This window comes from Pan troglodytes, chromosome 7 (assembly GCF_028858775.2).
Source record: "Pan troglodytes isolate AG18354 chromosome 7, NHGRI_mPanTro3-v2.0_pri, whole genome shotgun sequence".
NCBI lineage: Eukaryota > Metazoa > Chordata > Mammalia > Primates > Hominidae > Pan > Pan troglodytes.
This window is the reverse complement of record NC_072405.2, coordinates 138461911-138606089: the sequence shown is the minus strand read 5'-3', so window position 1 is coordinate 138606089 and position 144179 is coordinate 138461911. Positions and strand designations below refer to the sequence as shown.

The 144179-nt window shown below is 40.0% G+C and overlaps 1 long non-coding RNA gene across 1 annotated transcript; it reads right to left on the bottom strand.

Moving 5' to 3' along the window:
- Window positions 1-70787: 70787 nt before the first annotated feature.
- Window positions 70788-138837, bottom strand: LOC134810918 (uncharacterized). Its single transcript, XR_010159675.1, has 3 exons — window positions 135327-138837; window positions 133578-133772; window positions 70788-71183 (listed from the first exon to the last, which is right to left on the bottom strand). It is a non-coding gene; the product is annotated as an uncharacterized LOC134810918 (long non-coding RNA).
- Between the last annotated feature and the right edge of the window lie 5342 nt (window positions 138838-144179).

The following is a 144179-nucleotide window of genomic DNA, read 5'->3' as shown; positions in this document are numbered from 1 at the left end:
ACAGTAAAAGGATAATGACATAATTTTGTTAGTAGGTATAGGACTACTTTCTACTTTTCTCTATGTTTGAATATCCTCATAGTGAAATTTAGTGGAAAATAAGTAAATCCACAGGGGCAAATTTAGCAAATCCTCATCCTAGTTCTCTGAAGGAAACACACACAATAAATTTCTGTCCTGTCTCTACAGGGCAGGTAAATTTTAAATAGGGTCTAAATTGGCTGAAAGGCATAACTTTATACACCTGGGTGGGCCAGGGGATGCAGCCAGTAACATTTTCACGGAGGCAATGCAGACCCTTCTCTGGAGGAGGACCAAAGGCTCACCCTTGCTGAGTCATTCCTGTGCTGAGATCCAGGGACATAGGGAGTGAAGATCAAGTGCATGTGATTATGGGCCTTGTGCCTAGGGAGAGACTGACATCACCAAAGGCTCATCTCTTAGATCATCAAAATGACCTGTTTGCAGTGCCTGGGTGAGGAGGTGGTGACTAGGTGTTCCCGGAGCCAGCAGACAAGAAGCTCAGCCCAAGAAAGCAGTGGCTCCATTTCCCAATGTGATCACATTTTGGCCTTCAGTTAGCTTTTATTTGGTTTGTTATATTCAATAATCCACTCTGCTCTGGTCTCTGGGTAGCTGGGCTTAAGCAGAGCCTTTGTTCAGAATGATATAACAGGCCCTGCTCCTTTCTTAAAATAAGAGTTGTCGGTCAGTGGAAAAAGTATTATCAGAAGCCTTGGATATGAATTCTGGAAATAACTAGCTCTGGGGCTGCATGTGAGCCCTTTAAATTATATGGGCTCTGGTTTCTCCAAGGATACACGTACTGTATAAATACTAGATGTAAATTCACATCTGTCCTCGTGAGGACACAATCTTCACCATATTTATGTCCTCAGAGACTAGCCTAGTACAGTCTCCTGTACAGGAGCACAGGAGGCTCCTTGCAGATGTCGGCTGAACTAAAATGAAGAAACAGCCATGTATGCCTGCATGCTACCGTAAATGCTGATAGATTCGAAATCTGGCTTCTATTATTTCCTGACACTGTAGTCTTACTAAGCCTCAGATGTTTTGTTAACCTATTTTTCATCCTTATAACAACCTGATGAGGTAGGCACGATCACTTCATTTTACAGTTTGGGAAAACTGAGGTAGTGAGTGGTTTACCAACAGACATGTGAATGGTCTGCCAATCAGCCGGATATCAAGCCACACTGGCCTTGCTTTATAGCCCACCCCGGTTATTTCACACCACATTGATGTCTTATCAAAGCACCAGCAACATTGTCTCTCAGTGTTGCGTTTTTCTCCTTTCCCCATGAGAGACCATACCTAACAGCTTCTTCCACACTTGACTGAACAGGCAAAGCTGTGAAAACACAGGCAAGTGAGCTCTTCTTAGGGAAAATGCCAAACAACCTCCATCCCCAATGGCTGAGAAGGAACAAAGAAACAAATAAATCTACTCTTGATTATGGGCCAGGCACTGCTGCAAGCCAGATCACAATTTTGGGTCACCCACACAGATGAGAAGCCCCTTGTTGGTGACACAAAAAAGCTGCAAGTCACTCAAAAGTGATAGCAAAGGGCCTTCAATACGAGGCCTGATTGATCGAGGCGCAGGGAGAATGTGCTCTTTGCAGACCGTGACAAAACGGCCCCGGTCCATTCATCTTCCCTGACCACAGCCTTTCTCCTTCCCACTGGGGAAAATGGGCCTCTAATCCAGGGCACAGCTACACCTGCCACGTTCTGTTTCCATGGCTGTGGCTGTCCTGAGATTACTCTTTGAAGAGGAGATAAAAAATGTTCCAGCTGGAAGAATGCTTCCTAATATCTTTATCCTTGAATGATACCTGCGACCTGCAGGAAAAGGGTAAATCGTGCTTTGATGCCACAAAGTTTATTCTGATAATTAAATCTCATCATTCCTCAAAAGCCACATGATTTTCATTTCTCCCGCTGAAAGAGATTTTGCGTAGGTTTCTAGGTAAATGGCGTCCAGGCAGCCAGTACCACTAAATCACTCAGATTGTGGCCGGCTCTGTGCACAGTATATTAGATACCTTGTTGCCCTTAATCCCCACACTGGCCTTCAAGCTAGGCAGGCTTACTCAATGTACAGATGTAGAAAATGGGGTTTCCATCTTAATTCAGAAGAAGGTATTTGACTGGAGCCTTGAAGGAAGAATTAGATTTAAGTAGGCTTCAAATAAGTGGCACAGCATTAGATAAATGACAATGGCACTTAGATGGGTCACTGTGGGTTTGAAGGCCATTGACCAGTTGTGTGTGTGCCTTATCTTTGGCAATGGGGATGATGAAAACACCTCTAACCTAGGACTGATCTGATGATTAAAAAAACTAATGTGTGGGACAGTGCCTGGTATAAGGAAGGCATTGAACAGAATTGTGATGATCTTTAATGAAGAAGCAACTAGATACAAAACAAGCCAAAAGCAAAGCAGTAGAGATGAAATGAACTATTACCAGGAGAAGGTAAGGTGTCAGGAAGCAGCCAAGGGTGAGCGACAGAAATGCAGGAGAATTTGCCTGGTTTCAGCAATACATCTGGATTGAGCAAGACCTGGAAGAGAAGTGATTGTAGAAGGGCTGAGTCTAGAACGGCATGGGGAAGAGTCTGGACTTGATCTGGAAGAGGCAAGATGGAGCCATTTCATGTTCTTGAGCTGAGGAGTAGCATGGTGAAAGTAGAGGTATTTGGAGACCTCCTTGGTCTCCGGGATATGATGGCAACTTTGGCATCACATTAGTTGCCAGAATGCTACCAACATTTCTCTTCATTGTCTGATGCTTATAATTCTGTAGTAGTTTTTTGCTCAAAGTATGGTCTGCAGCAGCCAAATCCCCTGGGGAGTCTGAGAAAATTACATAGTTCTAGGCCTTGCCCAAGCTTAGGAATTCGAAAACTCTGGTGATAACGCCCAAGAATTCACATGCTTCCAATTCCTCAGATGATTCTTACTCACACATAAGTTTAAAAGCCACTTGCCTGAAACAAGGGGTTTCAAACTTGGAATAAAGAAGAATCCTCATCTGTATTACTATAATTTTTGTATTATTATAATCAGGGCACAGTGTTTCCAAGGCTGTGCATAAGTATAATAAACCAAAGATAGCTGTAGCCCTCTTTTAAACTGCCAGACACCTAAAAATAAAGTGAGCAAGGCAACGTGAGTTTAAGCCTCAGAAGAGTGGCCAGAGGAGGGATTACAATTCGCAACTGGTCCCCTGTTACAGAGCAGGACTCTTTAGGCCTATAGCTCATGCCAATTCAGCAGCCTACAGCATATCTCAACTCAAGTGCAGCTTACATTGCTGGCCAAAGAGAGTCCTGGAAAGTAGCCGTGACTCTCACCAGCTCCAAGTTTGGAAGCAAGGTTGCAGAGCAGGAGGGAAGGAGGAAGAGATTCAAATCAAGTTGATAGCATTGACTCAGTACCTACTATGAGGCAGATATCCTGGGTAACTTGATGGACACAGAGGTGGGGAAGACTGAGGCCTGCTCTCATGGGGATAAAATCTAGTGTGATGGAAAACATAAGTAGATGATAATATTAGTGTGAAAAAATGACTATGGAAACAGAGAAAAATAAGAGATCAATTCTAGGTAGTTTAGGAAGGGAAGACTTTATAAAGGAGGTTTACAATTGAGCAGGGTTTTAATAGAGTGAGTGGCATTTCAGCAGCCAGAGAAGAAAAGTGAGAATATACAAGTAGAGAAAATACTAAGGGAAATAAAGCCAGGGAACTGTAGGAAATATTAAATATTCTGATGCAATAGAAGTGTTGGATTCTTTTCCAGAAATAAGGAGTCAAGAGCATGGAAAGAAAGATTAAAAGCAATTCGTGGAAGCCTTGAATACCAGCTTAAGAAATGCGGTCCTTATTTTGTAGGCAACATGAAGAGCTTTATTAAAATAACCTTGGTGGTAAGGTGGAGAGGGATTTGCAGGTGACAGGCAGCAGTATAGATAGATATCTCTATCCCCACCTGGGCTGAGGCCCAGAAGAGAAAAACTATATGCTTAGAACAACTTTCTCTACCCCTTTGAGCTTAACAGGACACTGGAGAAATGGTAGGTGCTAAATAAATGTCTTTAAGTTGGTTTGTAGCCAGAAAGGTTAGTTTAGAGCTACCCTAATTATCTAGGCAGCAGAGATCATGAAAGTTGCACTAGGGCAGTGTCAGGAGACAAAACAGCAAGGATTAGATAAAGAGAGAAGAGATAAAAGGATCCACCTTTTTTCTTTTCTGAGTTAACAGCATTAAATCACTTTCCTACCTTAGCTCAAAGATTCTTGGATAGACCAGTGGCATCATTCTCTCATTCCTATCCTCCCTGCCCCTTTGCCCTGGCCAAACGATTTATAGCTCCCTCCTTCAAGAGATGAAGTCTATATCCCCACCCCTTGAATTTGGGCTGACCAATGCCTCACTTTGGAAAACAGAATATGGAGGAAGTGAGTCGGTTCTGAGCCTAGGCCTCAAGAGGACTTGAACAATTCTGCAGTGTTTTGGAAACATGCCACCACAGTGAACACAAGCTCAGGCTAGCCTGTTGAGGAAGGGGACACAGCTCATCTGAAGCCTTCCTATACCAGCCATTCCCTGGCTGGCCCACTAGCTGGCAGTGATGCACAGGAACAGACAAGATCAGCCAAGCCCAGGTGAGACCAGCCAAGCTCAGCTGGGATTAGCAGAGCTGTCCAGTCAACCCACAGACTCAAGAAAAATAATAGTTGTTTTGTTTTGTTTTTAAGCATAACTGTTGTGGTAGTTTGTTGTACAGCAATAGTCAACTGATATAGGTGGGGTTAAAATGTCCCCAGGGAACTTCTATACAGTTTCTCACGACAAACAAGAGCTAGACCCTCCTTAGTGAACATTTTAAGCCAGGTTGTAAAAATAAAATAAAGAATGTTTCAGCATCAAGCTGAGGAGGATTTGCTAGATAACAGATTGTTTTATTCTTTCAACAAACAAGTTGAACATTAGCCATGTGGTTGTTAGGCATTTAGCACCTAATTAAGCACATGAGTACTTAAAGGATACACTGGTGACCAGGACAGGCCCTTCTCTTGCAGAGTAGGCCCTTCACTGTTACCAAGTGTTGTCATGTCCAACAGCTCATTTGATTCACACATTTCCCCATTTACAGATAAGAAGACTGAGGTTCCAAGAAGCCAACTAATTTTCCAAAATTTTATTCAGCCAGTTAGCAGGTTCATGTGCTCCACTAGGCTGAGAGCCCACTGTGGGATGAGAAGAGAGATCCTTGTCTTCCCAACTCCTTGGGACCAGATGAGTAGATCCCATCATTAGATTTTAAAGAAATAAATAATAGGACTAGAATTCAGTTCCATAGTTCTGACTCCAGTTCCTCTGCTTGTTCTATGATAACCATTTTAAGTTGAAGACAATCTCTATATTCAGGTAAAGGAAAGGAAATTCCCATTCCTCATATTTCCAGCTCCCAACTTGAGTGCTGAGTGCAGTGAGGATATCTGCTTGAGGTAGCTATAAAAGTCCAGGGACTCAGGCATGGCAGGATCTAGGTGCTCAAATATTTCTCTCTTTTCATGTCTCAGCTTTGCATGGCTCTGAGCTGGTGTTCTTCTCACACTGTCTTAGCATGAGGGTTAAAATGGCCCTTGGGAACTAGTTTTCAAGATTCTTTCAGCTTAAGATCTGAGAGACACTCTTTCCTTGAATGTCCATGTTAATTCTTTATATTGTACACTTGCCCAGGTTAGGTTATATGCTAAATCTTGGACTAATTTTGGTGTCCAGGAGAATAGTGTATTTTGAATGGTCATCTTTCTGGTAAGGTGAACAAAGACAATCAGTGACCACTACGGTAATCAGTAAATATTTTTAAGTAAATTAATTAATGAATCTTGGCTCACAAAAATTCAAATCTATCTCCTTTGCTAAGGAACAAACCAACATCCTTTGCCTGTCCCCCTCACCCCTGCACACCCTCACTGCATTCCATGAGCTGAGTGTCATCTAACCAATAACCCTTCCTGGGAAGCAAGATATGGCCTGCAATTCTAGTGGCATCTGTACACTCAGCATATAATTAAATCAGAGGCAAGTACAGCTGGTGGAAGCAGGAAGACATGCATAAACTCTTCAATCTAGGAATGTGTGTGGACCCTGTCATTATATCCCCCCACTTGCTAATCTACCTGACTAGGATTCCATAAACTCTGTAAATCTGACTCTTCTCTGGCTGAAAACTGTATGAGTCCTCTTTTAAACTGTGGCTTTCCTCTTTCTTTCTCTTCATTGAATGTTCTTGCAAATCATCACCAAATTGAAAAGATTTACAAGTCATTGGATGAGGAATTGATCTAGAAGATATTCAAGGTACAATGTCACCATGGGGTGGGGCAGGGAGAGTAGGTTTTAAGATAGAAATGCTATCTATTCCACATTTCACTGTGGAATTTTGTCAGGTTACTAAACCTCTCTGAGCCGCTGCATTTATATCTGTCAACATCAGTAATAAAATCTACCTCCTATGGTCATTTATGAGGGTTTAATGTCATTAAGAACATAGAAGGCCTAGCGTGGCAGCGGGAACATGACAAGTGTTTGACAAATGTCAGTTCTCCCCTTTTTTATAGACATAAAATGCTTTGAATCTCCTTGCTAAATAAAGTTAAAAGAAAAGGTAAAGGAATGTTCTTTAGAAATGATCTTCTTAAAGCCAAAGCAAAATCAAAATACTTACCTAATTGTCTAGACTACTCATTTCTTTATTCATTCAATTAGTTATTCACTGAGTTCCTGATATCTGACAGGTCCCCTGCTAGTGCTTGGATGCAACCTTGAGTTAAACATAAGTTCCGGGCTTAAGGAGCTTGTGTCTGGTGGATATGATTATTATCTAATGAGGGATGTGTTTAAAGCAACTGCTGCATTTTGGCTGATGAGCAGTGCCCTCACACTCTTGCATTGTTATTCAAATCCTAGGCACTTATTTTTTTATCTCTCCAAATAAACTACAAGCTAAGAAATTTTGTAAAGCCTCCACATTGCCAAATAAGTGATAAATTTTTAAAAAATGGAAAAGAAAGTGAAGATAGAAAAGAAAATGTTCTTTCCATTTTCTCATTGATGAACAATTTTCCCTTGAGTAAATATTTAAGGATAGCCAGGTTCTGAGATTCTCCTATCAGCACGAACACAGTGTCACAGTATCTATTTAAGCATACCACAGCATTTTTTATACTTTACTTTTTCTCATCTGTAAACTAGACATTGTAGTACTTTCCCATATTAATCTCATCTTGTATGCTCGTGATGCATTCAAGAGCAGAGGTAATATTTTCTTTGCTGTTATGTCTCTGCTTTTAGCAATTTCTAACACATACTATATGATCCATAAATGGCAATGGCTTGAAACAACAAACGTGTCTTGTTTCTCTTGCGTCAGTGGGTTGGGTGGGCCATTCTGACATGGGCTGGGCTCAGCTGATCTTGACACACTCCTCACTTATGATAAATTACTGATCAGCTAGCGGGCCAGCAGAGGGCTGGCTGGTCTGGGATGGCCTCAGTTAAGATGACTGTGTTTTGCTCCACATGGCCTCTCAGAGATGACAGGGTCTTCTGGAAAACAAAGGGTTAGCAAGACAGCACTTAGTTTCTTAACAGCACCAAGATACATCCTAGGAAAGCCACTCCATTAGATAGGTCCATATGAGTACAAAGAAGAGATAAATAAAATGGATGTTCTGATTCTACATATATATTCTGCTGAAGGAAATATTCAACCTCTCTGGGAGGCAACTTGGTAATCTGTGCTAAAACACAACCTGGATGCTCATTTGGGCTTGAGGTTGGGAAATGAGCTGGGCACAGAGTGGCAGGTGAGAGAATGCCAAGGGGAGGCGAGTGGGAAAAGAGATGGAGAAGGCAAGGCAGGGACCTCAAAGGGCACTGTGCATCCTGAAGTCCTCTTACATCTCTTTCCTATGCTCTTCCAAGGACCACTTAACTCTCTGAGAGTGAGCCATGAGTCCAGAGTCTCTTCCTACTTCCTAGAGACAAGTGAGAAGAAAATGTGGACAATTAAACAGGTGGAACAAACCATGCAACCCAGGCTGACTCCCCAGCCTCTCAAGTGGATAGGGGTTGGGAGCAAATCCCACGATAGAGGCAGCCCCTCCCCAGCCCCCTAGGCAAGGAAAACAGTTGTCTAAACTTGCCAAGCATCATGAACAGACTACACCAAAGCCACTAAGTGGGCAGGTAATGTGACATTCAAATGTAACTGGATTTCTGAGCTTCAATCTCTGAAATCTCTGCAGGGGGGAAAATCTGCCTCTGTTTTTTTCCTTATCTCCTATGTCTGGGTTGTTGGAGGTAGCAGCAAGTTTGGCAGTCTGGAATATGTTCTCCATTGTGTTCTTTCTGTGAAGAAAATTACAACGTGAAAAGGAAAGGGGGTGGAGAGGAACATTGTATTCTAAACAGTCTCAGGGAGATAATTGCAAAGTCTCCTTTGCTCTCTCCTGGTTCCCTCTCCCTTCCCAGCTTCTCTGAGTTTTCTTTCCCTTCTAGGATCTGGCAAAGGGCCTACTGCAAAAACTGCCTCTGCAGACAGAGGAGACCTCTGGGGCTGGTGCTTCTCTGTGATGTGCCAGCTGTTTCCTCCTCTTCTTCCCAGGCAGCATGGTACCTGTCCATTGCCGCTAACAGTGGAAAATTCAGAGGTTTTCTTGGGGAAAGTTGAGCTGTTTTGTTTTTCTTCTTTTTCTTGGTTCTTTGGGTTGTTCCTTTAACACCTTAACTTTCTGCATGGGCATAATTCAGTTAAGATGGGCTCCAGGACTTATTGAGTAACTATGTCATTGTTTTATACATTTATAAGCACATAATAACTATGATTTATTGATGTTTTACTATATATCCAAGAAAAATATTAAGCATCTATGTCCCTGACTTTATTTAATTTCCACAGCCATCCGGGGAAATACGTTTTATTTGTATTTTCATGTTAGAGATGAGACGTGGGATCTCAGTGAGTTCCAGTCACTTGCTCAGGTTCACAAGCATTGCCACAATTTGAACCTAGTTATTTCCCATCTCCACTAGAACAGGCCCACCTACAAAACTGAGAAAAGCAGTCCTAAGTCCTCAACATCCTTGGGGTCTTAAGGAAGGAGACAGAAATCATAAATGAGGTGATTGGTTATAGGCATGGCCACATGATCCATTTCTGGCCAATAAAAAGCAAGCAGAAGGGGCCACCTTCCAGGAGATGAAGTGACTTGCCCCAGGTCACCCAGCTGTAGATCAAGGCTGGAGGGAAAACATCCATAGTTCTCCCACTATGGAAACTTAAAGAATTGTGACTGCCAGATCACTTAACAGATGATTGAAATACTGCTCAAAAGATCATTCTCCCTGCCCCACTGTGCACAGCTTGAAAGAAAATGCCATACAAAAAAGAATAACCTTGTTTTTCTTTTTTCCTCCTTTTTTTTCTCGTTTCTTCTTCTTCTTTTTTTTTTAATTTAAGTATTGGTTTGTTGGGTATTTATGTCCCCATTTACTAGATAAAAAAACTGAGTCTCAGAGACAATAGGTCACCTGTGATCTGAAGTCCAGGGTTGTTTCCTCCACACCAGTGTTTCTCGCAGGGTAGCTGCTGGACCAGCAGTACCAGCATCACTTGGAAATTTGTGAGAAATGCAGATTTTCAGGCTCCACCCTTGACCTACTAAATCAGAAACTTTGGTGTTGGGGCCCAGCACTGTGAGTTTTAGCAAATCCTCTTGGTGATTCTGATGTAGCAGCTCAAGATTTAGAACTACTGTTCTATGGCAGCTTACAATTAATAACAAAATCCAACTGTAAATTCATATATTTTCTACTTCTATTGCTTTAACTAGAGACTGTTCTGAAAGCAATTTCATTTTGACCTTGGACAAATCAGTTGGAAAAGCAAAATACCAGCAAACTTTTAAAAATCTAATCAGCCATGCAACTTGTGATACACTGACATTTGGTACATGGCACAAAACAGCAGGTTGCTGCATTAAGTACAAAGGTATGAAGGGGAGGGGAAGGTTTTTCCAAGTTCTCACTGTTTCCTTCTTGTGCTGTGCCCAGCTGACGCTGAACAAACTGGATTCCACCTCAGCTATGAAGACACAATAGGTCAGTTTGAAATGTTCCCCTCCAAGGATCTCATTGTACTGATGAGAAACCACGCCACCTTCCTTGAGAGTAAAGTGACTTGCCCCAGGACACCCAGTTGCAGGGAGAGGCTGGGGAGGCAATCAATCCACACAGTTCCCATCGGCACCAATATTTAATTAAGCTGACTGCCAGGCAACTTGAGCAGATGTTTAAAACAGTGCTTCAAATGACCATTTTTCCTGTGTCCCTGTTGTCATACGATGTGGATGAAAATGCCATAAAAATCAAAGAGTAACCTTGGAGTGTTTTTCTTCGTTTATTCTAAGCTTTAGGTTTGTTGCATTTTTAAATGTTTTCAAGATTTTTCAGTGGTAAAGTGATAGTGCTATAAAAGTACTTATGTAATGCCTTCAGGTTTCAAAGCAAACAAAAATCAAGAAATGTTCTGTTAAACCAGTTTGGAAATATCTAGGTAGAGCCTAATTGCTCTCTGTCCTTCTGCATCTGAATTTGCTGGTAGGGTTGAGCCTCCATTCTCTTGCTGTCATCACCTTCCTCTCCATGCTGTATGTTGGTTCCTGCTCCACAGCCCTATGATTTCTCTCCAGCGGTCATCAGCACCCTCATTGTCTGGCCATCCACTGGCTTTGAACTTCTCTCTTGCTTTCACTCTATACCCTTCCTTCCTTGGTCACTGTTCCTTCTCCATCTCCTCCTAGAATTTACATCCTCTGTGAACCCTCAAATATTGGTGATCTCCAAATTCTCTGATTTCTGTCAGTCCATTATATTTTAGGAAAATTCCATTTCAATATACCAAAAGCTCAAATATATATCTATGCCACTCTGACTGCTTTTCTGAACCTCAGACTGGAATATCCAACCCCCTGCAAGATCTCTCCCTTAATGATTTCTAACTCCACTTGGTCAACACTGAATTCATCTTCCTGCTTCTCTAAAAACCCGTCCCCTCTGTACAGTAAGACTCAATATGTGATAACATCAACTATCTAGTTAATCCTCACTGATTCTCACCAGTGTCACTCTCATAGCATACACACACTCATACACTGTATATACATACACACCACACCCCATACACTGTGCTTGTAGTCAAAGGCCAGATCCTCTCAGTTTTGACTCTAGACTTTTCTCCAACTCCATTCCCGCTGCTCTTGAGCTGAGATTCTCATCACTGCTCACGTAGCCGTTGGAAGAGTCTCCTACTGCTCTCCTTACCTCCAGCCTCAGTCTCCTTGAATGAAAGCTGCATGATGCAGCCAAAGGAATTCTTTAAAATGCATATCAACCATAGCCCCCCTAGGTCATACTCCCCATCTACTAGTGCCTGTAGAATAAAGTCCTAGCTCTTAAGCATAGCCAACCAAATCCTCCTTGACCTGATCCTAGAGTCCCTTTACTGTCTCCATAAGAAATCTGCCACCAACCAGCACCATGATATCTTCAAACACTTTACTGAAGATCTGGGGGCAATTGATGTCAATAAAAAACTATTGATTAAAAAAACAAACATTAGTGGAAATGTGATCTACAAAGTAGAGATTTGGAACACATACTTTAGTTATACCAAATTCCACTGCCCCTCCAATGCCATAGCACTTAACTAGCTAGGTGGCATGGAAAAAGAAAAGGGTGTGCAGCCACAAGAAAGACAGAGGGAGTTCTTTATCTACTGACATGGACATATGATCATTTATTTAAGGAGCCCCCTATTGATGGAAATAGAGATAGTTGCTAATCTTTACAATTTACATTACTAAGGTATCAGTCTGTCTGTCCGCCTTAGGGACAGTAGGCCTGAAGGGCGGGCAGAGTTAAACTGGGGACCCTAGTTACAGGGCAATAGGCCAGCTAAGAGAAGGGAGGTATTTAAGGACCTAGAGGCCCTGGACTTAAGGCATTTAACCTTGCTAGGAGAAATGCAATATATCAGTAATTTCAGTGCGTTCATTCATTTAACACATTTATTCAGCATCTATTATGTTCTTCGGGGCTCTATCAAGCCCTGAAGATAAAGTATGGAATAAACACTTGACCAGTCTCTGCCATCATGGAGCTTTCAGCCTATTGAGGAAAGACGGGTAAGTATTTCAGAAGGGGCTAATCCAGCCTGGCGAGAGGATGGAAGTGGTTTTCAGTAAGAGCTGCACTCAGCAGCGATCACAGAGGTAGAAAAACTGCTTATCAGTGGTTCTCCAAGTGTGGTCTTGATCTGTAGCAGAAGCATCACCTAGAAACTGGTTAGAAATGCACATTCTAGATACCACTGCAGACCTCTGGAATGATAAACTCTAGGATGGGTGGGGCCCAGCAATCTGTGCTTTAGTAAGCTCCCCCAGGGGATCTTTACACAGCCACAATTTGGGAGCCACCACCTAGAAATCCAAAAGATATAAAGCAACTTTCTCTGGCTGGGACTGATCTGGAAAGCTTAAGGCAGGGAGTGACCTATGAGCCTACCTTCAAAGGAGAGTGAGAGTTCCCCAGGAGGACAATCAGAGCTGGTGGGGAACATTCCAGAAATTCCAGGTGTTTGTGTTCCTGAGCCAGCTCATAGTACCTCCAACCTACATATTTTTCTTAATAGATTTAGAACTAAATCAGGGGAAATGACTTATGCACAAAGTTATTAGCTGCATTTTTGCAAACAACGTAAACACCCGTCAGCAGAAGACTTGTTGAATCAACTCTGATTCATGTATGTAAATGAGGACTCTTCCCCAGTTTAGAAGGAGAGAAGTCTTTATCTACTGACCGGGAGGTGAGTTGTAAAATACAGTGCTCAGTACAAAAAGCCAGCTGCAAAATCATGCTACCTTTTCTGCGAAAAAATAAAACCATACATATATGTATAGAATACTGCAGAGATGCATAAGAAACCAGTAACAGTAGTTTGCCTCTCAAGTGGCGAATTTAAGGAAGCAGGATAGGAGAGGCGGGTGATCTTCACTGGCACCACTTTGCACCTTTTCAATTTTGTTTTATGTACATAGGGTTACCCATGTAAAGAAACAGGAGAGATATCCTCTTCAATAGGCGAACAAGTGGAGGGGAGAGGAGAAGGCGCCTGTTCTGAACACCTTCTCTCAATCTCACCCCTGTGACACCTCTTGGGGAATTTGGCAGGGTGGGGGATGTGACAGGGAGGGGTGCTCGGTGTGGTGTTATATTTATTGCTTTCAGTACCTATTTTGTTCTAACAGGATGTGCTGCTTAGGGTCGCAGCCCAGGACCAAAGTAATAAAAAGGTTGCTGTTCTTGTTACAAACCTTGAGTTCCTGGTATTTGGGAAATGGTCACTGAATAGAGCAACAGCGGGGGTGGGAGACAGAGGTGCAAGAATTGGGGGAGGGGCACAAACAACCACTGTGGTGGGAAAGGGGCCCCACGGGGAGCTCCATTCAGAAAAAGAACAATTGGTGGTTTCAGGCAGCTGAGCTGAGAGCAGGGAGGGAAATGAGACAGCCTATGAGAGAGGAAGACACTGACCCTTGCCACTATCCAAAAAAGGAAACAAAAAATAGGTGCAAAAGAAGTGGCTTTTCATACGAAACGCTTCTTGGTTTAGCAGCTTTTGGCACTCTCAGAAGATTATCTTGGCATCTCTTTTCTATCTCGGCTTCCCCATGTCCCTGGAAGGAGAGGGAGCTCACCTGGGATTACAAAGCACCAAGTACACATCTCGTTCTGCTTACTGTCCCTTTTTGTGGTCACCTTGAATCCTCTCCATATCTCTTCCAGAAAAACATCCATTTTGCAGATATGAAACTGAGGCTTAGAGCAGCAAAGTAACTTTCCCAAAGTGGTCATAGTGGAGCCAGACTTTGAACCCAGGTCTTTCAGACTCTAAAGCCTCTACTACACTTTGCTGCACTTGCTATACGATTTTAGACTTCTCATTTTGCCTCTCTGATTTACAGTGTCAAGTGTAGTGTTCATGTTCACTGTAGAGGCAGAGAGAGAGAGAGAGAGAGAGAGAGAGAGAGATGGTGTGCTACACTTAGCTAAGGAAAGATCTCTTCTCAGACTCTGAAACCACTCTACTTGGAATCAGCCACTTGGGCCCAGACTCAAACCCCTGGATTTGAAAACTGCAGTTGAAGGGAGCAGAGAGCACGGTGATGTTTCCAAGAAGACAAAAAAAATTCACCAAGGAAATCCTGTTTAAGACAGAGGAAGGATTTCCAGTATTTATCTGAGCTAGTAACCATGCTTTGTATTTGCTTCTGTAAAATACTGGTTTATCAAGTGCATGTACGTGATGGCAATCTTGAGCCCACCCATCACAGGAGTTTTCTCCCGTCTTCATATTGGCCAATAGCCAGGTCCACACAGCTCTCCAGCTCCAAGAACATTGTCAAGATAAAGGTTTATTTGGAAGGGATGTGACCTTCTTTGGGGTTTCAACAAAACCCTGCAGATGGCTTTAAACTGAAAGGCACCTTGACTCAAATAAGATATGACATCTCTGGAATTTGTTCGTTGAATCATTTAGCAAGGTTCATTGAAGACCTATTGCATCCTAAGGATACAGAGATGACTAAGAGATAATTCCAGTCTTTACACAACTTATAGACACTAACATATAAAAGTGTAACAGCAAAAGATGAACTCTAAAACAGAGACCTCAGCCAAGGCTACGGAGCACAGTGTGGCAAGGGGTCAATTCTCTCCAGGACTGGGGCAGTGAAGCAGAGGTGAAGAGTGGGGAATTGTAAGAAGCCTCTAAAGGAAGCTTTGAGATAAGCCTAGCAGAATGGAAAAATAAAATAAAATAAAAGGCATTCCAGGTAGAGAGAAGAGCGTGAGCAAATTTTTGGAGGCTTGAAAGTTTATTATTCATGCAAAGATGTTGCTCATACAGGAAATCTGTCTCAAATTTTTTGCCCTGCTACCAACTTGCTATATGATTTTAGACATCTCATTTTGACTCTTTGATTTGTAGTCTCAAGTGTAGTGTTCATGTTCACCGTAGAGGCACAGAGAAAGAGAGAAACAGAGAGAGACTTATTTCCATTTATGGTAAGAAGGGATACAGAATTGCATTGTCAGAGAGAGTCCTAGCTGAATTTATCACAACCTCTAGGAATCTCTCCATGAGACACACATGTTTGACTAAAAGTCCATGGAGGAAGAATTCCAAGGTTAGCTAGTGGTTGTCATTCATATTGCCTCATATCTGAGATCTATGATCAACTTCTCAAGAAAAGAGGAAGTAAATATGAAAAAGGCTCAACAGCTGAAAGTAGCCAGTCTTGGCAGAATTGATTGCTGGTGCTCTGGGAGAGCCAAGAGATGGAGTTGTCCCTTAGATTCATGTTGCTTTCTCATACTAGACCACTGGCAACCTCCCTCTTTTACTGACCAGACCCAGCTTCAACATCAACTCTTCCTACATTCCTTCCCTGACCCACTAAGAGAGGTCAGGTACCCTCTCTTCTGTGCTTTCTAACACTACCTGCTTCCTTCACTGTAGCCTTTAGCATACTGAATTGTAATTGCCTACTTACTATTGAACACCCCTCACTAGACTGTACATTTCATTAGGACATCATGCCTGTCCTTTATACAGCTAGCCTGCTACACAACATGGGCAAAGTAACTGCTGAATATGAATAAGTGAACAAATTAATGGGAAATGAGAGGATGAAGGTTGGAAGGTAGTAAGCAAATGGCAGTTTGCACAGAGTGGTCAAGAAGACTAGTTCCCTACATCATGAATTATATACTCTCTTGGATCCTAGGTACCAGTTTGGATGAGTGCAAGGGAGGAACAAAGGAAGTCCCAGAAAAAGAAGGGTTGTATTACAACTGTCCTTGGGACAATATGTTATCTCCCAGCTGCTGGAATTTTAAAAGCCAAATGCAGTTTCTGGCCATTTCTCCATGGGCATCAAAAGGCACAATCTACTCCTACCTGAAATAGTTAGCTTCAGGTGGCTAGGCCAGATGAGTTTTTTAAAGACATGAAGAAAATGTTTTAAGAAAAGAAAAAATGGGAAACTATTTGATATGGGAGATGACAGGCTAGAATGAAATAGAAGAATTGAAGTGAGCTCTACTGAGCCACAGGAACAAGTGGGGAAGTTAAGATAGATGTTGGTGAAGGTAATAATGATAATAATAAAGATAATGATGATGATAAAGGCAATAGTGATGATGATGATGAAGATAGTAGTAATGGTGATGATGATAAAGGCAATAGTGATGGTGATGATGATGACAATGATAAAGGCAATAGTGATGATGATGATGATGGTGGTGGTAAGAAATGTCAACATTTTGAGCATCTCAACACAGGCCTTCTATATGCATTCTCTCATTTACTCAACAACAACTCGAGAAGGTGGGTATCATTTTTATCTTTATTTTAAAGATGAAGAAAATAAAACTCAGAAAGGGTAAATAATTTGCTCATGAGCACAAATCTTTTTTTTTTTTTTTTTTTTTTTTTTGAGATGGAGTCTTGCTCTGTCACCCAGGCTGGAGTGCAGTGCAGTTCAGCGGCACCATCTCAGCTCACTGCAACCTCCGCCTCCCTGGTTCAAGCAATTCTCCTGTCTCAGCCTCCCAAGTAGCTGGGATTACAGGTGCCTGCCACCATGCCTGGCTAATTTTTTTGTATTTTTAGTAGAGACAGGGTTTCACCATTTGGGCAGGCTGGTCTCAAACTCCTGACCTCAAGTGATCCATCCACCTCAGCCTCCCAAAGTGCTGGGATTACAGGCATAAGCCACTGTGACTGGCCATGAGCACAACTCTTATAAGTGGTAAAGCCAGGACTTAAAGCACACTGAATCCAAAGCCCCTTCAGCTAACTTTTTTATAGTCTTTTTTACTTATTTACTTCAGATCTTGAAATCTTCATGCCAATACTCCTTCTGTGCTGGATAACAGTCTATCGAGGTCATTGCTAAGAAGAAATAAACATGATATCCAACTTAGTTCCCCAGAAGTAGTTCAATACACTCCGGACTGTACACACTAACTCAATGGTGACTTTGATTGCATATTCCAAAATGAATGACTGCAGGTGCATAGCAAGTGGCATCCAGAACTCCATTTCAGAAGATAGAAAGTCAGTTCAGATGTGGTAGGATTAATTGAAAATTCAAATGGTACATTTCACAATTTGCATAAATCACTGAATTGTAATATAGATTCCATTCATTCTGTGAGTTGTCCCTCTTTATTCAATAGCAGCCTGCAAATCCTTTCAAAACTTAGAGTCACAAGTCTTTGCCTTGGAAAGAATAATCATGGAATCCATTGACATTCAGAAACTTGGTTAGGTGCCTGATCCATTCCAGGGGATTTAATCACTATGCTCTTAACTAATTGCCAGCTCTTAAAAGACAGAATATATGACCATTATTTCCTATTTACCCAAAAGTCAGGGCATATATGGTCTTGTTAATTTAATGGTCTGGTGAATAAAAAAGACTACAGCTAACAGAAGATAAATTTCTACATTTCCAAAATGTAGACTATAATATAATACAGTACATTTAACTTCATATGAAGTCAGAATGCCTCACAGTTTACAGAGTACTCTAAAGGACATTACCAAATATGATGCAACAATGCCATGAGAAAACTAGAAGCATTATCTACATTAGAGATAAAAAAGCTTGAAGAGATTTAATTATGTGCCCCATGTGACATAATTAAGTCTCTTCAAGCTTTTCTATCTCTAATGCAGGAGATAGAACTAGAATTTGAGCTGTGCCTCCTAACTCCTCACTCAGAGATCATTCTGCCATCTGCTCTGCCCCATAGTTTTTGGTCACTTTCTTTCTAGCCAAGACAAGTGGACATACAGAATTTATAGACAATAAGCAAGCCACCCAGAAGCACTGTCAACAAACTTAGTACAAAAGAAACATGGAATTTATTATGGAATACAGCTGGTTATAAGCCCATGCAAAAAGTCATGTCCTACTAACTTTTTTTTTTTTCCCCTGGGCTCAACACAGAGTAAATGTTTGTTGACTTCTGCAACTAGCATGTTACCATTCTGTTCAGGTAAGAAAGTTGTTTGTGGGGAGTCCTGAACCACAGGCCAACTCTCTTTTACTTAGTTACTCTGTCAAGTCAAATCAGACCAAGAGCTCAGATACAGCTTGTTCCTGATCAGGATTCCTTGTGATCTTCCTCCAAGAACAATCTCATTGCATGCTGTCAGGCGATATCTCCTTAACAGCAGTAAAAGAAACACTACATGGCATCATACTAATGAAGTCAGAACCTGGCCGGGATCTGCCAGTGGACACCAAGTTAGGGACTAGCTTCCATCTTCAGCTTGCATTACATGTAGGACATCCTAGATGTCTCCCAAAGAAACAAGAATAGACCAAAAGAGTTGTTCCTAGCCTAGTGTAGGTGTCCTAGAGTATGGAAACTAGACAAAGTTCCCGTGGAGCCAAATGACAAGGCCATATTTTCAGGGATGGCCAGTTGCCCATTTCCCTTGTTGACCACTGGCCACTTTTCAATGGGGGAATACCTATTATCCTACAGACCAGATCAGTCAATAGGGATGGACTGTCAGAGACTTGGGAATCAAACTATTCTGGTTTGAACATCTTTATTTTTCTAGCTATGTGACCTTGGACAAGTTGATTAACCACCGTGAGCCTTAGATCCCTTTTCTGTAAAATGAATGAGCATGAGGATTAAATAAGATCATGTTTGTAAAGCATCTAGTACACAGTAAGAGTTCAATAATATGGATCTGGATTTCATACAACATGCAAAAATTATAGACGACTAAAATTACCCTTGAGAATTCTTTGAATTGCCCAGAAAGAACAATATACATTAAATATATGTGTATATAAAACACATGTATATATAAACAAATATGTATAGTCTGCCATAATAATATAAGTAACATATACTTATAAATATATGATATATTTGGCAGTTAGTGCATATGCACATATATAATAAAATGTATGATACCATAAAATAGTATCATAATTATGTATAAAAGAGTTTGTAGTTGATTTTTGTGAGTTAAATAAACATATGCAAAAACCCTACTCTAAATAGAAGCTGAGCGTTTACCATGTTACTCTCCTAAAGGTTGTAGATGCAAAGGAGCATGAAATGTCTGATAATAGTAAATTAAGCATATTCTCTACTCAACACTCTTCTAGGCACTGTTTCATCTATTTCCTCACTTAGTTTTCACAGCAACCTTACAATGTAGTTTCTATTACTACTCCCATTTTACAGGTAAGGAAGCCAAGGAACAGAGACGTTAAGTAGCTGGAATAAGATCGCATAGGAAGTATAATATATAGTCTGGCCCCCAAAGGAGATTGTGATCTAGTTATATAGATGAATGAAAAATGAAATCGATGCTACTTAAATATTTTAAGATGACAATCTGGAAGAAGTAATATGACTGACAGAGGTCTGATACAGACAATATTTTCTGGACTTAGGATTTCAGAACTGGAAGAGCCCTAAGTGAAACTGGTCAGTGTAAGGGAAGGAGAGTTTGCTGTGGGGTCGGAGGTTCCAAAAGCACTCTTCTAAAGTTAAAACTGAAGCTGTGCCTTAAAGGAGGGAGGGACGGGTACGGCTAATCAGATGGTAAGAAAATGGAAGCCAATGTATTTATGCTGATTATGGGTGTAAAAATTCGGAGGGAAGCCACTGACTTTCCGTTTCGTGGATATATAGGTAAGTGGAGCTGTGGCTATGATGTCAAAAGATAGGAGCAGTGTAAAAAATAAGCCAAGGTCATATTGTGTCGGCCTCTGGGGTGGCACTCCCAGGAATTTGCCATGAACCTCAGGAAGCCCCTGAAACTGTGGAGCAAGAAGATGAAAAAGGGCATTTGGGGGGAATTAAATCTCCCATCCCCGGCCCAAAATATTTTGGCCATCAAACCAGCAGACTGCCTCTCCATGAGAAACAGCTAAAAACAGTTCCAAGGAGCTCATTTTTACCCAGCAAACAAATCATTAAGCAAATGTGTCTGCTTTCAGGATGAATCTGGACTTTCCAACCCTTGGATGACACCTTCACATGCAGCCCACAAGGCCTCTGCTGAATATCACTTGCAGCCTAATGAGAAAGCCATTCCTGGCACTAGATAATCGATGGTCGTGGTTTGTTTTCAAAGCTCCTGGTAAATTAGGTCTCCTGGAAGGCACCTTCCCCGAACCTTCCCCCACTGTATTTATGCTTAATTCTTTTCATTTTTCATTGCTTCCCCAAATTAAATTTATGTGTGCACTTGGCAAATTGTTGCCATTAGTGTAAACATTCACTACAAGACATCCCCCAAGTTCTGGTGCCTAGAGATATCGTAGTAAAATGAATTGTTCTCCCCCTCGATGTCTTCTTTCTGTATTCACTCACTTTGATAAAGGTCCGTTGATATCAAGTAAGCTTGTTTTGCAAAGCTCTGATCAGAAAGGCTTGATCCAATAGAGGATTTGTTTATTTTAAAGAACTTGAAGGTAACTCAACATTGAAGTGGCTCATGTGTTGAATGGTAGCACATAGTGATGAGGTGTGCTGTTGTAACTAAGCTCTGTTAGACATTGTAAGTTACAGGGATGGGCCTGGGGTGGAGGTGGGGACATTCAGGGGAGACTGATAGGGCAAGGAGGACCTATAAGAAAAGACTCAGAGGACTTTCCATCTTAAAGAAAATTTTAACGGATCAAGAAGTAAAAGAAATAAAAAATAAAAAAAAGACAGACCCAAAGAGACGACAGAAGAGAATAGAGAATAGTGCTACAATGCAACATTTTTTTTTGAGACAGATTCTTACTCTGTAGCCCAGGCTGGAGTGCAGTGGTGTGATTTTGGCTCACTGCAACCTGTGCCGCCTTGGTTAAAGCTATTCTCCTGCCTCTGCCTCCTGAGTAGCTGGAATTATAGGTGCCTGCCACCATGACTAGCTAATTTTTGGGTTTTGTTTTTTGTTTTTTGTTTTTTAGTAGAGAGGGGTTTTCACCATGTTGGCCAGGCTGGTCTTGAACTCCCGACCTCGTGATCCATCTACCTCGGCCTCCCAAAGTGCATTAACCACTGCACCAGGCCAACGCAACACTTCTAATACTTACCCCCAACTTTCCAACTTTACCAATTTTATAAATGTCAAACTCAGTTTCTTGCTGATTTGGTTTTTTTGTTTTTATTTTGTTTGTTTGCTTGCTTTTGAGACCAAGTCTCATTCTGTTGCTCAGGCTGGAGTGCAGTGGCTTGATCTCGACTCACGGTAAACACTGCCTCCCAGGCTCAAGTGATTTTTCTGGCTTAGCCTTCTGAGTTGCTGAGATTACAGATGCCCACCACCACACTGGGCTAATTTTTGTATTCTTAGTAGAGACGGGGTTGCACCACGTTGGCCAGGCTGGTCTCAAACTCCTGACCTCAGGTGATCCACCCACCTTGGCCTCCCAAAGTGCTGGGATTACAGGCATGAGCCACCACGCTTGGGCTGTTGCTCATTTTGTTCTGCATAAACATATATTATCTATTGAGAGTCTGTCTGGAAATATATTTGTTTCATAGTTAACTTGATTCTGAAAAACCAAGAATCACTTTACTGTTTTTCCAGGAGAAAAGATAGTATAACATATAACCCAGGCCTCTTATGCTAGTTTTCTCATTGCCTCAGACAGAAAGAGCTGATATCCAGTATGCCATTCCTGTTCTTTCTCACACTTCAAACGCGCCTTCCTACTCTCTCTATGACAGTACACCTCATACTTTAAGACTCAACCTAATACCTTTATTGAATAACCATGGTCTCTTCCATATGCTAGTAAAAGAATTAAAAGCACACATGTTAAAGTCAGATGTATATGAGTTTGGAGTCCAGCTCAGCCATGTACCACATCTCTGCTCTTGAAGAATTATTGAATCTCTCCAAACTTTGGTTTCCTGATCAGTAAAATAAGCATTAAATAAGAAAATAAATGCTGCCTTCTGGTAGGCTTCCTGATGGGAAGCAAGTGCTCAGTAAACTACAGCTGCTCTGGCTATGGCTTACCATTGGTTTTTCTGTGTATTTAGTGCCCTACCACACTGTTTCCCCTTGGGTTCTGTGCTGTCATTCTGGCATGCTTTAATCCCCTATTGTGGATGAAATTTTTCACTCAAAGAAGACTCTAAGACCTTTCACAATATAACTCTTAGACTAACTACCACTTAGCCAACTTCTCTCCTTCTGATGCTAACTTCAATCTGCTGCATTGTTCTCACTTCCTGCCTCATCCTCACTGCCTCTTCTCTTTGTCCAGTTCCTCCTGGAATCTCACCCAGATTCTTGCACAAATCTAGCTAAAGACATCTCTTTTTCTGTCTCTTCCTTCCTATTATAATATTAATAACTACTCTTTTTGAGCTCTTACTACTTACCAGGAAGATAAGAACATGGCATACTCATACTCTAATCTCCATAACAATACTACATGTATTCCCAATTATTCTGATGTACAGATGAGGAAGCTGAGTGAGGCTGAGAAAGGTGAAGTTCTATGTCCAAGGCTACCCAGTAAATCACCAGGTTAGGGTTCAAACCCAGGTCTGTCTCAGCTCGAAAGCTCTTTTCTGTATGTTCTGCTCCATCCCAATTTATCTTAAAATCTGATTAACCTTGCTAAATCACAGATCTGCTAAGAAATGTGCAGTTTGCCCTCCTCTTGATTTGAGAAGCACATTTGGCCTGGAATTGAAATTTCTCTTTATCTGACTCCAGCCTACTGTCCTTTATGAGCCTATCATGGTAAATGAAACTGTTCTTCTGTATGTGTCATGGAAGCCAAGCCTTTACCAACTTGCTGAAACTACTCCCCCTATTGAAAATGCCCTCCAGGTAGCCACCTCATCTTCACACATACCCAATCCTTCCATGAAGCATGCATCCCATTCACTCTTTTAGCGTCTACCACGTGCTAAGCAGTTTTAACTTCCATGCTATTCAGCACATGCTACTCATCACAAGATGAGTAGGGGTGGAGTGGGGAGATGGGAGGAGAATCAGCCTGTCAGGAATGCCTTTCTGAAGGAAATGATAGCTTACTTAAGACTGAAGAAGCTCGCACTTAGTAAATAATCTCTCCTTATTACAGCATTTTTCTAGGTCTTTCTTAAGATCACACTTTTTAAAATATTAGACTTATTTTTCATTTCTTTTTTGACTCCTACTAGACTTAGAGCTCTTGAAGGACAATATTTGTAACCATTTCATCTTTAAATCTGTTTTACAAAATAGGTACTCCATGGTGGGCATAAGCACAGACTTTGGAATGAGCAAACATGATTTTTAAAAACCCAGTTCCACCTATCAGCCACATGACCCGGTTAGGCTAGTTAAATGAGTTAAGACTCAATTTCCATATGTGTGAAATTAGAAAAAATAATATCTGCCTCCCAGGGCTACTATGAGAACACAAAATAATTTCAAAAATGTTTGTATAATGCATAGCATTGTGCCAGGTATACAGTAAGAGCTCAATAAGTGGTGGTCCGTTTGTATTTCTAATACAGTCTTAGAGACTATTTAGTTTTGTATATCTCTTAGCACCATACACAAGAATAGTCCCATGTGAACATTCAATAACCTGGATTGCCTTATTATCATCCAAATATATGTATATGAGTATGATAAAATTAAGCAAGATTATTTATCTCTTTTTGCAAGACAAATTTTCCTTCTGCCCCAAAATAGCATTTGAGGTTGAAAAAGCTAGTGCTTGATCATATACCACCTTGACCAGAGTTTGTCAATCACTCTACAAGTAAGCCTGGTGATTCATTCCTGTCAAGTGTGTATGTGTGTATGTGTGTGTGTGATAGTGGAGGTGGGTCCAGGAGGCCTCATTTAACCAAACAGAGCAAAAGCAAAAAAAAATGTAAGCCAGGGCTAGTGAGAAATTAAAACCATGTAATTCATTCTAAGCAGCATTTGTGGTTGGTTTTTGGTTTAGATAGCGGTGGTTTTTAATTACCCAAGATACAGGAACACACATCTAAGAAAGAGAATCCCATTAAATATTCTCAAGTTGACCCTCATTAATTCAGACTAATAGAGAGGGGAAGACAGATCATAAATTTGAAGAATTTTCCAAAACATGCCATTACCTTCAAATGCACCTAGTGGCCTCAGCTTATTAACTACTTATTAAACAGATCCAAATTGAAATTCTCTGATATAGGTAATGAAATAGATAAGACTATTGAGCACACACCAGATGCCACACACTGCTCTAGGGATTCAGGGGAAAATACACCCATGAATGAGATCTGCCTTTTGGGTGAAAGAGCTGCAAATACCTAACTTCACTTCAAGACAGTGAAATAAGAGAAAATTGTTTTATGGGCTTCCAGAAGAAAGCAATTGTTATAAATAGGAATAACAAATTTCCTTCTGGAGGCTAGATGACATTTTAGCTGGGCTTTAAAAACTAAACGCAAATTAAAAGCAAGGGAATTCATCTTTATTGAGTATCTATTCTGTGCCGTATGTTGAATATACCATATGTCAAGTAATTTGTCCAACTCTCTGAGATAGGCATAAGTATGATAGTCTCATTATAGAGATGAGAAGGTATTTTTTCCAAGGCTACACAATTAGTGAGTAGAAGCTTGGATTCTATCATGGCCCTGGATGATATAGAACCTATGATTTTACATCCTCTGTTGCCCTACAGTTTCTGCATAGTATATGAGCAACAAGATTAAAACGATATAATACCAGAGTTTCTATCATTGTAGCCAAACAATGAACGCATGAAAGCCTTTGTAACCAGTTCATTTCTCTAAGTAGATTGAATGTGCTCACTGCCAATACTGCTTATACTATTCATTACCCAGTATAGATTAACTAATTTACAGCTAACTTATAACTAATTTAAACAATTAATAAAGGTTATTGTATTGAATTGAATGAATTTTTTTCTCTTAAGAGACAGTGTAAAGGTTAGCTTAAACCAGGTTCAAGTCTAATTGTAATAAATTACATAAAATACTAAGTCAGTCAGAGACCAAATGAGGTGTTCCCAGGGCTTTGATTAGGGCACCAGCCTACCAGGTCCCAATACACAGATGATGTCTATGCAAAAGCTCAGGGGAATACAAAGAAGCTTTGTCAGAATGTGGGTTGTAGTAGTTTTTGAGTCCTCATGAAAAACAGCTTACCACCCTTCCCCAGTGGAATGGCTGTGTCAATTGCAGTGCCTCCATACGATGGATCTTATGCAGCCACCAAACACCTAACTGGCTGCTGCTTTTTGGTCTACTTTGCTGGCTCCTTCTCATCTCTCCAAAGAAGAATCCTTGGTCTTCTTCCCTTTCTAATCTATTCTCACTTCCAAGGTGATTTCATCTAGTCTCATAACTTAGAACACCATTCAGCAATCAAAACCTCCACATTTATATTTCTGTACCTCTATCTTTCACTCTAGATGTGTCCATGCAGCTGCTGGATTGACATCTTCACTTGAATATCTGATAACCTTTTTAAACTTAACATGCTCTAAATTAAATTATTATTAAATTATTGATTTGAGGCTCTCCCTGCCGCCTCCCCACAAGCCTGATCTATGTCTCCTGAAGTCTTCTGAGTCCCAGTTGATGGAAAAATCAAGTATTCAGCCATTTAGGCCAGAAGAACTTGGAATCAACTCTTCTTGACTCCTTTTCTTCCTCATACTCCACATGGAATCTACTAGCAAATACTATCATCTCAACCTTTAAAATACGTGTAGAAATTGACCACCTCTGGCCACCTTCCTGCTACACTCAGCCTAAGCCATCATCACCTCTTGCCTATTTATAGTTCTGCAATTGCCTCCAACGATCTCCCTCCTTCTCACCCTTGAGCCCTACATGCTATTCTCAGGCCAGAAGCCAGAATGGTGCCAGTGGCTCTCCCTCTCATCAGAGTAAAAGTTCAATTTCTTACTAGAAATCATAAAGCCCTCATGAGGGGGCCCTCCACCTCCTCCTTTTCCCTCCTCCCCCACCCCCACACACACTTTCCCTCTGTGCTGTCTTGCCAACTACAGTCTGGCTACACTGGCCTCTCAGCTGTTCCTTAAAATGACACACTCTTTCCCAACTGTGTCCCCCGAACATAGGCAATGGACCTCAGTCTCCTCACCTACAAAATGAGACAATTAGATCAACTAGTCTCTAAAGTCCCTCCATAAAAATATTGTGACTTTATAACTATTATCTGCAGACATGAAGACCATGAAATCCTAACCCTAAAAATAGGACAGCATTTTGAGCTCCAACCAATGTATAAAAAAGAGCCTGCATTTCCATTCTTATTCACTACAGGCTCTGAAAATCAAAATTAAATTTAAAAAAAACCATCCTTACAGTGAAAACTGGAGATTTAGCAGCGGTCCACTGTAGTATTTAACCACTGAAATACCATGGTGACAAATACTGTATTAGAATAATAAGAAAAATATTCTGTTAAACTGCTAAGAGAAAGTAGGGAAGCAGTTTTATATGAATGCTATTATAACAAATGAAAATGTAAAAGTAAATAGAAAGATGTGTAGAAGGAAAATCATTAACATACTAAGAGTAATTGTGCTAAAGTCATGGGATTAAGGGTTATTTTTTCCTCCTCCTTGTCTAAATGTTCTACTTATATGGTTTATTTTATTGCCTTTTATAATGAAGATGTGAATATATATGTGTGTTTAATCTTTCAAATGTTTAAACTAAGAGATTTATCTCCAACTAGAACCAATACTTTATGGTCTTTCAATGACTGGGTCTACACACTACAGGCAAATTAGAAACTGTGTTCTTTGAACAAGAACATGGTAATAAAAGATTAACAGGCAATTTCCCTGCATTGATGTGGATCAGCCATGCAGTCAACTCTTTTGGCAACCAGGAGCTCAAATGCATGGACTCAGGTATTTTCTTATCTCACAAATATAGTTAGGGACATGCTCACTAATTGACATTGTTGGTAATGCTCAGAGGCCCTTGGAGGGACTCTAAATTCTTTCTATCCTCAGCGATGTCAAGATGTCATTCCAAAGGAAAGGGATAGCATAACCCTTATCATTCAAGAATATTCATTGAGTTTCCCAACTTTAATCTAGTCGATGCAGTATTTATTAAGTCAGTGCTATGCAGCTAGAAATGTAGAGTTCAAAGTTTTAGATTCACTGTTCTCTGTACAGAAGCTGCCTGGCTTCGGCCAGGTTGCTCACCATCATGGATCTCAATGTCCCCATCCCTAAAATGGGGAAAGTAAAACCTTTGCCACTGTGGAAGAAAGGAATAAAGGGTGGAATGGGGAGTAGAAATGTGTCCCACCTTCCAAGGCTGTTATGAGCATTAAATATTATAACAGGTTAGCAAAAGACTTGTTTCAAATTACACACCAAAAATTCAGTTCTTTATTCATTCAGCAAGCGTTGAGTGAAAATTTAGGATGTGCCAGGCCTGTGGTAGGTGGCATGGCTACTACAGTGAAAAAGTCTCCTTCTCCTGCTCTAAAGTGGTGTCTAACTGGTAGGGGATCCAATAAATAAGAGACGATTACAATACTGTAGGCTATGCAGTAGATGGCAGAAAGAACAGTGCTATGGGAACACAGAGAAGGGCAGGAGGGTAGGGGGATAAATATCCCCTAAATACAGTAAAAAAAAATTTTTTTAGTATCAACAATAACTTGAGTGTTGATTACATACCAGACACTATTCAGCATTTGCAAAAAAAAAAAAAAAACACCTTTTTTACTTGCATTATCTAATTGATTCTATTCTGTTATAAATATCTCTATTTTAAGATAATTGAGACAGAGTGATTGAGTCACTTTCCTAGAATCACACAGCTATTAATCATTGGAACCAAGATTAAAAGCCAAGAAATCTGACTTCCAACCCGCATTTTTAACTGCTGTGAACACCGCCTTCTTTATTGACTATTGTGTTTGTTAAACAGGGTAACAAAGGTAAAGTGCATAGTATATTGTCTATCATGTAGCAATTCCTCAATAAATGTTAGCTAGTGTTAGTAATAGCAGTAGTAGCAACAGTGATAAGAGTAATAACAAAAGAAGGAATGGAGTAGTAATAGTAGGAGTAGCAGTTATAATTATAGTGATGATAGTAATAACAGTAGTGGCAGCAGCAAAATGTAAAGCGCTCTATAAATGCTGGCAGTTAGTCTGGGCTGAGAAGAAGCAAACTAGGAAGGAGGTGAAAAGGGTTCTTATATTTTTGTAGCCTATGGTTTCTCTCTCAAGAAACCTGCTTTTTGGTGCAGAAGGGCCTGCACACATAAAACAGCTGGTCATTCAGAAGAAAAACTCTTTATGCTTCAAACTGAATACCTGAATTTTCAAGAACCACATGATTTAGGAAAAGATTGTCTTTTAGGGTAAGCCCAGAGGGACATAATCCTTAAGTTTTGGCAGCATACTTGGAATGCACGAGGTGCCACACTGAGTACTCCACAAGTACCAAGCAGTTTATTCCTTACAAATGCTCTGTGAAGTAGGCACTGTATTGTCCCCACTCTACATAACAGAACACTACGGTTCAGACAGGGCAAACTATCTGCTCAAGGTTACATAGAATAAGCCGGGATTTTAACACAGAGATATGAACTCTGCTAATCTGGCTGCTGGGATGGGGGGTAAAGTATAACCCAGGTGGAACAGACTTGGGCAAAGGGAAAATAAAAGACAGGACATGCTGAGAAGAGGAGCTGCTGGAACCGAAGCAGGTGGAGGTGACTGTGCTGGACTCAGGGCAGGGAGAGTGACTCAGGCCAGCTGATGCACATAAGCCTGGGTCCTGCCCTGCCCAAGGACCCCACCCAAGAAAAACCACACAACAGAGACACATATTTGTTTCATATATCTTGTTTTTAATTTGCATTTTGTTTTTGTTATCTGTATTGAGGTGTGTAAAACCACAATCAGAATGAGGAGAGAAGACAACTTTTCTTTTTTATTTTGGTATCTTCCAAAATCTACCCAAAGTAATAAAACTTTAAAAAAAATGTTACTTTGGTTTTAGGACAATATTTGGGACCATGTTCACACACCCATTTGACCCTTCTTCCTAATTAATACCCTGTAGAATTTGTTCTTAGCTGAAGTAAGCTTAGGAACCTCAGAATAGCAGTTGTTTATTCAATCAACAAACTTTTTTTGAGTATCTACTGTATATCAGACCATGTACAGACATGACAGTGAAGTGAAAGAAGCACAGTCTTTGCTCCCCTGGAACTGACACTTTAGTTGTACAATAATTGAGGCAGGCAATACATGAAAAACCAAATAAATAAGATAGTATCACATCGAGACACACAGATGGACAAATATAAACTAGAGTGACATGAAGAGAAATTATTCAGGAAGATCTACACCAGGTTGAGGGGTTGGGGTTTGCCCTGAGAACATGATGTTTGAGCTGAGAATGGACAGTAAGAAGGAGCTTGCAATGTGGAGATCTAAGACTGGAGGCAGCCAGGTGGAGGAAACACCCAGAGCAGAGACCCCAACAGAGATGAGAACTTGGGGTGTTGGAGAAACAGAGAAAACCAGTTTAGCTGGATTGTAGAGTGCCAGAGAGAGAGTACGAGAAAAGGAAATCCAGAATGTAGCCAGGGAGCAGATCAGGAAGGAGCTTGAAAGCTCAGCATAAGACGTTTGGATTTCACTTTAGGTGCTATGAAAGCCATTTGAGGATGGTAAGCAGATCAGAGAAGGAGCTTATTTTCCTTGGTGAAAGTATCTACTTGGTAGCTGTGTAAAGTATGAATTATAGGGGGCCAAAGGAAGGTGAGAAATCAGTTAGAAAGATATTATAATGGCCCAGGTGAATGAAGATGGAGCATGGACTAGGATGCTTTTGGTTTATTTGGAGCAAAGCAGAGTTAGCAGAGTTTTGGTGTAAGGAACATGATGTATGGTGGTGATAATCAGTGAAACATGTAGGTCTGGTGATGAACAAGCTGGTGGAGGTTTGAGGAAGAGGATTCAAGGGTTCTGTTTGGACCTAACAGGTTAGAGATTGTTATTAGATATTCATGTAGAAATGGAAAGCAGGCATTTAAATATATAAGTACAGAGTTCGGAGGAGAGGACAGCCTGGAAATAGATTTTGACTTTTTCACCCCATAGATGGTAAGTCAAACATGTGACCAGATGAGATCATCTTGGGGAGAGAGAAGGGAAAAACTAGGTTCAGATCATCTCAACATGTGAACTTCCATTTCCTCATTTATAAAATAGAGATCATAACAGATACCCCATAGCATGGCTTTACAAATTAAATTTTATTTATACAGAAGTCCCAATCTGACTCCACATCCCTAGCTCATTGTAACACCATATCACAGTCCTGTCAAGGCCAATTTCACAAGGGCTAGGGTTTCTCAAGGGACAGGGTTTATTAACCGATTTACAAAGCAAGAGCCTGCAGTTCTCTGGACTCCACCAGCACTTCTTTCTTTCTCTAGATCCCTGCTTGACTAACTCCATCGCCAATAGGTTTTTACACAAATATGCACAATATTTTGGGGTCATTTTTCCATGGACTGCTGAATCTCAAGCCCTCTAAAAGAGAAGGTTTTCAAGACCCTGACCTGGGAGCATATGACCTCAGGGAGTCATAGCTGGCATGGGTTGCACCCCATTACACAATGTCAACTAAAGTGGCAGCTGATTCCTCTTGGCTGGAACAAATAGGAGCTTCCCTTAGAGCCCTGGCCTGGTGCCCAGTGGGGTTAGTAGCAGGCAAAGGAGTCTTCAGTCAATGGGATGAGTGAGGACACTGACACACACGCTCCCGATCTGCCCTCTCTGCCACATTCCATTGCGCAAAAGAAAGAGTGGCAGATTCTGCCATAATAATAGCTAACATTTCTTAAGCTAACTCTGTGTCAAGCACTTGGGTAAGCAATTTCTATGCATTATCTTATTGAATATTTCCAGCAATCCAGCAAGCTTTATACTATTATAACCCCCAAGTTATATAAAATACTGAGCGTCACGGAGGTTACATCATTGTAAAGGTCATACAACTAAGAAGGTCATACAAATACAAAAGGTCATAGTTGTAAAGGTCAAACAACTAAGAAGTGGCTGAGATGTAATGCAGGTCTGCTCTGTGCACACTGAGCCCAATAGTCCACAGTATTGTGTGACAACCCTTTTCAGTCTATGTCAGCAACATTGACTGTACACGGTGGGCTGAGCACTGGATGAGGAGTCGGGATGAGTCCTAGCTACTAGCTATGTGGCCTGTAGTAAGTCATTTACCTTCTCTGGATCTTAGTTTTCTTATATTCAAAGTGGAGAAAACAATCTCAGCCTCATTAGGAATATTGGGAGCACACAATGTGATAACTGATATAAAAATTGTTTGCAGACTCTCAAGGGAGAAATGCACATTAAAGACAATGATGCTGATAATAATAAGATGACCATGATAATGATATACACATACACATACATACATACACACTAGAATGAAAACATCTCAGGGCTCCTTTAGCTAATTATTAAGAATAATTAGAATAGTGCCTGGTCCGTATGTTCAACGAACATGAAGTAAATAAATAATTACGTAAGGAGAAAGAACTGATGAGAGAAAACTCTATAGACTCAACCCACTTCAAACAATTGAATCTGGAAATGAATCACCTAAACGCACATAAAGTTGGGGGTAAAATGAAGTTTAGTTATTACAACTAAATAACTTTACCTACGTAGCAGTTAGCACCATACCTAGCACACAATAGGTTCTTTGTATAGTTATTTTCTCATTGTCTCTCATTTCCTCTTTCTCAATCCCCCTCCTTTTCCTTCTCTCTCTTCTCTCTCTCTAACTCTCTCTTTCTTTTCTCTTTCCCTTATATGTACATATATTATCTCTCCCTTATATTTGAATATATATGTACATACTGAGGCAGGGTCTTGCTCTTTTGCCCAGGCTGGAGTACAGTGGAACGATCACCACTCACTGTAGCATTGACGTCCTGGGCTCAAGAGACCCTCCTACCTCAGTCCTGAGTAGGACTGCAGTTTCACACCTCCATGCCCAGCTAATTTTTTATTTTTTATTTTTGTAGAGACAGAGTCTCACTATGTTGCCCAGGCTGGTCTCAAACATCTGAGCTTAAGCGGACCTCCCACCATAGCTTCCCAAAGTTCTGGAATTACAGGCGTGTGCCACCATGCTCAGCCCCTTTTATATGTTTTTAATTATCTTTCAGTCACTTCCTTTCTTCTCGCATTTCTCCTTTTCTTTCAGTTCTTCCATATTCTCCCTAATGCCTCCTTTCTGTTTCCTACTCCTCTATTCATTCTTCCTAGCCACTACATAATGAATCCTCTTCTTTGTTTTCTTTCTTTTAGGACTTCACTTATAGCAAGCTCTTTCTTCCCAGACTTTGATAACTTTAAATAGAAAATTCATCTATGAGGCCACCACAGAAAGACTTCCTAGAAATCCAACCATGGTCACCTTCCAATAGTGAAAGTCCCATTTCAAGTTCCAATCTGTGGATTGACTCACCCTCAAGGGCACCCTAAAAACAATCCATCCAATCAAGGCCACCTCTTCCATTAATACAGTCATTGAAGGGAAGCTTGTCAATTCCACTAAATGTATGTCCATCTATGTTGCTATAATAGCTTGTGTTTTTCAAGAACCAGCTGTGTGGGCTTCTGTCTCCCCCTATGAACGTTGAGCCTCTGGGAATCCTTATTTACATTTCTAATTTCATTTAACTTCCATAACATCCTTACGGGTAGACCCTATTTTTTCCCCAATTTAGACATAAAGCAATAAACTCTAAAAACCACAAGAAGAAAAGAAGGTGGGAAGGAAGGAAGGAAGGCAGGAAGGAAGGAAGGGAGGGAGGGAGAGAAAGGGAGGTGGGAAGGGATAGAGGGAGGAAGAAGATTCTCCCAAATTATATATTATGAGAAGAACATAGAGATCAAGCCCAGGTCCCCTACATCTATTAATTTTGGGAAAGCACAGATAAACCCAAATCCTTCACCGTCTTTCTAAAGACTCACCATCAGAGTTATTCAGGGTAGAGAAAGTATAGGTTAAGGTTGTACAATCAGACAGACCTGGGTTCATTCATTAGCTGTACCACTCACTAACTTTGTGGCCTTCAGCTAGTTATTTAGGCTCCCTGCGCTTCGTTTGTCCTAATGAAAAAAAAAATTTCTCTTATAGAGTTAAAGTAACAATCCATATAAAACCCTTAACAGAGTTCCTCGCAAATAGTATATCAAGTAAAGTTAGCTATTGACTGCAAAGTTTTGATTCCTGGAAAGGATGATCCCTTAAGCCAACATCAGTAAATACAAGGGGCCAGAATACAGATTTTTATGATGTCCTGAACTAAATTTAAAGCAGAGTAACCTCTGCCCCAACCTATAGAGAAAAAGGACAAATTGAGGTATAGCAGACTCTCATGGTCCTAGTATCTAGTTCTCCAGAAATCATCACAATGGCCAACCTTGGTCACTTTGGAGTTCTTGTGCTCCAAAAGTTTTCCAGTAAGTCCCACTGGTTCTAATGACAAAGGACTCCAGACATCCCTGGGCCCAGAGAGAGAGTCATAGCAGGAGACCTGAGATACTATTTTCCTGCACAAAAGCCTCAGACTCCTCAGACTATTGCATCACAGGGATATCAGACAGGGGATGATAGCACCTGTTCTCATTCTCCTGTTGATTACAAGATAGATCAACTACCCATGTTCAATCACCACAAAGCCCATAGGTGTAACAAGGGCTTGGGTAAGAGATCAACTGCCTCAGACACCCTTTGAAGACAACAGGAGCTCTTGAGGTTAGAGTTAAGAAGTGACCTCAGGCTGTCTACTCTTCACATCCCTGATGACTCCGCCCTAAAAGCGGATCCTCAAAACAGCACTTGATAAGTTAAAACCAGAGGTGCAAACCCAGTATGCACTTTCAAATTTTCTTGTAGGCCCTTCAGTTTGGCCCACCACACTTAACCCCTTCATCCTTCAGATAGGGAGACCTACTATGAGCAAGGCATATGGTAGGTGTTGAGAAAAACAAAAGTGCATCATCAGTTTTGCTTAGCCAGGAGGATAGTGGACAATAGCAATGGCTTCTCAGCATGGCTTCACTTTTGTTCTATTCTACAGAGTTAAATTGAGTCTCTAGAGAGACATATCTCCTCTCTCCCTTGGCCTTTCCATGACCTTACATCTGTGGCTCTGCTGTGGTTTGAATATATACCCCAAATTTCATGTGTTGGAAACTCAATCCCCCTAATTCATATATTGGCTATAGATGGGGTTTTTGGAAGGGTAAACTAATCAAAGGGGGTGCTCCATGATAGAACTGGTGGCTTTTATTTTTTTAATTTAATTTAATTTTTCTTTTTAGAGACAAGGTCTTGCTATGTTGCCCAAGCTGATCTCAAACTCCTGGACTCAAGCAGTCCTCCTGCATCAGCTTCCCAAAATGCTTGGATTACAGGTGTAAGCCACCATGCTCAGCAGACTGGTGGCTTTATAGTAAGAGGAAGAGAGACTTGAACTGACACACTCTTGCCCTGTCATTTTGTGATGCCCTCTGCCATGCTATTATGTGGCAAGAAGGCCCTCACCAGATGCCAGTCTCTTGATCTTGGACACCCCAACCACCAGATCTGTGAGCTAAATAAACCTCTTTTCCTTATCAATTCCTCAGTCTCAGGTATTCAGTTATAGCAACAGAAAATGAACTAAGAAATGATCTATTCGAAGTCTGACTAACTAAACCTTTTAAGGTATTGACAATTGCTTTTTTGAGAAGGTCATCCTGATCAAGGTCAAGGTATGAGGTTGCTCCTCCACTCAGCCTACGCATCACTGTATTTGGCAGTTGGTCTCTAGTAATCCCCTAGCTTCAGTAAAGGTTTTGCCTATATTATTTTTATTGCTGTTGTTGTTGTTTTTATCAAGGGAAGACGAAAACCTTAAAGAAACTCCAACCCCCCTACTGTGCCATCTTTGTATGAGTCACTTCATTTTCCAGTTAAATAATCAAGTCCAGAGACAGGGGCAGAGTCAAGCAGACCCGAGGGACAGAGCTGGCCCAAACCCTGCTCTTTTGGCTCCAGCCTAGTGGTGCTGCTGCTGTCAAGATATTTGGGACAATTCACTCATTTTGTCCCTGTATAGCAAAGTCTGGGAAGGAGGGTATACTAGTCTGTTCTCACACTGCTGATAAAGACATAACCAAGACTGGGTAATTTATAAAGAAAAAGAGGTTTAATGAACTCCCAGTTCCACATTGCTGGGGAGACCTCATAATCATGGCAGAAGGCAAAAGGCACATCTTACATGGTGTCAGACTAGAGAAAAAATGAGAGCCAAGAGAGAAAAAGGGAAACCCATTATAAAACCATCAGATCTTGTGAGACTTATTCACTACCACAAGAAAAGTGTGGGGGAAACTGCCCCCATGATTCAATTATCTCCCACTGGGTCCCTCCCACAACACATAGGAATTATGGGAGCTACAATTCAAGACGACATTTGGGTGAGGACACAACCAAATCATATCAGAGGGCTCCCCAGATTGATGCCTTGGTGATTACTTGAGGGAGGAAATGTGTTGAACAAAATTTTCTCTGATGATTTCCCACTCAGTCTCATTGTTATAACCAGGAGACTTCAGCTGGTCTCAAAAACCTTGACATGTATTTGGGCTGCAAAGTTAATTACATGTAATGTACTATCTCATTCAGTGTGAAGAATCAAATTTGGTGAAAGAATTACACAGAATTATGGTTTTCTAGTCAATTAACATTTTTTAAGATCCACCTGCAAGATAAGATGATTCATTCATTCATTCATTCATTCATTTATTCATTCAATATAGTTAATGTCCTTTTCACATGGTGGAGGCAGCAATGTGTGGTTGTCTTAGCACTCAAGCTTTGGGGTCAGGCAGTTTTGGTTGGGTTCTTGAATTTGTTTTGCTAGTTGTTTGACTTTGGGTAAGTCCCCTAAGCTTTATGAGGTGTACTTTCTTTAACATTATAATGAGAGCAATAGTTACTACATTATTTTTCAATGAAATAACATAGGTTAATGAGTCACATGGTAACTGGCATATTAACATTCAAAAATTGTATATATTAAAAACAATAAAGAGTGATAGATTGTGATTAGATGGAATCATTAGTCCACAAGCAAGCTGTCTCCTGTTCTATTTGGGAAAACCTTTCAGAAAGCCCTGAAATGTTTATTTTACATTTGAAACACTTATTTGTCAGAAAAAAAAAAGGCAGTGTGTTATTATGTGTATATCATTTGGGCCAAAACACACTGATACAAATAAGTTTCACTATTGAATATGCTTAGACTTGTAATTTTCTTCTTACTCACAAAAAAAGTTTGTGACTTGGCCATGGTATTTCCAGTAAATCACTCAAGTTAATGACCTTACAGGAGATCATTTGCACTTTTATCTCCTTTTGGTTTAATATCAATTTGAGCTTACACTCCATTGAATTGGACTCTTTTAGTGTTTTCCAGTATTCACATCCTGCAGTGAACTGACATCATGCATGGAAAAATCACCCATTCCTATCCAACCAGTGCTAGTAAATGTTTAACAACCAGCTCTGTGGAAATAGGAGTTGGGGAAAGCCCTAATTAGTAGGCTTAACAAAGTTTTATTTTTTTAAGACAGGCTCTTCTTTGTTGCCCAGGCTGGAGTGCAATGGGGTGATCACAGCTCACTGTAGATTTGACCTCTGGGCTCAAGTGATTCTCCCACTTCAGTCTCCAGAGTAGCTGGGACCACAGGTGTGCATCATCATGCCTGGCTAATTTTTGTTTTTTGTAGAGATCAAGTCTCCCTGTGTTGCCCAGGTTGGTCTTGAACTTCTTGGCTCAAGCAATCCTCCCACCTCAGCCTCCCAAAGTGTTGGGATTACAGGTGTGAGCCACTGTGCCCAGCCATTAGCCAAGTTTCGTAGTGTAAATACTATCCCCATGGCCAATTTCCAGCTACCAATATGACATCATGACTAGGTCAAATTATCAGAAAGTGATGAGTTTTGAATATTTGTTACCTCTGTTTTCAATATAATTTATTTACTTTTAGGTTGATATATATTAATTTTAATAATGCCTGTGTTTAAAAATCAGCTTCCAAAATTCCTAACCATGTAACAATTGGCTCTACCCAGCCTATAGTTTCTGGCTCCAGGCACTCCTGGGTAAAGTAAAGAACCTATCCAGAATCCAATTCAAGTCCTGTCACAAACTGCTCTATGAACTTGGGACACTAAATGTATTTCTCTAAGGTTGTTTCTGCACATGTAAAGTGGGGGGTAAGAATCCCTGCCCTTCAGAGACTGTAACAATTGGAGAAAATGCACGTGTAGCCCATGCACATGAATGGTAGCCTTAGTCATGGTAGCCATTGCTCTTATTACTGGGTGATACTAGAATTGCAGGATCAAAGGAAAATGTTAAGTCCAGATTAGGGTTTTAAATAGAGCCCTCTCACAGGAAACTGATGAATTTTGGAAACTGGGGTAATAAATGAGGGGTGTTGGGAAACCCATTTATATTATTCCCAAAATGCAGCACACACAACTCTGGTGGGATATAAGATGATTTTGGTTGGTACATAGGTGCATATTCCATGTTTTGAAAACATTATACATATTTTGAGAATTTTATTCTATTTGTAGTAAAAGACATTGCCGTTACATTCTTTTCAAACATTTCATTGTTTATATATGCAAAAATTTTCTTTCTAATTAAATTTTAATATATATGAATGTAAATAAATTTTATTTAAAGAGTAACATTCCATAAATACTAAGACAGAAGGTGTTCTAATATTGGGAAAAAATGTGTAGGTGTTTCATAAATGAGGGAAGTTTAGAGGATAGCGAATTAAAGTACCACAGTGGTCCAAAGGATGTACACAGAACAGGGCGGTGGAGATGAAATCCAGACTGGAATAACACCTGAGGTTTGGAGAGTGACTGGATTGCCAGGTGAGAGAGGAGAGGGATGGTAAAAGGCTGGGCACATCAAGTAGAGTGAAAACTCAGATCACAAGTCAGAAAGTCTGTGACCAAAGGGTTTTGCTGTGAGTTAAATTGACTTGTATGTACTTCAAAAACCAAGAGCTATGTCTACCCAGGGCAAAAGAAAGACTTTCTACTGAGAGATGCTACATGATAAGCCCAGATAGAGACAGGGGAGAGGCAGAGGCAGTCGTGAAATTCCTCCCATTTGATTATTCAGTGGTCCCTGCCTCTTTAGAAATTGAGTGTTATTCTAAAAGAGACAACCCACGGCCTCTGCAGAAAAATCCAAAGACAGAGGGAGAAAAGGATATAAGCAAGGAGAACACACACACACACACACACACACACACACACACACACAACACACAGGATATATGCAAAGAAACAGAGGGGGATCAGGTAAGTTTTCTCTACACTGATTTTCTAAGTGCGAGTCTGATTCTGTCACTCTCCTGCTAAACATTCTTTGATGGCTTTCCATCACTCCGATTCCATTTTGTTACATAGTCTACAAGTCCATCCGTTGGAGAGCTGGCCCATTACTCCAATGCAAACTTTGTTACATGATCTAGAAGTCTATCCCTTGGAGAGCTAGCCTCCTCACCTCCTGACGCTATGGGTGCCCTTCGTGCATTCCAGCCACACTGACCAGGACTCGGTTTCTCACACTCTCCTTGCTCTGTCTCACCCCAAGGCCTTTGTTCCTGTAGTTTCCTCTGCTTAAAATGTGCTTTGGGCCACACTCGATCTACTCCCACTTCAGATCTCAGTTGATTTATCCTTTCCTCAGAGAAAACTTTTCTCATCCCCCACCGTAAGTAGGACAGGACACCAAGTTACATTCTATCATGGTATCTTTTAGCCTTCTTTTATGACATTTATCACACGTACCTTCCTGGGCAATTATTTGATTGGTAAGTGCCTGCCTGGGCTGGAAATTCTCAGAGGAAGGAGTCCACTGATTTTTCTTACCATTGTACCGTACCCCAGTAACTAGTACAGGAATTACTTAATGGGCATCCAATAAATATGTGTTCGATTAATAAATAATGAATTGGGTAGCAAAAGAATAAATGAGTATGTGTTGTTAACTATAACAATTTGTTCAAATACTTTTTTATATTTGTTGATTTGTGTTTTGCTCCAAGTTTTATGCTAGCTCCAGAGAAAACTAAGCTGAGAAGCCCCAACCCCTGGCCTTGGGTTCAGAGTCTAGCAGGAGACACAAAACAAGTCATTAAATGCACTGTGATTGCATTGTATGGACTTGGATTATGATCAAAGTATGTAAAAGAGATAGTCTGAGAGAATAGCAACACTGCTAGTTACCATTTGTTTCATATTGCAGTAAACGCTATCAAGACTTTGGTTTTTTTTTAAATTTTATTATTATTATACTTTAAGTTTTAGGGTACATGTGCACAATGTGCAGGTTTGTTACATATGTATACATGTGCCATGTTGGTGTGCTGCACCCATTAACTCATCATTTAGCGTTAAGTGTATCTCCTAATGCTATCCCTAAGACTTTGGTTTTTAATACTCCTTCCTCGGGATTTATGACTCATCCACTTAGAATTAAGACTTTTCACCATGATCTGTGCTCTCCTCCGCATGACTCTTGATCTATTGGTCACAGTGTATCTACCATATGTATCTATTGCCAATAACCAAAAATTCCTCTTAAAAAGAGAGTAAGGTACCACATCTATTTATGTTATTTTTAAGTTTGTACCTTGAAAGTGTTTACAAGTAAGTTAACCTTAAAATGTAATTTTTAATTGGGAATGGAGATAGAGGCAGCATCAGAGTTCACAATGAAATAATTTGGAGTTTTTTCTTATTGGAAGACTCTTCCCAAAGTCACATTTTTAACTGATGTTGAGTATACTCAATGTGTGTAATGTTTATAATTAGCATTTATCCATCATTCTAAAGACCCATATGGATATTTTTGATGAATATAAGCAACTCACATTATTGTAGTGAGAAAGCCCATTGTTCACCTCTTTGGAGGGAAAACTTAAGACTCAGAAAGTTTCAGAGTCTCATTGAAGCTCACACAGGTAGAAAGTAGCCTTGCAAACTCTTGAAGTCATTCCTCCAATTCCAATACTTGAGCTCTTTCCAACGACTTCATGTTGTCTTGGTAACTCACATGCACTTTCCTCTAACCCTACTTTGGTTCTCAGAGCTTTGCAGGCGAAATTAGGAGCTTCAGGACCATAGAAATATTCCATTTTCCAGACTAGATGACATGTAGGAAAATACTTGAGGCTTGCCTTTTCCAGGAACTTCAACCCTTCCCTGTTACGTACTTTTGATTTTGACACTTCCACTTCACAAATTATGTACTAAGTACTCACCTGGACTGTTAAGGTCAATACCCTCAAAATTGAAAACGGAGTGCTTAAAAACATTTTTTTGAGACAGAGTCTTGCTCTGTCACCCAGGTTGGAATGCAGTGGCATGATCTCACTGCAACCTCTGCCTCCCAGGTTCAAGCAATTCTCCTGCTTCAGCCTCCAGGTGTATGCCACCACACCCGGCTAATTTTTGTATTTTCTTTTCTCTTTCTTTCTTTCTTTTTTTTTTTTTTTTTTTTTTTTTTTTTTTTGAGACAGACTTTTGCTCTTTGTTGCCCAGGCTGGAGTACAGTGGCATGATCTCAGCTCACTGCAACCTCTGCCTCCCAGGTTCAAGCAATTTTCCTGTCTGAGCCTCCCAAGTAGCTGGGATTAGAGGCACCTGCCACCACTCCTGGCTAATTTTTGTATTGCGTTTAGTAGAGACGGGGTTTCACCATGCTGGCCAGACTGGTCTCGAACTCCTGACCTCAGGTGATCCGGCTGCATCAGCCTCCCAAAGTGCTGGGATTACAGGTGTGAGCCACCATGCTTTTGAAAACACAGTTTAAGCATGTTTATGTTCTTTGGCCCCATAATTTCACTTCTGAGAATATGCCCTGGAGAAATGATCACAGAAATCTACAAAGATTTAGCCTCAGCTAAAGACTGTTCACTGATACTTGTGTATCTTTTTTTAAAGAAACCTTGGAAACAACTTATATAAACTGTAATCTGTTCTAAGTGTAAAAGACTATGCAATCTTTAAAAGTAATGTGAATGGATCTTGAACATCAAGGAAAAATATTGATGATTAATTATTAATGTGAAAAATTAGGTTATAAAACAAGATGTACAATATAATTTCATAATTTCTCCTTTTTTTAAGTATATACTTACCTAGTAAAAACCGTAGGAAAATATGTCAAGTTATTAGTAAGGGTAAACTCTAGGAAGTAAGACTATAAATTATTTCTTCTTCTTCTTCTTCTTCTTCTTTCTTCTTTCCTTTCTTCTTTCTTCTTTTTCTTCCTCCTCTCATCTTTCCCTTTTCCTTCTCCTTCTTCTTCCTCTCCCTCCCTCTCCTCTTCTTCCCCTCCCTTTCTTCTTTCTCCACCTCCTCTTCTCCTCCTCCTCTTCTCCTTCTTCTTCTTTCTTATTTTCAGAAAAATACACAATGACCCTGTATTGTTTCCAGGAGAGAAGAATGAAGGCAAGACTGGGGAAAGAAGATTTACCAATGCGATGAAATCAGGAACAGGTTATATCACTTGATCATGAGATGTTGAACCTGGAAGACATGCTATGAAAGGAGGACTCACCTTTCCTGCACACCATGCATGCATCTCACAGAGAACATAAGTTCCCACCCTTCCACAATTCTCATTCTGCAGATGACAAATTAACCTGGCCAGTCATTGCCAGGATTTGAATCAAAACCTCCTGACTCCAGTCAAGGCTCCTTCTGATGGAAAAATATATCTATAAAATATAAATAAGTGTATATATGCAAATATTTAAATTAAGAACTCAGAAGAGTTATAGGAAATAGGAAGGAAAAAGAATGTAAGGGCATATTTATGAGCCCCAGTTAAATACATACAACCTCCAGTCAAATACTACTATTTATTATTTTTATTTATTATAAATAATAATATTTATGAATGGGATGAATATCTTCAGGCACTGAAAGAGAATGAATCCACAAAGAAAAGAGAAGTAACTTATCCAGTCCAGAAAGCACCTCATCACCCCAGACAAACCCTCAGAGAGGCATTTAGCAACAACTTGTGGGATAAGGGTTTCCATTGTATATTTTATGATGTCATTCATCATTCTGTCGAATTGTATGTTCAGAGAAATATGGCAAGTCCTATTTCTCTTTCCCAAATCTCTGAGTTTTTACTTTCTACCCAACCAAAGCCCTGTACTAGAAGTCAGAAATTGTCAACTGACTTTATTGAAATTTCAGCCCCAAAAACTGTATCCTCAAATGCTATGATTTAAATATGGACTGCCAATGCCTCTAGAGAACTTAGTGCATTGACAACATGGAGGAGGAGCTTTGTGTCTTATCCATAGGAATTCCCTACTGAAAGGCAATGCCTTCTTTCAGGTTAACCATTTATTTTATCCTCTGCAATAGGACCCTGCATTCTAGCCAGGATCTCAATGTGCTTCACAAATGTTACCTACAGGCCAGTATTAGCTTTATCTTTTTTCAGAATTGTTTCTAGTATTAGATGACTAATACGATTTTAGTGCAACATTCAGGGTTTACATTTCAACAGAACTAACAGGCCAGAACTGTGGCGATATTTTCTTTCTCTGCTTCATGAAGGCATTAGTTGTCTGGCTGGGAAAGTGTAGGAGGGGCCAAAAAAAACCTCAGAACCCCTTGATCTCACCATCCGGTATCTTCTCCCCTGCATTGGCATTGACTAATTCTAAGATCTGAAAGATAACTGCCTTTTGGTCGTAAGAAAACTTTGGTTCCCTGAAGGCCAACTCATAAACCTCAGACACATAATTTAAATGAATTTCAGGTTTTAATCTTACTTGTATTAACAAGTAATAAAAACATTACTCAAGGTATCATTAGTTGCTATTATAAACAAATTTCAAAAATGTGTAATGCCCCAAACACTATAGAAATTTCCACCTATATAAAATCCAAAATGGGTGGTGTTCATCAGCAAGTGGATGTATTCCTGATTCCAAGAAACGGAGTCTTCCCTCTTGTGGCTCCATCATCTTCAACATGGAGCTCCAAAAATGGCTTGTCCATGTCAGCCCCAAAATGATAGGAAAGACGATTGCAGAGACCATGAGAGATATTTAAGCACCAAACCAGAAAGTAGAACATTTCTGATCAAATTTTTTTAAGTAAAGTTTTTTTTTAATTGAAGCATAACACACACACAGAGAGAGAGAGAGAGAGAGCTTGAAAAAAATTGCAGCTCAAAAAATTTTCGCAAGCTGAGAACACCTATGTGACCAGCATGAAGATGAAGAAATAAAATATCAGCATCCCAGAAACCTTCTATTTCTGCTTTATTTCTCACAACATTGTGTTTGTAATATTTATTCCTATTGTCACATGTAGTTGAAGATCATTAATTCTCCTTGTGATAGTATTTCATTTTGTGAATATAACTACATTTTATTTATCCATTCTACTGTCTGATGTATATTAAAGTTGTTTCTGGTTTGGGTCTGTAACAAGTAGTGCTACTATAAATTTTGATGATCATATATCTATATTTCTTTTGGGAACATTTCCGGTAGAGTAATTGCTGAGTCATAGGACATGTGTATATTCAGACTTATTCAACAGAGCCAAACAGTTCTCCTAAGAGTTGCATCAGTTTACACTCTCACTAGCAATGTATGAGAATTCTAGTTGCTCCATATCCTTCACTAACACTAGGGTATCTTATTTATTTATTTTTATTTAAATACGTTTTTGGGGGACAGGTGGTGTTTGGTTACATGAATAGGTTATTTAGTGGTGATTTCTGAGATTTTGGTGCACCCATCACCCAAGCACTGTACACTATACCCATTGAGTAGTCTTTTATCCATCACCCCCTTCACCCCAAGTCCCCAAAGTCCATTGTATCATTCTTATGCCTTTGGATCCTCTTAGCTTAGCTCCCACTTATGAGTGAGAACGTACAATGTTTGGTTTTCCATTTTGAGTTACTTCACTTAGAATAATGGTTTCCAATTCCACCCAGGTTGCTGTGAATGCCATTATTTCTTTTTATGGCTGAGTAGTATATATATATATATATATACACACACACACACGCACACACACATATCACATTTTCTTTATCCACTCGATTAATGGGAATTTGGGCTGGTTCCATATTTTTGCAATTGTGAATTGTGCTGCTATAAACGTGTGTGCAACTATCTTTTTCATATAATGTCTTCTTTCCCTCTGGGTAGGAAAACCCAGGAGTGGGATTGCTGGATCAAATGGTAGATCTACTTTTATTTCTTTAAGGAATCTCCACACTGTTTTCCATAGTGGTTTTACTAGTTTACATTCCCACCAACAGTGTAAAAGTGTTCCTTTTCAGCACATCCCCACCAACATCTGTTATATTTTGATTTTTTGATTATGGCCATTCTTGCAGGAGTAAGGTGGTATTGCATTGTGGTTTTGATTTGCGTTTCCCTGATAATTAGTGATGTTGAGCATTTTTTCATGTGTTTCTTGGTCATTTGTATTACTTCTTTTGAGAATTGTCTATTCATGTCCTTAGCCCACTTTTTGATGGGATTGTTTATTTTGTTCTTGCTGATTTGTTTCAGTTCCTTGTAGATTCTGGATATTAGTCCTTCGTAGGATGTATAGATTGCAAAGATTTTCTCCCACTCTTTTGGTTGTCTGTTTACTCTGCTGATTATTTCTTTTGGTGTGCAGAAGTTTTTAGTTAAATTAAGTCCTATCTATTTATCTTTGTTTTTGTTGCATTTGCTTTTAGGTTCTTGGTCATAAAGTCTTTGCCTAAGCCAATGTCTAAAAGGGTTTGTTCTGGTTATCTTCTAGAATATTTATGGTTTCAGGTATTAGATTTAAGTCTTTGATCCATCTTGAGTAGATTTTTTTTATAGCATGAGAGATGAGGATTCAGCTTCATTCTTCTACACGTGTCTTGTCAATTATCCCAGCACCATTTGTTGAATAGGGTGTCATTTCCCTACTTTATATTTTTGTTTGCTTTGTCAAAGATCAGTTGACTGTAAGTGTTAGGCTTTATTTCTGGGTTCTCTATTCTGTTCCATTGGTCTATATGTCTATTTTTATACCAGTACCATGCTATTTTGGTGACTATGGCCTTATAGTATAGTTTGAAGTAAGCTAATATGATGCCTCCAGATTTGTTCTTTTTGCTTAGTCTTGTTTTTGCTCTTTTTTGGTTCCATATGAATTTTAGAATTGTTTTTACTAGTTCTATGAAGAATAATGGTGGTATGGTATTTTTATGGGAATTGCACTGAATATGTAGATTGCTTTTAGCAGTATAGTAATTTTTCACAATATTGATTCTACCCATCCATGAACATGAAATGTGTTTCCATTTGTTTGTGTTGTCTATGATTTCTTTCACCAGTGTTTTGTAGTTTTCCTTGTAGAGGTCTTTCACCTCCTTGGTTAAGTATATTCCTACGTATTTTACTTTTTTGCAGTTATTGTAAAAGGGGTTCAGTTCTTGATTTGATTCTCAGTTTTGCGGCTGTTCGTGTATAGCAGAGCTACTGATTTGTGTACATTAATTTTGTATCCTGAAACTTCCCTGAATTCATTTACAAGTTACAGGAGGTTTTTGTATGACTCTTTAGGTTTTTCTAGGTATATGATCATGTCATCACAAACGACAACAGTTTGACTTCCTCATTACCAATTTGGATTCCCTTTATTTCTTTCTTTTGTCTGATTCCTCTGGCTAGGACTTACAATACTATGTTGAAGAGGAGTGGTGAGAGTGGGCATCCTTGTCTTATTCCAGTTCTCAGGGGAAATGCTTTCAACTTTTCTCAGTTCAGTGCAATGTTGACTGTGGGTTTGTTATAGATGGCTTTTATTACCCTAAGGTGTGTCACTTGTATGCTGATTTTGCTGAGGGTTTTAATCATAAAGGGATGCTGGATTTTGTCAAATGCTTTTTGTGCATCTATTGAGATGATCATATGATTTTTGTTTTTAATTTTGTTTATATGGTGTATCACATTTATTGACTTGAAGATGTTAAATCATCCCTGCATCCTTGGTGTGAAACCTGCATGATCGTGGTGGATAATCTTTTTGACATGCTGTTGGATTCTGTTAGCTAGTATTTTGTTGTGGATTTTTGAATCTGTGCTCATCAGGGATATTGGTCTGTAGTTTTCCTTTTTTGTTATGTCCTTCCTTGATTTTAGTATTAGGGTGATACTGGCTTTCTAGAATGATTTAAGTAGGATTCCCTCTTCCTCTATCTTGTAGAATAGTGTCAATAGGATTGGTACCAATTCTTCTTTGAATGTCTGATATAATTTAGCTGTGAATCTATCTGTTCCTGGACTTTCTTTTGTTGGTAACTTTTTAATTATCACTTCAATCTTGCTGCTTGTTGTTGCTCTGTTAAGACTTTCTATTTATTCCTATTTAATCTAGGAGGGTTGTATATTTCCAGGAATTTATTCATCTCTTCTAGGTTTTCTAGTTTATGCACATAAAGGTGTTCATAGTACCCTTGAATGATCTTTTGTATTTCTGTGGTATGGGTTGTAATATCTCCCGTTTCATTTCTAATCGACCTTTTTGGATCTTCTCTCTTCTTATCCTGGTTAAGCTCCTAATGCCCTATCTTTTGTAATTTTTTTGTTTCAACTTCATTTAGTTCTGCTTTGATCTTGGTTATTTCTTTTCTTCTGCTGAGTTTGGGTTTAGTTTGTTCTTGTTTCTCTAGTTTCTTGTGTGACCTTAGATTGTTTATTTGTTCTCTATCAGACTTTTGGATGCAAGCATTTAATGCTATTAACTTTCCCCTTAGCACCACTTTTGCTGTATCCCAGAGATTTTGATAGGTTGTGTCACTATTATTGTTCAGTTCAAAGAATTTTTTTAAATTTCCATCTTGATTTTTGTTGACCCAACCATCTTTCAGGAGCAGGTTATTTAATTTCCATGTATTTGCATGGCTTTGAGGGTAACTTTTATAATTGATTTCCAATTTTATTCCACTGTGGTCTGAGAGAGTACTTGATATAATTTTGGTTTTCTTAAATTTGTTGAGACTTGTTTTGTGGCCTGTCCTATGGTCTATCTTAGAGAGTGTTCTATGTACTAATGAATAGAATGTATATTCTGCAGTTGCTGGGTAGAATGGTCTACAAATATCTGCTAAGTCCACTTGTTCTAGGGTATAGGTTATGTCTATTATTTCTTTGTTGACTTTCTGTCTTGATTACTTGTGTAGTGCTGTCGGTGGAGTATTGAAGTACCCCACTATTATTGTGCTGTTGTCTATCTCATTTGTTAGGTCTAGCAGTAATTGTTTTATAAATTTGGATTGCCAGGATTAGATGCATGTATATTGAGGATTGTGATATTTTCTTGCTGGACTAATTATTTTATCATTATATAGTGTCCCTCTTTATCTTTTTTAACTACTCTTGCTTTAAAGTTTGTTTTGTTTGACATAAAATACCTACTTCTGCTTGCTTTTGGTGTCCATTTGCATGGGATATCTTTTTTCACCCATTTACCTTAAGTTTATGTGAGTGCCTATGTGTCAGGTGAGTCTCTTGAAGACAGCAGATACTTTGTTGGTGAGTTCTTATCCATTCTGCCATTCTGTATCTTTTATGTGGAGCATTTAGGCCATTTACATTCAATGTTAGTATTGAGACATGAGGTACTATTCTATTCATCATGTTATTTGTTGCCTAAATACTTTGTGTTTTTTTTCATTGTGTTATTGTTTTATAGGTCCTGTGAGATTTATGCTTTAAGGAGATTCTATTTTGGTGTAATTTTGAGGATTTGTTTCAAGATTTAGACCTTTTAGCATTTCTTGTAGTGCTGGCTTGGAAGTGGTGAATCCTCTCAGCATTTGTTTGTCTGAAGAAGACTGTATCTTTCCTTCATTTATGAAGCTTAGTTTCACTGATACAAAATTCTTGGCTGATAATTGTTTTCTTTAAGCAGGCTAAAGATAGGACCCTAATTCCTTCTGGCTTGTAGGGTTTTGGCTGAGAAATCTGCTGTGAATCTGATAGGTTTTCCTTTATAGGTTACCTGATGCTTTTGCCTCACAGCTCTTAAGATTCTTCATCTTGACTTTAGATAACTTGATGACTATGTGCCTAGGCTGTGATCTAAGTGTGTCTTTGATTTCCAGAAGTTGTAATGGTTTTTTATTAATGTTATCTATTTCACTGGATAGTTTTTCCATTCATATCCTGTATCACGTTTTTTATTTCTTTAAGTAGTATTAAGTAGCACCTTTCTCTGGTGCCTCTTTGATTGGTTTATTAATCAACCTTCTGAATTATTTTTCTGGCAATTCAGAGATTTTGTCTTGGTTTGGATCCATTGTTGGTGAGCTAGTATGATCTTTTGGGGGTGTTAAAGAACCTCGTTTTTGCATACTACCAAAATTGTTTTTCTGGTTCCTTCTCATTTGGATAGACTACGTCAATGGGAAGATCCGGGACTCAAGGGCTGCTGTTCAGATTTTTTTGTCCCAAGGGGATGCTCCCTTGATGTGGTGCTCTCCCCTTTCCACTACAGATAGGGCTTCATCAGAGCTGAACTGCGGTAATTGTTATTTCTCTTCTGGATGTAGCTACCCAGTGGAGCTATTGGGCTCCAGGCTGGCTGGGGAGTGTCTGCAAAGAGTCTTATGATGGGATCTGTGTTCAGGTCTCTCAGCTGTGGATTCTAGCATCTGCTCTGGTGGAGGTAGCAGGGGAGTGAAGTGTACTCTGTGAGGGTCCCTGGTTGTATTTTTGCTAAATGTGCTGGTTTTGTGTTGGTTGGCCTCCAGCCAGGAGGTGGTGCTTTCAAGAGTGCATCAGCTGTGATTGTATAGGGAGGATACAAGCTTGCCCTAGGGTTACCTTTGGATAAGTATCAGGTATCTCAGGTGGTAGGCAGGGCCATAGAACACCCAAGAGATTATGTTCTTTGTCTTCAGCTGTGAGGGTGGGTAGAGAAAGACCATCAAGTGGGGACAGGGTTAGGCGTATCTGAGCTCAGACACTCCTTGGGTGAGGCTTGCTGTGGCTGCTGTGGGGGATGGAGGTGTGATCCCCAGGCCAATGGAGTTATGTTCCCAGGGGGTTATGGCTGTACCTGCGGCATCACTCAGGTCGCCAGTGAAGTGGGGGAAAGCCGGTAGCCACAGGCTTCACCCAGCTCCCACGCAGCTCACACCCTGAAAGGATGGTCTCACTCCCACTATGCCCCGCCTACAGCATCAAGTTTACTTCCAGTTCTTGTTGAGAACTTGCCCAAAGCTACAAGCCTCTCAAGTGAGAAAGCAAGCAGACTCGCAGTTCCTTGGCTGTCCCACAGAGCCTGCAGGAGCAATCCACCTCTTTCAAAGGTTCTGGGGATACTCTTGGCTTTCCTGGTATATTCCTGTGGTAGTTCTTAGAGGAAAAGCTCACAGTGTGGAACTCTACATACTGCTCTGTCCCTCTGAGTGGCAGCTGCAAGTTAGTCCGGTCTCTTAATCTGCCATTTTTTCCTCCATGCTCATTTTTATGGAGCTCTTCCTTGTTTTCCACATCTGATCATGTTCCACTGGTCAGACTTTAGTCACATGATCACACCTAAATGCAAGAAAGGCTGGGAAATGTAGGTTGTGTGTCCAGGAAGAAGAGGAAACAGTGTGGTATACTTACACAATATGCAAATATGTTAAAATCAGCCCAATAACAATAAAATGACAGTTCCCAGTGTATGCCCTGGAGGCTGGAGAAATGAAGCCTAGTCTCTCCTAACTGCATCTTTGGTCCTACCCAGGAATCCCTGCACGTAAATAATATGTTGTAAGTTTTTCTGTCTAAGAACCTTTAATTGCCACCACAGGACTTCTCTTCCTAAGAAATGAAAGTAAAGAGATCCATTTCAGGGGTAAGTAAAAGAGTGTTTGAGGTAAGAATTGAAGGAGAAAAAAATTATCAAAATATCCTTGGGTTAGTTTAAAAATGTAATTTACCCAAAGCCACATTCCTCATTCAGTCAGCTAATTTGGACTTTACCCTAACTAATTAATAAACCATGGATATTAATAGAGACTCTGTAGTATTAATTATTCTAGGTGAGTCCCTATTTACCATATATTCTGTCCCAGACTAAATACTTCATGACAAAAAAAAAAGAAGGAAGGAAGAAAAGAAGGTAGGGAGGGTGGAAAGAAGGAAGGAAGAAAGGAAAGAGGGAGAGAGAAAGGGAGAGAAGAAAGGAAGGAAGTGAGGAGGAAGGAAGGAAGGAAACAGGTCCCTCTCTGTATGAGTTGTACATCCCTCCACTTCTTTGCTGTGAAACTACACTTGGCTTCTAAAATCAGCCTCTCTGGTCTAACGACAATGACAAAAAGTAGCTCTGAGTGAGGAGACCCAAGAGTATTTGAAACCAGGTTACAACTCCCTTCAGTAATTTGGTTCTGTGAAAAAATATGCATTGCAACAAATTATTCTTAACTCCTGCAGTAAGAGATCCAGCTCTCATGGGTATTTGAATTTATTTTCAGGGTGGAAGTGGAGGAGACAGGCATTATTTTTTATCAGTTTTTAAAATGGATTTTATGACCATATACATGAAGGAATAGTTCTGGCAGAAAAACACCTTCACTCTAATCAAAGCCCAACGGAGATTCTTGATGTCATAGGGTATGAAGTGAGGAACAAAGGGATTTTGTTCCCATATTATGCATGTCTGCCTAAAACCAATACACACACTTCCTTGTCCCCTTCAATCTGACCCATTATCCAAGAAATGCAAACACTGAGGTACAGTCTTTCCCATCGTATATTTTAAATATCACCTGATACCAATAAGAGTATGTTCAATAGATAAATACTGCTAACGAAATTACATCCTTGGGAAGCAGTTTCATTGGACATTTTATCAAGATTAGATGTGTTCACATTCTTTGAGCCAATGATTGAACTTCTTTCTGTCCTCATTTCAAAGGAAATGCTCTTAATTTCAGGAAATAAAGGTCTTACACATAAATGTTGTAGAGGTGATTATGGCCACAACCACCAACTATAGAGATTTGTTAAATTAATTTGGCATATAGAATATAGTGATGATTGAACTTATACCTGTGCATATATGTATAGCTCCAGCAATATGTAAATTCTTACAGATTTTGAATTAGTAAACTTATAATAATTGGCTTTTCAAGAGCTCTAGTGCTAAAGGAATCATGAGTTCATGCTTTAGCTTTAAGTGAACACATTAGTACATGCTTTCTGAATGGTAGACTATTGCCTTTCTGTTTCTAAGGCTGTGGCATTTTAATGATTTTACATTTGAAAATGGGTTGAAATTTAATTTAGGTATCAAGTGGAAAGTGATATCATTTTGCAATAACTTGGTGACATGCTTAAAAGATATGTTAAGTAAAAAAAGGCAGGAAAAAAAATTGTTAGTATAGCCAAACTGAAACCAAAAAATGAAATAGAGTAAAAATGTTTCGAAATAAAATAAGTTAATTTTTCCCATTTTTGCCTCTTTTTTCAAAATTTCTTCAAGAAAAAAATAAAATATTCTTTGAAAAAATACATATATATAAATTTGCAAACAAAATTTGCCTCTTAGGTCTATACCTTCTCATATGTCAACTGCAACTCCCAAATTGTAAGGATCACTTAGGTTACATGAAGCCTGATATTGGCCTTGTATCTCCAATATTTTTTATGCAACTCAGGAGGCCTCATTCCCAGTGGTGGCATGAGCTCATATTAGTCTGTTCTCATGCTGCTAATGAAGACATACCTGAGACTGAGTAATTTATAAAGAAAAAGAGGTTTAATGGACTCTCAGTTCCACATGGCTGGGGAAGCCTCACAGTCATGGCAGAAGGTGAAAAAGGGGAAAGGCACGTCTTACATGGTAGCAGGCAATAGAGAGAGCATATGCAGGGGAACTCTCATTTATAAAACTATCAGATATTGTGAGACTTACTATCACAAAAGCATCAAGAAGACCCACACCCATGATTCAATTACCTCCCACCAGGTCCCTCCCATGACACATGGGAATTATGGGAGCTACAATTCAAGATTTGGGTGAGGACACAGCTAAACCATATCAGAGCCCTTACAAGGGGCAAAATTCCAATAGTTAGAAGAACCTCCATGAGCCCCCCTATCAGGTCAGTTACATCTACAGCCACATGACACATAGCTACGATGATGATGCTGATGATCAACTTAGAAAAGGGATGCCAGCAAGAATGACACTCTTCCTCAACTCTGTAGCTCTCCTTTACCTTCCTTCTAGAAACAATTGCTCAGTCTGAGGAAATCTGGGGTGGCAGAAAGATCAGAATTTGCCTTTTCCCTTCCTCTTTAATTTGAATGTACCCCTGGTACTTAAGCCAAGGCAGACTGAAGCCAAGGCAGACTGAAGCCAAGGCAAGGCATGCTGAGTCAAGTCTCTTTTTACCAACAATCTCCTTATTGTTCTTGCGGGCAGCATGCGGTTTTGTTTCTCTTTCGGTGCCAGTGGCACCCAGCCTATCTTTAGTCAGGACCTCCTGCATCATTCTAAGAGAACATTTTTTTTTCTCTCCTGCATTTAATCATATTCTCTGCCACCGTATTTTAAAAGAAGTGATGTAGGTCCAATCCAGCTAGAGATGCAATAGCCCCTCTGTCCCTAGAGTTCTGAAAGAGGAACACTTGCCTCCAAATTGGGAAGCATCTCATGGATCCTGTTTGCCTGGGATCCCACTCCAGCCCCAATTCCTGACTCATCTTGAAAATTCAGGTACAGTCTTGGTTTTTGAGAAGCTGCAACACAGAGCTGTTACGTCAATTAGTCAGTGCAACAATATTTCTTGAGAACCCACTAGGTGTCGGGCAGTGTATTAGCTGCTGAAAATGTGGCCATGGAGACGTGCCTTAAACAAATGATTCCAGTAAGTTATTAAGTCATAATCTCAACTGTTCAGGGTGCTACAGGAGTGTCTCACAGGGAGATATACTGTAGTCTAAGGCAGCGTGTTTCCACTAGGGGCGATTTTGTCCCCCCTGGAGACATTAGGCAATGTCTAAAGACATTCCTGGTTGTTGCATGAGGGAAGGTGAAGAAATGAACAGGAGTGCTATTGACATTGAGAAGTTAGAGGCTAAAAGGCTGCTAAACATCCTACCATGTAGGATTTGGGGGTTTGGGGTGGGGGAACTACAGGACAGTCCCCCCACTCATCAACCACCAACAACAAAAATTATCTGTTAATCGTATCAAGGTTAAGAAACCCTGGTAAACTTCCAAACTTAACCAGGCAAAGAATCACCTGGAGAGCTGGGCCACATACCCAGAGTTTCTGGTTCAGAAGGTCCAGGTGGGGCCTGTGAATTTGCATTTTTCGTAAGTTCTCGGGTGATGCTGAAGTTGCTGGTCCAGCGACTACACTTAGAGACCTATAGGTCTGGAGTTTCAGAGAACACATCCTCCCCAAAAAATGACGTGTGAAAGTTTAGCAGAAGTTAGCTAGGTTTAGCAGAAGTTACGAGATAAAATTTTGCAGGTGGTTTGTGCCAAAGCCCAGAGGTGAGAGGTCCTGGCATGTTCAAGGAATTGAAATGGACTATGAGGTTTAATAAAGCTGGAAGGGGATCCAGAGTCTGACTGTGCCGGGCCATATTAGGGCTGTGGTCTTATTCTGTTTGAAAGCAATGAAAGAGCACAGAAGAGATTTTAGCAGCAGATAGAGGGAACTTTACCAGGCAGTTGGGGGAGGGAGGTAGAGTAGGGCATGTTGCCTACAATTTCATGTAATAAAACAGCGAGGCCTTTGGAGCCACACAATCCTGGATTCCAATCCTAGCTCAGTCCCCTAATAGTTAAATGATTGTGGACAAATTATTTAACTGCCATGCGCCTCAGTTTCCTCACCTGTAAAATGGGACCATTCAGATCTATTTCAGCAGATTATTGTGAGAATAAATGAGATCATGTTCATAAAAGTTCCTGGCACACAGAAGGGCTCAATGAATGTTAATTCCCTTCCATTAAATGTTAATGATGAAAGGACAAGGGGATCCTCCAGAACCTCATTTGCATCACAAAGAGAACACAGGAAAGCCTGATCTCAGCAATCCAGGTCTAACCAAAGAGCACTTGCATTACCAGTGTGTGCCCAGTCTGTGCCAGGACCTGCTGCTGGCATGTTAAAGTGCAAATTAAGCAACCACCTGCCCACACGAAAATGCTGCAAAGCTAATGCTAGGTTTGCAGATACCATCACAGAGCTCAGGCCAAAGTTACCTAATTTATAGATGTTTGGATACTTCAGAGGCTCTTCTCCCTTGTTCTTTATTGTTTTGTAGACTGACAATGGGGAGGAGAAACAGTGTTTGAAACCACAATAAGTAATAATACTTAGTACTTAAATAACATTTGCCATCTTCAAAGCCATTTACAAACACTCACAAACTGAGGCTTACCCAGCCCCAGCCTTGGGAAAGTGTCATTATCTTTGTTTCTTCAAGACAGCAAAGAGGATGAGGTAATGGAGTTAGCCAAAGCCTGTGGCCAGTTGGCATCAGAATGAGCAGTTTAATTTAATCCAGGCATCTCTAGTGGGCCCATTCCAGAAAGACCTGAACATTTCGCTGAACCATGGGTTGTGCAAAATGTTGGATTAAAAGAGCAAGTTCTGCTTTTCAAGAACCCCTTGTGAATCCAGTTTGGCACAGATGTTCCCAGTACAATCTGAATTAGACTTAACTGGAAGATTTACTTTGGCCAACAAGGTGTTGTCACTGGTTCCCCAACTCTCTTACTCTGCCACCTCCCAGAAAACTGAGCAAATGTCAGGACTTTGTGTGAGTGTGTAATAATTATATAATTAAGAATGATAATATCTCAAAATTTCCTAATCTGTAAACTGGAGAGATAATAACCCACAGGGTAGTTGTGAGGACAAGGTGTGAGAATGCTAGGTAAGTAATCAACACAAGGAAGCTCTCTATATCATTGTTGTGGTTGACGTCACTGCTGTTGTGTTTATATCATTTTATTATCTACTCTAAGTTACACATATGCTCTGCCTTAGGGTGTTCATAGCAACTCTCTTGTAAAGATAAGCAGCTAACGTCATCCTCTGTGGGCCAGAGAGGGAAAATGGGCTCACTCAGAACTACACAGCTAATCACTGGCAGAGCAGGAAGGAGCCCAAGGGCTGTCTTTATGTCACCTGCACTTCAATTTCAAATTCTTCTCCTATCACAGAGACTTTTGATTTGTGTTGATGAGGTCTGCCTCTCCACATTCTGTGAAAATAACAACATCTCCCATCTCCCCTCACGTAAGTCCACACTAACTCAGAAGAAATTTGTTAAGCCTCTATTATATGCCATACACTGTTCCCAGGGTCTATGGAATGTCTTCCAGCAGTTTGTCCTCAAGAAGCTTCCAATCAATTGAAAAAGATAAGCACCAACCATCTGGAATAACTGCTTCTCTGAATCTAAGATTTGGAAGGGAGTGGCCACCACTAGAATTTGGGATTTGTGAAACGTCAACTATGCCTCTCATCTCTACTCCTACCCCTATGTCCTCAGAATGTCCTCCTTTGTCTCAAGGTATAAGACTCCCTTGTTAAGATGCCTAGAAATTCTTTATGCTTATTTCAAATTAGATGCTTTTTTTTTTCTACTTTAAATCAGTATTGCACTGATTTAAAGCCCAGGCTTTGGGGTCAGATAGATGCGCACCTAATTCCCATGTTAGCACGAGCTTGTATATTTTACTTACCTTTGAAGAAACTAGAACTCCTGTAAAGTAAAGATGACAGATTTTTGATGGAGGATTTGAAGGAAAACACATATATAAAGTACTTACCACAAAACTAGGCATGTGGTAGTTCTCCATAAGTAGCAGCTATTGTTATGATTATATCATTTATATTATTATTGCTATTATAACAAAACCATGTTACTTAAGTAAACATTGTGTTAAATCTGAATGCAGAGTTTGGCAATGATGTTACTAATATCTCTTCTGTAAATAATCTTAGTGCAATTAACTGGTTATCTAGTGTAATAGACCTGAGGTCCTTGCAAATAATACAGTTATTCACAGTGCAGCTGCATAGATTAATTAAAAATTTTAAAAATACTTGTCCTTTTTTTCCTGAAGTTGCAACAGCTCAGTTTGGAAGCACTGGTCATTTCATAACCATCAGCCATAAGAAGGCGTTTGCTCCAAAGAACAGACTTATTGGAGTCAAACAGAATATTAATCCCAGCTCTGTTTCTTAGTATCAGTGTGATTGTGAGGAGTTCAGCTCCACCAGGACTCTGCTTCCTCATTTGTAAAATGGAGATGGTAATATCAACCTCCATGGGTTATTGAAGAGTCAGTGAAATAATATGTATAACAACCACTGCACTATGCAAATGCTAGTAAAATACTAGCTATTTCGCTGTTCTTAAAAGATCGATTTCTGTAGTTAATATGAAACTGGAAAAAATTATTATTATTTTATAAATATAGTTATTTGGTAGATAGACTCTAAAAATAGAAGGTTCCTGATGGAAAAAAATAGTGGAAGGGATGCTTGGTTTAAAAGGGTGGAAGGGAATGTATCATAATTATTAAATACCAACTGTATGCATCCAAATAGCATACAAATACCATATTAATATTAATAGTATGTGTTATAGATCCAGACAGATCTGGATTCAAATCCTAGTTCTATTGTTTCTTAGCTATGAGGCATTGGACAAGCTACTAAATACCTCTGGGCCTCTGCTTCCTGATCTACAGGTGCAATAACAAATGTTACCTCCCTCACTGGGTTTTGATGAAGATTATGTACATGGAAGTACTTATCACAGTATCTGAGAAATATCAGGCATGTTACAAACATTCACTTTATTTTAACTATTATAATATACCAAAAGGAAAAGACAGCTTGGTCAGTGTTCTCTAGGTCAGTGCTTTAGAGAGAATAATACACTTATTTCAGGCAGAGCAGCAGTTTCAAGAGTAACATCTGAAGGTGCTGTGCCAGCTGAGAGAGGCAAGGTCTGGAACTGAAGCCCTGAGTGCTTGTAAATCAGAGAACCGTAGCAAGCAGAGGAGAACCAAGGCTAGCAGCAACCTGAAGGTGGCAGGGTGCTACACTGCCTGAAATATTAACACACATAGGGTGATCATACCGCCCAGTCTGCCCAGGTGTTACAGTATCTACTGATATGTAGCAATTCGCTCCAAATTTAGCCGCTTAACATTTTGTTCCTGTATCTATAATTTCAACAGGACTCTGGAGGGAGAAAGAAAGAGAGAGGGGGAGGCAGAACAGCAGAGAGGAAGAGATGAAGAAGTAAAAGGAAAGAAGAAAGAGAAGAAGAAGTAAAAGGAAAGAAGGAAGAAAGAAAGGAGGGAGAAGAGAATGGATTAATAGATAGACCGACAGATAGATAATTGAAAATTACAGGATGGCAGAGTTTGCTTGGACTGAAGAAAGAGATTGCAGAGAAAACCTCACCATCCCTGGTATGCTCCAAGGGGAAGGAGATTTATGTAGAGACTGAAGGTTGCTCCAGTGAACTCTGACATCCCTCTTAGCTCTCAGATTCTGTGACCCTCTCTAAGGAGCAGGCATGGTGGTGATTAACATTCCCTTTTCCCAAGATGAGTGGTGCAAGCTTTCATCTTGCAATGTTTATAAATGCCTTGAAAATGGAATGTGCCAGATACACACTAAGAGCTATTATTAATATGATGTCCAAACACCTCTCTCCACATGATAGTTAAACAACAAAGCATTAGGATGCGAGAACTTCCATAGTAAGTATGTGTGTGTGCATACACCCCAATTAAGGAATGTTCTTTATTCTCTCTCTGCCTTGGGAGAGATCGGAATACCTCACAGAGACCAGAGATGAGGCAGAATTGGGGACATGCAAGGGCCTATATAGATAATTGGGTGACAAGAGCATAATTAAGCAAACCACTTTTTATGGAGCTCCTATCTCTTGAAAGATACAGGGCTAAGTGCAATAAAAAATGTAAAAACTTAACAGTACAAGGCCTTGTCCTGGGAATAAGGATATGACAAAACATTGACCTGGTTTGTAAGGGGTTTACTCTCAGAAGATAAACTTTAAGGTGAGTTGACCAGGCCCCAAATGGAGGAAACCCAGTAGGTCAGAGCAGGTGACAAGAAAGAGAAGATCCTACTTGTAAATAACTAGGGATAAGTTATCTACAATTTTTGCTGTGATTGCAAAGGCCATAGTTTAATTTTTTTAAATTTATAAATGCTTTAAGAATCCAGTGAAAGTTATGAACTGTCTCCCCAGAGATATGCACTTGCAAATAAAATTTTACAATAAATCTCCTGGAGTTCACAAATTTCCTAAAGCTCTGTCCTCCATGGGCTCTTTTTTGTACCTCTTGTGTAACTGTGACTTCTAAGATGTACATTAGCAAAGGCTGAATGGATTCAAAGCAGAGACCAGATTTTCTCCAACTCTGGATTTTGGTTGTCTAGCCCAGGGTCCACCAAGCACATTACGCAAAATTGAGGAAGCCTATTTTAGGAAATCCTAGATAACTAGCAAAGCAGAGCCAACCTAAGTATACTTCCTAAACTTCCAAATGTCCCTGTTTCATGAAAGAAATAGAAGCTGGGGATGCTTAAATGCACTATAGCTGTAAATCCCCCTGGAATGAACCTCTCAAAGAGATAAACATCTGCTGGCAACAATTCACTGGAAGAAATAGATTTGTCACTAAAGCAAGGTGCTCATTTATATGGACAATAAGAAAGCAAAGACAAGAGAGAGTAAAAGAGAGGGTGGGAGTGGGAGGGCAGGAGAAGTAGAAAGAGGGCTTTGGAAAATCAAAGCTCCTCATCTCATCTTTTTCTAAAGCACTCATCCTCCTTGTGAAGGTAAATAAAACAACCCCATATGGGGATCCATTATGCAAATGAGCAGCAGGGGAGAAGTCTAAGAGGAAGAGGCCCAGGTGGATGGTTACGTGGTGGGTCACCTCTCTGTGTCCTCTCATCTGCCGAAGCCTTTGCATGCTGCTCTAGAGCTTCTCCCCTTGAGGGCTTCCAACTTCCGGCCACCTTGAGGGACTTTCTGGTAAAGTGCCACAGAAGATAAAATTAGAAACCAGGCTTCCTTTTTTTCCTCCTTCATTCTGTTACTCACACATAAATCAGCATTCACTGAGAGACACTCCCCACCTTCTATTGGCAGACACAAGAGTAAGCTAAGTTTCAGGCTACCTCCCATCTGACTCTCATGCCCCTCCTTTTGCTCACCTGCCACTGCAAAACCAAAGAAAAACATGCCCCTGGCCCCCACATTCTCTTCATTTTACGTGTTCTCTCTTCTTTCAAAATGTGTGACCCTGAGAAAATTGCTTAACTTCACTGAACTTCATCTGTATAATGGGGATTTTAAAAAGCCTATCCACCCACACAGAGTGACCATGAGGAAAAAAATGCAGCAATGTGAGTGGTGTTTGACAGCAAGCTGAACAGCCACACTACTCAGCTGAGATTGTTATTGGCAACATCACCATGAGCCCAGGTCCTCGGGGTTGTAATCCCAAATTCAGCTTCAGATATGATCCCTGAGGATCATGTTTGCATTTATCTCTCACTCTAATAGTCTGTACCCTTGAGGGTGGTCAAAAAATGCTGCAGACACTGGGATGTGAATAAAAATTAGTTGACTCACTTTTCCCAAGGCTGCTTCTGATGCAGTTTTTGTGTATCAAGAGGAGAAGATAAGGACAGAAGTTTCATGCTGTTTTTTCATAAGGATCAGGGTGTGATTCATTTGCATTTGCTTGATGAAGGAGGATGGAGCATGGTCTAGAAAACTTGCAGCAACTTTTCAAAGCCCACCCCTGACAAGTCAGATCTGGAGGAAGCCCTGCGCAGCTCCTCAAGTGCCACCATACATGGGGATTTGCTTCTGAGTGGTACATGGATAAATATTATGTTTTTGTTGTAAAGTTTAGAAGTACATTTTAAATAATTATAACAATCGATACCTGTTTTTCATTAAAAGTCATCACGATTAATTTTTCTTCTGTAATATTTCTACTTAAGTTAAAAAAAGAGTCACTATCTAGAAAATATTAAAGAATCAATAGTACAAATAGATTCCAAGTGGGTCAAAAACCTTGACTTGTTACTCCAATCAGATATCATAAACAAATAAGGAAAGCTTTGAAGAAGAGGCAAGATAGCTGGGCTCCAGTTCTAGCTCTAGTTATTTTTCTATAAAAATGTAGACACAATGTATTACATCTCTGCTCACAGTTTTCCTAATAATGACAAGGAGTATGTTGCTACATGGTGGGAAAAATGTTCTCTCTCTCATCCTTATCCTTTAAAGTTTACTCTACTCCGTCTTCCCTCTCTGGTGGAACACGTCTCTCCTTCTGCCTCACTCGCATGTTATGAAGCCTGGGCTCCTCGGGGAACGATATAGCAGAGTGATTGAAAGCGTGAGCTCCAGAGCCAGGCTGTTGGGTTCATATCCCAGTTCTGCCACTCACTGGCTGTGCCTCAGTTTTCTCATCTGACAAATGAAGCATCTAGCTCATAGAGTCATTATCAGAATCAAAGGAGATTAGTTGAGGTGCTTAGAGAAGTATCTTGCTAATAATAGGCACTCAAGACATGCTGGTTATTATAATTGTTCTATTAGAAGTTATTGTTATTGTCCTCTTGAATATGTCCCATGTGGTTTTATTTTATAGTAAATTGTCTACTTCTCCCATGAGAAGGAAAGCTTCTTGAGAGCAAAGGTGCAGACTCTTCAGTATTGATTTTCCCTTAACACCCAACACTAATCTTTGTAGGTGATTGGCATATGTTGTTGAATTAAATAAAATGTTATTTGACAATTTAAGAAGTACTTAGTTGAGCGTTGATTTTTTCAAGCCAGTGGATTTGGATTGTATCCAAAATAAAGTGATATAAAAACAAACAGTATTGGTACTCTGACCACCCTCTCCCCTCCTGCCCCTTCCACATTCACAAGTAGATAGGAGAATTAAATCCCCAAGACTTAAGTATATGTGTCGTTTCTCCTCAGAGTCCATGAGACTTTCACATCAAATAGGTTCTTCATGGAAAATTTGCATCACAGACTCATGATATTTTAGAGTTGAATGAGAGTGTAAGACAATCATTCTTATCTCTTATTTTACAGAGAGGGAAACTGAGGCTCTGAGATGAAAATAGGTGCACACAAGATTACCAAGTGCATTAGTGGCAGTGCCAGAATTAGAACATTCCTCAGCATGCCTGGAAATATCACTGCATTACAAATCTGTATGGCTGCAAAACAAAGCTCTGTTCAACAATATACTATAAGGGGTTTAATGACTCAATGAACAGCTTGCTTCTCCAGGAAAAACATATCATCAATTTTTCAGAAGGCATTTGAAGGAAACTCATCATCATCTGCTACACACATCAATTTCTAGCATAATCACAGCAATAACTATTGAGTAGCTGCCATTTAAAGTAGGAGTCTTTAAACAAAAGCCCATGGGCTAAGTCTGGCCCACCACTTGTTTTTGTAAATAAAGTTTTATTGGAACACAGCCATACTTGTTCAGTTCCACATTCTCTATGAATATTTTCATGCTATAATAGCAGAATTAAGCAGTGGTGGCAGAGACCAAATGGTTAGCAAAATGTAAAATGTTTACTTTGACCCTTTATGGAAGAAGTTTGCCAACTTGTTACAGAGCTTATACTGCATGCTAGATGTTCTGCTTGGAATGTAACATATATTTCGCTAATCTTTAAACTGATCTACTGAGTGTTTAGGATTATCCAGCCTTATTTTATAAACTAAGTTTTGGGCAAATTCCTCAATTTATTCTTAGATTACAATGCTTAAAGAAATCGAGGGATTTGTCCAAGATTTATAATTTCTAAGCACCAAACTGACTTTTAGTAAAAGCAAAACATTAATACTTATTATTAGATGTCAATGGTGAGAATATGAGATGTAACACCACAACTCTATGTGTTTGACTCAAGGAACCAATGAGAATTACAAAACTGAACAAATCAAGAAAATGTAAAATAGCTTTAACAGTGAACAGATCACACAAAAGAAGAGGAAGAACGTTTTTATAGAAAAAAAAAAGGTGCCTTCCAAAGTATGGAGATTTTGATTCCTATCCTAGCTTTTGCTCCTACATTGCTGTGTGACCTTGAGCAAGTTACATGACCTCTCTCTGCCACAAGTCTCCCATCTACAGAATTTGGTCTTAGAGCCCCCTGATTGCTAAGGCTCCTTCTAAGTCTCTGGTTCTGTGGCTTTTCTTGGGGCCATGCAGAGCCATGTCCTCTGCTGTGATTCAGGCTGGCCATGTTGTTGGGGCTACAGTCTAAGAGTTTTCTGAGGCCCTTAAGGGATTCTTTCCAGGATTCTATCACACTTGAACCTGCTTAGTCAGGGCTTTAAGAGTTCCAGAGTCTTGATAATAAATCTTTCAGGCAGGGTTTGGGAGTGGAGGAGAGAAGATAGTAGAAAAGCTTTACAAATGAAAATAAAATCACCTTGCCATTTTTTTCCACTCTAATGAAGATGATAGATAGATAGATAGATAGATAGATAGATAGATAGATAGATAGATATAGATAGATAGGACTGGTCCATTGGGTCCAGTAGAAAACATGATTTTTTTTTGGTTCAAAAGTGTACTCAATAGTGCAACATTATTTGCTATATATCTATCCAATTGCCTCTTAACTTACTCAAGTTTTAGAGAATTATCTACTCTTGTGAACCTGAGATTATTCACTATCTTTAAGATACGTTATGCAAGCCCTGGCAGAATCAATTCTACAGAAGCTTGACTCAACCAATATAACAGACAATATAACTGGCTTTCTCAAGGCAGAGTTTAATAATCTTTAGCTTATGGATTCCTCCTACATAGAAGAAAGCTGAATGTTCTATAGGAATGGATATTTTGCCAGGCCTCTTCATTTTTCCTGCTTGATGTTCACAAAGTGATGTGGTAGTAGAGAATGTTGCAGCTGTTGTGGGAGTGAGATTTGTCACAGAACATACCCCCTTCATCAGAGAGTAAATCCCCATTTGAAAATAATTTCCTAACCCCATCAAGATCACAAAAGATTACTAATACTACAGGTCACTGTTATTCAAAATAATATTTAGATCCTTAAATGCCCTAAAAGATCAGAAATGCTGAAGGCCAACATCTTAATCCCCCAAGGACCTACAGTATGACGTCTAGGTCTATTTGAGGCATGGGGTTTTTCCTTAAGAACCAGCAAATCCAGAGAGGAGCCAAGAGGGTAAGAAGACGAGACTGGTAGGTCATCTTCTGAGGAAAGGACAAAGGAGACTCTCTTACTCCTAGACCCAGCTGTGCAAGTAGCTGCTGCTTCTTTAGCCTGGATCCAGGAATAGGAGACATGTGGAGCTGTCTGATTTATTTTTGGATAACGCAGATACCATTATATCAACATCACACCAGGTCTACTCATAAATGCTCTGTGAGGTAACAGCAAGACGAGGCCTAATGGTAAAAACAACCACATTTTATTTTTCAGCCTGAGAGTTGGCAATCACATGCTCCAAATGATGTTTCCAATGATCTATCCAATAAATCAAATGGTCGTTTCAACTGTCCAACAATGGTGCTACTCCCCAGTAACTAAAAAAATATGTTTAAATTAGGCAACAGACTACATGATTCTTATCTGCTGGTCTAACATCAGACAACTGATGTTTGTGAATATTCCTAGAATCTTAAATTAGAAAGAACTTTTGGAGTTACATGGTTCAGACTTCTAACTAATGAGCCCGAAGTCTGAGGCTCTGATAGATCTGATTTAAAACCCCACCTCCACAAATAACTAGTGCATAGCCTTGAGAAAATTATTAAATCTCTCTGAGGCTTGGGTTTTCCATCTGTACATGGAGATAATACCACTATTACTTTAAAGATAGCTGTAGAATTAAATGAGCATCAGCTCTCAAAACACCTGGGCCAACATCTGGTACAATGTAAGCATGCAATAAATATTAACCATTAATATCATTATTATTATTACTGTATCCCCAAAGGCTGGCTATTTGGCCTTTTTAAAATCAATTTTATTGTGACAAAATCTGCATACAATAAAATACATATATACACAGTTGATGAGTTTTGGCAAATTTATCTGCTGGTCTAACATCAGACAACTGATGTTTGACTGTACCATATAACCACCATCAAAGTCACAATATAAAACATTTCTTTGACACCAGAAAGTTTCTTTCTGAACTTTTAAAGCCAATCTGTTTCAGCCTCAGCCCCAGACAACCTCTAATCTGCTTTGCACAAATCTTAAATGTCATCATATATTAATTTTTCCTGTTCTAGAATTTCATGTGTACAGTATACTAAAATATGTATTTTGTGTCTGGCTACTTTTTCTCAACATATTTTGAAATTCTTTCATGTTGTAGTATCAATAGTTTATTCTTTTCATTGCTGAGAAATGTTCAGTTGTACATATATACCACAATTTGTATATCCATTTGTCTGTTAACAGACACTTGGACTGTTTCAGTTTGAAACTATTACAAATAAAGCTGCTATGAACATTTGTGTACAAGTCTTTTTGTGGCCATATATTTTTATTTCTCTTGGGTAAATAAAGAGAATAGCTGGTATTCGAATGGCTGATTGATGATAAGCAAGTGCTTAACTTCACAAGAAACTGCCAAATATATCTTTCAAATTGTTATGGCATTTTCAATTCTGATATGGTTTGTTTCTGTGTCCCCAGCCAAATCTCATCTCAAATTGTAACCTCCATAATCCCCATGTGTTGAGAGAGGAACCTATTGGGAAGGGATTGGATTAATGGGGTGATTTCCCCCATGCTATTCTCATGATAGTGAGTGAATTCTCACAAGATCTGATGGTTTTATAAAGGGTAATTTTTCCTGTGCTCACACACACTCTCTCTCACCTGCTGCCATGTAAGATGTGCCTGCTTCCTCTTCCACCATGATTGTAAATTTCCTGAGGCTTCCCCAGTCATGCATAACTGTCAGTCAATTAAACCTCTCTCCTTTATAAATTACCCAGTCTCAGGTATTTCTTTATAGCAGTGTGGAAACGGACTAATGCATACTTTTACTGGCAATGTTGAGCATTTCAGTTGCCTACACTCTCACTGACACTTGATATTGTCAGTCTTTCTCATTTCAGTCATTTTAATGAATATATTGATAACTTATTGTGATTTAAACTTGCATTTCTCCGATGACATATTATGTACTATAGATTTTCAGATGCTTATTTGTCATCTCTGTATCTTCTTTTATGAAGTGTCCAAAATTTTTATCAATTTGGATAGAGGCAATGTCTTATTATTGTTGAGTTGTATGAGATTGTATATATTCTCTTTAGAAGTGTTTGCCAGATATATGTGATGAGACTATTTTGTCACAGTCTAGTACATTTAGTGTATTTTAAACACACTAACAAAATATCAGTCTTCTCTAAATCAATTCTGAAGTTTAATAGCTTTATTAGGAAACTCAAACTTATATTGAAAAAAAATCAATCTTTTTATATCAGGGGGCCAAATATTGCCCATTGCCTGTTTTTATAAATAAAGTTTTATTGGACATGACCATCTCATTTGTCTACTTATTGACCATGGTTTCTTTTCTGCTGCAAAGGCAGAGTTGAGTGAGTAGTCATAACAGAGGCCATGTGGCTTCTGAAGCCTCAAATATTTACTATCTGCCCCTTTATAGAAAAGTTCACCAACTGCTACTTTACAGCATTGGACTGTTTGTTCTACTCCAACTTGTGAGTAACAGAAAAGAAGCCTGTCATCTTCTCCAACGGTCTGAAACAATTCTTTGTCTTCCTTTCTGTTCTCCAGGCTAATTAAATACTTCTCAACTTGTCATGGAACAGGCTTTTAAGGTTGCACACCATCCTGGCCACCCTTCAGTTTGTTAGATCCTCTTAAATTGCCATGTCCAAAATTATTGTAAGACTTATTTGTGATCAAATCATTATAGGTAATGAGAAAACCATTTACTCCTTTAAATTGGGCTCTATGGCTTTTTAACAACCTCATCCCATGGTTGGCTTCAATTATGAATGTGGTCACTTATAGACCTCAAGTGTTTTTCTTCTGAAAGAGATCTCCCTAAGATTATTTACCCATTCATTCATCAGTTCATTTAATAACATTTTATGAAGTGACTCCTGTATTTGATGCAGGAATGCAAATTCCACATGCAGAATTTGTCTCTGTTAATTATTGGAGACTAAGACATTCCAATCTGCCATGTATGATATTGGCTATTACTAAGATTATCTGTTGCTGTGTGACAAATCACCCCCAACATGATGCATAAATAAATAATGATCATCTACTTAGTTAATGATGGTGCCATTTGGGCCAAACTCAGCAGGGAAGACTCATCTTTGCTCTATAAGGCATCAACTGGCGTCCTCAGGCCCCGTCCTCTTTCTATGTGGTCTCCTCATGTGGTCACTCCAACATGGCAGCTTCAGGGTAGCCATCCAAAAATGCATTTTCCAAGAGAGAGCCAGAAAGGAGCTACAGAAGCATTTCTACCCTAACCTCAGAAATTACTTAAGGTCACTTTTTATTTGTCACATTTTATTTGTTGAAGAAGTCTCAAATTCCTCCCCTTTTTCAAGGGCTTAGGGAACTAGTCTCTCCACCTCTTGATGACTTTAAAATCTCCACAAATACCATTGCTTTTATTGGAGTGATGGTTCTCAAACAGTGGTCATAAAGAGCTCTGATAGTCCAGGGACTGAATTGAGTTTTTCTACCATAAGGACAGAATTTTAACTGCATTCCCTTAGTCATTTCTCTCAAGAAGTAAATATGATTTTGGCCTGGTGACAGCCACCTTCACCGTCCACTCACACCTGCCCTTGAGCTGAAAAGCATCACTCCAGTAGACCCATATCAAGGACATCAGGTTTTCCACAGACCCCTGTAAGACAGTCTCCTTCAAGTTACTTTTCTCCACATTGGAAGCTGTGTTCTGGAGCTCAGTCTCAGGAAGATTGCCTGTGCTGCTTTGAGATTAAATTAAATTCGAAGGGGAGAAGAAATATTCCTTCAATCCCTTAGGTTTCTGGAAATACCATAAAATTTTCCTGATCACACTCAAGAAAAGGAAATCTTTATAATAAGTAAATTCTGCCAAGACTATCTCTTTGAATATCTTCTGGGGCCAGCAGAGTGATAACATCTTGAGTTCATTTAAAGTAAACTGAGATTTTAAACTTTTAATTAGCATTATTTCTAAAATGTTAAACATGAACCCTATTACATTGCTCAAGGAAAGATAGATGGGGCTTTCAAACAGACCTCAGAACTGCTAACTTAGAAGAAGCAGGTAAGTTGGTGAAAAGCACATGAGCTTTGAAACTAATATCCCAGCTGCAGCGACATCACCCTATGATCTGGGGAAATCATGTAACCTCATTGTGCCTCAGATTCCTCATTAGTCAAATAGGGAAAAGCAAATGTGAAATGCTCACCGATGTTCCATGTGACTTTCACTAAATCTGGAAAGCCGAAAAGTTCCAGGCTTAATTCTTATTATCTAGCCCCCAACAAGGAAAAGTAAAGAGAAAAATAGAACAAGCGTGGGACTTAGAATTAGTAACTTTACTTCCAAATAGCTTCTTAGAATCTCTGTTCCCTCATCTATAAAATTCAGGTAGCCATTCTTGCACTGCACATATGCCTGGGAAGATGAGCTGATTAAATAAGATGATGCCTGAAAAACAGCACCATAAACCTAATAGCATCATAACTTGTCAATGGCTTTGTAAAAACAAACAAACAAACAAAACCAATTTATATGAATTGATCAAGTTCTGAGGTGCTAGTATTGAGAAAAAGGCAAGAGGAGGTAGGAGTTTGAGCCAAGCTCTCACCTTTGGACTGAATCTGTAAAACAGCAAAGATTCGACCAAGATATCTGGAGCATCCAACTATGTGATGACTATACACAGATTCTAGGTGACAAGGAAGAAAGGAATGTAGGTAGGGAAGGGATGACTAGCCTTTAGTGAGGACCTGCTAAGAAAGGGAGTAGGACTTAGCAGTTTGGAGTAGGAATCCACTTGCCTGGCTCTGATCCTTAATACAGTACTTCTTAGCTGCCAGGTCTTAGCCAGATAATTAAACTTTCTGTGCCTCAGTTTCTCCATCTGTAAAATGGAGATAATTAATACTAGGGTCTCCTGACAGTTGTGAAGATTTTATTAGTTACTGAAAGTGTTTGGAACTTGAGTGCTTCCCATAAAGTAAGTCCTCAATCTGTATTATATTTATTAATTTAATTATTGCACTTAACTAAAAATATATTTATAAAGAGTTTAGTCCATGCCAAGCCCTGTTCTAGAAACTAGGCAAAGTTACGAGCAAAACAAATCTCTGTCCTCAAGTAGTTTGGACAGGGTTCTAGAGCAGTTCCAGAAACATAATAGAGAAATCACTATAAAGTAGGTGAATCCATATTACTATAATAAATTACTACTGAAAATACCATGGATAAAAATAAGGCAGGGTAGAAGGGGTATGAGATTAAGGGACTGAAATTTTAGGTAGAATAATTAAGCCTCCCTGAGGCTGTGACTCACTCTTCATTTAGGGGAAGGTGTAGTAGGCTGCCCCAGGGGGCCCCCAGATGGAGGCACTCATTTCACCTGCTACCAAAATCTCTGGCTGCTGCCTGTAGACTCAGCCAAGTAGAACTTCTTCACTCCAATTTTTACTGCTCCTCAGAAGGCAGCCTTCATTCATGACTGGTCAAAATGGATACACAAGAGCCCTGCCACTTCTCAACTGGGACAAATTCTTTTTTTACTTTTTTTCTTTTTTTAAGACAAAGTCTCACTCTGTCACCCAGGAGGGAGTGCAGTGGTGTGATCTTGGCTCACTGCAACCTCCTCCTCCTGGACTCAAGTGATTCTCCTACCTCAGCCTCCCCAGTAGCTGGGATGACAGGTGCCCACCACCACGCCCAGCTAAGTTTTGTGTTTTTAGTGGAGATGGGGTTTCACCATGTTGGCCAGGCTGGTCTTGAACTCCTGACCTCAAGTGATCATCCCGCCTTGGCCTCCCAAAGTGCTGGGATGACAGGTGTGAGCCACCGTGCCTGGCCTTCAACTGGGACAATTCTGAAGGGCCAACCCAGCAGCAGGATTCCCTATGGGGATTTCTGGGGGCCTCCACTGAATTGCATCATGGTCCCACTTCTCCCTCTGCCTAATCCCTGCTTCCCTGCCTCAAGAATTGTTCCTGAGTCTACTCCTCAAGTAGCTTCCTCCACATAAACTTCAGAGTCCTTGGCTCTCTTCTCCAGGAAACCTGACCTATGACCAAGGCTAAATAACTTGTACAAAGTCTTTGAGCAGAAAGGAAGGGAGCTAGGACTTGTTCCTGGGCCTACCTGCCTTGGTGGCCTATGCACCTCATGGCAGTTATCAGCCGCAGTACATTCCAGCCTGTTCCTGTCAGTGTGGCAACAGGAAACTTCTTGGAATTTCTGAGCAACACAGAGCATGAGGGTGGGTATGGCTGTGGATAAGCGAAAAAGAAGTGAATGTTAATTTCAATAGCAGAAGATACTAAATTTCCCACATCAAAACCCAATGATGAGGAGAGCGCATCATCACATTTTGAAAAAATAACCTGTAGTATTCTAGAACTTGACTTATGTTTTGCTGTAAACTCAGTTCCTTTGCAATAAATGGATAATGGCTTATTTTATGTCAACTTTAAAAAACCCTCTTTACAAATAAGTTCTAGCTTTCATTTTTCATCAAGCACATTTTTATTATTTTATTTTATTTTGTTTTATCTTTTTTAAGTTCAGGGGTGCGTGTGTAGGATGTGCAGGTTTGTTGCATAAGTAAACATTTGCCATGGTGGTTTGCTGCACCGATCATCCCATCACCTAGGTGTTAAGACTAGCATCCATTAGCTATTCTTCCTGATGCTCTCCCTCCTCCACACCCACACTCTGACAGGGCCAGTGTGTGTTGTTCCCCTCCATGTGTCCATGTGTTCTCATTATTCAGCTCCCACTTACAAGTGAGAACACGCAATAATTGGTCTTCTTCTCTTCCTTCATTAGGTTGCTGAGAATAATGGCTTCCAGCTCCATCCATGTCCCTGCAAAGGACGTGATATCATTCCTTTTTATGGATGCATAGTATTCCATGGTGTGTATGTACCACATTTTCTTTATCCAGTCTATCACTGATAGGCATTTAGGTTGATTTCATGCCTTTGCTATCGTGAATAGTGCTGCAATAAACATATGCATGCACATATCTTTATAACAGAACAATTATAGTCCTTTGGGTATATACTCAGTAATGGGATTTCTGGGTCAAATGGTATTTCTGCCTGTAGGTCTTTGAGGAATTGCCATACTGTGTTCCACAAGGGTTGAACTAATTTACACTCCCACCAACAGTGTAAACAAGTATATTTTTTATGTTTTAGAATGGCATTTATATCGTAGGACATAAAGTGAACTTTTGAGGGACTCTCAAAAGGTGATCTTCCTCTTAGTCTCAATGAGATCTTTACTTTTATATCTGAATGTTTTTAATACCTGACTTTGGCTTCAGACATGACCCTGAATGCAGAAGTTCCAGAGTCTGGTGAAAAGGCATCTCAGATGGAAAGAGGGAAGACAGAAAGTCCTCAGAGATTGGGAAAGTCTTCCTATGTTACAAATGTTTGGAAGGGAATCCAGGAGCTGAAAGAGAATTAGCATTACTATAAGTGGAATCTCAAAAAAAGCAAAAGTTCAGTTAAAATATCCAGAACTTGAAGGAAAAAAACTAAGTCCAAATACACGTAATTTTTAATGAGCACAGTCTGTAGATGCATCTGAGCTCAGTCTGTAGATGTATGACTGCATTTATAGAGCACCTTTATGTGAAGATGGTATTATAACTCACTTAAAAGGAATAAAAGCTGAGGTTCAGAACAGGTGACTTCCCAAAATTTACACAAATGACTTTCAGAGTGAATGTTTCAATCTAGATTGGCTAACTCTCAGTGCTATGCCCAAAACCAAGGATTCATTTTTATAATCATTGGGAAGGCAACTCAAGAAATAAATATCCAGTTCTTTCATAGTTCTGCTCTTGCATTTTCTGAGATGCAACATTGTAACCCTCAGGAAACTTAGTCAAGTCAAGTGGATTCTTTGAGTTTATCTGCCAAATCTGTATAAATATATAATCTTCTCTGAAAGTATTTGTGAAGACACATTTCTTGTGTTCTCCCAGAACCTCTTGAGCTTCCACTGTGGCATTAATAGCAGGGGTTGAAGCCCACCTTATCAGAGCTGATGTAGAAAAATTACAAAATTTCTAGTAGCACAGCATTCTTTCGACATGTTCCAGCCTCTCCTAGAGCCTATGAAAATAGTGATATGAGTCTAAGAAATAATTAAAAGAGAGGCCAAATATTTCTACTAAGTATTAATGACTCTGATTTTTACTGATGCAATGTTGGCCTCTTTTCATTTTGGAATCTTGGAAGAACTTCCAAACCAGAGATGGGAACCCTTGTAAGGCATCATAGCAAATGTTACCTAGTCTCCAACTGAAGTTCATAGGAATTCATGGATTCAGTAGGATTCTAGCAAACAGAAATATATAACATGATCTCAAAATATAATTTTTTTAACTCCTGCATTATTTGAGTAGTGTGACCATTTAACCCCCAGCCCCCAAGTCTCAATTTCTGCATCTGCTAAGTAAGTAATAGCTACTGGAGTTCACATACCATGCAGGGCTAATGTGAAGAGCTAATGATCCCTTTGGTTTTCTGGTAAGGTATTCGCTGAGTTGCCTTGAAAGTGTTTTATTGGATATTGGCTGCATAATGAAAATACTCTAATCGTGTTCCTTCTCCACTTCCCTATGCTCAGCAGCATTTGGGAATTGTCCATTATCCAGTGTAACCACATAAGCTTCGTTTTATAAGCTTTTCATGACCTGCTCCCAAAATCCTACCTCTCCAAACTCTGCTGGTATATCTTTCTTTCCTACCACAGCCAAAGATGCCCCACTTCTGAGACCAATCATTGACTTTCATTTTGCATTGATTTGTTTAATCAGCTTCCTCTGTGAAGAATGCTCCTCTCCTTGGCTGCCCGAAGAAATCAAGTTAATAATTTAAATCTCACTCAAATGTAACTCTACAGTATCTTCTCCTGCCACTCCCTTGCCACCCCACTGAGCTCCATGGCACTTTGCTCTTATGGCTAACCAATATCATAAGGCTTCTGGCTATGCTCAAGGTGACTTACAAAAGTTACAAAATTGTAATCCAGCAACCCAAGTCTTCTGGTTTCTTTGGCTCCTTGTTCTAGTCTCTTTCCACAGACACTTCTAAAAATAAATAAATAAAAAATAAAAAAAAATTTTAAAAAAACCAAGAAACTAAATTACCCCAGGATCTGTGGGAGACTCTGATGAATACCCAAGACATTCATTTCATGTTTAATAAAGCTAATCTACCCAGCCATTCTAATAAAATTGTAGAAATGCAATTGACTAGACCTCATGGCTGGCTCTGTCTCTTCAGATAAGGCAAAGAAAGCTGAGTACGGTGCTTCCAGAAAATAAACAAAAGCAAGAATGAACTAAAGGGCTGTAATTCCATCGAGGGTCTCTGGCCAGTGACAGAAACCCCCCAGAGCAGCCTTCTGTGATCTCAGAAATGACCACTTCTTTGAAATCCTTAGTCCCTGCAGTATTTGAGTTTGATTCTGACAGTGACAAGACTCACAAGATAAGGCCATGGACTGCAGTCACAGATTGAGTTTGTGTAACACAGCTGTCCACAAATGAAGGATTCACCTAACGTCAATGAAAGCAAATGAATTTCATTGTAGTGGTGCCTTAAGTCCACGACCTCAAAGTAGAATTTCACCTCCCTCAATTAGAAAACATCCATGTATGCAAAAATTGAAATACTTCAGGATACCTGTAAGTCATAGGAAGAGAGCTTTTGCTGTTAGAGCTGATCAGCCATAAATTTTTATCAGGAATAGAATGCCAAGAAGATCTATAGGATTCAAGAAAGTGGAAGCTATGTTGTAACTCTGCCTTGACACAGCATGGCATCTTTTGCATAACACTGTACAATTATCTTGATATAGCCTCTCAAAATCCATCAATGGGCTGGGCATGGTGGCTCACGCCTGTAATCCTTGCACTTTGTGAGGCCAAGCCAGGCAGATCACAAGGTCAGGAGTTTGGGCCTGACCAACATGGTGAAACCCCATCTCTATTAAAAATACAAAAATTAGCCGGGCATGGTGGTGTGCACCTGTAATCCCAGCTACTCAGGAGGCCGAGGCAGGAGAATCGCTTGAACCCGGGAGGCAGAGGTTGCAATGAGCCAAGATCACACCACTGCACTCCAGCCTGGGTGACAGAGTGAGACTCCGTCAAACAACAACAACAAAAAACAAACAAACAAACAAATAAAAACTACAAATGTAGGCAAGTAACCAGCATAATTGTCCCCATTTCACACATAAGGAGAAATGTGGCTCAGAGAATCTGTGTGATTTCCCCAAAGTCACGTTAAGTAGAGGCTCAGGGTCAAAACCACCCCCAGTCCAGTGATTTGTCCACTCCTCTCTACTCAGGGGTTTCACACAACATCAAGTAAAGGCTTCTGTTTAAAAAAAAAGAAAAGAAAAGTACAACATTCTAAAGGAAACTCTAATTGTTCCTAAAAATTGCCAGGCAATAATGCTATGATTATTTAACTTATTGTTATTATTAATAAAGCGCATCTAGATTATCCTACCTAAATTTTGGCCTTTACTCTCCATGGAAGGTGTTTAACTAGAGATAAAATATAATGTATTTTGAAGTGCATGGTATTTCGCTGAGGAGAGACTTGGGTTCAAATACCAGCTTTGCTATTTACTAGCTTTATGACTAAGGGCAAGTTACTCAGTCCCTTTGAATCTGAGTTTTCTTATCTTTAATATAGAAATTATAATAAATTCATCACAGAAATATGGCAAGGAGTAAACAAAACTGCATGTGAAAAGTCTTTAACAGGGTGTACTTGATGCATAGTAGTGCTCAAAGAATGTCAAAATCTAGGGAGACAAACTCTTTAACATCTTGTCTGCTAACGGTGATCAAGCTACCCACAAGTTCTTTCATAGAGAGATTTCATTCAGGCTGTAACCCCACTAGGGTACTACTCTTCGCATAATACCTTACACTTTGTGAAGAAGGTACACACACTGTCACAATTAAGGAATCAAATCACTGTCTTCAGGTTTCAGCCATTTGCCAGAAATCACGTTAGCTTTTGAATCCACTAGCAAAAGATAAAGGATTCCCTTCTTTTCCTTATTAACAGAATTCAAATAAAACATGTCCTAAGCATCTGAAATAAGCCCCAATATTGGGAGAGCACTAGATGTAAGTTACAATTTCTTGAGTAGCTGCTAAGTTCCAGTCTCACTGTAAGGCACTTCCACCCATTAAAAGACATTAGCACATTTGAGCCTTGCAAACAACTTAACAGGTAAGCTGTGGAAATATAATATTCTCTTCATTTTACAAGTGAGGGAATTGAGACTCAGAGTTGCCAATCATTGCTTAGCTCCTGAAAGCAGCAGAACAAGATTCTGACTCCAATGCTCTTCCCGCCTCCTTTAGGGCAAGGGCTCACTGCCTACGACTCCCAAGTCACCATCAAGTCGACATCCAACAGAAAGTGCCCCAAGAGTGTGCACGGGTGGCTGTGAGTGGGAGGTGCCTGACTCACCACCACTGACTCACCATCAGGAGGGATCTGCTGCACTGGTCCTTTGCACTCTGATTCTCACCTTTTGAAATAGGATGGCATCTTACTTGGTTTAGATTTAAGTCAGTATCTACTTACCAAGTAGCCTGATTCATTTCAGAATTTCACATTTGTACTATGTTTCCCAGAAAGCCATTTGAAACAGCAGCTTTTCTTTGTGTGAGTTTTATTGTTCTACAAAAGGAAAATCTGCTTTTTCATGATTGCTCACTATTTATGAAGTCAACACTATTTGGCAGTCACTGTGCTAAGTTCCAGGTACAGAGAAACTGACTAGACTGATTCCATCCCTGCCCTCGTGGAGCTGATAGTCAGCTGGACATAACAGACCTAAACACTAAATTATAAAAGTGATTACACAGTAAAAACTCTGATGACTGCCACAAAGGGGAAGTCCAGACTGCAATAAGAGGTTATATTAGGGGACATACCGCAGTCTTGGGGTCAGGGAGGGCTTCCCTGAGAAAGTGCTATTTAAGGAGAAAGCAGAAGGATGAGCACAAATTAGCCAATCAAATGGAGGGGTGATGATACTCCCAGCAAAGGAAACAGAACTTGCAAAATCCCTGGGGCAGGAAGAAGAGTAACACATTTAAGGAACTGAGAGGTTAGTGTGGCTAAAGAGCAGAGACCCAAAGTGGAAACGATGTAAGAATGGAGGAACAGGAGTATAGCAATGCTTTCCAAAGCACTAACTGGCGATGGCATCAGCCATTGTGAATGCATACAGTCAGCCCAATGCAAATGCCAGTTAATCTCTCTGACATTTATGGAAGTTAGACCTGAACCAATGAAAAGTTCGATAGCTAATTTTTCTTTCTTCTTCTCTTCCTCTTCCACCTTCTATTTTTTTCTTGATGATTATATTACTTTCTAAGTATGAGAGGGGAAGTAGACAGAAAGAATCTCCGAAGAAACTGCTTACATTACACATCTCATGCACTGTGTGTAGGGAAACATGGTGTAACCTTAAGCAAACTAACAAGCTTCAGGGTCTTTTGTTCTGCAAAACAGTGCTGAAAAACCGCAGAACACATTTAAGATTAAGTGAGGCAGTGTATACAATCTGCTACGCACAGTGACTCACTCTAATAGTTAAAGCAGCACCCTCTTTCCAGGTGAGACAGGAAACTGAAGAGGTGTATTAGTTAGGCTAGGCTAACTGCTGTAACAAACAAATCTATGCATAGTGGTTCAAACACAATAGAAGTTGATTCCCTGCTCGTGTAATGTCTAAACTGGCTGTTCCGGAGGTGGCCAGCTCTCATCCACAAAGCAATCCAGGAACCAGTCTCCTTCTCTTTTAGTGCTGCACCCTGTTCCTCCACATCAGGCTGGAGGAAAGGTAAAACATGGAGGAGTGTGTATGAACGAGGCCTAAAAGTGAAAATATTACTTCTCTTGTAGAGCTCCATTACACAATCTCACCTAACTACCAGGAAATAAAGTCCAGTGGAGTGGAAAAAGAAGGAGCGGGTGTAAGTGATTAGCCAGCAGTCTTGGCCACCATGCATAAAGGTGAGAGAGGTCTTTCTTATTCAATCAGCTTAAATAAATTAATTTTTCTGCAAATAGGTTCTGCACATCTCCTTTCTGCAAACCTTAGTCTAGGTATGACAATGACAATGAGCAAGTCAGTGTCTTCTGCCCCATCTGGAAGTTCCTAAAGATATGACAGCAGTGTGACTTCTCCCTCTCCTTTATCTCCCACAACCACTCACTTGTCTCATTAGTTTCTCTAGTTTCCTTTTCTAGGGATATATGAAAATCCTTCCTCTTCTTGTGATTACTGTCACTCTTCTTGATTTCTCACTTGAATCACGGTGAAATGTTACCTTATATCACCTGCAACTAGACCGACTCCCCTCCCACCCACCTCTGCTTGCCCCCACCTCCAACTCCAGTCCATTCTTCCCCCAGAGATAGGAAAGTGCTAGCTCTCCAGTGCAAATTCCAAATGCAGTAGGCACTGGCCTGCTTCAAATCCTATTTGGTTCATCCCAGCATACAGGATAAAGTCCAAACCTCTTCATTTAACAGCTTACAGTGCAGTAAGCTGGCCCGAGCTTCCGTGCAGTCTCATGTTTCTCCAAGCCCCTTCTGGTACCTAGGGCTCCAGCAACACAGAATTACTTATAGTTTTCTGCACACAGAGCCTCCAAGCTTCTTCTCTTCTCCAGGTCATCTTGACTCCTGTTGACCCTCTGGTGGCATGCACATCCTTAAAGTCCATCTCAGGTATCACCAATGGTTGGAAGCATCCTCTGATCTTCACCCTCCTCTGCTATTCTCAAAACACTTGTGCATGTAATTATCTCTGAATTATCTCTGTAGTGTGTGCTCCTTTGTAATTCATCTGTCCACCCTACTATCCCTGAAACTCCTGGAAGGCAGGCAGCATTGAGAGCATTGAATGTCATTCTAAGGACTTGCAGGTCTATCCTGCAATTTAAAAGAAATTATGGAGGATTTTTTAATAGAGGGAGTGATACAATGTAGTCAATATTTAAGAAGACAAATTTCAGGGAAGACTTTAAAGTTGAATATGGAAAGAACTGACTGAATGTAGGTCAACTAGCAAGAAGGGAGAAGACACCAGGGTGGCATTTTCTCTACACCCAGGGCCTCAAGATTTGGTCCCAGATCTAGCAGATGTTAGCCGTATAAAGTAAACACAATACCTCTCCTGCTCTTGTTTTATTTGTGAACAAAAAGGATATAATAAACAATTCTGGACCATCTTACCAGTTTGATATGTGGGCATTGCAAATTAATGAATGCTAATGTGCTTTGTAAATTACAGTAAAATTGGCAAGACTAGTAGTTAAAATCCAAATAAATCCAAACTTAGGCAGTCTCATCATACCTTCAACATCAAATAGAGTCCCTTCTTGAAGTCTTGAAGGATGCGTCCCAGGAGCCCCCACTGTTTCCTTGTGCAATGTGAGGCTGAGATCATCCCTGCTTGCCTGCCACCTGAAAGCTGAGTTTTAATATCTGAAGGATTGTCATGCAGAAGAAAAATGGGACCAACTCCATGGGCTGTGTAGCAGTTTCCAAGAGACAAATACTGGCTCAACATAAGAAAAAACTTTCAAACAGTCAGAGCTGTCCAAAGGCTGCCAAGGGCTGGGAATGGAGATGGGCTGTGAGCTCCATTAGATTGGAGATGATGGGGCCAAAGCTGGATGCCTATAGCTAGACTCCACACATCAGAAAGGTTTGGACTGATCAGCTTCAAAGCTTCCTCTCAATTCTAAAATTCTATTGTCTGCTACCACTGGGTGCACCTCTATTATTGTACATATTGATGACATGAGATGGTTGATTCAGGCATCTTTCTCCTCCACTAGAGTAGGCTCACCAGGAAGGTAGGAACTGAGTCTCCTTCAATTGGGATCCTCAATGCCTGGTACAGCTCCTGGCACACAGTAAACACTCAGAATTGCTGGTGGAATAAATGAATGTGTAAATGAACTAGTTTCTTTTTTTATGCTATTGACACCCCATAGGGGAAAAATGATGGTTTATTAGTTCGTTCTTACACTGCTATGAGAACTGCCTGAGACTGGGTAAATTATAAAGGAAAGAGGTTTAATTGACTCGCAGTTCTGCAGAGCTGGGCAGGCCTCAGGAAACTTACAATCATGGCTGAAGGCACCTTTTCACAGAGTGGTAGGAGAGAGAATGAGTGCACAGTGAAGGGGGAAGCTCCTTTTAAACCATCAGATCTCAAGAGAACTAGCTCACTATCATGAGAACAGCATGGGGGAAGATGTGCCCCTGTCGTTCAGTTATCTCCACCTGGTCCTGCCTTTGACACGTGAGGATATTACAATTCAAGATGAGATTTTGTTGGGGACACAGAGCCAAACCACATCATAAAATGTCCTTAAGTTTATACTAGGATGAGTTCTTTCATTGTGGGCCTTGTGTATTTTGATACTAGTCTACTTTTATACTCTCCAACTTGGAGTCTTTGGACTTTTGGAAGTCCTAACTTCAATATTTTAAAAAGTCAAGTAATAAAAATCAGGCATTTGTCCATGTTGCAAGTGCCCAGGTTTCAAACACACCCAGTTTGTATGCATTTGACTGGGAATTTACGAATGCAGTGTGGCCACTCTTTATCTTATATAGCAAACTATACCCCTGGAATGTTGCACCTATAATCTCATTTAATCTTTACACAAAGCCTGTATTTTAGGTGACCTCATCTCTAGTTTATAGACAAGGAGACTGCAGAGTTCAAAGAGTCTATATTAAAAATTTACTGTCAGAGGCAGAATTTCAATCCAGTGCCATCTGGCTGGCTGGCCCACACAGCACTTGGCTTCATTTTAGAGAACAAGGTTCCTCTGACGTGCGTTTCTGTCACAGATACGCTTGAGATGGGGACCTTTCCTGGCTATTAGCAGTTTCTGTCCCTTGATGGGCCAGTCAAATATAAGAGGCAAAGAGATCAATGCACAGAAGGCCTTCTGATCCCTCAAGAAACCCTCGGTTTAATGAGAAGGCTGATGCGCTACCTGCTAAGTAAACCTGGCCTTACAGACCCACCACGCTCAGAAAGCCCCCCACTCTCCTTTTCCAGTGCAATCTCCTTTCTACCCTCAGATACAATATATAGCAGAACACCAGGAAGTCTCCCAGGCATTCTATTCTAGCCTTTATATTTTTCTGGTGTTAACAACTTAATATGTGCTCATGCTTCCTTTTATGGGTAAAGATAAGCCCCCCCGATGGCAATCAGGGGACCGGTGTAGGAAATGCTGCATTACTCCAGCAAACATTTGACTGCACTTTCTCCAAGACAGGCATCATTGTGCCGGGCCCCAGGAACAGCTTCAGGTCCACAGATCGGCAGGTGAGATAGCCTGGTCGTGAATTATGAGAGGGCTTCTTTAAAAACCAAGGCCAGAGCTGTGTGTTCTGGGGTGGCCCCTGCTCTACATGACAGAAAGCTGCTCTAAGGAAGCCAAAGGCAGAGTCCAGGTCTCAGATAGGGTGGAGTTCTCTGCTTCAGAAACTCATCTCTGAGAAAGGGGGCCTGTCCAAGTGGCTTTTAAAAGGAAATTACTGCAATTATGTAGCTAGTTTTCATGTGTTTTTTTGAATTGAAAACTCAGGAACAACCTCAAGGTCAATGAGGAATACTGTGGATCTACAAATGCAGGGCACAAATAGTAAAACTATTGACAATAATTACCAATATTAAATGAATGTCTCCAATGTGCCGGTAATCATGGTACGTTCTTTTCATGTTTCACTCCATTGCACCTCACAACATTCTATTAAGGTATTTATTGCCCTGTTTTAGAACTGCAGAAACTGAGGCAGGGAGAGGTTGAGCAAGTTGCATGGGGTCTTGCATTAAGCAAGGGATGGAACAGAAAGCTCTGCAGCCACTAGAAATGGTACTTGAAATGAATATGTATGGATTCAAAAACATGTACACGGTATGTTATTGAAGGGGAAAATGCAAGTTCCCAACTTGTGCGATCCCACTTTTTCTAGCTCACAAAAAAGGAGTACCAGCTCACCCCATTAGGATGGTTACGATAAAACGAGAACACACAGAAAAGAGCAAGTGTTGGTGAGGATGTGGAGAAATGGGGACTGCTGATAGGAATGTAAAATGGTGTAGCTGCTGCAGAAAACAGCATGACAGTTTCTCAGAAATGTTAAAAAAGAAAATCCATATGATCCAGTAATTTCACTTCTTTGTATATGTTCAAAAGAACAGAAAGCAGAATCTCAAGGAGGTATTTGTACACCCGTGTTCATAGTAGCATTATTCACAACAGCTAAAACACAAAAGCAAACCCAGTGCCCATTGATGGAAGAATGGAAAAACAAAATGTGATATGGCACAGCTCACTTTATTGCACATTGCTTTATTTTGCTTCTCAGATATTCCATTTTTTACAAATCAGGGGTTTGTGGCAACTCTGAGTTGAGCAAATCTATTAGCACCATTTTTTTCTGACAGCATATGCTTGTTTCATGTCCTGTCACATTTTAATAACTCTCACAATATTTCAAAGTTCTTAATTATAATTATAGTGATCTGTGATCAGTCACCTTGGGCATTACCACTGTAATTGTTTTGAGGTGCAATGAACCTCACCCATGTAAGATGGCAAACTTAATGGATCCACATTGTGCGTATTCTGGCTGCTCCACTAACCAACTGCTCCCTTCGTTTTTCCCCTCTCCTCAGATGGCCCTATTTTCTGAGACACATAGTATTGAAATTAGGCCAATTAGTAACCCTACAATGGCTGCAAAAAGTTCATATGAAAGGAAGAGTTACATGTCTCTCACTTTAAATCAAAGGCTAGAAATGATTAAGCTTAGTGAGGAGAGCATGTCAAAAGCTGAAATGGGCCAAAAGCTAGGCCTATTGTGCCAAACAGCCAAATTATGAATGCATAGGAATAACTTTTGAAAGAAATTTTAAAAGTGCCACTCCAGTGAACACATGAGCGATAAGAAAGCAAAACAATCTTATTGCTGATATGAAGAAAGTTTCAATGGTCTGAATAGAAAATCAAACTAGCCACAACATTCTCTCGAGTCAAAGCCTAATCCAGAGCAAAGCCCTAGGACTGAAGATGTTTTTCAATTCTATGAGGGCTGAGGGAGGTGGGGAAGCTGCAGAAGAAAAGTTTGGAGCTAGCAGAGTTTGATTAATGAAGTTTAAGAAAAAAAGCCATCTCCACAACAGAAAAGTATAATATGAAGCCACAGTGCTGATATAGAAGCTATGGCAAGTTATCCAGAAGATCTAGCTAAGATAATTGATGAAGGTAGCTCCATTAAACAACAGATTTTTGATGTAAACCAAACAGCCTTATATTGCAAGAAGATGTCGTCTAGGACTTTTATAGCTAAAGAGACATCACTGCTGAGTTTCAGAGCTTTGAAAAACAGGTCTACACTCTTGTTAGAGGCTAATGCAACTCATGACTTTAAGTAGCAGCCAATGCTCATAAACCACTTCAAAAATCCTAGGGCTCTTAAAAATTATACTATATATACTCTACCCATGTTCTATAAATAGAACAACAAAGATTAAATGACAGCTCATCGGTTTACAGTGTGGTTTACTGAATATTTTAAGCCCACTGTTGAGACCTACTGCTCAGGAAAAAAGGATTTATTTCAAAATATTACTGCTCATTGACAATGCACCTAGTCACCCAGGAGCTCTGATGAAGATGTACAAGGAAATTAATATTGTTTTCATACCTATTAACATAACATCCACTTTGCAGCTTATGGCTCAAAGAATAATTTCAACTTTCAAGTCTGATTATTTAAAAAACACATTTCATAAGGCTATAGCTGCCATTGATAATGATTCATCTAATAGATTTGGGCCAAGTAAATTGGAAACCTCTGGAAAGTTTTCACCATTGTAGGTGCTATTAAGAACGTTAGTGATTTATGTAACAAAGTCAAAATATCCACATTAACAGGAGTTTGAAAGAGGTTTCCAACTCTCATGGATGACTTTGAGGGGCTCAAGACCTCTACACGTGATGAAAGTAGCAGGAGAACTAGAATTTGAATTGGAGCCTAAAGAATGTGACTATAATCTTATGATAAAACTTTGATAGATGAAAACTTGCTTCTTATGGATGAGCAAAGAAAGGGGTTTCTTGAGAAGGAATCAACTCCTGGTGAAGATACTACAAAAATTGTTAAAATAACAAAGGATTTAGAATTTTACATAAGCTTAGTTAATAAAGCAGCAGCAGGGTTTGAGAAGATTGACTCCAAATATATAAAAGAAATTCCACTGTCAGGAAAATGCCATCAAACAGCTTTCTACAGATAAATCTTTCCTGAAAGGAAGAATCAATTGCAGTGAACTTCACTGTTGCCTTATTTTAAGAAATTGCCACAGCCACCCCAACCTTTAGAACCCACCACTCTGATAAGTCAGCAACCATCAGCACTGAGGCAAGACCCTCCACCAGAAAAAAGATTATATTAGTAACTGTTGGAAGGATCAGATGATCTTTAGCATTTTTTAGCAATAAACAATTTTTAATTAATGTATGTACATTGTTATTTTATAAACATGTTGTATTAGTCCTTATTTATGCTGCTGATAAAGACACACCCAAGACTGGGAAGAAAAAGAGGTTTAATTGGACTTACAGTTCTGCATGGCTGGGGAGGCCTCAGAATCACGGTGGGAGGTAAAAGGCACTTCTCACATGGTGGCAGCAAAAGAAAATGAGGAAGAAGCAAAAGCAGAAATCCCTGATAAACCCATCAGATCTTGTGAGACTTATTAACTACCATGAGAATAGCACAGGAAAGGCTGGCCCCCATGATTCAATTACCTCCTCCTGGGTCCCTCTGATGATACATGGGAATTATAAGAGATACAATTCAAGTTGAGATTTGGGTGGGGACACAGCCAAACCATATCACATGTTATTGCACACTTAAACCACAGTACAGTGTAAACATAACTTTTATACACACTAGAAAACTAAAAAAAAAAAGTGTGATAATTTATTGTGATATCTGCTTTATTCAGATGGTCTGGAACCAAGCCTGCAAAATCTGTGTGTTATTCCCGTTTATAATACAATGGAATATTATTCTGCCTTAAAAAGGAGGAATACTCTGACATGAACTACAACGTGGATGAACACTGAGGATATTATGCAAAAGTGAAATAAGGCAGTTACAAAAAACAAGTGCTGTATGAATCTAAGTATATAAGACACCTAGAGTAGTCAAATTCATAGAGACAGAAAGTAGAATGGCGGTTGCCAGGGCCTGGGAGGAGGAGGAAATAGGGAGTTATCACATAATAAGCACAGAGTTTCAGTTTTGCAAGATAAAAAGAGTTCTGGAAATTGGTTGCACAATGGTGTGGGTATATTTAAGACTATTGAACTTAAAACTGAAAGGAAGGAAGAAGGAAGGAAGGAAGGAAGGAGGGAGGGAGGGAGGGAGGAAAGGAAGGAAGGAAGGAAGGCAGGAAGGAAGGAAAGGGAAGGGAAGGGAAGGAAGGAAGGAGGGAGGAGGAAAATAAAGAAAAGAAAAAAATCAGGTTACAGTATGCATGAAAAAATATCCAAAAGGATATACAGCAATGAGTTGATAGTAACTTGCATTGGATTATCATTTTACAAATAAATATACCTAATTTTTGTTTGACTTTCTATTTTTCTACAAAAAAATGTGTTTTGCACTAGTAATAAGATTTTTTAAAATTATCTTCAAGACAAGAGAAAAGCCGTGAGAGGGAGTGAAAGCTGGAGTAGAGGAGAAGGAACCTACAATCCGTGTATAAAGGGATGGAATGGACCACTGGTTCTGCAGGAGAGTGGTTCCAATCAGGCAGGCTGTGCACACTCCTCAAGTTAGGTTCTTGTGCTCAGATGCTCAGCCTTTGTGAAGGAGGAGCTTACGAGAATCCTGAATAACCAGAAGCAGGAGGTCTTCATCCACATTAAAGAGAATAGGTGGAGAGAATAGAGTCAGAGTTGTAATTCTGGGTGGAGATAGGCATCGCTGCAAGGAGGATCTTGTAATACACCTGTTTGAACACTGCACCAGAGGGTGGAGTCAGGCACAGTGAAGACTGGTAGGAGGGAGAGTCCCTTCTCTTGCCCACTACCAATTAAGATACCGAATTTAAAACTCAGAGATTAAAGAGATCTTAGAAAACATTCAGCCTAAACACCTCAATCCCCCAAAGAAATTTAAGCCCATGGAAGTGACATGATTTGCTTAGGGTTGCATAGACAGTTTTGTGGTAGACACCAGATTGTAATCCAGCTATCCTGAACATGTCTTCCTTATCAGTCCACCCATCCATCTATCCATTTATGCATGAATTTATTCATTCTTCCATTCTTCATTCACATTTATTGAGCATCAAATCTATACCAGGCTCTGAAAGAGCCACTCTACATCTCTTTATCCCCCCATAGTGCTCCATACAAAGTGTATTTGCAGAGAGATGAAATGTAGTAGAAAATGTCAGATGCAAGTTTATGCTTTGCTGCATTTTCACTTCTCTTTGTCATCACTGTTTGCATTATTGCTTATTCTTCACTTCACTCTGCAATGGTCACCTCATACACAACCAAACCACCACCATGAGAAGAGCTTCATAGAGAAGAGTGCTTTGGGGGCAGAATCTATGTGAGTGCTTCTCTTAAGCAGGTTTTTATAGTTAAGGATATGCTGTGTCTATGCTGGCCAACCTCTGCTTTTTGAACCATCATGCAGGAGGAAGGAGAGGGTCTGTCTGTCTTAAGCTAGTCATTGTAAAATCTGTTAGAAGTACAGCAGTAGTTGAATAAATATTAACTTTCTCCTCCATCTGTACACTTTTGCCTAATAGTTTTTTTTTTTTTTTTTTTTTTTTTTTTTTTTTTTTTTTTAGTTTTCACATCATCTGTCCCCTTTATCAGGACCATCTTCTAAGGCCAAGGAACAAAAATAAATGAGGGCAGAGTATTCTTCAGATTAGAAGAAAATAGCTTTGCCAAGTTGATCTACTTTGGGGCAGAGGATGAGGAACTACAGCCCATGGGCCAAATGTCACTCTGACCCATCCATTGTTTTTGTCAATAAAGTTTTATTGGAATACAGCCTCATTCATTCATTTACATATTATCTATGACTGTTTTCTCTATAATGGCAGAGTGGAGCAGGAAGGACAGTGGCTCAGTATCCAGTAAAGATGAAAATATTTACTATTTCTGTCTTTATCAAAAAAGAAGGAAAGAAAGAATGAAAGAAAGGAAGGAAGGAAGGAAAGGGAAGGGAAGGAAGGAAGAAGAAAGGAAGGAAGGAAGGAAGGAAAGAAAGAAAGAAAGAAAGAAAGAAAGAAAGAAAGAAAGAAGAAAGAAAGAGAGAAAGAGAGAAAGAGAAAGAAAGAAAGAAAGAAAGAAAGAAAGAAAGAAAGAAAGAAAGAAAGAAAGAAAAAGATAAAGACAATGGCCAACCTCTGATTTACAATGTGTTTGCTATTTTGTCAAGAGATGATTTACACATCCTATTTTCTTCTCCGGATCTCCAAGATGAAGTGGTGTACAATTGCAAGAATGACTAAAAGAAGGAGGAGCATATACTCTGCAGTTCTAACAGTCTGGGGACCACCTTTTACTAAATTCCTTCCATCCTTCTTTATAATAGTGATTGATGTTATGTGGCAGGCAGTGGAGACATGTAACTTGTTTTCTACTGGTAGATAAGTTTGTTACATCTTAAGCATAGTAAAAAAGCCAGTGACTCCAGGAGTCACAATACATTGGAGTGGTTAACCTTGTGATACTGAAATGACTCATCAGAGTCCCTGACTTTACTACTATTAGTTTCCTTAGTTTCAATCTTCAGTCACTGTGTTCATGCTGCTAGTGTTCCTGAAAGTGCCCAATATGTGTCAGCTGCACAGGTTCTTGATTTGCTGTGAGGGCCTTTTCAATTTTTTTCTTTTCTTTTTTTTTTTTTTTTTTTTTTTTTTTGAGATGGAGTCTCGCTCTGTCGCCCAGGCTGGAGTGCAGCGGCCCAATCTCGGCTCACTGCAAGCTCTGCTTCCCAAGTTCACACCATTCTTCTGCCACAGCCTCCCGAGTAGTTGGAACTACAGGTGCCTGCCACCACACTCGGCTGATTTTTTGCATTTTTAGCAGAGACGGGGTTTCTCTGTGTTAGCCAGGATGGTCTCGATCTCCTGACCTCGTTATCTGCTCGCCTCAGCCTCCCAAAGTGCTGGGATTACAGGCACGAGCCACTGCGCCTGGCCAAATTTTTAAGAGCCTTTGACATCCCTTGGCAGCTGAAGAAACTGTGAAAGTTTCTGCTTTACTCCACAGCCTATGGATGCAAGCTATGGATTTAAGCAATAACAAGAAAAAGATGCTAAAATAATGTTAAGAACAGAACGTTTAACTCAATCCGGAGTTTCAAAGTCTAGATAGGAAGACAGGACACCGTGCATAGTTGAGGCAGAAAGGAACTTAATACAGGAAATTAAAAGCTTAAACAACTGTGGGATGAATTGGAGTCACGTTGGTCAGGAAATCTGGAAAAGCTAGAATCCAGGAAGCTGTGCAGAACTGGAAAATTCTCAAGAAGATGCACGGAAGGAAACTAATGGAAACTTTCTACATCTATTGACACCTACTCCCTGATGGCTGCTGCTGAGAATAAGAACTTCTTCTCTTTTGCCTTCAAAATACCACACCAACACTTCTTCTTAGAAAAATCCAACCCTGAACCCTCCTGGCAAAAATCTAGAAAATGTGGTCCAAGGCTAGCTTCTCTCATGCAGGGAAGAACATAAAAGGAAGGAGAGGATAATGCTGAGTTGATATTAAATAACCCAGCATATTGGGGGATCCAGGAAGACTTCCTAAAGAATATGATACCAGAGACTGGGTTTTGAAAAATCAAAATTGGCCAATCCTTGGCCTTGGTCAATGATTCATCAAGAGAATTTCCCTTTCTAGACTACAAGAACCTGAATTAGGGAAGTACAGCCTTCCCAAGAAGCATTCATCTTATGCAACCAAATGAAGAGGTATCCATAAATAGCCTGATTTGCTCACCATTCTGTGTTCAAAATGGATAACTGAGAGCAATCTTTCTTTCCTAGAGAAAGAAAGATATGTTTTATAGTTATTAAAACCAAGAGCAGTAGCCCTTCACATTACAAATGTAAGTGAGGAAGGATTTTTCTCCCAACATATTTCCTAAACAATGTGGAATTGTTGTGCCAAGAGATTGTGCAAGGGTGGGAAAATCGACCAACTACATGGTTGTTGGGCAATGCACAGAAGTCAGATCCTAGCATCCCTCCCGTAGCATTATTCTTTCTCTCCTTTGTGGCCCCCTCCCCTTCTTTTCAGAGACACACCAGGAACCTCCAAATAACCATCCCATTGGCAATTGATCCCTCATCTTTCCCTCAAGATTTACATTGACAGAAATCTCACAGTGCTGTGAAAGTAAAGGTGAAGCATCAGTTAAGCACCTACCATTTCTCTTGCTATGTTAGATGCTTTGTGTGCATGATTCAATTAAATCTTCTAAAGGACATTTGAGATAAGATTATTATCTGCACTTTCCAGGCAAGGAGGCAGAGGCCAAGAAAGATAGACTAATAATACTGAGGTCGCACATATACTCCTTTGCTCCATAGAAAATGGGGAGTAGGGAGACCCCACTTCTCTACTATAAATGAATCCTCTTTTTTTTTTTTTTTTTTTGGAATCCTGTATTCAGTGGGAGCATTCTTGGGTCACATAAAGGTCATCACACTCTCGGAGCTTTGCAAAACCATGGAGAACCTTAAATCCATCTCTTCAGACTTCTCTTCTTCCCTCCTTTACCCTAGAAAATGTGAAACAGTGAAATCACACCATGGCCAGAACAGTAGCCACCTTGGAATTCCCCACAGACCCCAACTTCCCTCTGTGCCATTTTCCCAAAGACACAAAACCAAAAACCAAACAAAAATGGCTCCTTAGAGACTATAAGGTAGTCTAATATCGGTAGATTTTCAAATTTTCAGACCAAATTCACCTTTGGGTGTTTTATTTCATGTAAGTTATTGTGTTTTTCACCTTCCACTGTTTCTTTATTAGCCAAGTACGTACTAACTTGTGTTCAAAAAATTAAAAATACAGGAGTCAGGCACGGTGGCTCATGCCTGTAATCCCAGCACTTTGGGAGGCCGAGGCAGGCAGATCACTTAAGGTCAAAAGTTTGAGACCAGCCTGGCCAACATGATGAGACTCTGTCTCTACTAAAAATATAAAAATTAGTCAGGCATGGTGGTACACACTTATAATCCCAGCCACTTTGGAGGATGAGACAGGAGAATCGCTTGACCCAGGGAGGCAGATGTTGCAGTGAGCCAAGATCATGCCACTGCATTCCAGCCTGGGTGACAAAGTGAGACTCCATCTCCAAAAAAAAAAAAATGAAAAAGAAAAAAAAAAGAAATAATAAATAAAAAATATGTATAGATAGACCTGGAGAAAAATAAAATATATAAACACATTACAAATATAAAAATACTTAGGTCTTCTATAACACATGAGTTCAGCACTTTATTTTTCTCCTCCACATTCCATTTTGTGTATTTCCCAGTCTTGTCAATAATTCTTTGAAGTCTTGGGACCCGGATTGTTATTGTGACATTCTTTTAAACATTATAAATGTTCTGTGTGCTGAACGGATTTCAGGCTTTATTTCAGTTTTAGAGTCATAATAGTGACAACTAGACTTATCTCTTCTTTAATTGTTATCACTGCTTATTGCTAGTCCTTCTATATGGTAACCATCTTGTTCAGAGTCCTTAATTGTGTTTTATTACTCAGTCTGCAGTATGTCTTAAAAAATGTGTGAGAGTTTTTAGAATCAGTTTACAGATAATATATTTTGTCTCTTTTGCATATCCAGTGATATCATTCTCTTCCCTGTGTATGTGAATGCTAACTGGAATATATACGTAATATTCTTGGTGCATATCCTTTTCTTCGTCAAACTCTATAGATGCTGCCAAATTGTCTTCTGGCATTTAGTGTGCTAGGAAGAAGACTAAGGCCAGGCTAATTTTTATCTTCAGAAACTACCCATAGTTTTATGTCTGGATATTTACAGGGTTTTGTGTTTGTCTCAGTAGGCTGGAAGTTTCACCAAGCTACATAGATGGGAGGCTCTTATCCTTGAGTTTTCCTAAGTTGGGGTCAGCTCTTTCTGTCTACCATGAGTTTGCTTTGTTTTAGCTAAGGGATCATTGTTTTTTTTCATTCTTTACACTCTTTGTCCCCTGTTCTCTCAATTCTGTAAGATTTTCTCAACTATGTTCTCCACAGCAGTGATACACCTTTAGGGAGCAACAATACTGCCTCTTTTTGCCTCTCACATGAGTTTAATTCCAGCCATTGATGCATATTCTTCTTACTTTATCCCATCACTATTCCCTGATATAAGCCATGTTTTGCCTTTATTTCCCTCCAGATCTTGCCTTCAGACTTCTGCTTCCATTTCAGAGAGACCAAGACTTCATGCAGTTTCTGAACATGCTGCGCAGTTGTCTAAAATAATCATCTAGATTTTATGGAAAATCATTTTCAAGATTGCTCTGCCTTCCTGAAGTTATTCCCTTCCCACTCACCCCTCAACACACATACCTTTTTTTTTTTTTTTTTTTTTTTTTGCATCATTTTTCACCAGCCTCTTGGTGGTGTTGTTGCTGATAATATTGTTTGTTTTACTCATCCTCGGACAGGAAAAGTTCAATTTGTCAGTATGTATTAATGCCAAGAAGAGTGATTTGCGCTGTGCGTTGCCTTCTTGGTCAAATTCTCATCTCAAATCCATGATTTGTGTTCAGAATCCAGTCTACCTCTTACTCAATAACCAGCTTTCACCTGTGATGCTCTTGCCTTGACTATGGTACCCCTTCCTCAGCCCTCAGCCCAGCTCCTGGTACTTAGAGATAATGCGAGATGGGACCAGCCCAATGCCCAGCATGCAGAGCTAGTCCCAGTGTCCCAAGTCTTCATGTCTTGGCAGCTGTCTCCAGAGCTTTGTCATGATTTCTTGCCGCCCTGTGGTCACTTTAATTGTCCCAATTCGTGCCCAGCAATTTGCTGTGATTTGCAGAATCTGGCTGGTTTGGGGGAAATGGGAAAAAGGGAGCTGAGGAAAGATAAATAAATAATGTTTAAGAGACCAGCACCTCAGGAAGGGAAATAAGTGATTGCTTCATTTCCAATTGATGCAAAGCTTAGAGCTGAGTCTAGGTTCAGGGAGTGGGCAAAAGCAAAGCCTCTTCTTGCTTTCTCAGGGGAATTTTTCTCACGAAGGAAAGTAAGAGTATGCCACATTCTGGAGCCAACGTAGGTCTTTCTCAATCCAGATCCATCTACCCTGTCGTTACTATGAATCGTTCCAGATTCTATCATTAGGCTGTACTGTTGGTCTTCATTTTCTTTCTCACCCACAGTTTTAACAGTTTTAATAAGAAAAACTGTGAGGTTCAGCTTTGGAAGGCCCCAGCCAGCTGCCATTTTGAACCAAAAGTCAGTGGGCAGCTTACTTTAAACTTTTCCAATTTCCAAGCAGCTATTATCTCAAAAAGTCAGAAAGAAGACATCCAAACATCTAAACCCCATGGTGGCCTAACCCTCTCTCTTCTACTCAGTCTGGTAGAAAACTTGTTCATAAAGCAAGAGAAAAAGATGACAAAGTATTATTATTATTATTATTATTTCCATTTTAGTAAATCTTCTTCACAGAATCTTTCAAACTGCCAGTTTAGTTTTCACTCAACATCTCAGCCTCTGCAGATTGTCCCACCAGCAGGCTCTCCACTACTCTACAGATTACCTCACGTCAAATCTGTGAAGTCCCATTTCTCAGGGACAGCCATGCAGCTTCCAGAGTCAGCCTTTGTCCTTCTCACTGGGAGGTCAGGGTGGTCTTTGCTGTGTAGGGTGGCTGAACTGGAGCCCTGCACTTATAATCTTGGAAGGAAGGTTACCTCAAACCTTCTGATCTTTACTTGTCAGTTTTAGACTTCCTTCTCATGTTTCATCCCCTTCAAATATAATGATCCTGCCCATCTCCCAGACCTCCACCCAGTTTAGGGGCTGAATTTCATTGAGTCTACACCAGGCAAAAAGACACACAATGCAAACCAAGAGAAAGACTAATTTGAAAAGCAACTAACATGATCAGGGTATATTCATGTTAAGAACAGCATGACAATTAAGATCAAAGTCTCAGGACTCCCCAGATTCAAACCCCAGCTCTGCCACTTAGCACCTGTATAAATTTGAGCAAGTTATTTGACCCCTCTGTGCTTTATTTCCTCATCTGTAGAATAGGACAATAAGAGTCTCCACCTTATAGAGTTGTGTGAAGATTAAGTAAGTTAATATCTTCAAAGTGCTTTCAGAAATAAATGTCCAAGATCTGTCAGCTATTAACATCACCTACCACATGGAAAGTTCTTTCGGACATATTATTGTAGGCATTTCATCTACTTATCTGTTCTTTTTTCCAGGAGTATTTCCTCCACATAAGATGAATAATAGGAAACAAAGTCAGAGTCTTGTTACTAGATGCACAAGCACATCACTATCACCACTCCTCCCAAAACAGAGCAGGATTACTCAGCTAAGCTTGGTAGCTCAGCATAGTGAGCGTATAACCAAGCCTGAGGTCTGAAGTGAAGATAACACCATGCTCTAGAATGGTCAGTTATCTGTGGCAGTCGCTGAGCCCACTCATCCATCCCTTTACCTAGACAAGAATGCCCAATTGCCTCTCCCACATAGGGACAGACTGAGAAACAGAGGTGATGTGACCAGTTGCTAGATGAGGACCTGGTCTGCTTACACATGGTGGCAAGATGTGAGAAAGAGAGTTCACCCTGAATGGGCCACACTCTGACAACCAATACCTTCCTTGAGGGCAAACTGGAAGCATATCCTCGAATAAACATGCTTTCCCCTCCCCAATAATTTCTCCATAGCCTCCCCATAGCTCTGCCAAATAGATATGCTTACCCACACATTCAAGTTGAGCATACTGAGGTTCCGAGTTTCAGCGGTAGAACCAAGATGACAATCAGGTGGTTCCCAGCCAACGTCCATGCTGTTTTCACCATACCCCACAGAAGTGATGTGTGCATGCAAAGGTGAGAACTTTTCAAGTCTCTTCATTCAGTTGCTGAGCCAATTGCAGTAAAAGAATTCATGAAGAACTTGGAAATCTTATTTGAGCTTAAGTCAGAGTCTTCTTAGGGTGTTTATCAGAGTAGGTCCTTCAGGTCCCCTTTGCTTAAGTACATTTCTCTCTCGTTCTCTACTAGTGCATTAAATCAAATCTGTTCAAATACCCAAATGCAGTACTCAAACAAGGTTTTCTCGGATCTCAGTGGGCCTCATGTTTCCCAAATGTAAAAGGGAGTAGACTTTGTAGGATGTTGAGGGGACTACAACCAATGTGCAGGGTTTTGGACATACATTGAATGCTCATTTGTGAAATGATATATATTAAGTAATGTAGTCTTCCTGATATTTCCCAATGTTTCTAGACTCTCTCTCATCTTCTCTCATTCTGGCATTCAGACATAGTAGCATCAGGTGATTCAGAGAAGAGTAATAGTAACAGAAGAGTGAAGGCCTTTGAATCTTCAAAAGTTTAAATGTTGGTTCCAGACATAGAGAATACAAAATAGGTCACAAATAAGCTGTTTCCTGTCTCCCAAAATTAAATGAAGATTCCATAGGATGAGATAATGGAATAAAGAAAATCCTTGGAAGTGAGCCCTATGTCTTGTCACCTGAGTGCTAGGTAAAGATGGGGGTGGGGTTGAAGACAGACAGAATCCCCGTAAAGCTGGGGATTCTACAACAGAGGGGACCTGATATGGTTCGATTATGTCCCCACCAAATCTCATCTTGAATTGTAATTCCTTTAATTCTCACATGTCATGGGAGGGACCAGGTGGAGATCATTGAATCATGGGGGTGGTTTTCTCCATCATGTTCCCATGATAGTGAGTTAGTTCTCATGAGATCTCATGGTTTTATAAGGGGCTTCCCCCTTCACTGGACCCCACTGTGAAGAGGTGTCTTCTGCCATGATTGTAATTTTCCTGAGGCCTCCCAGCCTTGCGGAAGTGTGAGTTGATTAAACCACTTTTCTTTGTAAATTACCCAGTCTCTGGTATTTCTTCATAGCAGCATGAGAATGGACTAATACAGGGCCTGTACCTTCTTTGCCAGATAGGACCTGAGAAAGTGGCGAGTTCTCAGGTACTCAGCATAGTGTGCAAGCCAAATATGTATTTACTATGCAGCCAAAGCAGCTAAGAGCCAGTGGACCTGAAAGAGCCCTGTGAGGTGAAGAAGGGGTATGAAGCAGACACTCATCTGGGCTAAAAAGAGGAGGCCACATAAGAACAAGCATAGCTTAACTGATGCCACCAAAGAGAAATGATGATCCAGGACAGATTCCTTTATTCCCTTCTCTCAAAATTTCAACAACAGGTGATGCCCCCACCTTTAAACAAAAAACCTGGACACATCACCTAGGTACAGAGAAGGGATCTCAAATTAACTGAGATCAAATTTCTAGCACCAGGGAGCAGAGGCTTGCTATACTTGCTATACATATTAAGGTCTAGTATAAAAGAGAAAGGAAGTCACATATATTTTATAAATGTTGTAGCCTGAGTTTTATACCCGTTGCACAGCTGTTTTAGAATCTGTAGAATCTAGTTCAAGAAGACCCATAATTTAATGCAAATAATGGATAAAACTGAAAGAAAAAAAATAGGATCATAGCTTCTTCCTCCCCGATACCTACTAAAATAAACACAAAATGGAGCCCAGTGCAGTGGCTCACGCCTGTAATCCCAGCAGTTTGGGAGGCCAAGGCGGGTGGATCACCTGAGGTCAGGAGTTTGAAAATAGTCTGGCCAACATGATGAACCCCATCTCTACTAAAAATACAAAAAGTAGCCAGGCGTGGTGGTGTGCGTCTGTAATCTCAGCATACTTGGGAGGCTGAGGCATGAGAATTGCTTGAATCCATGAGGTGGAGGTTATGGTGAGCCGAGATTACACCACTGCACTGCAGCCTGGATGACAGAGCAAGACTCCATCTAAAAATAAATAAATAAATAAATAAATAAATAAATAAATAAATACACACAAATTAGAAAAGAACAACAAGCCAAAAATTCACCAGGAACTGTTTAATAGGAAAAGACACTACAACTTTATCCAACAAACTTCAAAAACAGCAAATAAGAAAAGAAACAAGATTCTGGTCCACCAGAAACTAAAGCCACGCTCAATTTCTCAAAGATACAGTTAGGAAAAGAACATGTAGGAACAGGGAACACGCACAAATAGACAGCGAAGGAAAAGGCCAAGAATGAATATTTGAGGCAAGAAGTCCCATATAACATTTGTCTATTCATCCATCCATTCATTCAGCAAATAATTGAGTGCCTACTCTATGTCAAGCACCATTCCAGGCACTTGAAGATAACAGGGAACAAAGCAGAGAAAAGCTGCTGTCCTATATTTTCATGGTGGTTGAGGGAAGAAGTAAATGATTTAAAAAAAGAAAGACAGTAAAAGATAAAATGCTTCTGATGATGTTAAGTGCCTTGAAGAAAAATAACAGAGATGGGCCGGGTGCGGTGGCTCACTCCCATAATCCCAACACTTTGGGAGGCCAAGATGGGCGGATCATGAGGTCAGGAGTTCGAGACCAGCCTGGCTAACATGGTGAAACCCCATCTCTACTAAAAATATAAAATGTTAGCCAGGAATGGTGGCAGGTGCCTGTAATCCCAGCTACTCAGGAGGCTGAGGCAGGAGAATCGCTTGAACTCGGGAGGCAGAAGTTGCAGTGAGCCAAGACCAAGCCACTGCACTCCAGCCTGGGCAACAGAGAGAGACTCCATCTCAAAAAAAAAAAAAAAGAAAAAGAAAAGAAAAATAACAGAGATAGGGGATGGAGGGTGCCACGTCATCTGCTATATACAACAGTATATATGAAAGTATATTTAATAGTATAAATGAGCAAAGACCTCATTGATATCCTGACATCTAAGCTTAGACCTGACGGATTTGAGGAAGGAAGCCATGTGGTTATCTGGGGGAAGAGTATTCTAGGCAGGGGAACTACACTGCAAAAGACCTGTGGACAGTGTGAGCCTGGCAGATTTGAGGCTCAACAAGAAAACTAGCGTGACTGGGGCCAAGCGAGCCAAGGGATAGGAGAGTGTTGCCAGTGGCCATCACACAGAAGCCTAGGAAGCATTGAAGGGCTTTGGCTTGAGGAGGATTTTGAGCAGGAGAGTGTCATGATATAACGAACTTTTTTAGAAAATACAGCACTAGTGAAGCACGTTAGACTTTAGCAGAAAGAACAAGGGCCATCAGAGCCCAGCCTGTTGCAGTGCACTGTGCTGAGATGGTGAATGAAGGGGAGATACAGCTGGTAGTGGGCCCTGATACAGCACACTTTGTGGACTCAGATGAAACCAGTGTGGAGTCAACCAGCAACTACAGCTGAGCTGTCACCCCACACTCTGTATCCTCAGAGTCTGGAAGAATGTTCAGAAAGAAACAGCCAGCCCATAAATTTAACTAGAAATGACAAGACAAGACCACCTTATTAAAGATAAGGCAGCAAAAGAACAATCATGTGTCCCCCACCCCTTGAATCAGGGCAAAGAGTTGACCTGGGCAGAGCTCACCTAAGCCTGAGAAAAAAGGGGGGGAAATGGTATTTCAACTATGCAAACATTCTAGAGCACAGAAGAGAAAGGAAACACAATCTGCAAAAGAACAATAAAAAACTCAGTATGGAATCATTTATACAAGACTGAAAAACAAGACGATGAAGCAATATGCTGTGATGAAGAGGAAGATTACCGAGTTAAGGAAACAAGGAAGGGCCAAAGCAACATCTTCACAGATTAAATAAATAAATGTAAACCAGCAAAGAACTGACTGGGCTCAACTGAAAATTCAAACAATAGCATAAAAAAAGGCTTTAGGAATCACAGTGAATACAAAGGTAAAAGATAAAGCAAATAAATCGATCTGAGATGGTGATAAATAAAGACTTCGAAGTTGGCCCACATAAAGTTCACTTGTATTTCTCAAGTACAGCACCCAACAAAAGGAAGAGTATTCAGATGTGTAACTTCATGTCTGAAGTTTTTTCTGATGTTAGAAAACTATTATACTAAATCTGCAAATCATAAGAAAATGAATAAATTGGAAGAAAAACAACGTAATTTAAATAGAGATACTCAACGTATCCTGATCAATATTAACCATAGAGAATGCTTTCATCCAGGAAAAAAAAACAAGGGAGTGGAGAAATCAAGCTGGTCTCTGACTTCTTCACACGAATATTTTTACAAAAGAAATCAGAGTAAAATCTACATAGTCAGATAAAGGAAAGTGTAACCCAAGAATATTAAAACTGAACATATTCTCAAGCATGAAAGAATCCAGGGAATATATGGGCCATGTTGTAAAATATACTGGAAGACTAAATACAATCACAAGATAAATTTATTTACTTTTTTTAAACAAGCACGTCTCTAGAGTGAAGAAGTTATGTTTAAGAGAACTAGTGGTTAGGACTAAATCCATTAAATAGTGTAGACAACACAACAGCAAAAATGTTGTTTGCAGAACAGAATGTGTTATCAATCATTTAAATGAAAATTATAAAAGAAACAAAAATCAGGGGGTGAAAGAAAATGGGAGGAAATATTAAGAGTGGGAATCACTTGATTTTTCATAGTAGGAAGAAAATTCATGCCACATGAAAAACTGAAATATGTATGTTAAAAGTAAATAACATGGCACTAACTTACCTGGTTTCAGCATGTTTTTTACCTAAGCTTAGAAGAATATTTGAGGAAATAGTATCACTGGCAATGAAAGAAACATGATCTAAATTTCAGCAATTCCTTGAGTTTAACTTCAGTTTTTCTCTGGTTGCATTCGACTGAAGTTAAGTAAATGCTTTATTTCACTAAATATGGCCAGTATGATATTTAATTAACTAGCTGTTTACCTAAATAGCTTCCAATTCTTGCATTTTTTTGACACACACTGATATCTGGAATGATATCCACCAAAATTTAAGGCTGGCTATTTACTTCTTGCTGGTGGAATTTTGGGGTGATTTGTTGCTTTCTTTGTACTTTTAAAAATATTTTAAATTAGTTTATTATGAGCATGTATCATCTAATAAAAATAAAGTTTTATGTTTATTTTATTTTATATATATATTTTGAGACAGAATCTTGCCCTGTCGCCCAGGCTGGAGTACAGTGGCACCATCTTAGCTCACTGTAGCCTCCGCCTCTGGGGTTCAAGTGATTCTCCTGCCTCAGCCTCCGGAGTAGCTGGGATTACAGGCGTGCACCACTATGCCCTGCTAATTTTTGTATTATTAGTAGAGATGGGGTGTCATCATGTTGGCCAGGCTGGTCTTGAACTCCTGACCTCAGGTGATCTGCCCGCCTCGGCCTCCTAAAGTGTTGGAATTACAGGCATGAGCCACCGCGCCCAGCCAAAATAACATGTTTATAAACTACAATGAGATACCACTTCACATGCATTTCTGTCTTCCTGAATTTGACTACTCTATGAATTTGAGGTGCTCTAGGTGCCTCATATAAGCGGAATCATATAGTACTGTATGTGTCTTTTGGTGACTGGCTTATTTCACTCAGCATAATGACCTCAAGGTTTATCCATGTTGTACCATATGTCAGAAGTGTACTGATGACTGTATTTTTTGAAAAAAAAAAAAATGACTGCTATTTTTCAAAAAAAAGAAAGAAAAACAAGTATTGGAAAGGATGTGCAGAAAATGGAACCCCTGTGCACCAATGAGGGGAATGTAAAATGGTATAGCCATTGTGAAAAACAGTATGGCAGTTAGTCCCTCAGAAAATTTAACAATAGAATTACGCCATGATCCAGTATCTCCACTTCTGGGCATCTATCTCAAAGAATTGAAGGCAAGGTCTCACGGAGATATGTGTACACCCATGTTCATGGCAGCATTATTTACAACAGGTAAAAGAGGGTAGCAACTTAGTGTTTATCAATGTACATAGACGTATAAACAGTAAGTGGCATATACAATATACATACAATGAAATATTATTTAGCCTTAGAAAGCTAAACAGTTCAGATATATAGTACAACATGGATAAACCTTGAGGTCATTATGCTGAGTGAAATAAGCCAGTCATGAAAAGACACATACAGTACTATATTATTCTGCTTATATGAGGCACCTAAAGAACTTCAAATTTATAGAGTAGTGAAATTCGGGAAGACAAAAAGCAGAATGATGGTTTCCAGGGGTGGGAGAAGGGGAGAAGGAGGAGTTATTGTTTAACAGATGCAATTTCAGTTTTGCAAGATGAAAGAGGTTCTGGAGATGGATGGTGTCACGGTTTCACAATGGAAATATGCTTAATAACAGGGAACTGTACACTTAAAAATGGTTAAGATGGTTTTATGGTTAATGGTTTTATGTTATATGTATTATACCATGATAAAAACGTTTTATTAAAAAAGTAAATAAATAAATAATACATAATTTTAAATATGTACAATATTAGTGTAATAATAAATCACTACTAGATGGTGCCCTAAAACTGAAATTATTATTCACTAGTAATTGATTTATTGAAGGCCTTATATAAAGGTGCCGTTTATTTTAAACATCACAACTTCATGAGCGTGTTCTCATTTTAAAGACGAGAAAGCTAAGGCTCAGATATGTTAAGTGACAAATACAGCGTTTACACACTTCCAAGTTCTGAGAGAGAGTGGAAATTCATGTTTTTAATTCCAAGTCTATTCATCCATTCATCAGTTTTGTACTGAGGCCCCACTCTGTCCCACACATTATGTTTGCTCCACCATGACATAATTTCTAGACTTCTTCCTGATGACTAATTTTGACTAAGAATTTCCTCTTTAGTTGGTTAAAGAAAAGTATATGGCAATATTTCATACTGATTTAGAGACTCTAATTCATAAACTATCCCAAAATGGTGCATTTATTTAGTATTCCTTTCATCTTCTCTTTGAAGATGAAACAGTCACTGATTTTACATATACTCTGCACATTTATTTCATTTAAAAAATACAGTATAATGAAATTGGAACCATGATGTTTGTTTATAATTGGTTCAACTGTACATGTAGACTGTGCACTTTCTATATGCAGTTCTATTTTACAATTTTAAAGTTTTTTTTAAAAAAAGACTTAAACACAAGCATAACATCAGTTTGCTTCACTCAATAAATTCAATTTTGATGTGTGATAGATAGTAAAACATAGATGACCCAAATATTTATATAAATGTGTCTAAGATTATATACTATTTACCTATTGCTATTTGTCAGATTACCCCCAAAATTAGTGGCTTACACAACAAACATATACTCCCTCACAGACTCTGGGTCTGGAATCCAGCCTTCACTTAGCGGAGCCCCTCAGGCTCACCCTCTTTCACCTTTCACAGAGCTGAACTCCATGGGTTGACTGGGGTGGTCACCATAAAGCTCTACTGGGGAGAATCACCGACGTGGGTCTTGGCAGGTCTCAAGTATTTCCTGGCAGTTGATCAGAGACATCTGTTCCTTGCCACATAGATTTCTGATCACAATAAAAGTTTGCTTCTTCCACAGTGGGGTATCTCAGAAAAAGAGAAACCCAAGATGGAAGAAGAGTCTTTGTATAACCTAATGTCAGATGTTACTTCCAATCACTTCGGCCTTATTCTGCTCATTAGAAGTGAGTCACTAAATCCAGCCCACACTCAAAGGGAGAGGATTACACAAAAGTGTATAGGGCAGGAAGTGGGGGTCATTGAGAGCCATCATAGAAGCTGGTTGCCAAGAATACAAAAGCCACGTACCAAAATGTTAGCAATGATTGCCTCTAAATACTGGATCAGAATTACACTTGGTGTTTGTATTTTTGTTGCTTCTCTGTTTTTCTAAATTGTTCACGGTGCAGATGCAGAAGTGGTCTGTATTTAAATTCTGCTTCTGTCACTCATCATCTGGATAACACATAAGACAAAGCTGTCAGTCTTACCAAGCCTTTGCTTCCCCAGTGCCAACCTCTTATAGTTATAAATATCAACATGATCTGTATGTAAAAGACTTACACAGTAGCACATTACAAGAGCTTATTATCCAAGCACGATGGCTCACACCTGTAATCCCAGTACTTTGGGAGGCAAAGATGGGAGGATCACTTGAGGTCAGGAGTTTGAGACTGGCCTGGGCTACTTAGTGAGAACTTGTCTCTACAGAAAGTTTTTTAAAAAATTAGCCAGGGACTGTGATGCACTCCTACAGTCCCAGCTACTCAGGAGGCTGAGGCAGGGGGATCGCTTGAGTCCAGGAGTTGGAGATTACAGTAAGGTGTGATTGTGCCACTGCCCTCCAGCCTGAGTGAAAAAGTGGGACCCTGTCTCTAAAATTAGTGCTTATTACTGGTCAATATGTAATTTTTAATATATTGAAAATTAGATGGTATGGTTTTATCCCCACTTATATTTTCATTAGCAGGGAAAAGATATAAACACATAAAACACAGGAAAAATAAGAGCAAGTAGTATAACAGCAAGTGCTAAAGTATGTAGGTGAGACAATAAATGAAGATATTAGAAATAAAGAGAAAATAGAAGATGAGGAAATTGTGGTAAAGGATACATTTCAGAGGAGGCAGGGCAGACTTTGAACAGGTTAGACGGCAGGATTAGAGGGTTTGAAATTCTAATGAGCTTCTTGTTTACCGAGGGCCTCATCCATGCCAGAGTATAAGAGTATAGTGCTGAACAAGGCAGAATATCTGCCTTCAAGAAACTCATAGTCTAAGAGACAAAGATATAAATGAAAAGAATCTTTCAAAATATTTGGTGACTTCAGAGCTAGAGATTAGCATTTGATCAATAGCTACTTATTAAGCACCTACTATGTGCAGACATTACAGTGGACACTCAAAACAACGACCCTCAAAGAGCTCATAATATAGTGCAGAAGATGGATAATTAAACAGGCTATTTTATGCTAATTTATTTGGCAATGTAATAAATGCTAAAGTGAGAAGAGAGATGAGATGAGATGGAAGAGCAGAGGAGGGCAGAGGACTGCACAAGGAAGGCTTTCTGAGGCAGGTTATATCTAATTAAGCTGAGATTATGTTAGCCAAGCCAAGAGTTAGGGGAAGGAAGTTTTAGCTGAAGGAATACCCCAAGCACAGGGTTCTGTGATGCACAGAGAAGATGGCATAACTGAGACACCACGGGCAAGAGGATTTAGACAGGTGAATCAAGGCCAGAATCTAGAGTGTTCAAAACTACAAACAGGAAGCAGAGCGCATATTCAGAATCTGCAGCGAGCAATGACATGGTGAATGCTCTGTTTAAGGACGGCCACACAGAAAACGTGTGGATAAGTGGTGAGCTCAGCACCTGGAGGGGAGGTGACCGTGACATCAGAGGTTGAGTTCACCTGGGGTCATCCTCCCAGGGTGATTTCCTAAAATGCCAATGGCATCTGGGCTGGAAATTCACTGCAGCTCATTCTAAGCTCTGCAGAATCATGTGACGCTTGCAGAAACAATTAGTCTCATGCATGATAGACAGAGTGTCTTAGAGAATGACAGAGAAGAAAAAGCTCTCAAAACAAATCAAAATACACCAAGACTCAAATGGGATCCTCACAGACAGTTTCTTCAATAAGATGGTGCCAGCAAAGGCAGAGCCTGACACAGGTTGGGAGAAGTTTTTAGTTGCCACCTTAGTGGGAAAACCATCTGATTTTACTCTTCCAGAGCACTGTGACTTTGGCCAAATTCCTTAATCCTTTTGACCCAAGTTTCACATCTCTAAAATGAGGATAATTAACCTCTATTTTACAGGACTGTTGCAGGGATAAAAGGAGATTATCACTATGCAGACACAAACCACTACTTCACTGTAAGCTAATTTTACTATTATTATGAGACAAAAAGTAGAGTGTCATTGTTAATACTTGAATTCTGGAGTTCAAGCTTGGATTCAAATCCCAGTTCTTTCAATTGCTAGCTGTATAATCTTAGACACGTTGCTTAACTCCCTGAGTCTCTTATTCTTTATCTACAAAATGGAGGAAATAATGGTAACTACTTCATAGGAGTTTTATGAGACATAAATTCTTAATTTATGTAAAATGTTAAAACAGTGCAGGCATACAGTAAACTCTCAATAAACATCAGCCATTAATATTTTATTAACAGTAATGGTTGTAATAATAGCACCAGTACTAACAGTAGTAGTAGCATTTCTGGGCTCTACTGATCCTGATTTTTATACAATGCATACGTGAGTGGAAAATCACATATTGATGCAATTCAGATTGTTTAGCATCTCAAAATATTTTCATATATTTTGTGCTCTTCAAACCCAATTGCAGGCAGGGTTGCAGCATTATTCTGAGATTAAATATAAGGACAAACTGGGAGAAGTCACAAGAATTTCTTATGATCGCACAACCAGAAAAGGCTGTGCAAAGAGTTGAACCCAACTTTCCTGATGCTAAATTCCGTGTCCTTTCTCATACGTTCTCTCTCTGTACTGGGTAGGGCATGCTTTAAAAATAATAATTTTGAGACGTCTCACCAGGAATTTTCTTTAGATTGAGCTAAAATCAGACTGTATGGGATCAGTGAGTGTTACTGTTCTTCTAAAAAGTGTTTGTCTTTTCCAGTCTTGTCTCAGCCTTTTCCTCCAAGAAGAAATTTTCAATTAACTATTAGCTTATGTTGCAAACATTTGTTCTTAAATGCACTCATTCATTCTTGTAGGTGATTAAGGATGATGGGCATATAAATATACAAGTACATAAATGACAAGTCAAACCATGTACATATGGTAATTTAATTTTGAGAGGAGTACCATGTTTATGCATTTCTATCAGCCTGCCTACTTTTGATGAATGTGTAATTTTTTTACCCACCATTTTATCATGGCCAATATTTAAGTAAATATCCTAAGTGTAGCACTAGATAAAAGCATCTATGCCATCCAGATAATTTGCAGCTGGGAGACATGAGCAATTTTTTTTTTCTAGATTCTAAGTACATTGATGTTCCGTACTTCAATAACACTGTATGTTTCACAGGTGTCAGTGCTTTGGAATGTGCCACTGTGTGAAGTAACATTGATCCTAGATAGCAGCATAAGTTTTAAGATAAAGTTTAGTCATTTGACTAAATATGGCCAAGAATATTTTGGAAACTATCACAGATTATATAATTTTATAGTTACAGAAATATAGAGAAGAGATACCGAATCCAGCTAAGTAAGATTAATCATAGATAAAAGAAGAGAAAGGGCATTCTAGAAAGGAAGAACTGGGTAGAAAAGTAGGATGATTTCATTCAGGAATCTACAGGAAGATTGGTGTTGCTGAAAACAAAAATGGCAGAGATGAGACCGAGGTGGGCCAAGGGGAGGTACAGGGTCTTGGATGCCATGCTGAGGGATGTGAACTTTATCTTGAGGTCATGGAAAGGTATTAAGCACAGTGTGGCATAGCCAGGTTTGGTCTGGGACAAGGGAGTTGGAGGATAGTGCCTCATTTCCACAGCAGGCTGGAACTCCCAGCGTTCTCTGCTCTTTTTTCATTATTGAGGATGGTTCGAAGCGTTCCAAGCACGACCCTCCTCTTCTACAGCAAGAGGGCATGGAGAGTGATTGAAGGACATCCAGAACACTGTGGCTTGTAAGCGTCCGAAGTTAAAATCATCTCTGACAATCAGCAAAGTCAAAATGTCCTTAGGTTTCACAGGGCTCAGTGCTGAGGGATGGGAGCCCTTCAGATATAATTTGAAACCAGAATTGAGACTCTAGGTGGCCAGGTACTCTCTTAGAAGATTTTTGCACCCCTCAGAGTGTTCGATAGAGCTGAGCTGTTGTACAGCTGTGGGTTTTGCAAACCTGAGCTTATGAGTTCCTTTCCTAAAACTGTCTGCTCGCCACACCACACAAGGCAACTCTGCCCCTCTATGAAACTTGCGGGGGTCACAGGGTTTGAAGTAAAACTGAAAGTTCCAAAAGAACCACAAGAGACTTCTGCTGTCATGTCCTCCCCAAACTTCTCCTGCCAAAGTATGCCCTCTTCTTTTACTGCATGTGTACTTCCCAGATGTAGGGCTGACTCAGAGTCCAGATGTTATAGTAAAAGAACACTCGGCTCAGAATACAGGCATTTGGTTTGTATTCTTGTTCTGTAGCTTTCTGACCATCTGACCTGTAAATCCATTTAACGCAACTTTCCCATCTGCAAAACAGAAGGTTAACTAGATGATGTCTAAGGGAGTTTTGAGTTCTCTAACATTCTGTGACTGCAAGAACTTCCTGTCCTTGATGCTGAAAAGGCATAAAAGGAAAGAAGCCACAATCCCACAATTATAATATAGCTATGATATTGATAATAAGCAGATACCCAAACAATGTAGTAGGAAAGTGCCTAGTGACATGGAAAATTCTTCAGTTCTATTACCAATGAGAAAAAAATCTACAAACAAGTACACTATGATCTCATTTTTTGTACAGTAAATATATACATAGAAAACACAACCAAAAAAAGAGTCTCATGGTCCTCTCGGGCCATAAGATTTTCTTTTTTGTGTTTATATTTATTTTCTCTCTGTCTCTCTTTTCAAAGAAGGTACACTATTTTCCCAGTAATCAAGTACATTTTATTTGTAATATGACAAGGGTCATTATTCTCTGAAGTGTTGTGGATCTCATGGATCTATTGATTATTTTTTATCTCAGGGATCTATTGATTATTTTTAAGGAGAAACAATGAAAATTTTGCAAATGATGTGACATTGAATCTGAAACACAATAGCTAAATGAGGGTAAGTTTTTTCTTAGCAACCCCTTCATCCACTAATTTTCCCATCCTTTTCTCCTGAATACTTCTTACGGTTTCTTATGAGTAGCACTGACTTTTCCTACCAAAGCATGTGCACCACTTGAAGGCAAAAAGCAGTTCTCCTGGTTCCCCTGTATTCTCTCTAAAAATAACAAGCATTTAGTCCTGAGAACATACAGAATAAATAAACTTGCACTTATGATGTTGGTTTTTCTGAAGGCAGTGATGTTGTTTAACACCTAACTCTGTGGATAGTTGTGCAAAAATCCTCTGTCCCTGGTTTCTCAGTGGTGTGTGACCCAGTCTCCCAAAGCCAAGTCCATGAGTTCATTTCCTACATCCCTCAGTTTTATTGTTTCCCTTGTGGCTTGAAGCAAAATCCCAACAAAGTGTGCAGTCATTGCACTGGGGAAACTAAGTAGAGACAGACGGAGAAACTAGAAAAGCACAAGAGAGTTCAGTTGTGATTGAATGGTTCTATACAGAAGCAAGGACTCACTGGGGTAGGACAGAGAGATGGAAGAAGCAAAGGGAGGAGAAAGGAAGGGAAAACCTCTACTTCTTGGACTTAGGCCAAAATAAGGTGAAATTAATCTTAGGAAAGCCAGTGGTGGGATAGTTGTCAGCTACGTTGCATTTCTTAAATACCATATATCTACTGGGTCTTGAGAGCTTGTCTGGATGTTCTAGCAGGAGAGCACAGCTAATCATATACCCTTGACCGAAGACCAGTCCTTCTCTGTCAGGGAATGGTCGTCCTCTTCGACCTAGTGTGCAGCTTTGGGAGGAATGCACTTGGAGCTGTGAGCAAGGAAGGGACACCAGCTTAGCCAGCCAGATTAGCCGAATCAATGCTGGCGATCAATGGGGTGACAGATGTCGCAGTCAGATCGCCCTCACATCCAATACCATGTATCTACATGTCAACAACTCCCAGATGTTACATCTTCTGCCCAGCCCGATCTCCCAAGTCCCAGACCAGTATTTCAACTCACTACTTGATAGGTCCACTTGGATACTTCATGAACTTCTCAAATGTAACATGCCCTAAACTGAACCCCTGATGTTCCTCTCTTAAAACTGTGTAACCAGCAGCTCCCCCATCTCAGAGGACAGGAATCTCATCCATCCTGTGCTCAGGCCAAACCAGGAATAGGAGTCATCTGTGCTGTCATTCTTTCTCTCATATCCCACATTCAATTTGTCAGGAAGCGCTGGTGGCTCTATCTTCAGAAAAATATCAGAATCCAACTGCTCCTCACCAACAACACCACTGCTCTTCTGGCTCAAGGCACCACCATCTTTTGCCTGTATTACTGCAAAAACCACCTGATGTTCTCCTTTCTTCCTTAACACCCTAGAGTCTATTCTAAGCACAGCATCCGGAGTGAATCTCTTAAAACATACATTATTTTATGCCACTCACCTGCTCAAAATATGACCCTGAGTTCCCTTTTCACTCAGAGTAAAAGACAAAGGAGGGTTTTTTGGTTCATTTTTTTTGTTTTGTTATTGTTGTTGTTGTTTGTAGACGATGGCTTACAAGACCCCCTGTGATCCAGCTTCCAGCCCCCATTACTTCTGTTACCTTATCTCACTCATTCAGTTCTTGTCACACACTTCTTCTTGCCCCTCCTCTAGGCAATTATCCACTCATATTCATGGTGGCTTATATATACTTTATCTAACTGTTAAATAATATGAATAGCTAATATTTTGAATCCCATGTGCATAGCGCTTTGCAGCTTACAAATTACTTCTGTATATAATATTTCACTTAATCTTCACAATAATATTGTGAACTAAGTATTACTTGTCACATTTTATAGATAATAAATCTAAGCTCAGAGAGGCTGAACAACTTGTCCAGATTATATAGTCAGTAATTGGTGCACTTGCATTCAAATATAGGTCTGTTAGACCCTAAAAGGGAAAGGGAGGGGATTAATATTCATTGATTTGTACTGGGGTAAGGTCCTTTACTTGACAATCTCATTTAGTTTCCCTTAGTCTATCATTTTCTCACCTTCCATTATGTCCTACTCCATTACACAAAGTGTCCATAGTAGATGCTTACAAAATGTTGATAAGCATCGTCATCATGATTATAAATTCTATCTTTTGAGTCAGATTCTCAGTTATCATAGATCATGTTCTTTTTGCTTCTTCATTCATGAACTAAAGAAAGAGACTTATGACCAACAAGGTGGGAGAATTAAATTCAGTGTGCGATAATTGTCTATGTCTCTTTTTCTTCTTTCTAAAAATCACTGTCCATTTGTCCTCACTGTCTGCTCTATGGCCATTCCTAAGGGAACACTTGGTTCCTTGAGTTCCTTTCTAACTTTATTCCCACATAGCAATACAGTTATTTAATTTGCCAACTGTATGTTTCCAAGTGCCCCCAGCGTTGTCTTTTGTAAATGTCATGTGGTCTAACTCATCATCATTCCCTAAATTGTTCATCTCTATTTTCAGGTATAATTATTTTTCTCCTTTCTCAGAACACGTACAGAGCTTGGTCAGTTATTTAGCTAATAAATATTTCTTTAGCCTTTAATATAAACGAATCACTGATTTAGGAATTGGGAATTGACAAAGAGATAGGACACTTTATCCTTGTGGTACAACAAAGGATAAAGATAAGAACCAAGACAATTTTAGTCTCTTCCTAGGACGTAAGTGTCTGAGCTGGAAAGTACCTAAGACATCAATTATTCTCTATTTTATAGATATCTAAACTAAGTCCCAGATTTTTTAGGGCAGTTTCCAGTTTTTTGTACCAATTATTTTTATCCCAACAGATTTGAAATGTTGAAGACTGTGTACTCACTAAAAAGAAGAAAATACTATTTTTAAGCAACTTCATTCTTTCCTAGTTTGTTTGTTTTTTTTTTTAATTGAAGCTGTCAATTGGGGCTTCTAATTAGCATGAGGTAGAGTTGCTACATTAAATTGATTTCATTCCATCAAAATTAGAAAAACTTCCAGCCTGGCCAACATGGCGAAACCCCTTCTCTACTAAAAATAAAAAAATTAGCTGGGCATGGGGGTAGGCACCTGTAATCCCACCTACTTAGGAGGCTGAGGCAGGAGAATCACTTGAACCCGGGAGGTGGAGATTGTGGTGAGTGGAGATGGCACCACTGCACTTCAGCCTGGGTGACAGAGTGAGACTCCATCTCAAAAAAAAAAAAAAAAAAAAAAAAAGCAAAGAAAAAGTTGATGTTTTGGCTGAGCCTTTGTACTACTAGAAAGCCTAAACATAGTTTTTTCATTATGTTTTTCACAATTTTTTGTGAACCCCTGGGGATTCAGGGAGCACAATTCAGGCAAACTTGCTAAGATGGGACAATAATAACAACTATGTAAAGACTCAAACGATGAGTCCTGTATTCTCCCCATAGTCCTTCATGTTTCATGCATGCAGCCACCATTCCTTGGGCCCCAACTGTGTTTTGGCCGGTCTTCTATGTACTGTGGTACAAAGAGCTGCAGACGCTCCCAGAAGAGAAGGGAAGAGAAAATTGTGCACACATGAATAGCAGTCATTCACACAAGTAAGGCCAAGTGAAAAAATAGTGAGCAGACGGATGAAGGAGGTAGGAAAGGATCTAGTTTTAAAAGAATTTATATAGCATCATCCCACAGAGTTTGAACCTTATTTCGTAAGCATTGAGAGGTCACTGAGGATACTGAATTAGGGAAATGATGTTATCACTTTATGTTTTTCAAAGGCTGTTGTGTGGAGTGTATATTAGCTTAGGGGGAGAGATCAGAACCAAGGAAATCAAGTCAGAGACTATCACAGTAATCTAAGCAAGGATATATGAGGGCCAAGACAGTGGGAAGAGAGGGGTAAATGGGAATGGATGTGAGAAACATTTAGAATGTTAGATAGGACTAGAGGAGCAGGAAGTAAGAATTTGAAAGCGCTGTAAGTGTTCTGTCAATTTAGCGGTCACTTCCAGCCTGCTTTTTGAGGTCATCAAGTGCCATGTCCCATGCGACCCTCTCCAAGCAAGCATCAGCTTAGTTACCAGAGATAGACACCTGACCCCAAATGGGCCAGATTTTCTTTCCTGGGACATCTTAAATAAAGGCATAAAGACTTAATTGTCCATATCCTGGAAAATCCTGGATATTAATATTAGAGCTTTGGAGACTCAGCTAAAGACCATACTGAGGCATGAATAAGCAGCAGAAGGCAGTCTCTAAGGTAGACACCAGAGAAAATTGATACAGAGAAGACAAATGAAGGACCACATCATCCAGGAGAGGAAGCAAGGAAGAGGGGATAGGAAAAAGATAAGGGAGAGAGACGGAGACCTTGGTAAGGGATTGTACTCTCGAAATTGTAAGAAAACAAATTGAGAATCATTATACCAGAGAAACAGGACTTGCACATCTGACCTGGAGGAGGTATTTGAACAAAATGCTGTATTCCACTTTACGGTGATTTCAGGAGACAGAAAAGACCCTGGTAAAGAAAATCTTAGGAAGGAAGCATCCTGTCCCTGCTGTCATGAGTTCAAGTGTGGCACAAGGACACTGTGACAATTAAGTGTTCTAGAAATGTGACAAATCAGAGTGTTTGCCTATGTTTAAGAAAGAAAGGCTTCTGAGGAGCAGTAAGGTAATTATAGCCATCATATTTACATATTTGTTTAGCACCGATAAACTGCTATGCCACATTTTGGGGTTTGGGGTTTTTCGAAAGAATGCTTGTGGTAAAGGGGTAATAAAAGAACTCATTGAAAAGAAATGTAAATGCATACGTGCTGACCATTGTGCCAGGTGGGCACAAAAACATAGAGACTGAAGATGATCCCTAACATAGAGAAGCTTACCTCCAGGGAACACAATAGCATAATGTTAAGTATTATAGTGGAAGTTTTAACAGGAAACTCTAAGAACCAGCATGAGCCAGGGGGATATGGATAACTATTTTCTAGGAGGAAACATTTGAGTATTACAGAATAAGCAGAAATTCACCGGACAATGAAAGGTGGAAGAGGGAGGGTGCTATGAAGAAATTATCACACTTTTCCTCCCAGTAGTATTTCATACATGTAGGTACTGATTCAAAAACAAAACCTTAAGTCTCTTGAAAGTAGGTTCTAATTTTGTTTTTATTGATAAGCTGATTTTTTTCTTGTTGGGTCCTAGCCTATCTTAATATATTTGGTGTTACTCCATGATGGTGAATCACATGAGCTTAGGAGTCCAACAGACTGGACCTCAGGTCCAAACTCAGATATTTCCTAGCTGTGTGGCCTTAAGCAAGCTATTTCATAACCTGTGCCTCAATGTTCTAAAACAGGGGCTATGCTGGTATTTACTTCACTGGATGTTTTTGATAATTATACTACTTCCAGTAATATAAAAAACATTTGAAACATCTTACTTAAGAAAAAACTTACTCTTTATGTCCCGTTCTCCAGTAACATTATCTCAAAGTCATAAATATATTGGTATATGTAGTTTGTTAGTGCACTAGCTTTTTAAAAGAATATTACAAGAAATTAAGAAAAAATATTTACCCACTATGTTTACTCAAACTAAACATCACTCCCCTCACACTCTTCCAAAGCTCCCTTCTATTTTTTGATGCCCCCAGACTTAGATATTGAAAATAGCTAAAATTCTAGTATACATTTAATTACACGTTCTGCTTCCTTTCACCTAACATTATTTACAAACTTTTTTATTTGTTATATTTTTCATAATTATTGCTCAAAATTTTTCAGAATGAAGGTGTTATCATTAATTTAAGTTTCCCCTATTATTAGATATTTGAATCATTTACAATTTTGCACTATCAAAAATAATATTACATTGCCTTCATTTATTCCATAAATAATTTTTGAGCGTATATTAAGTGCAAGACACAATTCTTCAATGTTGGGTTAGGAAATTGATTCAGGCAGATATTCTGCTTGCAAGTTTTCAATCTAGTAGAGTATAGCTAGATCAGTAGGTAAATATTTGCAATAAGAAGAGTTGCATGGGTGCTGTAAGAAATGTCCAATTACACTGTTGGAGCAAGTGCTTTTATTTGGCTATAATTCATGGTTAGGGAAACAAAACACGGAGAGATTAAATTGGAATAGTAAGGGCAGATCATGGAAGGTCTCGAACTCTAAGTTAGAGAGTCTGGGCTACTTCCTGTGAATGATGGGTTACCATCAATTGAGGCACCATGAACTAATGGCTAAACGAGCATGGGTTCAACGATAAAGGTTTGTTAAATAAATCATGACATGTACAAGTAATAGAATACCACAAAGCCATTAAAATAAGTGGTAAAAGAATAACTAAAGACTTGAAAACTATTTATAACATTATCTACATAGAAAAGTCAGGTCATAAAACAATATATACAGTATGACCCCAAGTTTGTATCAGAAACAAAAAATAGAAAACAGCTGGAAAGATATACATAGCAGTGTCCTTGTGGTTATTTCTGAATACAGAAATTGTGACTGATTTTTATTTTTTCCTTTGTACTTTATGTTATTTTTTTCGTTTTAAAGTTGAGCACTTAATAGAACTCTAACTGTTCAGCATTTGGATTGTCTCCAGTTTCCATTATTGGTGGAAATACTTTGATGAAAATTTTTATACAGAAATATTTGTGCGTGTCTCTGTCAATTTATGTAAGTGAAATTTTGGGATCAAGGGACATGCCCACAGGATATGTATACTTCGTGTACTTTTAAATACCTCGGTATTTAAATTTTTTAATGAAAAAAAAAAAAGGCATTGTTTCTAGAGCTAGGCTACCTATGCTTGAATGTAAACTCCACATTTCCCAGAATATGACCCTGAACAAGTTACATTAGTTTTCTGTGCCTCACTTTGGAATGTGAGGATATTAAAGCACCTTCCTTATGGGGTTATTGTAAAGGTTAGATGCATTGTTTCCTGTAGTTTACAATAGTGCCCAACACAGGGTAAGCACTTAATCAGTGTAAAACATTATGATTTTTTGTTTGTTTGTTTGCTTGCTTGTTTTGTTTTTGCCGGACATGGTGGCTCACACCTGTAATCCCAACACTTTGTTTGGGGGGCTGAGGCGGGTGGATTACTTGAGATCAGGAGTTCAAGACCAGCCTGGCCAACATGGTGAAACCCTGCCTTTACTAAAAATACAAAAAATTAGCCAGGCATGGTGGTGCATGCCTGTAATCCCAGCTACTCAGGAGGCTGAGACAGGAGAATCAATTGAACCTGAGAGGCAGAGGTTGCAGTGAGCTGAGATTGCACCACTGCACTCCAGCCCGGGTGACAGAGCAAGACTCTGTCTCAAAACAAAACAAACAAACAAAACCAACCAACCAACAAACAAAATTATAAAATAATTATGAATTTTTATTATTGATAATATAACAAAAAAAATTTATTTTGTTTTTACCTGAAGCATTTTTCCTTGTCATTTAATGTTTTCCATTAAGACAGGGTTTCACACCCTCCAAGTAATTCATTCTTACAATTTCTATCACTACTTTAGAAAACGTTCTTTACTGGGTTTGAATCTATGACCATTAAAAAAATAGAAAATGTTCTTTAAGAATAATTCCCAAGTTATGGGATATGAGTCATTATCTTTCACTCTTGATATGAAAAAGTATATTTTTTAATAGTTTTTAAGCTACCCAATCACTAGTCACAATATATTTTGGCATGAAAGCTAGTTAGGATGTAGTTCTACAGTGTCAAAACCAATTCTGAAAGAACACAGAGATCCCTACAGGATTTCAAGCTTCACTTTTCAAGGGAACATTACGGTTTGAACAAGCATTTGTTTCCTACATTTCCCTCTGGAGCCTCTCTGAGACAGATGAAAGAGGGAAAGGAATCTTTTTTATAAAGTAGAAGGTGCACCCGCCAGAAGCAATTACAGATGCGCAAAGAAAACATCCTTTAAAATTTTGGGTTTTGTAGAACATAATTCTATCCCATAAAATATTCTGTTAAACAAAGCCTTACTTGCAAGATGAGGCTGCATTAGAATTCAGACATACTCTGTATGCCAGCAAAAGAAGTACATCCTTTCCAGACTCCTTTGTGCTTCCTCTGCACATGTCTGTAACTGATACAATACCCATGGCTCAAAGGAAGGAACTGAGGACTGAAATTCAGGATACTTGGATTTCAGACTTGCTTGCTACTAATTACCTGGATGACCTTGTGCTAGTAGTTACAAGGCAAGTTTTCTGAACTTGTTTTTTATGGTAGAAATGAGTTATAGAAACAGCTGATGTCCAAGTTTTCTTGTGTCCAAACATTCTAATATGTTTCTCTTGATTTTGTTGTTTCCTTCTAGACTTGGCTCAGAGTTAAGAATGCAGTAGGCTCTCATTAAATATTACAACAGGATTCCCCTAAACACTTGGAAAGAAGGTGAAAATTCATGTGCTAAGATTTTAACCCTTGACACACAACCCATATTTTTAAGGTGCCTATTAGGTGTTGGACACTGTTATGTGATGGGGACACATAATAAGCAAAACAGAAACCATCTTTGTTCTTTGAAGCTGAGAGGAACATCAGATAATTAAACAGGTGATGACTATTAAGTTTGACAGATGCGGTGACCTCAGGGATAGCCAGCTTTAGGGTGCTATGATTTTAAAGCTGGACCAACCACTGGAAGATGCTAATTGTACTGATGTGTCAGCTCCTTTAGATAACCCTCCCTGGCCCTTTCCAACATCCTTAGCTCAGGCCGGATGAGGTGTTTCCCCTCTGGGTTCCCACAGCATCCAGTGCCTACTTTCATCTGGTCCCTTAATACATTGAACTGAAAGTGTCTGGACATATGTATTCACTCCGTTAGATGCACAGTTCTCAAGAAGATGGGTCATTTCCATTATTTCTTTGTGTCTCCACTCAACTCCTTATTTTAAGACATAGCACAGTTCCTGATGCCTTGCTGGAGCCCAGAAGATGTTTGTTGACTAGATATACCAGGTGGTAGAAGTCTAATCAGAGTCCAATCAGCCCAGGAGTCAAGGACCAGCTCTAGGCAACTAAATACTGTCTTGCACGGAAAACATCGATATAAAAGTAATTATTTGGTTACCTTCATTCTCATTCAGATTTATCTTGTACTGCTCAAATATTTCCTCCTTTACCAAGCCACAGAGAGCATTGAGCCCTAAAGAAGAAATGATGTTGGAAAAGCTCTTTGACCTCTCTGCAAGAAGGTGAGTACACGCACACACACACACACACACACACACACACACACGATCACTTGATCACTTTATATTCCTCTGAATTTTTCTTTTTCTTTTTCTTTTTCTTTCTTTCTTTCTTTTTTTTTTTTTTTTTTGAGACAAGTCTCACTCTGTCTCCCAGGCTAGAGTGCAGTGGCATAATCTTCGCTCACTGCAACCTCCGCTTCCTGGATTCAAGCGATTCTTCTGCCTCAGCCTCCTGAGTAGCTGGGACTGCAGGTGCGCGCCACCACGCCAGGCTACTTTTTTGTATTTTTAGTAGAGATGGGGTTTCACCATATTGGCCAGGCTGCTCTCGAACTCCTCACCTCATCATCTGCCCTCCTCAGCCTCCCAAAGTGTTGGGATTACAGCCTGACTTTTTCTTTTCAATTCAATGAGTTCTTATCAGCAGTTGACACTTATCTCCCATTTCAGGGAACATGCTTTTAATAAACTCAGTAGAAAGTCAAAATAGACAAAATTGTTCTAATACAACTCTAAGACATTGGTGCTGTCTTGCTGGTGGCCTGAAGGTATACCAGCAGCATCCTGATCAAGCTCTGGGTGCCTACCACTGCCAAGCAACCTCTTTTCCAATTTGAATCAGGAAAGAAGCTTTCTGAGTCTGTAGATGGCTGGGAGCAGGGAATCTGCAGGTTAGTTGTCAGCCGACACCTTTGGTTCCTCCATTGTCTGACCCTGACCCATTAGTCTATCTTTTCTTTCTTCAGCTCCCACTTGCTCTTGCCAAGCTGAGGCTCTCTGTTCTCTGAAAGCCCAGCTTATCTTCCACCTCCTTGCCTTTGCACAGACTGAACTCTGGCATCAAAACTCTCCCACCCTCTCTGCATATTCAAATATTTCTTATTTTCAAGGTTAAAGTCACAGGGCAAATGCTCCAAAATGTCTTTTCTGATTATTCCAGCTTCATATAGTTTCTCCCTCCTCTGAGCTTTCTATGGAGCCTTCTGTTTGTACATATTCTTATTAGTTCCTGCCTGGTGTTTTGGGAGTTCATGGACTGCTCTCATCTTCCCTGCTAGCTGCAAGTTCACTGAGGGCTAATTCATTGCTACATTCCCACACCCAGGACAGACAGGATGCTCAGGACATTTGAGGAGGATGCAGGGATGGGTTCTTCCACCCACTCTTGCACTTCTCATTCTTCAAAATAATGGACACATCTGCTATTTGAAAGGAGTGAGGGGGATTTGAGAGGCCTAGTTGCTAGAGAACTTCCTCAGTTTGGATCCTTTGTTCTATCAAGGCTTCACCCAAGCTAGGCTGATCTTGGGTGGAAAGCACTCAATTCCAAGGGAAAGCATGGGCAAAGGCACAGAGATGTGAGCCTGCTGTGACTTTTGGAAACCATAGAGTGACTTGAATTCAGAGTCCACGGTGAGAGAAGACATGTAACTGGAAATATAGGAACAGCCTCAGATGCTAGACACACTTACATGCTGTTTCAGAAGATGGGACTTTATCCCATGGTCATTGAGGGCTCCCCAAGGAAGGTAAGCAGAGGAGGCAAGAGTGAGGGTCTGAAAAATGACCCTGGCTGCTTTGTGAACAAAGACGGACGGGAAGTGGGGGTCAGGGAGATCAGCTAAGGGAAAGTTTGTTAGATTCCTTGAATGTACCATCTCTTTTGGTTTACCCAAGGTGGAAGAAGGAGAAGTAGTAAATTTAGATGGCATGCAAGCACTTTTTTTGCAAATAAAAAAATCTCTGAGAAACAAATGGGCTAACTGTACCCAAAAGCCTTCCAAACATCCAGGCAACACACAAATATAAGATACCCATTCCCTCAGGCTAAGGCAAAAATGAAGCTTCAAATTAAGTACTGTTCCTAGGCCCATCCTGCCTGTTCATTTTCTTCACACAGTGATTGACACCTGTTTTTAGCTAAAACATGCATTCTTCCCCAGAAAGTGAGGAGGAGGGCACAGAGCTTGCTGAGCTGGGGGAAAAGAGTAAGTTACAGATCATTCAATATGTAAGTGTTATTTTAAAGTAAAAAATTGCAAAGTGGTTTCTGTTTGTTTTGTTTAACTCCTTTAAACAAGCAAAACAAACAAAAAGAAACACGAGTTTGTTTTACTCATATGTCTTTCATTTCCGTCTTGGATTTGTGGCCAAACCCCAGGTACATAACTACCACTCGCTGAAGAAGGTATGTGCCTTCGTTTCAGCTACCTTTCTCTGCTGTTTGGAATATTCTGCTTTCTTGTGGGCTGCCATTTTTTGAGCTCTAGAAATCATACATAAAGAGAGCTGATCAGTGGGGAGAAATTTCAGTTGAGGAATTGATAGGAGTTTGGATGTTTGCCTCCCCCCCGCCGCCCCTCCAATCTCACATTGAAATGTAATCCCCAATGTTGAAGGTGAGGACTGGTGGGAGGTAATTGGCTCGTGGGGGCAGATTTCTCATGAATGGTTTAGCGCCATCACCCTTTGTACTGTCCTCGTGATAGTGATGAGTACTTGTGAGATCTGGTCATTTGAAAGTGTGTAGCACCGGCCGGGCAAGGTGGCTCACGCCTATATTCCCAGCACTTTGGGAGGCGGAGGCGGGTGGATCACGAGGTCAGGAGATCGAGACCATCCTGGCTAACACGGTGAAACCCCATCTCTACTAAAAATACCAAAAAAAATTAGCCGGGCGTGGTGGCTTCCGCTTGTAGTCCCGGCTACTCCGGAGGCTGAGGCAGGAGAATCACTTGAACCAGGGAGGCGGATGTTGCAGTGAGCCGAGATCGCGCCACTGCACTCCAGCCTGGGTGACAGAGCAAGACTCCGTCTCAAAAAAAAAATAAAAAAGAAAGAAAGAAAGAAAGAAAGTGTGTAGCACCTCTCCCATAGCACTTTCTGGCTCCTACTTTTGCCATGTGACATGCCTACTGGCTGTTCACCTTCTGCCATGATTTTAAGTTCCCTGAGGCCTCCCCAGAAGCCAAGCAGATGCCAGTATCATGCTTCTATACAGTTTGCAGAACCATGAGCTAATTAAATCTCTTTTCTTTGTAAATTACCTAGTCTCAGATATTTCTTTACAGCAATGCAAGAACAACTTAATACAGGAAGGGACTCAGAGCTGGTGCCCTGTGTTGCCGTAGTGCCTCCCCCTTAGCTGGGCAGAACTCTTCATTTGGGTCTTGTAGAGCATAATCGTATCACATTAAATATTCTGTTAAATAAAGCCTTGCATGGAAGACGAGGCTCCTTTAGAATTCAGATGTATTATTTATGCTAGCAAAAGAAATCAGTCTTTTACAGAATCCTTTGCCTTTCCCTTGTACATATATATAGAGCTGATAGAAGATACTTGATGAGACCCCACATGGCAAAAATTTCTTTCTGGAGTCTTGTATGAATTCTCTAGGCTCCATTTTCCTATCTAAAAAGTAAGGTTGAAAATAACGAGAGCTGACCTTTGGAGTCTGTTACTCTATCACAGGGGCTGGAAACTATGGTTTGTGGACCAACTCCAGCATGCCACTTATTTCTGTATGGCCAGAGAGCTAAGAATGGTTTTTACATTATTATTATTATTATTATTATTATTATTATTATTATTTGAGATGGAGTTTTGCTCTTGTTGCCCAGACTGGAGTACAATGGCACAATCTCAGCTCACTACAACTTCCACCTCCAGGGTTCAAGCGATTCTCCTGCCTCAGCCTCCCAAGTAGCTGGGATTACAGCGATGTGCCACCACACCCAGCTACTTTTTTGTATTTTTACTAGAGGCAGGGTTTCACCATGTTGGTCAGGCTGGTCTCAAACTCCTGACCTCAAGTGATGCCCCCACCTTGGCCTCCCAAAGTGCTGGGATTACAGGCAGGAGCCACCGTGCCCAGCTGGATTTTACATTTTTAAATGATTGGAAAAAATCAAAACAATAGTAATAGATTGTGACAAAGGAAAATGATATAAATCAGATTTTGGTGTCTGTAAATAAAGTTTCTTGGAATACAGCCACTTATTTGTTAACCTGTGGCCTACAGCTGCCTTCCACTGTGGTGACAGAGTTGAGAAGTTGACACAGAGACTAAATGTCCTGCAAAGCCTAACGTATTTATTATCTGGCCCTTTGCAGAAAAGAACTTCTGACCTGTGCTGTGTCTACTTAACAACCCTACATGTGAGTTCCCACCAGTGTTTCCATTTTAATGGTGAGGAGACTGGGGCACAGAGGATAACATGCTCTAGTGAGCACAGCTAGAAAGTGGACTCAGCGTCTACACTACCCAGTCAGACTCCAATGGGTATACTCTCATTCTTTATATACTACATTTCTAAGCTTCTGTGTTACACCTCAAATCCCCCCAAAGAGAAATTGGTTAAAGAGTAAAAAAAATACTGTTAGCTGGAAGAAATAAGTTCTAGTATTTGAAAGTACAGAAGGGAACTTACAGTTAACACTAATTTATTATATATTTCAAAATGTGACTAAAAGAGAAGAATTGTAACATTCCCAAGACAAAGAAAAGATCAACTTTTGAGGTGATGGATATCCTGATTACCATGATTTGATTATTACACATTGTATATGGGTATCAAAATATCACACATCTCCCCAAATATGTACAACTATTATTTATAAAAAATAAATACATTTAAAACCGAGTTGAGGTCTCGTCCCCTCTGAGAAGTCTTTCTTCACTATTTTATCTTCTATTATTCTCTTTCTCCTAGCAAATTTCCATATCACTCCCTGTCTCTCTCCTTTTCCTTTTAGCCCTTAGTCTTGTCCTACTGCAGTCACTTACTTGTTTTGCTATCCCAATAGAATGCAAAGCCCGTTGAGGGCAGGCAAGGTACCCGCTTTTACACCCCGATCATTGGCACAGGGGCTGACTCATGGTAGGAGCTTGGTGCAAATGTCACTGATTGAACAAATGTGACTTAGTAGGTGAGTGTGATTCTTCTCCTCTCTACTAAAGCAAACTCATTTATAACAGAGATTAAAACTTCCACTCCCAGTGTTTCTCCCCACAGGGAAGAGCAACATGCTAGTTCTCAATGGTCTATTATTGGAGATTGCCTGTATTGAAAATGAAAATAAAGATATTATAACCGTCATTTATTGACAACGGTGTTTGACCCAACCCACCAAGGGGGACTTCCTGCCTTGGGGTTGTTCAGGCATGCCATTTCAGGATATTCTTTCTCGGTGAATCCTCATCGCGAGCTGGACCATTTCAAGTCTCTCTTTGAGAGCCTGTATTGACTCACTACTATCTACAGAATCAAGTCCAGTTTCCTCAGCTTGGCTTTTAGAACTCTCAGGGGTTCGATGCCAAGACAACTTTCCAGCTACATCTTCTGTTTCCTCACATTAGACTTTCCACCATCTCCCAAGCTGCCACCCTTAGCCTGTGACCACGCCTTTAATCACCTTGTTCCCCACCCCATGTCCCCAGTCATCATATCTTTGAATGCCTAATGCCATGGGGAAATGCAGCCTCTACAAGGACAGAGACTGTGCCCCAGTCAGTGCCCTCCTCTTGTCCTGCAGGTTTTAACCCAGTGGCTGTGCACAATAAATGCTCAAGAATGGCTTGTTTGTTGCTATGGTTCTAGTCTCTTATCCATCCACCTGTTCTCGTCTAAATCCTCTGACTGCATAGAGGTAGGAACACATAGAGGTAGGGAAGAAGGTAGGAAAAGGAACAAAGACCTGTGTGCCTCCAGTATTCAAGCTTATTCATTCATCCAACATTTATTAAACACCTACAATGTGCCAGGCACTGTGCTGAGAACTTTATATTTATTATCTCTCCTAATATTTATAACATCTCAGCGAGGTAGATACTATTATTAGCTTCATTAGACAAAAGGGTTAACCTAGGCCTAGAGGTGTGTAATTTGCCCAGGGTCACACAACTATTTGTGCCTGCTCATGGAACAAAAGGTATGGTTTTTCTATTACATGTCATCATCCTAAAACAAAGACCTTGCCACCAGGGAGTGGAGGGAGAAAACCTGTGAAACTCAAGAAAGTAATCATAACTCCCTGCGCAGGTAAAACAAAGGAAGTACAAGTGGCTTATTCACATAGAGATTTTTTTTTTAATTGTGAAATGAGGAACTCTACAAACCTGGGTGGGGTTTTCAACATGGTTGGCCTAGCTGAAACAGAGGAGGAAGTGAAAATCAAAGGAAGGAATGAAACACTGATTTGGAGTGAAAAAATCTCTATTATCACACATGTTCTGGATTTTTCTCAAACTCAATAAGTCTGTGTTCCAAACAGAAAACTTCAGGAAATTTAGGGCCTGGCCATGAAAATATACTGTTCAGATCTCTTGCCATGAGAAGCTGAATGAATGACCCAGCTGCTGATATCTGCTGTGTTCATGTCCCGGCCACACCTCCCGTAGGCAGCCCCCAGCCAATGACTAAAAACCACAAAGAGACTGGTCCGGGCCCATTCCTTAAGGCAGCAGTCCCCAGCCTTTTTGGCACAAGGGACCAGTTTCATGGAAGTCAATTTTTCCAGACTTGTGGGATCAGGGGGATGGTTTTGAGATTATTCAATTGCATTACATTTATTGTGCATTGTATTTCTACTAATACTATTACTACATTGTAATATATAATAAAATTAGTATACAACTCACCATAATGTAGAATCAGTGGGAGCCCTGAGCTTGTTTTTCTGCAACTAGATGATCCCATCTGGGAGTGAGGGGAGACAGGGACAGATCATAAGGCATTAGATTCTCATAAGGAGTGTGCAACCTAGATCCTTCACGTGCGCAGTTCACAATAGGGTTCGCACTCCCATGAGAATCTAATGCCACTGCTGATATGACAGAGGGTGGAGCTCAGGAGGTAATGTAAGCAATGGGGAGCAGCTGTAAATACAGATGAGGCTTTGCTGGCTGGGCCACCACTCACCTCCTGCTGTGCTGCCCTGTTCCTAACAGGACATGGACCAGTACAGGTCCATGGCCCAGGGGTCAGGGACCCCTGTTTTAAGGCATGAAAATGTTCAGACAGGCTCAAGAACTTCCTCTGATCATGCCAAATTCTAGAATTTAGAGCCATGCTACAATCTGAGACTCTTTGCCACTCAATTTTCTTTCCTCCTTCTCTCCTTTCACAGGTGTAAGACCTGCAGCAGGTCTGAAGCCTCTCCCTGCCTTCTACTTCCTCTTTCTTCATGGGTGTTTCCTCTAATAAATCTCCTGCACAGCTACTCCTACCCTCTGTGTGTGCTTCTCAGAGTGCCCAAACTTCCACATTAGTTCATTCGGACTTTCAGATAATCAAGATGGTTTTTTTAACTCATCTTCAGAGAGTTGGAAAGAATTAATGATAGAAAAACAATGATTCTCATACCCCTTGCCCAAGAAATTTCTGGCTTCTGAAAAAACTCCTCAAATACCACAGTAACTACAATAATTGCTATGACGAAATATTTTTGTCTTTTACTCTGGAATAACCAGCTGAACGGCATGAATGGGTGTTTGCTCACTTTAGAGACCAGAGAGCCGAGTCCCAGAACAGTGAGATGACTTGTGTGAAGTGCCATGTGTTAGTAAACAGGTATGGTAAACTGACATTGCCCAGCCCCTAATTTTATAGGCACTCCACGCTGCAGTGTTGCATGACTTCATGTTTCACACCAACTGCAGGACACAATCAAGAAACCTGAAGTATCTATTTTGAGTAACATAATCAGTCCATTGAACCTAAAGAAACTCATTTCTGCATAGTAAAGAAATATCTATTTCTTGGGTGTTTTTAAACCACCTTAATTGTCTGGTCAAAGTCTTCAGCGGCATGAGGCCTCATCAGTTGTTCAATATAATCCCGGTGCCTAGAACCGTTCCAAGACTACAGAAACCTCCTTACAACATTGACGGATTGTTGTTGGATGGGCTGAAGTTGGGATATCCACATGGCATAATCCATTTTTCAAAGATGACAACTACAGTTGTTAAGTATGCATTTCAATGACAAACTGAAGAATGTAACATGTTATCAAAAGCCATTAAAAATAGCATTTATTTCACCCTTACAATGTGCCATACACCATGCCAGAACCACCATCGATTATTGCCCAGTTTTGCAGATGAGGAAACTGAGACATTGACATTGGAGACATTAAGCCATTTGCCCAGTGTGTCACACTAATAAGTGATAGCAATCAGATTCAAGTCAGATTAGACAACCACTCTGCCATTCTGTCTTCTTCGCCTGGGATTCCAGATATGAGCACAAAAATTCTCATTTTGGCCTAGCAGTGTGGGTAAACAAGACTGAAACCACAAATAATCCAGAATAGCTATGTATTTAAAGAAATATTTTCCAGTGCTTCATTCAAACTAGGTCAACAAAGTGATACCTAAAAAGGCATTGTAGACCGTTTGAACTATGCGCTATGTAGAGGACATTTATAATTATCTCATTAAAGGCTTGACAACTAATGCTTCCAAGGTGCTTAGTGCATTTCAAATCATTTCTTTTAAGGTTTTTCTCTGCAGATCCCTGTTATTTTGTTCACATTCTAACAGGGGAGCTTGAAAAGCCATAGGAAACTGCCCAAAGAGATGATTAAAGGGAACAAGCTTATCCTGACTTCCAATCTTGCTTAGAAAGGTCTTGGTCACGTCTGCGCATGCAACCCTTGAGTTTACCATCAGCCTCACCCATGCTGGTCTGTCTTTGACCACACTGACCAACTCATATCAAAGGCTGAATGTGGACAGTGTGACAGGCCATATTCAATTCTTCCCATGTTACCAAATTTAGAAAGAGTCATCGTCAGACTGGAAGAATAGCTCCTTGGCTGCCTACCCCAGACTCAGAAAAGAGGAAACCAGAATTCTAGATGGAAAAAAGGCAGAAAGAAGAGCATTCTATTCATGATTTATTTAGTCATTATTTATCCCCAACAAATATAAACTGAGTGCCATTTTTAGGCCAGGCACTGTGTTAGGAACTGATGAAAACAGCATACTTGTTTCTTGAGGTAAAGGGAGGGATGAGAAAGGAAGCACCTTTTTCATCAGACCCTGCGTACCCAATGGCCTTCCTTGTTTCGGTCCCATGGGTCTATCCTGAGTCTTCTCAGCCAACCCTGGTTACCCACTCGCTTTGCCAGCCATTTGTTTACAGCTGGATATGTGACACACTTCTGGTCAATGGTATGTAAGAGAAAGTCTGAAAGGGGCCTTCTTGGAAATATTTGCCTCCCAGATAGAAAGAAAAGCATAGGAGAAGAGGCCCTTTTTGTCAGCCCTCCCCCTTTCTTCTTGTCAGACATGATGTTCTGAGAGGACAGAATGCTTGGGGGTGAAGCAGCCATATTGCAACCATGAGGAGAAACATTGCTGAAACTTGAAGAATGGAAGAACGGAAAGATATACAGGATATACGTCCTCGATGACATCGAAAGGTGACATGCATCGGAATCCAGCAAGTATGTGATCAGCTCAGAGAGGCCTAATGCATGTGAAGATTTAATAACTGTCAGGTTTTATTAATAATATCAATGAACAAAATGAAAACTTATAGTATCCACTTATTCTAGATCTATTTTGTGCCAGGCAATGGGCCAAGTGCTTTTCACATTATCTATTTTCATTTGCACAGGAGAGCAAACAGATGTTCAAAAAAGTGAAATTGGGCAGCCACCTCATATTTACCTAAACCAAATGCAGTTTTTACGTCTCTATCATCCTTCCTCCTTCTTGTGTTAACAGCCCCTTGATGTTCCCATGGGGAGCCACAGTTACCCATCCCATGTGGTTCTGGATGAACCATCAACTGTGGTGTCTCAGGCCCCTTTTAGATAATTGAGAAACAGTAAACACTAAAAAAACTACTGATGTTCTCTCTTCCGCTACACCCCAAAGCACATTTGGTTCATTCTCTTTAACATATAAAATATAATATTTTTACCTTGTTCTTTTTCCAAGACCCCACCACATTTTTTTAAAGGACCATATTTTTAATATATTTTTCAGCACATCACTTATTCTAGATAAATATACCATCTTACTAAGGTTCTATTTGGGAGTCAAGCAAAGTTCCAGCCTCCCAAATTCTATGTGTTCTCACCACAGACTAGCTCTAGAGGTATGTGGAGAAGGTGCAGTTACCAGGAAACAAGGAGTTAGAAGGAAAATATGTGGGAGGGAGGGCTCTCACCACTCACACTTGTTAAAGAAATATTACAAACAAACACAAACTCCGAGAACAGATTCCCCTGCAAGCACACTGTCTCTGCCAGGAAAATATTGCTCATTCCTTAACACTGGAAAGGAATGAAGAGATGAGATCTGCCTAGGAAGTTCAAGAACATTTTCAGCCTGTTAATATGGCTTAGCACCTTTCAGATTCACACTGCTCAGACCATAGAATGCGGAGGTCAGCAAACTACAAACCAAGGGCCACTTCCCATCTGCCACCTCTTTTTGTAAATAAAGTTTTATTGCAGCACAGCCATACCTATTTGCTTATTAATTGTCTATGACTGTGTTCACACTACAACGGCAGCATTGAGTTTCTGTGACAGGGACAGTCTACTCTGCAAAGTCTAAAATATTTTTTATACCTTGTCATTTACAGGAAAAGATTGTGGGCCACTGGTCTAGTATAATAATATCAGCAATTATCAGTTATTCAAAATCTACATTTATCTAGATTTAGGCCTCATGACCTCTGAAGTAGGTACCCAAATCCTTATTTCCAAAATGAAAGCAAAGTGAAGCTTAGAAAACTTCAATAACTCACCAAAGGTAATAGACAGAGCAAGGATTCAAACCTAGACTTATTTAATGAATATTACCTGATGCTCTACTGTGCCTTGGGCATGGGCTAAATAGAGAGAACACAGTCGTGAGCAATACTCGAATCTCTCTTCACTCTTTGGCAAAAGGGGTAGCCCCTTCTCCATCTACAGGCACCATCTGGGTGAGTTCCGTTCCCTTCTAGGCATCTCTAGATGCACATTTTTATTTCTGCCAATAGCAGAGATGTAGGCAGTGGGGAGGGCTAATAATAATACTCACAGTCAAACAACTTCAATTTCCAAAAAGATTTTAGATACATGACTTCATTTCACCTTCACCATTGCTTTTTGTCCCTTTCAGAGAGGCAGTATCACAAAGTGGTTAAGAATGAAACTTCTGGCACCAAAATGCTTGCATTTGAGCCCTATTTGCTAGATGTGTGAACTTGAACAAGTTACTCAACCTCTCTGTGCCTCCATTTTCTCATGTTTAAAGTGGGGATTATGACAGTAATTATATTGTGGGGTTATTATGAGAATTATTTGCATAAACACATGAAGCACTGAGAATAGTGCCTGGAATATAGTTAAGTGCTCAATGTTTACTTTTCATATTGTTTTATGGATGAGCCCAAGAATCTTGGTCAAGGCTTGTAGGCAGAGGTAGAGCAAGAGATTCCAAATCCCAGCCTCCTCTTCTTAATGCTAGAAATGTCCTGGAACCCAGCCCTCTGTTTCTGCCTTTCAGGTCTCACCACTGCCCCTCACACACTGTTGTTCTTGTCCAGGCTGCAGGTGCTGTACTGTAGTGGAAAATGACCTAGAGCTGGAGATCAGAATGGAACACTGCACAGCAATGTCCAGAAAAGGAGAGAAAGAAGGAAAAAGAGAAAAGAATATGAGGGTATGAGGGCCTATGCAGCATTCTGAGCAGTGTCAGGGCTCCATGCAGGGGTGGGAGCACCCTGGACAGGGGAATGATTCAGTGCTCCTTCAAGGAAATACGTTTTTAACTGTTTGGCCATCTATTCTGTGTGGGAAAATCAGAGAAAATACCTTGTTGGTAGCAACCTCAGCCTCCCCTCTGTCCTCTCAAACAATTCAGCTCTGACCCAGACTTGCATACCTTCCTGGCACTGACCTGATCCACTATCCCTAGAAGATAACTCTGTTGGCACCTCTTTCCACCTTCAGTGTCTTATCAAACATTTTTCCAAGCAGAGTTCTCCACGGAAGGAATATTAATAAATAAACTGTGTTCCATGTCATTAAATTTCCAGTGATGTCTCAGAGCCTATTATAGAATCAATCCTCTGGCAACTTCCTGTCTAGCCCACCCCTTAATTTGACTCAGAGTAGAGTTATTGCCCATTTTCAAGGCTAAGTAAGAAGGCATAATCACAAAGATATGGCCAGGGAGTGGAGAGGAGCCAAATCACATACCAGCATGAGCAGAAAGATGGCTGTAATTTAAAGGGAATCAGGCCCCTTCCCTGCAAAACACTCCTCCATGTGCCTTGCCAAGGGACCTCTTTATCAAGATATTCATTTTTTTTAAGAGGAAGCAGCCATTTAAGACATCAACTGATAAACTAAATTGGATCCAGAAATGTGATTTAAATCCTGATTCCAAAATCTATTACTGTTTACATCATTTATAGAGTATAAATAATTATACTCACTTTACAAATATCATTGCAACATTTGAATGAAATAACATTTTTAAAGTATCATAAAATGGTTGGCCTATTGCAATTGATCAATAAATATTATTGTCATTTAAGTAGAAAAAGGAGGTAAGAGGGTCCAGAAAACTTTGTTTTGCCACGAATCTGCTAAGCAATCAATCAGAAGGAATGTTCAGATGAGATCCCTTGAAAACATTCCTCTCTGTCTACCTGCCACCTCCTGGCAGCTGGTGTCCAGGTGAGTGAGCTTCTAATACCCTGGACGCTGCACACAGTGTTGGGTGACACAGTGAAGCAGATGAGATGCACCCATGGCCTCTCTGGGAACAAGAGATTGAAGGGGTCCTTTCTTAAGACCACTCTCTCTGAGTGAGGGTCTGAGAGGACAGAAGTGGTGGATGAGGGAGTAAAGATAAGAATGGGAACGGACAAATAGTGGGAGACTTATGTGCCCACAAACAGCTAAATCATCATCCTCACTCACTGAGGCATCCTTTTATGTCCATGGCTGCCTTGTCCTGTGAACCAGCCTTTGGATAAGATAATAACAACAACACAGTGAATGTTTATTTAGCACCTATTATGAGCTAGACAATCTACTAGGGGTTTTACATACATTCTTTCTTTTATATTATGAGCTAGACAATCTACTAGGGGTTTTACATACATTCTTTCTTTTAAAACTTCCCTCAAATCCCATGAGGTTGGAACTCTCATGATCTTAATTTGTACATGAAGAAATAATCTCAGAGAAGCTCAATAACCTGCTTGGGGTCACTGGCAAAGTTGGGAATTAAACTCAAGGTCGCCTGTGTTGCATTTTCTGGTTGGTAACATACTACAGCATGTGCAACCCAATAAATGGTGACAATGATGATCAAGATAAGGAGACAGTCATGGGTTCCAGAGTGGTACCTTGAAGACATCCTCGCCTCCTTAGTGCCTCTCTCTGAATTCTTCCCTTAGTCTTCCCTCCCTCCTGGGACCACCAAATTACTATCTTTTTAATTCTTCTTTTGATTCTAGCTCATCTAGTCAGGAGAAGTTGTGACAGTTACTGAGGAGAGGTTCTCATGATTCAGAGGCTCACTGAACCTCTATGCCTCACCCTACTCTTGTGAGGAAATGTAGCTTTAACATACTCTCTAAGGAGCCAGGGGACTGGGTTTGAGTCCATTCATTTGTCACTGATTACCCAACCTTGGCCAAGTCACTGGACCTCAGTGAGTCTAGTGGATAATCAACACCTGTTCTATAAACACATCATATTCTCAGAAGGTGGCTGTGATGTCACCTCTTTCTACCATCTCCTCTCATCACATATTCTTTCTTAAGAGATTCTGCTTCCACTCTACTCCCTCAGTTGTGGTCCAGAAGCCCAAAATAATAGCATCTTTTGGAAGAACATCTTCCCAAGGCTCTAAGCTCTGCTGGTATGCTCAGTGCTCTGTGTAAGTCCTTTCTTCCCTGAAAGCACAGTGATTTAATATGGTCCAGAAGTTCTCAAACTTGAGTATGCAGCAAGACCTATAGGAAAACTGTTAAAACTCAGATTTCTGGGCTCCACTGACAGAGTTTCTGATTTAGTAGGTCTGGAGTGGAACCAAGAATTTGCATCTGTAACAATTTACCCATCGATGCCAATACTGCTGGTCCTAACACCATTTTGAGAACTGCACAGCCAGGATGAATTGGTCAACCTACCTGAAGTCGCTGCTCAGCTATTCTACTTTCTAGCTGAGCAAACTTGGGCAGGTCAATTTCTCTGAGCCTCAGTCTCAATCAACATTAAATGGAGATGATTTCAATGCATATCTCAAAAAGTTATTGCAATGACTGGGGGAGTTCCTGCACATAGAGCCTTCAGTGTTCTACCTTGCTCTTAGCAAGTGCTCAATATTTGTGAATTGTTAAAATTCCAGGGGTTTTAAAGCCCCTGGGATCAACTATCCTGCATCCCCTCACTAGGCTGCACTGCACAACCAGCTTCAGAGTAAACCAGTAATTAGAGAATGACTCATTGTCAATCTCTGGGCTAGTGGCTAAACAACGTTGAGGATATTTAGTTTTTTTCTGTAAGGAAAGAGCTCATGACACAATACTGAAAACTCAAAATTTGGACCTGGGTAAACTAGTGGAGTAACCTCAAGCAAGTTCAATATAATTTCCAGGGTTCAGGTTCCTCGTCTGTTCAATGGGAACAATAATGTTCACCTCAAACTGAATGAGCTGTCAGCCTGTTTTGTGAGCTATGGTCCTTCTAGTTGTGAGAAATCCAACAGCTACCTAAATATTTGTGTCCATTACTGATCCAGGCAATTAAGGTGCCACGACTGATCACCTGAGTTCAGCCACTGCTCCCTGTCCCTTGACTGTGCTGCCACCTGGATTCTGTTATGTAATGAACCCTCATTTCTGAGGAAGACCAAGCTCCCTGTGTTTCCAGTGAATGCCATTGGCCTATGTACCTAGCTACAGGCCATTCCAAAAAAGTGATGTTTTGCAAAGGCTGGATACAGCCACAAAGCTCACAGGAGACAAAGTCCGTAATCATGTGCCCATTTTTCTTCCCCTTCTCCTCCAAAAGTCAATTACATTACTCACTAGTCATGCTTTGAAAAACCTCCAAAAATCCCACAGGAAAGCACCACAAATTGTTTTTATCATTTTTGTTCCATTTCTCCTGTTTGCTTAGTAATCCTGACAAATAACTTTGTGCAAACAAAAACCTTTTAATTCTATTGGGTTCTTGCCTGTGATACTAGAGGCTCAATGTTAAGGTCCAGGGGTAGGTGGAAAAAGTGCTTTGGATTTAAACTACCTTATAAATGAGCTTATAACAAAATGAAAGAACACTTAGCAGTAATTTCTTTATTCATTTAAATAAATATTGAGTGCTTACTGGGTGGCAGGCACAGTTCTTAGCTGTTCAGAATATAACAGAGAATATAGCATAGGCTCTGTCTTCTTTTTTTAATACCCAATCAAGGAATATTCTAGATGATAGAAATAATTAATGGCAAAGTATTTGGCCAGTAAACACTGGCTCTGTCACCTTCAGTAGTTTAATTTGAATTGGTCAATGTATGAGTACTGAAAAGACAAGACTTTAAGAAGTTATCTACCTCTTGCTTTTTAATTTTTTTTTTTTTACTGTGTCAGAAGAAATTATGACTCTTCACAAATAAGAAAACAAGTAATGGAAAATATTTTACCTATTTTTTAATTGGCTACATTAAACAGCTATTCATATGTTTATTTATTCCCTCATTCAATCAACGATTGTTTTCTGAGACTTTTTATCCTCCAGATACTAGAGATATAGCAGTGAATGAGATGCTCCCTGCCCTCCAAGACCTGTTAGTCTATTAGGGCCGGATAATTACCATTCAGAATGGTGAATTGTAGGAAAACAAAAATAACAGATACAAAATAAACAAGAATCGTAAAGCCTGAGTGTGCCTGACAATGTGGCTCACATATATTTGTACAATGCCAGGTACCTTACACATATTTGTGTAACTCTCTCAACAACCCTACAAAGTTGGGAAGTATTATGAACCCCGCATTACAGCTGGATAATTGAACCATGGACACATCAGGTCACACAGCACTTAAGTGCCACATTTGAGGAGGAAAACTTTGTAGTTTTTAATGACCATACGTTGGTTCCTCAAGTAAAATTTCTAAGCATTAACTTAGAGGTTGAATGACAACTTAACTTTGCCATCAGCCTAGAATATCTTCACTTACAAATGCCCCAAAACATGAAACTTCTTATCCATTGGGATTCATTTCAAATATGAAAGAGTCCAGCAAGAGATTTTTTTCCCAGCACTGAGTGCCCAAAAGGTTTAATGGTCCCACCGGGTTGTGGCCAGAGAAGCACATCATATAAAACAAAGACAATGGAAGGACAGAAGATTTGCTTCCTGCCCCAGTGCTGTCTCTCTCTGCCATGTGACCTCCAGTAAATTGTTGGAGTTTGGGTTCCCCTTTTAAATTCAATGGGGATTTCAATACCAACTTCAGGCCATCATTTAAGGGGGTTAGAGGTGAGTGTGTTTATTTATTTGTTTGTTTGTTTCTTTCTTTATTTATTTATTTTGAGATGGATTCTCGCTCTGTCGCCCAGGCTGGAGTGCAGTGGTGCGATCTCGGCTCACTGCAAGCTCTGCCTCCCAGGAGAATCAAGCGATCCTCCTGCCTCAGACTCCTGAGTAGCTGAGACTACAGGCGTGTGCCACCATGCCTGGACAATTTTTTGTATTTTTAATAGAGACAGGGCTTCCCCATGTTAGCTAGAATGGTCTCAATCCCCTGACCCCGTGATCTGCCCTGCTTTGCCCTCCCAGAGTGCTGGGATTACAGGCATGAGCCACCATGCCTGGCCATGAGTGTGGTTTCTGAGCTGCTATATGACTATTGAGCAAAAGTCTCTTGCACCTCTAGACCTCACCATCACCATCCTCTGAATCTTGCTTTGTCCCTCTGAAAGAGTATTGTATCTCATGTAACCTGACTCCATATGAAAGCTATGTTTTTTATTACCATTATCAATACAGTCATCATCGTCATCATCAGCAGCATCATCATCATCATCTCCATTAGGAGTTTTGGCCCACAAATACATCAAAATGTATTTACTGAGTGTAAGTTAGTCTGGGGCATCAGAATCCTTTTATTTTTATTTTTATCTTTTAACTTTTATTTTAGGTTCAAGGAAACATGTGCAGGTTTGTTATATAGGTAAATTCTTGTCACAGGGGTTTGTTGTACAGATTATTTCATCAGCTAGGTACCAAGCATAGTACTCAATAGCTGTTTCTTCTAATCCTCTCCCTCCTCCGACCTTCCACCCTCAAGTACGCCCCAGTGTCTGTTGTTCCCATTTGTGTCCATGTGTTCTCATCACTTAGCTCCCACTTATGAGTGAGAACATGCCATATTTGGTTTTCTGTGCCTGTGTTAGTTTGTTAAGGATGATGGCTGCCACCTCCTTCCGTGTTCCTGCAAAGGACATGATCTCATTCTTTTTAGGGCCACATAGTAGTCCACGGTGTATATGTGCCATATTTTCTTTATCCAGTCTACCATTGGTGGGCACCTAGGTTGATTCCATGTCTTTGCTATTTTGAATAGTGCTGCAATGAACATATGTGTGTGTGTGTCTTCATGGCAGAATGATTTCTATTCCTTTGGGTATATACCCAGTAATGGGATCACTGAGCCAAATGATAGTTCTGTGTTTTGGTCTTTGAGGAATCACCACACTGCTTTCCACAATGATTGAGCTAATTCACACTTCCACTAACAGTGTATAATTTTTCTCTTTTCTCTGCAACCTTGCCATCATCTCTCATTTTTTAAAATTTTTATTAATAGCCATTCTGACTGATGTAAGGTGGTATCTCATTGTGGCTTTGATTTGCATTTCTCTAATGATCAGTAATATAGAGCTTTCTTTCATATGCTTGTTGGCCTCATATATGTTTTCTTTTGAAGTGTCTGTTCATGTCCTTTGCCCATTTTTAATGGCATTGTTTGGGTTTTTTTCTTGTAAATTTGTTTAAGTTCTTTATAGATACTGGATACTAGACATTTGTTGGATACACAATTTGCAAATATTTTCTCTTGTTCTGTAGGTTGTCTGTTTACTCTGTTGATAGTTTCTTTTACTGTGCAGAAGCTCTTGAGTTTAATTAGATCCCATTTGTCAATTTTTGCTTTTGTGGGGTGTTAGAATCCTGAGCCTAAGGCTACGTCATCAGTCACAGCCAAAAGCCCTAGAGAAAAAAGGAACTCTGTAGAGGTTTAGCTCAAAAGGGAAATCATCATCACATCAGCAGCTGCTTTTGCTGACCTGGCATGAATGAACCATGTACTCTGGATAGGCACTTTACAAAAACCACAGAACTTTGCCAGCTTAGAGTTTCTACATTGCCCCACTGGCTCTCCCTGAATTACCACACCCAATGCTATTCAATGATTCTGTGTGGGCCACTATGTCACCGCTATCAGCTAAGGTAATAATACAGTATTTGTTAGCATCATTCCAGCTTTACAGCCTTCTACCTACAGTGCTGTATTTTCAGGTTCTCTTACCTCCCTAGTCTTTTCACACTGCCCCTGCAGGGATTTTTCTTTCTGCTATGCAATCCAGGTCACTCCAGGCTTTCCTTGCTTTCTTCCATGCATGTCACAGACTGGCACTTTCCACAGCCTTAGCTCCAATTAATTCTTTGTTTTGTTTGATTTCCAGCCAACAGCCAGCAACTCTTTGGGTTTTACTCCTGGTTGCTTAAATAAATAAACCAAATGTTAATTTGTTGCTCATTGATTAAGTGCAGAGATCGTGTAACTGAAAATACTAATGATTTTCTAAGTGTCCACACTAGCACAGTAATGGTGTCAGGTTTAGTTCGTGTTTGGTGTAGTGGAGGGAAGGGGAAGTTCTTTCTTTAACATTTTTATTTTATTTGTTTCTTCCAATAGCCTGGCAAAGTAGACAGGACAGGAATTATTGTCTGTATTTCACAGATGAGGAAACCCAGAGATATTAAATAACTTGTTGAATGCCACCCAGCTCAGAAAAAGGTAACTGCAGCTAGGACTCAGTAAACCTGACTCCCTGTTCATGAAACTGTTGTAGGTGGCTCCATTTCCCGTCAGGTACTCCTGTGGAATAATAATAATCCTTTATGTGATGTATTAATATTTTCATAAACATTTTCTGTGTTTTTCAGAATGTCTTCCATGAAACAGCAGTTGTGTGAAATGCACTATAAGAAAAGAGTCCCTGTGGTCAAATGTGTGTAATATGCTATATACTGCACCCACTTCTTGGAGAGTCAGTACATTGGTTAGTATGTGAAAGCCTCTGAGAAGTCCTGCGGCAGTACAAGACTTGGAAATTAATTTTGACCCAGCGTTGTCCAAATATATTTGAGCATGGATAGACAAGAGTGAAAGCAGAGACACCATATTCCAACAATACAGACAAGAGACGAGAAGTGTTTGGGCAAAGGAGGATGGCAGCAGAGGTGGTAAGAAGCAACTGGATTCTGAACATATTTCAAATGCAGAGCCAATCAGATTTGCTGGTGGATAGGATATAGAGTGTAAGAAAATGAATGAAGTCAAGGATGATGCTGAGATTTTTAGGCCTGATCAACACATGAACAGAATTTTCACTTCCTTCAGGAAGCTCTCCCTAGCCTAATAGCCCCACCCTTACTATCACAACCTCTTACCACATCAAATCTCTTGCCTTCAGAGATTGCACAGTTTTAGTTATATCTTTGTTGATGACATTTTTGGCAATGGCTGACTTTATCATTTTTGCTTGCTATTGTATCTCCCGTGCCTAGCACATTGTAGGCACGCAATAAATATTTGTTGAATGAATGAATGGACAGAGACTAGCATGTGGTAGTTGTTTAAACTGTAGCTACCATATTATTAATCTATCTAATATCCAGGTGATATTAATATTAATATGACTGATCAATTTAATATGCAGTGCGGGGCTGGAGAAAGGTGGAAGAGGAGTGACTGCTAACAGAAAACAAACAAAAAAAAGATGGTCAGAAACCCCAGCTCTAATTTGAGTTATGCCCATATGTTTCTGAGTCGGCCTTGGGCAAGTCCCTTCACCTTTTGAGACCCATTCTTCTAATACTGTTCAAAAATAGATAAGACAATATGATTTTCATCAGCCTTGCACCTTGCTGTCCATGGGTCTAAGTGAAAGCAATAGCTTGTATCTTCAGTAATGTCGTGCAGCACTCTTCAATGCAGAACCTGTCTGATTTAATGTTCCATTCTCTAGCACAATTTAAGTACTTTAGGTACCTGGAAAAGGGTAATGCAATTGTTGCTGAAGTCACCCAGAAGACTTCCTGGAGGTTTTCTTTCTTCCTCCTTCCAAGACCTTTAAGTAGCAGATGAATATACTGGTGTATGGTAGAGGGAGAAAAAAAAAAAAAAAAACTTTTACAGTTTGTACTACTCTAGTTCAACTGACAAGATTGCAATAGGAACTTGCCCCTTTCCTACCACCTAAAGGACTACTGGGCAAAAGTCACTCGCCACTCTAGACCTCACTATTCGTTTGAATTTTGGTTTGTCCCTCTGAAAGAGTCCTTTTTCCTTCCAGATAGGAATGCACACAAATACGTTTCCCATCTGGACCTTTTTTGAACCATTCACCCTAAAAATCAATCTTGGGTTCTTGAATCTGGCCAGCTTGCGCGGACGGTAACCTCACCACAATGCATACACAGGTCCACAAGGTTTCATTAGCTCTCTCAATGAGAGCTCTTTTGGGTAAAGCTACCCAGAAAGTGATTTTTAGTTTCATTTCATTTATTTTTGTTTTCCACCTGGCTGCCCAGGGCAAACATCTACCCCAAGAGCTTCTCCCTCGGGGGACCATCCTCTCTATCATTGGTTGCCTTGGTACAAACGTTGCACATGTCTCCTAATGCTGAGGCTCTGCTAGACTCTTTCTTTCCCCAGAAGAGGTCACTACCTGATTAGAAAAACAGTAGCTTTCATTCAGCCCCCAGCCCCTCACTGCCACTCAACGCACAATTCTCCATGGCTAATAGCTAAACCCAAAAGTCACCCCATCTTTCCTAATGTTGTTACCATTCATTTTATGATCATTGGTCTGTGAAAAATATTCAGGGCATCGTCTGCTTATTACTTCCAGTCTCGTTTTTGAAATATTCCACCATGACAATTTTTTAATTTTCCCCTCAAAATGACCCTCTGCTGCTACTTAGCCTAGTTTATAGGTGAGAAGACTGAAGGACGAAGAGATGAATTGGCTTACACAACGACTATCGACAGCAAAGGTTACACGAGAATTTGTGTCTCCTGATAACATGTTCAGGTGTTGAAAAGAGAAGGTGCCAGAATTTTATTGGTTGAGCCATTCTTCTAAAGGAGGAGGGGAAAACCGGAACATGGAAACAATTCAAGTTGAGAAATGTCATCCTGTGAAAATAGACAGGAGGTGACTGGAAAGCCAATGGCTTAGCTAGAGGGCAGCTCAACATTCTTTCTGGCTCCAGGATTCCAGGATTCCTTAAAAACCAGGATTCCCTGGAAACTATGATACAACAACGATGACAGCAGAAGACTTCACCAAGCCTTACAGTCAGTCATGGGGACAAGATCAAAGGGTGGGACAGTGCACCATGGATCCTCTGTCATTGAATGAAGCACCAGGGACATGTAGTATATCACTCTGAGCTCTTGGTTTCAAGAACATAGGGAGAAAAATTGGGGAAGAAGGGTTAGTGATTTACTGGAAGTTTATCAGAGGTTCTCAGCAACAGGAAACTTAGAAGAACAAGAACTGTAGCAGTCTGGATGATTAAAGAGGAGGAAGCTCAACAATGATCTTGTAGGAAGAAGGAAGAATGTAGCCGAATACCACCACTGCAGCTGCCTGAGCTGTGAATAAATTTTACGTGAGTATTTAGCTTTGGGACATACTCTCAGGTTTCAAAATCCCAGAAGCAAGAGTCACACAGTCAGGATTCAAAATCTCAGAGGCAAGGTGGCAGAGGGATATAATGGGCCAAACTCTGGACATTTGCTAAACTCTATCAACCTAGGGATGAAAAGAGGGAGGATTTAAAGTCTCTGACATCTGTGATAAGTAGAGGCCACTATTCTCCAACCATACTACGAAAAAGAGGCTCTGTACCAACAAGGAAGGAGTCTGCATGCTGAACAGCTCCCAAAATTACAATTTGGGAGAGCCCACTACATAGTAGGCTGGTATGCATCGCTGTAAGTTCAGTGGTTCTTCCAGAGCCCTAGAAGAGGCAGAACACTATAGCATTCATGGTCGATATAAATAATAGCTATAATTTAGCGATCATCTACTGTGAAGTGAGCAAAATAGGCACTATATTCATATATTATCACATTTTATTTTCACAACAGCCCTGCAATGGGTTTTATTAATTCTGCTTTACAGAAGAGGGACTTGAGGTTCAGAGAGGCAAGCTATTTCTAGAGTCAAACAATTTTCAGGGAGAATTAGAACTCAAATCTAGTTTGCTGTGCAAGGCTGCAGCTCTTTCCACTACCTGATGCTGTGCTCTCCAGACTAGACTAGGGAATCCTGTATTTATATAGCAATGACAGAAGAAGGATGAAGACTCCACAGGAGCCAAGTTGGAAAGGTCATTTTTGATAAGGGTTTGAACCAAGTTGGTATCTGAAGTCATCCAAAAAACAAATAAATAAGAGGGAAGCAATAAACTACTGGAATAACCCCAACAGTGAATCACTTTCCATTTTTATGTGTTATTATGTGGCTTAAAAAATAAATAGGCAAGCATTTGTTGAGTAAGACTGTATGAGATGCTATGGAGGGTGAGAGAACAGATAAACCAGTATCTTTCTCTCTTTTCATTTAAGTATCTTGAAATCTTGTTGTTTTCCTATATGCTTAAAAAGATAACTAGCAGTTTTAATTATATAAATTCAGATATTAAACAACAAGGGTCCTATGAACCTTTGTTGTCAGGGGAGTTTCACAAAAGCAGTAATACCTGAACTTCCCACTGAATATTAGGTTTGAACAAGTGAAATCTAGATAGGCGGGCACACCCAGAAGAGGACCACCAAAGCAAAGGCACAGACACAAGAGGAGATTGGTCCACCTGGAGTTGAGAGTTCATAATACCATGTAGGGAGAGAAAGAATTAAAAAGCAGGTTGAGCCAGGGCCAGCAGCATACACCTATAGTTCCAACTAACCAAGAGGCTGAGGCAGGAAGATCCCTTGAGCCTACGGGTTAAAATCTATCCTGGGTAACATTGCAAGATCCTATTTCTTAAAAGAAAGAAAAAAAAGGAAAAAGTAGGTTAAAGGTATCAAAGCAGGTTGAAATAAGTAAATGCAGAGGTTTCTGAATCATAGGCAATGGGCCTTGACATTTATATGACAAGTGATGGGAATCTGAAGAAGATATTTGAACTCATTAATATGTCTAGTGCCTAATAGAATGTTCAGGCTCTACCAGGTATGTTTGCTAAGTGAGCGAATGAATGAATGAATGCTATGTATAGGATGTGCTAGCATAGAAAGAGTTAAGAGTGTATTGCAATGGCAGTCTGGATGATATAAGATGGTATTGGTAGCTGTAGAAAAGTTATGAAAAATTTGGAAGCAATGAAAAAGACACTATAAAAGGGAAAAAGAGATTCTATTCCACCATTTTTTCCTGAGTGGTAATTTACATGAAAACAGTAGGAAAAAATTCTTCTAATAACCTCTAAATTCAAGAACTCATAACTCTACCAGTGGAGCTCAAGATGCTTATACATCTCTCTGGCAGTCAAAGAGCTAGTCAGGGGAAGAAAATGAGAAGCATATTTTTAAAAGCAGAAAGTAAAAATATTAAAATGCATGTTAAGCTTTGGAGGCAATATTTAACTTTTTCTCTAACTAGGTAATTGAAGCTCAATTTACTAATGGTCAATGGAGAAATGCAGGTCTTATTATTCCTGGTTTGCGATGGGAATACCGAGGGTCAAAGAAGCCCAACATTTCACAATGACGTGATTCCAGGTACATTTATTCTAAGACCTGTATTTTGTTTTGTATTATCACATGTCACAGAAGACTTGAGGAAGAAAAGAGAAAAAAAGATGAGAAAGATTCAATTCTAGGAAGTCTCCTTAGTAGATATCTCAGGAAATACATGATGGGACTGTATTATACTGAGGACCCATAGTTGAGCATATATAAAACTTTTCTCTCTGCACAGGTATAGCACTCTCCTGTTTACCTAGGACAATTTGCAGTGAATGATAATCCATTTTCTCTCCCAAGAGTTGGTAAATTGATTTTGTTTGTTTGTTACTTTTGAAATGCACAGACTGCATATATGTAGTTGGTGCTTTTTTACAAGGCTCTGTTGGGTCAATAAAGACCCTCCTTTTCCATTTCTCCTCCCTGTGTCTTACAGCCATCACATTCCAGCAGACACTAGGGAGCTCTCACCCAAGCCAATAAGCCGCAGAATTACCTAAAGCTACAATCATTCCCATCAAATAAGATCTTGCAGTTTGGAACAAGTCCCATAGCTTCAACAATTTGGTTTCTTGGCCAGAGCCAAAAATGCTGATTTCCCCTCCCTGGAAGGTTTAGAAACCTGGGATGCACCATGGATGGGGTGCTCCTTGTGTTCTCTGCATCCTTCTTCATGACACAGGATCTGCTGAAGAGATGACTGAGGCTTCATAAAAGCTTTATGAGACACAGTGGAACAGAAAGGCTTTGAGCCACCATCACCTTTGTAAAGTCCAGCTGTTGCCATCAGCTCTGCAATAAAAGCTGAACAGAAAGGTTGGCCACATCCCACAAGTAATGCTTCTTTACTGTGATTCATTCAGAAACACCGAGTTCCACTGAGAAGCTGGGGATAGTCCAGAGGCAGCCTTAACCAAAACTAGCTACTTCTTTGAAATTATCATCCGAGAAATGTGCTTGAGTTTTAAGCCCCAACGGCTGGTTGCATCCCACTGGTCACTCCTGAGGTTAATATCCCTTCACCTGTAGCACTGACTGCCTTTTCTCGAGTCCCCTGCTAACCCACCATCCAGTCTTACTTCCCTACAAAAAAAAAAAAGGCTCCTTTTTAAAGCAAAAACCCAGAATTAATATGATGCATAAAAACTATTATAGCCGAAAGCGATGGCTCACACTTGTAATCCCGGCACTTTGGGAGGCCGAGGCAGGTGGATCACCTGAGGTCAGGAGTTCGAGACAAGCCTGGCCAACATGGTGAAACCCCATCTCTACCAAAAATACAAAAATTAGCTGGGTGTGGTGGCAGGTGCCTGTAATCCTAGGTACTTAGGAGTCTGAGGCAGGAGAATCGCTTGAACCTGGGATGAGGAGGTTGCAGTGAGCTGAGATCATGCCATTGCACTCCAGCCTGGGCAATAACAGCAAAACTCCATCAAACAAACAAACAACAACAAAAAAAAACACACAAAAATCAAAACAAAACAAAAAACTATTATAGACTAGATTGGCCAGACAGAATGCAGCAACACAGTGGTGCTCACTGAAGGATCATGGTCATGCCAGGATTTTGCTCTCATTCCTTTAAGCAGCAAAAGTTCCCAGAGACGTCATTCTTCTTTTTAGCCAAATTCACCGTACAAAAGTTTTCCTTTCTTATGTTTACCTAGAAATTAAAAAAAAAGGGAAGAGGGAGATTGAAATTATTGCCATAGATTATTGGGAAAGAAACTTGAACTTGGTAAAGTCTTTTTGTAGAATAATTAGGGAGTATTCATCAAAACCTTAAAAAGTGCAGGCTCTTAAAACCAGAAACACCACTACTAGCTATTTATTCTGTGTTAACGGGCACAGAGCTAGGGATTGAGTTTACAGGGTTAAGGTGCTCCCAGTTTCATGGTAAAAATAGCAAGAGACTGTGGATTATGGACATGGCAGCCCTGTGACTGATGACCAATAGATGCAGAAAGCAGAATGCTCCAGACTCTGTCCATGAGAGGAAGGCCATGCCTAGAAAAGCCCATGGGCACCCACAGCTTTGTCACAGTGCTAACTGCATGATTCTCAGTGTGCTTTCAGGCACCCCCAAGTGCTTCATGCCACTGCTCCAGAAATGGGAAGTGGTTGGCCTTGCTGTTGGAACTAGTTGAGACCTTTAAGACAAGAATCTCTAAGGGGATTCCCTGAGACCAAAACCAGACATTTCATGTAATCATGATCAGCTATTTCTCACTCTGTATCAGACCAGTGAAAATGAACAAAGTGGATGAAGGGAATCAAATAAGCCTGAACTTAATACAATGGAGTTGTATTGAGGCAGAGGCTGCCCTAAGACCCAATACAACAGAGATCTCCCACTCACTTTGTGTTTCGCCTCTTCGGAAAGCTCTCTTAGCTGAAGATATATACAAACACATACACACAGGCACTACTCACATACACTCAGACACATACATCCATGAATGTGCACCGATTCTCCTGAAACAAATACTATTTTAAAATATTAGAGGGAAATGACCTGTGCTACAGCAGCACTCTTCCTTCCAAGCCAATATTGTATTTGAGTCAGTGTCTGTGGCTCAAATGCTGTGTTACTGAGTGAGAATTTCATACGGCTGTGTGGGAAACTGGCCCATAAACATACTTGTTAAGAGCATTTAGCTTTCTGGCTCCAGCCATTCCGATGTCTGTCTTAGAATTGTGCCAGGAGCCAATGGTAGAAAAAGAAGCAGCGTCATTCAGCTTAATTGGGCAATGATTAGGACTTCCTCCAACAAAGAAAGTAAGCAGGGAAACTGTAGCTGACCTCCCTAGGGCTGTTTAGGGGTCCTGGGTCCAGGGACTACTTTATACAGGATAAATATATCTGAACTTTCCTAACCTCCCAGCCTGATTTAATTAGTAAACACCTTCAAAGGGATCAAGCTGACTTGTGAAACAAAGTCTACCGCACACTGCAAAGGTGGGCAAATAAATATTTAAAGGGCACATCCATGTAGGTGGAGCGGGGAGGGAAATAGATTAGGAACAGTAGGAAAAGATATGAGTTAACTCTGGGAGTTCTCTTGTGTAACTGCCCTTGACCTTGCCCCTTCCAGTGGCTAAACTTGCCCCTTCTCCAGGGCTTTTGTGGGACCTCTTCACTAGACACAGCCAGCCAGCCTCAGAAAGAACTATCCCAAAATATGGATTCACTTAACCTTATTATAGTTGTGGTCACAGTTCTGCTCACAGAATATTTCAGTTGTCTTGAATGTCAGGGCTGAACAAGATCTATTTAAAGGTCTAGAACTAAACACTGCTATTTAGCAAACTTGTATGAACATGCAAATCACTACTAAAGTGTGTTTTGTTTTGTTTTATCTAGCAATGATATAACCTAAAGGACTGACTCGTCAATGGTGGTGTTTCAGGAAACGCCAGCCATTGTCAAGTGCACCTCTGCAAAAGACCAGCCCTGTCTATAGAATTTCCAGACACTTTATGCTTTTTCAGTGGCTTTTAGCCAATTATCACATAGTTCCCCACCACATTGTGGTGGAACAGCAACTAACAAGACTTCCCAGGTCACACAAAGGCTCTGAAAGAATCAAAGTGCATGCCACACAAATGAACTATCATCAGTTCCACCTCCACTCTTAACGCTCTGGAGAACTTGGGATAGAGAGATTTTCATAATGGGATTTAAATCTAGGAGTCATACTTGGAATTGGAGTTCAATTCTCTGAAGTGGTTCAGATGGGAGACTAATATGAGCTTCTTAATTACTTTATTTCACATATCAGAAGGGAGATGAGGCAGGGGAGTGAAGAATACCATTCTGGGAATTCAGCACCTGCTGAATTCCAGGTAAAATATTCTAGGAATGATATGCTATTGCCCATTCACTGCCTCACTTAATCCTCATGGCAAACCTGCAAACTATGTATTATTATTCCTATTTTGCACAGAAAGCCGAGGCTTAAGCACATCAGATGGGCTACACGCAATCCAGTCTGTTTTGTTTTGCTGTTTGATTGGTTCGTTGGTTGTTTTTGTTTGTTTATTTTGTTTTTGTTCATTTTGCTTTATCATTTACACATTGATTGTTCATTCAGCAAAAAATTGTAAAATACTCAAAGACAATAACTTTGTCTAAATTCTTTCCTCTCTATTCCCAACATTCATCTGACTGCTAGACTCATATTCATTCATTTATTCATTCAAAACATATTTATTAGACAGTAGGGACACAGCAGTGGACAAAACCGAAAAGGTGCTTGTTATTATGAAGCTTACATTTTAACAGAGAAAGACAATCAATTAAATAAATAAGCAAGTTAGAAGTAAGAAAGAAAGGATGGAAGGAAGAAAAGAAGGAAGTGAGAGAGGGAGGGAAGGAGCCAGAGAGAGAGGGATAAAAGAAGGAAAAAGGGAAATTATCAGAAAGTGAGGCATATCATGCAGAAAACTGAGATTGGAAGATGTGATGGAGAGAGGCTGGATGATACCTCAAATTGGGTATTCAGAACAGGATTCTCAAAAAAGGAGAAGTTCAAACTGAACCTGAATGACAAGAAAGAGGAAGCCACAGAAAATCAAGGGGAAGATATTGTAGCCAAAGAAACTACAAAACCCTGAGATGGGAAAGAACTTTAAGAGCTAAAAAAACTGAGAAAAAATGAATGTGGCTAGCGAAGGTCAGTGATTCAGAGAAAGAGTTACACAAGATGATGTCAGAGAGATGGTTAGGAGCCAGGTGACATAGGACTTTGTAAGCCACAGTAAGGATCATTCATCAAATATGTGTTGAATGAATAAATGCACAGGCCTTGGAGCACTATGAGAATGTGAGTACCAGTAGCCTTTTAAGGAATTTATACTTGAGTCAGAAAGACAAAAGAAATCCATGTCCACTCATTTAAGAACTATTTCCTGAAGCCCCGTGGCATGCTGGGCATTGTGGTTGATACAGGGGCACCAGAGTGAATAAGCCATACTCCTGGCCTTCTACCAGTTCACACGTTTAAGGAAAGAGACAAGACCATGATCAGAGTAACAGGTTTTTTAATTTGAGGAAACGCTATGTGAGTACATGGAAAACATCTAACAGCCTGTAAAAGAAGTCAAGGAAAAGCAAAGACAGCATATAAATTACAGCCAAGATAA